The 144,179-nt window shown below is 39.3% G+C and overlaps 1 non-coding gene across 1 annotated transcript; it reads left to right on the top strand.

Moving 5' to 3' along the window:
* The first annotated feature begins 113,784 nt into the window (after positions 1-113,784).
* LOC136311260 (U1 spliceosomal RNA) lies at positions 113,785-113,948 on the top strand. Its single transcript, XR_010726698.1, has one exon. It is a non-coding gene; the product is annotated as a U1 spliceosomal RNA (small nuclear RNA).
* The last annotated feature ends 30,231 nt before the right edge of the window (positions 113,949-144,179 follow it).

The following is a 144,179-nucleotide window of genomic DNA, read 5'->3' as shown; positions in this document are numbered from 1 at the left end:
ACTGGGCCACCAATGGACTCCAAGGTCTGGTATAGTAAGAAAGTTACCTGAGTCCAACTTCTAGGAAGTGTCATTAGGAGAAACAGCATCTGTGGTGAGCCCTTGTCCAGTGGAAACACCACATACATACTTAATGTACCATGCAGCCTCAGGATCACCAAGAACTGGGCTGGGAGTGCATATATGCAAGCTGTGGAAGCTTCTAGAAAACTCTTTCGACAATGCATATACCATCTTCTAATAATTGTTTGAGTGCTATATTTAATCATTTTGTTTTGGTTTTTATTTTTAGACAATTCAAGACTCCCCACAAAATTCTTACCAATATATTTTTCAAACAAATGTCTGCTCTTATCACTATAGTAGTTCAACAGAAATTCAGGCTTTGCTCCCCTATCAAAATATAATTAGGGGCCAACCCTCTGCATTTCCCTCCCAGTTTCATTGAAAATTTTATTTGTTTGTTTGGGAAAAGCTGCATTTTTTTTTCTTTTGTAAGCTTTGTCCTGCATGTAGCCTATCAAAAGTAACAGCTTCTGACAATAGAATGTGGTTACCTTAATTGCAGGATGCTGCTGCTTATTATGGCCTTTATATTTCTGGTAACTGCACTAAATCCTCCAGTGTTCTGTGCCTACAACCCCTGCACCCTTCAAAATAAAAGATCTACTCTAAAACAAAGCAAAAACACATCAAAAAGCAGTTAAACTTATGAATTCCTATATGACCAATCTTATACAACTCATAATCAGTTGTTGTATACATTCAATTGGTATTACTTAGAATATTTTGTCTGTAATTTATTTTAAGCCCTTGTTTATAATGAACAAATTTATGAATTGTGCTAATAAAGCTACCATTATAATTATTTTTTTCTTTAGTTATATTCAACTCAGCTTTATTCTCTAGCTCTTGAAAAATCATCCTTCAAGTGAATGTCAGAATTCTTGCCCCCACAATCCGCTACAACTGTAGTCTATAACTGTGCCCCTTTATAAAAGTGGCTGTTGATGTATGTAGCTACTTTATAATAACCAGTTGTTTAATCAAGCAAATCAGATTGTGTTGATAGCTTAAGGCACTTTTATACTTCCCAAGGTGGATTTATTATCGGGATAAAGAAAACCACTCCATTTTACAGTAATGAATACCTTCTATTCTCTTCTCTACTCACTTTTTTACCTGAAGCGTTAGTTTCTGGAAGGTTTCCCAGTTGGAGAATAATCTCCAGCTCCACTACCACCGAAGACTTGCAAATCTTCACTTAGCTGTGTCTTTATCTTTTTTCCTTCAAAAAAAAAAAAAAAAGTCACTTCTAGATTCTATGTTGAGACAAATCACCTCCCAAAGAGGGAGATTAAGGAAAACCCATCTCTAGTTATTGCATCCAGCGACTCCACAACCAGTCACCTGTCAGTATTTGCTTCAGTAATTATTATGCTGCAGCTTTCGTTTCAGAAGGGACCAGCGAATGGAATCACACCAATCTATCTCTAATACTGTTGGCATGTCAATGAAAATGAGTGAAATTGCAGGGGGAAAAATCCTCTGTCTGAAACAAAACAAACCAAGCATACAGGGCCCCTAAGAGGGTTTTTATCAGCACCAACATATCAGTTTAGCTCACACAATTAGGAATAAAGAGCTTCTTGTTCCTGGTTGGTGCATCGTAAAAGCAGAATATACCACCACATGCCCTGTGTTGCTGGTGACAGTGCTTTAAAAATAAAGGTTCTCTCTTAGAAAAATTCTTCTTTCTTTTGAGGTTAATGTTATCTTCTTATATTTTGCCTCTTCATCGAGATTAACGTGCTTATCTACTCATAGCACTCAGTATTCCCTGCTCTTATGTGAACCCAACCTGACTCACAGGGGCTTAAGAAAAAGAGAATTTCTTGCCCACCACCCTTTTTAAGTATGTGCCTCAAATAGTTAATGAAAAGCCCAGTACTAGAGTTTGTCTTATGAACAGCTACATTTAGAACCGCAAGTAATGTCATTGGTGCTTAGTGTATTTTCAGTTCTGTTCTCCTCTTGGGCTGTCTTCTATACCGATATACGCATCCCCAGCTACTAATTTTATCAGCCAAGCACAAGCGGTAATTCCCACACCTGCATTTCTTTGGCTTGGGTCCCAGACCCATCTCTGAAACAGTTGCTCCAACTGGATTGCCTGGTGTGCATCTAGTTGACCAGGCACAAGTCATTTGTCAAAACGGGATGAAAGTGGGAGAGAGATGGTTTCCCATTGGAAAACCGGGGTACAGTTACTGGTGTATGGGTGAATAGATGCTGAACAGGCATGCAGAAAAAATGACAGCAATCTACCAGCCGTGGAAGTGTTTTAACCAGTGGTTCTTCTTGACTTTCTTTGTCAAGAAAGCTCCTTTCAGCCCTTGGGCAGAGCGAGTCCCTCACCACTCGGCATTTTCATAGCATCAAACCTGTTTTGACTGTAGCCATTATTCCACTGTCACATTACTGTTTCCTCAGACATCTTTTTCTCCCATAGAAATGTGAGATCCATGAAGACAGAAAAAAAAATACCTTTTTTTGTCCCCCTCTTGTACTAACACCAACAGTGCTCCCATAGTAGAATGTAAATAACTATTTACGGCACAAATGATTTAATAGTTGGTTTTCATCTATTTAGAATATTGGACTTTGGTTGTCATCTTATTTTCTCGCAGTGAGTCCTGGCTTTTATTTTCCTGAGAAAACTGTGCTGATTGTTTTCACTTCTACTTTCTTTTTTCTTTTTCTTGTTAATTTTATTTGTTTATTGATTTGAGAGAGAGAAAGAGAGAGAAGCATTAATACATTGTTTATCTCATTCATGCACTCACCCATTCATTCTTGTAGGTGCCCTGACCTGGGATGAAATTCACAACTTTTGCATATGGGGACAATACTCCAACCAACTAAAATATCAGGCCAGGGTTCTAGTTTCTATTTACAACTGAACCACTAAGGAAAACTTCATGTTATCTCCTCCATGAAGTCTTTCTTTTTTTTTTTATTTAGAAATTATATTAATGGGGTGACATTGATCAATAAGAATACACAGATTTCAGGTAAACATTTCTATGGCATTAGGACTGTTGATTGTGTTGTGTGTCCATCACCCAAAGTCAAATTATTTTCTGTCACCATATATTTGTCCTTCTTTATTCCCCTCCCCCCTGCTCCCTTCACCCTAACTACTTTACTTTTATCTATGTCCTTGAGTCTCAATTTTATATCCCACCTATGTGTGAAATCATAGTTCTTAGGTTTTTCTTATTTACTTACTCATGAAGTCTTTCTTAGACATCTTGATCTTTCTAGATTGACTGTTTATGAAATATGTTAATTAATAATATCATTCTTGCTATTTTAACACCATTTAATGTGTTTCTATATTATGTCTAGTCAACTATATTGAAATGCCATAGTTTACCTCATCTTCTGTAACTTTTAGAGCCATTGCATGCACACTTCGATAATATATGGCATGTTGAAAAGTATAAAACACAGAAGAAAAGGAAAGAAAGTATAAGGTCAACCGGAAAGTTCTGTCCATTTTTAGAATAAAACAAAATACAAATTTTTCTTACCGTCAATAAACTTTATTAAATAATATAATTGCCATTATTATTAATGATTTCTTGCCAGCATGAGGGCAATTTGTATATCCCATTTTTGAAAAAATGTTTTATCTTTTGATGTGAAAAATTGAACCAGTGCTTGTTTGATATCTTCTTCATTTTTGAATTTTTTGCCCTTCAAAAAATTTTGTAAGGACAAAAACAAGTGATAGAGAGTGCTAAGTCTGGGGAATATGGTGGATGCAACAGACATGCTTCTGTAGCATTTCTTCCTTGTTGAAATTCGTAAAAATTACAGTGGCGTAAATGAACTTTATCAGTAGCCATGGTACAATATCGCTTCACACATAAGACTAATGTGAATCAACTTTTAGTTAATTTGCTACATCAGTATGTATACATTAAGTGATAAAAATAGAGAGACACACATGCGCCAAATAAACATGTGCTTACATGTGGAAACTTGTTGTGATAGAAATGGACAGAACTTTCTGGTAGACCTTATATATCATGAAGTTTGGAATTCCTGAAAAGACTTCAATTTAATATATGTTAGTGATATAAACTAAAATACCAGTAGTCAAATTTGTTTAAGGTGAATACAGGTGACATTTTTTTATTTCCTAATTTCTAACCACAGGTATATTTTATTTACATAGTAAGAAAACAACACAGGTTTTAAAAAATCCAAAGCGGATAATTTGGCTTCATATTATTCATGTTTATTCTAATATTATAATTTTGATATTATCAGTTATTCTGGTGTGTGTGTATGTGTGTATATATCTATGTGCATGACTATATAAGATTTGTGAAGGTAAATTACAAATCAACATCTGGCCATAGGTATTTCAAATTCTGAATTAGTGGCATTTCTAATTAATAATGACTTTTTAAAAAAATTTTTAATTTTTATTTTTTAAAAATAAATTTTTATTAATGTTAATGGGGTGACATCAATAAATCAGGGTACATATATTCAAAGAAAACATGTCCAGGTTATCTTGTCATTCAATTATGTTGCATACCCATCACCCAAAGTCAGATTGTCCTCCATCACCCTCTATCTAGCTTTCTTGGTGCCCCTCCCAATCCCCCTTCCCCTCTCCCTCCTTCCCTCCCGCGTCCCCCTCTCCCCCACTACCCTCGGTAACCACCACACTCTTGTCCATGTTTCTTAGTCTCGTTTTTATGTCCCACCAATGTATGGAATCATGTAGTTCTTGGTTTTTTTCTGATTTACTTATTTCACTCCATATAATGTTATCAAGATCCCACCATTTTGTTGTAAATGATCCGATGTCATCGTTTCTTATGGCTGAGTAGTATTCCATAGTGTGTATGTGCCACATCTTCTTTATCCAGTCATCTATTGACGGGCTTTTTGTTTGTTTCCATGTCCTGGCCACTGTGAACAATGCTGCAATGAACATGGGGCTACATGTGTCTACGTATCAATGTTTCTGAGTTTTTGGGGTATATACCCAGTAGAGGGATTGCTGGGTCATAAGGTAGTTCTGTTTTCAGTTTTTTGAGGAAACACCATACTTTCTTCCATAACGGTTGTACTACTTTACATTCCCACCAACAGTGAATGAGGGTTCCTTTTTCTCCACAGCCTCTCCAACATTTGCTATTACCTGTCTTGTTGATAATAGCTAATCTAACAGGTATCAGGTGGTATCTCATTGCAGTTTTGATTTGCATTTCTCTAATAACTAATGAAGATGAGCATCTTTTCATATATCTGTTGGCCATTTGTATTTCTTCCTGGGAGAAGTGTCTGTTCATGTCCTCTTCCCATTTTTTTATTGGATTGTTTGTTTGTTGTTGAGTTTTATGAGTTCTTTGTATATTTTGGATATTAGGCCCTTATCTGAGCTGTTGTTTGAAAATATCATTTCCCATTTAGTTGGCTGTCTGTTTATTTTGTTGTCAGTTTCTCTTGCTGAGCAAAAACTTTTTAGTCTGATGTAGTCCCAGTCATTTATATTTGCCTTCACTTCTATTGCCTTTGGAGTCAAATTCATAAAATGCTCTTTAAAACCCAGGTCCATGAGTTTAGTACCTATGTCTTCTTCTATGTACTTTATTGTTTCAGGTCTTATATTTAGGTCTTTGATCCATTTTGAATTAATTTTCATACAAGGGGACAAGCTGTAGTCGAGTTTCATTCTTTTGCATGTGGCTTTCCAGTTTTCCCAGCATCATTTGTTGAAGAGGCTTTCTTTTCTCCATTGTGTGTTGTTGGCCCCTTTATCAAAAATTATTTGACCATATATATGTGGTTTTATTTCTGGGCTTTCATTTCTGTTCCATTGGTCTGAGCGTCTATTTTTCTGCCAATACCATGCTGTTTTTATTGTTGTGGCCCTATAATACAGTTTGAAGTCAGGTATTGTAATGCCCCCAGTTTCATTCTTTTTCTTTAGGATTGTTTTGGCTATTCGGGGTTTTTTATAGTTCCATATAAATCTGATGATTTTTTGTTCCATTTCTTTAAAAAAGTCATAGGAATTTTGATGGGAATTGCATTAAATTTATAAATTGCTTTGGGTAATATGGCCATTTTAATTATATTTATTCTTCCTATCCAAGAACAAGAAATATTTTTCCATCTCAGTGTATCTTTTTTTATTTCTTTTAACAATGCTTTGTAGTTTTTGTTATATAGGTCCTTTACATTCTTTGTTATGTTTATTCCTAGGTATTTTATTTTTTTGTTGTTGCAATCATGAAGGGGATTATTTTTTTGAGTTTGTTTCCTAATATTTCATTGTTGGCATATAGAAAGGCTATGGACTTTTGTATGTTAATTTTGTATCCTGCGACCTTACTGTATTGGTTTATTGTTTCTAGTAATCCTTTTATGGAGTCTTTCGGGTTTTCGATGTATAGGATCATATCATCTGCAAAAAGTGATATCTTTACTTCTTTTCTAATATGGATGCCTTTTATTTCTTTCTCTTGTCTGATTGCTCTGGCCAGAACTTCTAGCACCACATTAAATAAGAGTGGAGAAAGAGGACAACCCTGACTTGTTCCTGATTTAAGGTGAAAAGTCCTCAGTTTTAGGCCATTTAATATGATGTTGGCTGATGGTTTATTATATATGGCCTTTATCATGTTGAGATATTTTCCTTCTATACACATTTTTTGAGTGTCTTAAACATAAAGTTGTGTTGTATTTTATCAAATGCCTTTTCTGCATCTATTGATAAGATCATGTAGTTTTTGTTCTTTGTTTTGTTGATATGGTGTATTACGTTAACTGTTTTACGTATGTTGAACCATCCTTGAGATTCTGGGATGAATCCCACTTGATCATGATGTATTATTTTTTTAATATGTTGTTGTATTTGATTTGCCAGTATTTTGTTTAGTATTTTAGCATCTGTATTCATTAGAGATATTGGTCTATAATATTCTTTTTTTGTGACATCCTTGCCAGGTTTCGGTATGAGGGTTATGTTGGCCTCATAAAATGTGTTTGGAAGAATTTCTTCTTCTTCAATTTTTTGGAAGACTTTGAGTAGAACAGGAACCAAGGCTTCTTTGAATGTTTGATAGAATTCACTAGTATAACCGTCTGGGCCTGGACTTTTATTTTTGGGGAGGTTTTTAATAGTTTTTTCTATTTCCTCCCTGCTAATTGGTCTGTTTAGGCTTTCTGCTTCTTCATGACTCAGTCTAGGAAGGTTGTATTGTTCTAGGAATTTATCCATTTCTTCTAGATTGTTGAATTTGGTGGCATATAGTTTTTCATAGTATTCTACAATAATTCTTTGTATATCTATGATGTCTGTGGTGATTTCTCCTCTTTCATTTTGGATTTTGTTTATATGAGTCCTTTCTCTTTTTTCCTTGGTGAGTCTTGTCAAGGTTTGTCAATTTTGTTGATCTTTTCAAAGAACCAGCTCCTTGTTCTATTAATTTTTTCTACAGTTTTTCTGTTCTCTATTTCATTTATTTCTGCTCTGATTTTTATTATTTCCTTTCTTTGCCTGGTTTTGGGTTGTCTTTGTTCTTCTTTTTCTAGTTCCTTAAGGTGTGAAGTTAAGTGCTTCACTGGGCTCTCTCTTGTTTGTTCATATATGCCTGAAGTGATATGAACTTCCCTCTTATTACTGCTTTTGCTGCATCCCAGAGATTCTGCTATGTCGTATTGTCATTTTCATTTGTCTGTATATATCTTTTGATCTCAGCGCTTATTTCTTCTTTGACCTATTCATTTTTTAAGAGTATGTTGTTTAGCTTCCACATTTTTGTGGGTTTTTTTCCCTCTTTTTTGCAGTTGAATTCTAGCTTCAAGGCTTTTTGATCAGAAAATATGCTTGGTACAATTTTAATTTTTCTGAATTTGCTGATGTTATTTTTGTGGCCCAACATATGGTCAACTCTTGAGAATGTTCCATGTACACTAGAGAAAAATGTATACTCTGTCACTTTGGGATGAAGTTTCCTGTAGATGTCTATCATATCCAGGTGCTCTAGTGTTTCATTTAAGGCCAATATATCTTTATTGATTTTCTATTTGGATGAACGATCTAGAGCCATCATCGGTGTATTGAGGTCTCCAAGTATAATTGTACTTTTGTCAGTTTTTGTTTTTAGGTCAATAAGTAGCTGTCTTATATATTTTGGTGCACCTTGGTTTGGTGCATATATATTAAGGATTGCTATGTCTTTGTGATCCAGTATCCCCTTAATCATTATGAAATGACCATTTTTGTCTCTGAGTACTTTTTCTGTCTTGTAGTCAGTATTATTAGATATGAATATTGCTACACCTGCTTTTTTTGGATGTTATTTGCTTGGAGTATTGTTTTCTAGCCTTTCATTTTGAATTTGTTTTTATCCTTGTTGCTTAGATGAGTTTCTTGTAGGCAGCATACAGTTGGATTTTCTTTCTTAATCCATTCTGCTACTCTGTGTCTTTATTGGTGAGTTTAATCCATTTAGATTTAGTACAATTATTGACACTTGTGGGTTCCCTATTGCCATTTTATATTTGCTTTCTGTTAGTTTTGTATCTTGTTTGATTCTTCTCTTTTGTTTTTCTATCATTTGTTTTTGTTTGTTTGTATTCCATACTTCTTTCCTCTGTTGCTATCTTTTTTTTTTAATAAATAAATTTTTATTTTAATGGGGTGACATCAATAAATCAGGGTACATACATTCAAAGAAAACATTTCCAGGTTATCTTGTCATTTAGTTCTGTTGCATACCCATCACCCGAAGAGAGATCATCCTCTGCCACCCTCCATCCAGTTCTCTCTGTACCCCTCCCCCTCCCCCTCTCCCTCCTTCCCTCCCCCCACCCCGATAGCCACCACACTCCTGTCCATGCCTCTTAGTCTCGCTTTTATGTCCCACCAATGTATGGAATCCTGCAGTTCCTGTTTTTTTCTGATTCGCTTATTTCATCCCACACAATGCTACCAAGACTCCACCATTCCTCTATAAGAGATCCGATGTCACCATTTCTCCTAGCTGAATAATATACCATGATGTATATGTGCCCCATCTTCTTCATCCAGTCCTTTATTTTTTTACAGTGATTAAAAGCCTTTAAGCAAACTCTTGGCCAATACAGCAAGAATCCCTAAAAGAGTAGTGTCCTTAACATGTTCCCCAAGTCCAAGTTGTCCCTATCACCATGCCAAATCCCTGAAAAATGCAACCCAACCACAGTTCAGTCTGTTAGGAGCTGTCACAGGGAGCAGGAGTCCAGGAAATTTCCCCACAGGAAAAGTCCGCATGGCACTGGAATTGTTGTCACCATTCTATACTTTGCAGCTCATGTCCAAGTCCCAATGACCGCTGCTTCTAGCTGGTAATGATTCAGGTAGACTGGAAAAAGCCATTTGCAGCATGCGTGGATATGGAGCTTCTGTTCTCCTCTGCCTGGAGAGTTGAGACCAGGTTGCTTTTCCCTGGAGCTTTGCAACTGTGGCCTGGTAAAGAGAACCTTGGGATACACTAAGCTGGGTGGCAAAGGTAAATTCTTAATACAAGTTGGCAAAAGGAGGAAAGAGAGCTCTAAATTAGGAGTAGGTCCCAGCCTGAAATATGAGTGGGGCATTGAGGTAGGAGGGATAAAGGAAACACTATATATTAAGCAAAGCAGCAGAAAATAGGACTATCAACACCCACAACAGAGATCTTTGAGGGAAGAATAAAAAACCTGACTATTCAGGCAACACATAGTTAAGTGGCCCTTGTGCGAATGAGATCAGTTTACCTGCTTCTTGGAAGAAATACCCTAGGCTCGTCCACAGTGTCGTAGATGGGGCCGACGGCCCTGGGCACCTTCAGCCTTCAGTAGCAAACTCCAGCTTTCTGGGCAAGATTAGGTCATAGGTGGCTGGAGCAGGGCTGGAAGAGACTGAACCCTCCCTTAGGGGAGCGAGGGGGAAGCCTACCTTCCAGTGTCCCTGTTTCCTCACAGCAGAGGCGTGTAAGCCTGGCAGGCTTTAGCTCAATGACCTTCCTTTCCACTATTGAAGCAGGACCCAGATGGCATCCTATGAGACCCCTTTGGGGTGTTGGAGCCTTTAAGGGTTTATCCTAAAAGCTGGTAGTTCCCCTGATCTCTATTGGGCTTTTTCTGCCTCTAGGTATCTTTTTTTTTATATAATTTTTTTTATTTTATTTATTCCTTTTTAGAGAGGACAGAGAGAGAGAGAGAGAGAGAGAGAGAAGGGGGGAGGAGCTGGAAGCATCAACTCCCATATGTGCCTTGACCAGGCAAGCCCAGGGTTTCGAACCGGCGACCTCAGCATTTCCAGGTCGACATTTTATCCACTGCGCCACCACAGGTCAGGCTCTAGGTATCTTAAAAGCCATTCTCAGAAGATCTCACTGAGGGGTTTGAGGATCCCCATCCGCCTATATAAATCTTTTCCATATATCTGGAGCTATTTGGAAAAGAGACAGAACAGTGTTATTAGCTAGATCTAATAAAGAAGGTAGTAGTTTGCAGGCGAAAAAGATTTGGTGTCTCCTGTTCATCAGCATTCAAAAGAAATGTTTTGTTTTGTTTTTTAAGTAAAAAGCATGATATGGTAGACCCGTCGGAGTCATTGGCCTGGTGTGCAGGATTCCCGGGTTCGATTCCTGGCCAGAGCACACAGGAGAAGCGCCCATCTACCTCTCCACTCCTCCCCCCCTCCTTCCTCTTCGTCTCTCTCCTCCTGCCTGCAGCCAAGGCTCCACCGAAGCAAATCCACCCTGGGCACTAAGGATGGCCCCATGGCCTCCGCCCCAGTCACTAGAATGGCTCTGTTTGTAACAGAGCAACATCCCAGATGGGCAGAGCATTCCCCCCAGTAGGCATGCCAGGTGGATCCCAGTCAGGCGCATGCAAGAGTCTGTCTGACTGCCTCCCCATCCGCATCCTCAGAAATATACAAAAAATAAATAAATAAAAGAAAAAATACTAAAAAAAAGGGGGGGGGGCATTCCCTTGTGCTAAAGCTCCAGGGAGCATGGAGTGAGCTTGAGTATGTCCTATGAAACATGGAGCTCTATGTTTACATATAAGTCTTTGAAGAAGGAGGAACTGCTGAAATAGTTTATCAGCATTTGTCCCTAAGACAGCAGTCTTTATAGTGGAAACACCATACGTAAATATTTGCTGTCTGTCTATAGATTAAGGGGGGAATATGGCAAATGCTGAAAAGCCATGATCTTTGTGCCCCTCCCCTCCCCCAACCCCCTCCCTCTCCTCCCCCCACCTTGTATCCCCAACACTGTTGTTCATGTCTCTGAGTCTCATCTTTATGTCCCACCTATGTATGGAAACATATAGTTCTTATTTTTTTCTGATTTACTTCTTTCACTCAGTATGATGTTATCAAGGCCCATCCATGTTGTTGTAAAAGATCCTATGTCATCATTTCTTATGGCTGAGTAGTATTCTATAGTATATATATACCAAAGCTTTTTAATCCACTCGTCCTCTGATGGACACTTGGGCTGTTTCCAAATCTTTGCTATTGTGAACAATGCTGCCATAAACATGGGGGAGCATTTCTTCTTTTCAAACAGTGCTATGGTGTTCTTGGGGTATATTCCTAACAGTGGTATAGCTGGGTCAAAAGGCAGTTCGATTTTTAATTTCTTGAGGAATCTCCATACTGTTTTCCACAGTGGCTGCACCAGTCTGCATTCCCACCAGCAGTGCAGGAGGGTTCCCTTTTCTCCACATCCTCGCCAGCACTTATTCTGTGTTGTTTTATTGATGAGCGCCATTCTGACTGGTGTGAGGTGATATCTCATTGTGGTTTTAATTTGCATTTCTCTAATCATTAGTGATGTTGAACATTTTTTCATATGCCTATTGGCCATCTATGTGTCCTCTTTGGAGAAGTGTCTATTCATTTCTTTTGCCCATTTTTGGATTGGATTGTTTGTCTTCCTGGTATTAAGTTTTACAAGTTCTTTATAAATTTTGGTTATTAACCCCTTGTCAGACGCTATGTCAAATATATTCTCCCATTGTGTAGTTTGTCTTTTTATTCTGTTCTTATTGTCTTTAGCTGTGCAGAAGCTTTTTAGTTTGATAAAGTCCCATTTGTTTATCCTCTCTTTTATTTCACTTGCCTGTGGAGACAAATCAGCAAATATATTGCTGCGAGAGATGTCAGAGAGCTTACTGCCTATGTTTTCTTCTAAGATGCTTATGGTTTCACGGCTTACATTTAAGTCTTTTATCCATTTTGAGTTTATTTTTGTGAGTGGTGTAAGTTGGTGGTCTAGTTTCATTTTTTTGCAGGTAGCTGTCCAGTTTTCCCAACACCATTTGTTGAAGAGGCTGTCTTTACTCCATTGTATTGTCTTACCTCCTTTGTCAAATATCAGTTGTCCATAGAGCTGTGGGTTTATTTCTGAGTTCTCTGTTCTGTTCCATTGATCTATGTGCCTGTTCTTATGCCAGTACCATGCTGTTTTGAGTACAATGGCCTTATAATATAACTTGATATCTGGAAGTGTGATACCTCCCACTTTTTTCTTCCTTTTCAGGATTGCTGAGGCTATTCGTGTTCTTTTTTGGTTCCATATAAATTTTTGGAATATGTGTTCTATGTCTTTGAAGTAAGTCATTGGTATTTTCATTGGCATTGCATTGAATTTATAAATTGCTTTGGGTAATAATAGACATTTTAATGATGTTTATTCTTCCTAACCATGAGCACGGTATATGCCTCCACTTATTCGTATCTTCCCTGATTTCTTTTATCAATGTTTTATAATTTTCCAAGTACAAGTCTTTAATCTCCTTGGTTAGATTTATTCCTAGGTACTTTATTTTTTTGGTTGCAATGGTAAAGGGGATTGATTCCCTGATTTCTCTTTCTGACAGTTCATTATTAGTATATAAAAATGCCTCTGATTTCTGAGTATTGATTTTATATCCTGCCACTTTGCCAAATTCTTTGATCAGGTCTAGAAGTTTTTTGACTGAGACTTTAGGGTTTTCTATATACAATATCATGTCATCTGCAAATAATGATAATTTTACTTCTTCTTTTCCAATTTGGATGCCTTTTATTTCTTTTTCTTGTCTGATTGCTGTGGCGAGGACTTCCAGAACTATGTTGAATAAGAGTGGTGAAAGGGGGCACCCCTGCTTTGTTCCTGCAATCTTAAGGGGATTGCTTTTAATTTTTGCCCATTCAGTATGACGTTGGCTGTGGGTTTGTCATAGATGGCCTTTATCATGTTGAGGTATGTTCCCTGTATTCCCACTTTGCTGAGAGTTTTGATCATGAATGGGTGCTGGACTTTATCAAATGCTTTTTCTGCATCTATTGAAATTATCATGTAGTTTTTCTCCTTTCTTTTGTTTATGTGATGAATCACATTGACTGATTTGCGAATATTGTACCAGCCTTGCCTCCCAAGAATAAATCCTACTTGATCATGGTGTATGATTTTTTCCATATATTGCTGGATCTGGTTTGCTAATATTTTATTGAGGATTTTTGCATCTATATTCATCAGGGATATTGGCCTATAATTTTCTTTTTTTGTGTTGTCTTTGCCTGGTTTTGGAATCAGAATTATGCTCGCCTCATAAAAGGAGTTTGGAAGTCTTCCTTCCTCTTGAATTTTTTGAAATAGCTTGAGAAGGATAGGAGTTAGTTCTTCTTTGAATATTTGGTAGAATTCACTTGTGAAGCCATCAGGCCAGGACTTTTCTTTTTGGGGAGTTTTTTGATAGCTGTTTCAATCTCATTTGTTGTAATTGGTCTGTTTAGGTTTTCTGATTCTTCCAGATTAATTTTTGGAAGATTATATGATTCAAGGAATTTGTCCATTTCATCTAGGTTGCCTAGTTTTTTGGCATACAGTTCTTCATAGTATTTTCTTACAATATTTTGTATTTCTGTTGTGTCAGTTGTTATTTCTCCACTCTCGTTTCTAATTTTATTTATTTGAGTCCTCTCTCTTTTTTTCTTGGTGAGTCTTGTTAAAGGTTCATTGATCTTGTTTACCTTTTCAAAGAACCAGCTTCTGGTTTCATTGATCCTCTGTATTGTTTCTTTAGCCTCTATGTCATTTATTTCTGCTCTGATCTTTATTATTTCCTTCCTTCTACTAGCTCTGGGCTTTGCTTGCTGTTCTTTTTCTAGTTCTTTTAGATGCAGGGTTAATTTGTTTATTTGAACTTTTTCTAGCTTCTTGAGGTATGCCTGTAATGCTATAAACTTCCCTCTCAGGACTGCTTTTGCTGTGTCCCATAAATTTTGAGTTGATGTATGCTCATTATCGTTTGTTTCTAGGAATTTTTTAATTTCTTCTTTGATCTCAATGTTAACCCATTCATTGTTTAATAACGTGCTATTTAGTTTTCAAGTGTTTGAATGTTTTTCAATTTTTCTATTGTGATTGATTTCTAGTTTGATGCCATTGTGATCAGAGAAAGTGCTCGATATGATTTCAATCTTCTTAAATTTGTTGAGCCCGCTTTTGTGCCCTAACATGTGGTCTATTCTAGAGAATGTACCATGAGCGCTTGAAAAGAATGTATATTCTGCTGTTTTAGGGTGAAAGGTTCTGAAGATATCTATAAAATCGAGTTGATCTAATATGTCCTTTAAGTCTGCTGTTTCTTTGTTAATTTTCTTTCTTGAGGATCTATCTAATGATGTTAATGGGGTATTGAAATCTCCTACTATTATAGTATTGCTGTTGATCTCGCCCTTTAAGTCTATCAAAGTCTGCTTTATATATTTAGGTGCTCCTATATTAGGTGCGTAGATATTTATAATGGTTATATCTTCCTTTTGGATTGCTCCCTTTATCATTATGTAGTGACCTTCTTTATCTCTAACTATGGTCTTTGTTCTAAAGTCCATTTTGTCTGATATAAGTATTGCTACCCCAGCTTTTTTTTCATTTCCATTTGCGTGAAATATTTTTTTCCATCCTTTTATCTTCAGTCTGAGTGCATCTTTTGATTTAAGGTGTGTCTCTTGTAGACAGCATATGTATGGGTCCTGTTTTCTTATCCACACAGCTACCCTATGTCTCTTGATCGGATCATTTAATCCATTAACATTTAAGGTTATTACTGATATGTAATTGTTTATTGCCATTTTTTTTCTTTAAAACTGTTTTTCTCTTTTGCTATATTCTTTTTTTTCCTTGATCTGTTTACAACAGGTCCCTTAGCATTTCTTGCAGCCTTGGTTTGGTTGCAGTGAAATCCTTGAGTTTTTTTTTTGTCTGTAAAGCTTTTTATTTCTCCTTCAATTTTAAATGATAGCCTTGCTGGATAAAGTAGTCTTGGTTGTAGGTTCTTGTTCTGCATTACTTTGAATATTTCTTGCCATTCCCTTCTGGCCTCAAGTGTTTCTGTTGAGAAGTCAGAAGTCATCCTTACGGGGGCTCCTTTGTAGGTGATAGTCTTTTTTTCTCTAGCAGCTTTTAATATTTTCTCTTTATCATTTAGCTTTGGTAATTTAATTATGATGTGTCTTGGTGTTGGTTTCTTTGGGTTTCTCCTTAATGGAGTTCTCTGTGCTTCCTGAACATGTGAAACGTTTTCCTGTCTTAATTGGGGGAAGTTTTCCGCTATAATATGTTTGAACAAAGTCTCTATCCCTTGTTCTTTCTCTTCTTCTTCAGGAACCCCTATGATGCGGATATTATTTCTCTTCATGTTGTCACAGAGCTCTCTTAGAGTTTCCTCAGACTTTTTGAGTCTCTTTTCTTTTTTCTGCTCTGCTTCCATGCCTTTATTTATTGTGTCCTCTAACTCACTGATTCGATTCTCTGCTTCATCCATCCTGCTTTTAATTCCTTCCATTGTATTCTTTATTTCAGATATTGTATTTGTCATTTCTGTCTGATTCTTTTTTATTGTTTCAATGTCCTTTTTTATATTTGTTATCTCTTTATTTAGGTTTTCATAATGGCCATCTATGGTGGTTCTAATATCTTTGAGCATCCTAACAATCGTTATTTTAAACTCTGCATCTGGCAATTTGGTTATATCTGATTTACTTAGGTCCTTTTCTGGGGATTTCTCTTGGTTTATTTGTGTTGTATTTCTCTGCCTCCGCATTTTCTCTTCATGGGAGTGGCTGTGATCACGTGCTCGGGTGCACAAGGGTTGGTGGCCTTGGCCTTTGCCCTGCCCCCGTGTGTGACATTATGCTCGGTCCTGAGGGCACTGGCAAGCACCTTTGCTCAGCTGCAGGTCTCCGCCTATTTCCGAGCTTTCTCCCTGCCTTTGCAGGATGATCCCTCTCAAGGAACAGCTGCTAGCCTTGGCTCTACCACCAGGCAGGGCTGCTTGCCCAAGCTCAGCTCTGTAGCGGAACTCCGCCTCTTCTGGGCTTTTGGCTCCACCCCCGCGGGAGGAGCCGGCTACCACATCAGACCGCAAGCCTGGGTTTCACGGGCGGGACATGGATGTGCTCCTCTGCCCTTGCTCCGGGGCTGGTTTCTACTCTTTCCGGGTTTCCCGCCCTTCTCCCGGAGGCTGGATTACAGGCTGCCGGCACCTGAGCTTGGCCGCTTTTGCACGCCCCCTTCTCCCTAGCCGGGCAAGATTGAGCTCACACCTGAGCCCAGTGGTGGCCAGCCGGCTTCCACCCCTGCCAGCAGATTTGCGCTTTTGTCTCCCTCTGCCGCCCACCCTCCGGCACGTCCTCAGCCATGTGTGTGGGGGCGTTGCAGCTCGGACCCTAAGACTCACTACTGTAGACCCGAAAGCTCCCTCCTTCTATGCAACTCTGCTCTGAATGCTGCGGGGGAGCTTGTTTGGCTGTTCTCCTGCTTCCCTTTGCTGGTATTGCTGTTTCCGGGGGAAATATTCACTTCAGCTTTGGGAAGTGACTCGTCCCAGGGGTTAGGGTGGCTATCTCCCAAAATATTTCTCCCTATGCCTCCTAGATTGCACTCTCTTCCTGTTACTGTGGTTCTCTCCCCTCTCTCTCCTTCCCCAGGAGCCCCGGGTGAGTGTTTGTGAGAGAGATATTCTGCGTGGTCCCTTTAAGAAGGATCCTGGGTCTGAGAAATCAGACTCTCTCACAAACAGTATCCTGACTTGTTTCCAGCTAAATACTGTCCTTATGCTTCTTCTGGGCTCTGGGGCTGCAGGCTGGGGCTTTGTTCCTGGGGCTCAGGACCCTTTCCCCTCTGCTAAACTCACTTCCCGCCACGCGAGTCTCTCCTTGCTGCCGTTTGCTCCGAGAAGCTGGGCAGCCCTCTCCGCATTTCCGCTTTTCCTACCAGTCTCTGTGTGGCTTCTTCAGCGTTCCTGGGTTGAGGAGTCCTTTTAGTTTAGTCCAAAGTTGGTTTTTCCAGCTGAAAGTTCATAAAATTAGTTTGTAATACACTTTGGTTCTGGGAGGTAGATGCTGGTACGTCCGCCTACTCCAGCGCCATCTTGTCTCTCTGTTGCTATGTTTTTTAAGTCATGTGCTTCTGTGGTGGTTTTTTCAAGGGTGGCTACCATTAAGTAATGAAAAGGGTACCTACCATATTCATTGTAGTACCCTATCTTATGAGTGTTTCTGCACTTCATCGTCCTTTGCTACTGTTAATTTCCATCCTCTCCCCTTTTTTTTTGCTTTTGTTGTCACAGTTTAAATTTGATTTTATTGTGTTCTTGGTGGAGGTTTTACTTGTGGTTTTGTTTTGTTTAAACCCCCTTTAGTATTTCCTGGAGTGGGGGTTTTCTGATGATAAATTCCCTCATATTTTCTGTATCTGTGAATATTTTTATTTCTCCTTTGTATTTGAAGGATAGCTTTGAATGGGTATAGTATTCTTGGCTGAAAGTACCTCTCTTTCAGGACTTTAAATATTGGGGTCCACTCTCTTCTAGCTTATAGAGTTTCTGCTGTGAAATCTGATGATAATCTAATAAGCTTTCCTTTATATGTTGTATTCTTCTTTTCCCTGGCTGCCTTGAGAATTTTTTCTTTGTTGTTGGTTTGTACCATTTTTAATATTTTGTGCCTTGGAGTAGGTTTGTTGTGGTTAAGAAAACTCTGTTTGCTTCTTGAATTTGAGGCTTTAGTTCTTTCCACAGGCTTGGGAAGTTCTCATATATTATTTGTTTGAATATATTCTCCACTCCATTTTCTCTCTCTTCTCCCTCTGATATACCTATTATTGTTATGATATTCTTTTTGATGGAGTCGGACAATTCCTGTAGGGCTTTCTCATTTTTTAAAATTTTTGAGTCTCTCTCTTTTTCTCTCTGTTGTGCCTGAAGTTGCTTGTCATCTATGTCACTAATTCTACCTTCTATCTGGCCTGTTCTATTAGCTAAGCTTGTTACCTTGTTTTTCAGTTTATGAATTGAGTTTTTCATCTCTGTTTGATTTGTTTTTATAGTTTCAATTTCCTTGGTAATATATACTTTGTGTTCGTTGAGCTGTTTTCTGAGCTCTCTAAATTGCCTTTCTGTATTTTCTTGTATATCTCTGAGTATTTTTAGGATTTCTATTTTAAATTCTCTGTCGTTTAGCTCCAAGGTTTCCAATATATTAATTTTTTTCTCCATAGATTTTTCCACATCTATCTGGGCTACTTCTGTATCTTTTGTATCCATGATATTCAATTTCCTTTTCTTAATGGCATCTGAGGGTGGTCTTGTTAATAGCAGTAATGAAAATTAATAAAGAATAAAAAGTAGAAAAAAATGGAAAAAATTTTTGGAAAAAAAAAACACACAAAAAAACCCAATAATAATTTATTATTCCCCCCCCTTTTTTCCTTTTCTTCCCCTCCTCTCCCCTCCTCCTTAGGAAAATATCATGATGAACTGAATTATATTATGCTAAATGGAACAAAAACTGCCTATAATGGAGGGCCTGAGTTCGGGGGAAGTGTTCAAGGGGCAAAAAAGGAAGTAGGGACCCACAAAATGCAAAAAAGGAAAAATTTGGGTCAAGTATAAAATGATTTGCTTGTAAGTGATGGTCGACTAAGATATAATGAGAGGGATAAGAGGAAAACAGGAAAAAGGGGAAAAAATAACTATTGTATTAAGTGGAGGAAAATCTAAATAGAATGGAGATCCTGGGTTGGGAGTAATGCTAATGAGTTAAAAAGCAAGGTAAAAAGCACCCAAAATGCCACAAAAAACTTGAGTCCCAAATTAAATAATTTGTTCGTGATTGAGGATTGAATGAGAAGAAAAGTAAAAGCAGAAAAGAAGAAACTAATAGGGAGAAATAAGAAAAAGGGGAGAAGGAAAAGAAGAAAAAAGAAAAAAAAAATAGAGAGAGTTAAGGGTTTTGGAGTGTAACCCTCATGGAGAGTAAGGAAGAAGAAAAGAAATAAAATGTAACACTTATGGGTAGTATAGGTCAAGAAGAAGACAGAATAAATGGGCAGAGAATAGAAGGACCAAGGTGGAGGAAATAGAAATAATAATAATAATAAAGGCAAGAAGATGAAAGAAACAAAAAAATAGTGGAACAAGTTATAAAGTCTGTGGATTTTTCTTGATTTTGAGAGGTTAACTTCTTCCTTTTTCTTTCCTTTCCCTCTTCCTGGTCGGTGACTCTGTACCCCAGGCTCTGCCCCTGTGTCACACTTAGGTAGAGATTTGCAGTTGGTGAGACTCTAAGGCGATGTCATATATTAGGCTTCAGTCTCATTGGTAGTCAAGGCTTGTTAGCATTTGCAGGCTTCGACAATGAGAGAGTCCATTTTCCCAGAGCCTCTCTCCTAGTCTCTCCTTCCTGAATTAGCAGCCTGATGATCCAGCTATGAGGCTGCCGCTGCCTCTGCCTGGGGAGTAAGAGGCTCAAAGAGCTGGCAAATCCCCACTCTATCCCCACTCAACGCAGGGCTCTGGGTAAGGCTCTGGCAGTCAGAGCCACCAGCGTAATCAGGCGGGGCTGGGAACCAATTGCTCTTAAGGTGACTTTCTATGAGCCTCCAGGCTTGTTCAGCACACTTAGTACTCTGTGGGACCACTCTCCCAGGCTTTCCACACTTTGTAACCTGTTTTGGCTGGAAAGAAGATGCCTTAGTTGCTGCCTGCAGTACAGGATGTCTTAACATCTGTCAAGTCCCTCTTTTTAGCGTATATCCCTGAGTATGAAAGCTCTGCCAATCAGAAGTTGTCCTCACCCCTTTAGCAAGAGGCACTAAAAAATATCACGCCTCTTGTCTTAGATCACTGAACTGAGAGAGATCTTGTCAATTACAGCCACATAGGTCAGTTGGGAGGTGAGCAGACTATGGGTTAAGCTAATTTCAGCGATTGGATCCACTGTTCTGCTACAGAAAGGACTGCAAGCTACCAGCACACCCCATTTCCAGCACTTGATTGTTATCTTGAATGGCTGGGTGAGGCACCCCGCCTGCCCAGAGAATCTAGGTTGTAGGGAAGTTCGCTTTGGTGTACTCCCTGCACGCTGGCAGCTGCTGCTCGTGGTGCATGCGTTTGCTCTCGTGGGCTGATTCACCACAGGCACACTCTTTCCTCGGCTTGAATGAATGTCCGTGCCGCAGCCTAGCCTCCTTCACACCCTTAGATCCCCCTGACTCTCAGTTCCAAGTGAAAGCATCCTTTGCTCAGGTTAGTGAGGAAGGCAGAGTATTTTTTTGTCTGACTTATTTCCTTCAGGGTTGATTATATATTTAGTCAATTTTTCGCTCGACCCTACCTTCGCCTTCAGTGTGTGGAACTCCCAGACGCTCCAAAGATAGGTTTTTTTGTCTCTGGTTAATGAACTTGTTGAAATTTTGGGGAGATTTGTCGGTCGCGCTCCTCATGGCGCCATTTCTCTGACGTCACTTAATAATGACTTTGTACTCTTGGAATTATTATTGTATTAATTCCCATACAAAATTCAACAAGTAACAATCTCTTTGCCAAAACTCTTCAAAGATAACAACTAGCATTTAAATAACATGGTGATTACCTTAAAAAACTTAATACCATTAAACAATGAATAAGTAGAAGACCTAAAAATTAGATAGTATTTCCCTAAACTCTGGGCTAAATATTATACAAAGAAAGGTTCAACATTTGGGAAACACATATCTGATGAGTGTCTTAAGTGCCCTGTACTCTTCAATTTTGACCAAAGAGAGATCCAAATGTTTTAGAGCAATACATGTATAGGTGAAATAAATTTACATTCTACTCATATATCTTATTTATAAACTTGATTGGCTAAATAAAAGAATAAAATAATCAGAGTCATGTCTAAATATTCCTGGGTAAATATTCAATTGAGACTCCCAGAGTTTTGTGGTATTTAATATAGAAGAGATAGTTTATACATAATAAAGTTAAATGGTATGTGCTCAAACTAGCTATCTTGCTTATATGACTATCTCTAATTAAAACTGGAAAAATGACCGCAGGTCTGGTTGACTGTTGCCATGAAAACCTATTGCATGGCATAGGTGCCATGTAATATAAAAGAAAGAGGATTATTTGAGTGCTGGCCACCTGAGAAGATGGGAGGACTCTGTCCTCAAAAACCCATGTTATTCTTTGGTAAAGGCAGGGGTTTTTAAAAGGAGGGGGAAGGAGAGTAAATAAACAAAAATAGATCAGAGGAATCAAAAGGAGGAGGTTGAGAGTTCTTTGCTGAGGGGAATTAGCATATTTTGTTCAGATAACTATTTGAAGGCTATACACTGCTTGGAGCTGGTACATCTAAAGGTTGGAGTCCAATCTGTTGGTTGTTACAAGCACTAAAGCTAGTAAGTAACTTATAAATTAGGATTTTTGCTTCATGTAACTATTTACAGATTTCTACAGCCAGACTGTCCTCTTGGCCTTGGGCGAGAATTGGAACTGCAAACCTCACTCAGCATGCTGGAAACAGTAGAATGAGAGGGAGGCGGAGGTATGCATATCTTCTGCTTATGTTTGTTCTTCTAGTTTGGATGTTAACCCTTGATGTGTATCAACCAGAGTGGAACAGCCCTCTTAACTGTAACAAGAACTTGGCCAGAGGATAAAGTACAGGATTGAATATATACTTTTGATTTGTTACAGAATACATAACTGTAATCACTAAACTAATAATATTGAACCATGGTTATAAGAGCAACAAACTCAATTTAACATTTTACAGAAATTCTTTAATATGCTTACTTTATTAGTATATTTTTATTTAGCTTTATCTTATGGCTAGTCAGTCTAATATCTGTTAACCAGTGATATAACATAATTTTTCTCAGTTACATAAAGGGCTTATATAATCATTGAAAAAGTATATTGATTGCCTATTAGTTGTCTGGTTCTGAAAAGAATGTGTGGAAAAGGTCATGAATAATGAATACACAGTCACTATTATCAGAGACCAAAAATATGGTAGAAGAAATTGATAAAATTGAATTTGTCATGCGCAAGAATAACAGTGCGTTCAAAAGACTCTGGTGGCTGTGCTGGGGTTGAGTCAAGAACTGACTCTTGAATTAGGTCAAAGGAACCTGTAAGTATTTATGAGCAAAGGCAGAGAGGAAGACTTGCAAGGAGAGCTGTATGGATTCCAATATGATACCTGATGTTAAAAACTCTGAATTGAACTCTACCTACATATATTATATTAACATGATGCTGATCAGTTAGATTTATAATAGTAAACAATATAAGATGAAAATGCTTTTACATAGGTTATTTGCATTTTGGAGAATGTCTACTTAATATAAAAAATTTTGTTTTAACATGTTAAAGTCTTCTATTGTACTAAAATTTATCAATGAATCTGATATCTTAAAATACTTTGAAGCTTCCTAAGTTTAATGATGAAATAAAATCACAAATCATCAACTATTCTTAACTTGTATACGCTATAGCAGATAAAATGTTTTTAAATGATTTAGCAATTACCTCAAGTTGTTTTGAATATAATTTTAAATATTGGAGTCAGCATTTAAGATATAGATGGGCATTTTTGTTTGTAAGGTAACTCTTAATTATAATGTTTTGCTCATTTATGATTCTGATAATGTTTTTTTTAATAGGCAGACCTTGAGACACATTACTAGAATAAGATTTGAACTAAGATTATAAAACTTGGTTTAGCTGGCAGCTTTGACTCTAAAGCCAAAAACAGATTAAGTAACAATGTAAACAATCTCTCTTTGTTTTTAATCACTTTTTTGGTAAATTTAAAGAAATATAGGTGTGTTCAGTAATGAAATAGTTATACTTTAAATGAATCTTTTTGAATGACATTAGATTAAAAGTTATCTATTAAAAAAAGAGAAATGTTGGGATCAAGCTTTAAAGCGCTGTTTTGCATACTAATGGGATATAACCTTTTTGGCACATATATTAGAAATGTGTTTTCCCTACTCTTAATGTTTCCTTCCATGTGGATTAGTATCAGTTAGTACAATGTGGCTCACTTCTCTTTGTCTCTTGACTCACTCTACCCCCTGGAGATGGAGAGATATCTGACCAGTAAGGCTAAAAATATTCCCAGCCCCTCTGTCATCCATCAGTGTAATATCCCCAAAGGATCATGCTTTCTCTTCTGCTCTCCTTGTCGTATTTCCTATAGGGGTCAGCCTCTGACCTGGGAGGAGTGGGAGATGCTTGTTCAGGACTATTTGACAATGAGTGAGTAATGGTTTCATTTTGACAGTCACTGTTAAAAGGGCCATTTGCCCCTGGATAGATATGGCTATTGCCTACAGCATGAGATCAGATTGATCAGGAATAAAAACATTTATGGTCCCTATAGGATTTACTTCCATATAACTTTTTTTTTTTTTTTTTTTTTTTTTTAGAGAGGAGAGATATGGGGAGAGAGAGAGACAGAGAGGGAGAGAGAGGAGAGACAGAGAGAGAGAAGGGGGGAGGAGCTGGAAGCATCAACTCCCATATGTGCCTTGACCATGCAAGCCCAGGCTTTCGAACCGGCGACCTCAGCATTTCCAGGTCGACGCTTTATCCACTGCGCCACCACAGGTCAGGCTCCATATTGTTTCAGAACCCTGGCAGAAACAGGAGAACTCTGCATTTAGTCTCCTCAAACTCCACCAATGGGATTGACTAAAAGGATATATCTTATTTTTTTTAATTTTTATTAATTTTTAATGGGGTGACATCAATAAATCAGGGTACATATATTCAAAGGAAACATATCCAGGTTATCTTGTCATTCAATTATGTTGCATACCCACCACCCAAAGTCAGATTGTCCTCCGTCACCTTCTATCTAGTTTTCTTTGTGCCCCTTCCCCTCCCCCTCCTCTTCTCCCTCCTTTCTCCCCCCCCCCCTTACCACCACACTCTTGTCCATGTCTCTTGGTCTCGTTTTTATGTCCCACCAATGTATGGAATCATGCAGTTCTTGGTTTTCTCTGATTTACTTATTTCACTCTGTATAATGTTATCAAGGATCTGTCTTATTTTATAGTCACAAAGAGGCAAATTATAAGGCTAAGACCATGCAGGAAGTAGTTTAGCAGGTAAATGAGGAAAGTGAGGAAGGAAAGGGAAGGAGATGAATAGCAGCCGTTCTGCTTCTGGTACACTGGGAAGTAATTTGAAGACGACATCTTCCAAAAGGGTCAGACACAGCGGCTGAGAAAAGAGAATTTGATAACGGAAAGTTGAAGCAGGAGAACTGGGATGAGTCGGACTCTTCATTGTTCCCGAGATTGGAAGGAACCAGCTTTTTTTGAAAGAGGACAATCCCAGAGGACTCTTAAAGGAGGGCAGTTTTGCAACTTTATTCCCAAAGTATAGAGAGGCTTACTTGAAAGCATGCTTTACACGAACAAGCATTGGCACTCTAAACAAACCGTCTCATTATATGGTTCAGAAAAACACAGTTTCAGCCATTGGAACTTGTAGTGGCTTAAAGGAATTCAAGCAGAAATATGTAAATAAATGCAAGGAACAACAACAACAAAAACCTGATAGGAAAGAGTATATACACCATTCCCACCATGCAGCCAGGAAGTCAGATTAATAAAGAACTAACCGGCTAGTGGTGAATACCTTCTGAAGAAAAGTCAGAACAGTGACAGACAATGACAACAATGAAGGCTAAGTAAGAAGCTCTCACTAATGGATAAGAGGAAAGAAACAAAGATTTTACTCGACCTAAAGAAAACTGAGTCATGACACCTGAGGAAGCTTCTTCTAAAATGAAAATCGATGTGGCTGCCATCAAGGAAGAGATTATGAAAGCAAAGAATAAGAAACTGAGCTTTTACAGCTGAAGAAGTCAAGCTGAAAATAGAAGCAGATCAAAAGGAAAAAGAAAGAGAAAAAAGTAATATGCATAAAAATACCCTGAACTAGAATTTATTAAGGTGTCTCCTTTTGTAAAAGATTTTGAGATATTAGAGCTTTAGTTTCCTTGTAAGAAATAATACTCTGATTAATGTTTCTCTGAGTTTGTTTTGTTCTTTTAACAGTCTTTCTATATACAGCTGTTCTTTATGAATATAGGTTATTCTATTTTTTAAAAAAGAGCCATGTTCTTTAGCCAGTTTCCATGATGAGCAGCTTGAGTTTGATCCAGCTGTGGATCCCTGGAAACAGTACAGAAGAACATGGCTGCAGCGTCATCCCACCCAAAGATGAGGGACTTGGACTATTTATATACCGACTTCCACTTGTCATAACTTGGGAGCTTCTGCTCCTGAGCACTAATTCCTTGAGACTTTGGGCCTGCAGTGCACATGGCAGAGAGGCTCTGGAGTCACAGAGAGATGCATAGTCAAGATACCCGTGTGCTGGCAGCTGAAATTTTAGCCCACATGCACTGAAATAGGAAAGGGTAACGTAATACATGTGGGGGGCCCAACAGTGTCTGTTCTAGAGCTGCACATGAAAGCTTTCTCAGGGTCCTGGTCAGTGGATAGAGCATCGGCCCAGTGTATGGACATCCTGGGTCGGGTTCCTGGTCAAGGTACACAAGAAAAGTGACAGGCACTGAGGATATCTCGGTGGGTGCAAGCGTGTCAGCCTCAGGTGCAAAAAATAGCTCAGTTGATTCAGGTTATCAGCCCCAGACGAGGATGCCAGGTGGATCCCAGTCAGGGCCCATCTGGAAGTCTGTCTTGCTATCCCCCCTCCTCTCACTTAAAATAAATAAATAACAATATAAAGAAAAGAAAAGAAGGCAATTATCTGGGTAAATTGTGTAGCTGCCATTGAATCCCATAAGTATAACAGGTTATCAATAGTTCTGACATTGAGATCCCCTGAAAGTCATCTTTTAAATCATTACTATACCTAGTCTATGCTTTAAAGAACCAATTACACAATTTATAGAAAACTTTGTAAACTCTAGCTGCTATCCGTACTTAGCTAACATCGAATGCTCACCAGGCATCGGGTTACTCTTCCTATATATTTCTGCATTCAAAACTCAAAATTCTGTGGGGCAACCTCATGCATTGTGTCTACAAGCCAGTGTGGTACAGCTGAAGTCAGAGAGATTTAAAGTCAAGCAGAACTAGATGTAAATGCTAGCTATGCTTCTGAAGAGCTATTGTCTCTGGTCAGATTATTTTAATGTCTTTGACCTTTAGGTTCCTAACTCATATAATGCAGATAATATTAAACAGTCAACAGACCTGACTCATTAAATGAGGAAATGTACACACAGCACAGGCAAGGAGCCTGGCATATAGCAGACATTCAGTTAAATTCGCGATGGCGAACCTATAATTTTATAAAAACTGTCCACCTTTGCAGTGCTGGTCAACCTGGTCCCTCCCACCCACCAGTGGGCGCTCTAGCTTTCATAGTGGGGCAGTAGCGGAGCAACCAAACGGCACCGTGATTGTCCCATCATGAAAGCACTAGGAGGAAATGGAGCATTAAAGAAAATAGACACTTAAAGATCATACAGGTGGTAAGTAAGTGTTGGAGCTCAAATGAAATCCAGATGCCTGACACTAAATAGTCATTTCATAACACCAGTCATCAATAGAAATCTCTATTTTCTCATTCGGTGCCATTTTATTGGTGACTGTAATTATTGTCTCTGGAGAACAAAACGGAGGCTTCCCATTGAGATCTATTATAATCCAATTTATGTTTCATAAGTTTAAATTGGTAATTAAATGATTTCAACACAGACATCATATCTGACTCTTAGCTTTGTTTGAAGTGCTTATCTGCTGTAAGTATTTTGCAATGGAGCTGGCATGGATTTAACCCTATCAATAACTTGAATTTTATTAAAATGTTGAAGCTAGAAGTTTGGGGTCTGCAACTAGACTCTGGGTTTGAATCCTATTTGGCCATTTCTTAGCTGTGTTTGTGACACATTACCCTGATTGATAAAAAGTTGCTAAGTGAGTGGGGGAGAAGAGTGATCCAGGCAGGTGGACCAGTACATGAAAAGGCCCAGAGGTCAAGGAGCACAGGGAGAATGAAGTACCTCAATGATATGGCTATACTATAGAGATGATTAAAAATGGAGATGGAAAGGTAAGTGCAAGCCAAGAAATACATGGAGTCATAGGTTACGGTCAGGATTTGGGTCTTTATCAAGGGAGAAATGGAAAGCCGTTGAGGATTTGGGATAGGGGGATGGGATGAGATGTGCATTTTAGGAAGCACAGCCTGTCTGTTGGAGGAAAACAGATTGTAGGGGGCAAGAGTAGAAAGGGTGGGACTAGTGAGGAGTCTGCTGATGTCATCAAGCAAGAGCCTATGACTTGGACTAAGGCAGCCCCCTTTGCCACTGGCCCTGTGCAGCCTGGCATCAGTCTGCAGCTTTGTCTCACCTACATGGAGACTTGGGGAACCAACCAATCATTCGGCTTCTGTTCCATTCCGGGCACTCACTGATTCCCAACCCATTTTCACTGAAGAAATGAGTGTGTGTGTATATTTGTACACATACCCACAGCCTTCTTTCCTTGGAATTGTCTTTGTTTTACTTAACTTTGGTAGTTTCCCAGAATCCTAACCTTGAAGCTACTGGTGCCAGGATCCTGGGGTTACCCACTCCTCTTTCAAGATGTGACCTGTGGGTAAGTGAACAAAATAGAAACTTTAACCAGAATAATTCAGGAATGTTGCCTCCTGGCATAAAGATAAGCTTCAAGTCAAGAACAGGCTGGTTGACATGATTATTTGGTGGATATTAAACGTAGAGAGTGTTTTGAGAGTCTATCATAGAGGAGATCTGAGTAAGTCTTGGAAGGGACATTTAAACTGACCTGCATGAGTAGAAGTAAAGTAAAAACACTTCAGAGGTAGAACTCTGAAGGGGAAAGGCTCTTTTGGTATTGAAGGAGTTAACAGAACTTGGGTTCGCCTTATGGGGTCAGTCTGTAGGTAAATCTAGTAGTCAGAATGCCAGAGATCAGAGAGAACTAGACCTATGTAACCAGAGCTAGAAGCAAATTCTATATTCTTCGGGTTCATAGGCTTGTCTGAATTCATGCCACTCCCTAAAGCAGTGCTTCAGAAAGCGTTTTCTGGGCGGGAGGCATCTTGTACACTGAGGACGTGAGAAGGCATCAAGAAGTTCATAGAAGAAGCAGCAAGATCAGATGCTAAGACCTCTGAACACAAGTGTGACCATCTGCTAGTCTTTGGGGGCTGACTTTGTCCTTACATGGCAGTGCATTTATTTTTATTCTAATGTTAATTGACACTGAAAATTTATAACATTGAATAGACCAAAGTCATTGCTTCTTATTCTTTTGGACCTCTTCCTGAGTAATACCATCATCTTTTGTCTATTTCACTTACGGCCAGTTTCTTATGGGAATCAGAGTAGTCAATTATAAAGTGGCCCAAATGAAATCATGGATTTATATGAACTTTCTCTGAGGTTGTAGATAAAAAAAGCAATGACAGTGGAAAGGGCTAAATAAAAATGAGAAGAATAAAGCTACTAATGTCCAGATTTGGCCTATGTCTGTAATACAGATGGTAGCTCTGTGGGAGGGGCTTTACCTGTAACTGTCTATCAAGCCTTGGTATGAAGAATGTTACTGTACCTCTGGATAGTTGGGTTTTTTTATACCTTTATATCTGGTAGTGTGGCTTAAATGATAGGTATTTGAGCATTGATAAGCTAAAGGGTATTCAGTAGTAATTATTTAACCAACATCATGTGGTTAACTCAAGAATAGCCTCCCAAACATGAAGTAACCAACACCATGTGTAACTGTTATGTTCAAAAAGAAAAAAACAAACAAAAACAAGCCTCTATTCTACTAAACTAGTTCTCTGTAAGGGTTAGGTCTGTGTCAATCCTGTCTGGTCAGCCTTTGGGGTCTTAATACTCTTGCACAAAATCTCAGGGCAGAACATTTAAGCTCTGAATGTGTTCTTTTGTGGATTTCATGAAATGGTCAATAGTAGAAAGTGTTTGGGATGGATTGTGAACAGTTTCAATAAAAAGCAAATGGAACTACACTGCTCACAAAAATTAAGAGATCAGGAAACATGCAGATACTCTAGTACTTTCAGCTATTTGTACAGTACATTTCCACCAATGAAATACAGTTAGTTTGCATTCATTTGCATAATTGAGCAACTTTTTTTGACTAGTCATTTGCTTTTCTGATGTTCTTGTTCAATAAAAAAAATCAAATGATTCTTGTTTTTATTGCTTCCTTTTAAAATATTCCATATTTTTTATGAGCAGTATATTTAGGATATAGTGATATTAATATGGCCATTTTTGAATGGCTATAAGCAACTAAAACACAATCAAAATTGTGGTACTTTTGGGAAGAAAAAAAAGTGTTTTAATAATTTTCCAACATGTTTGTCATAGAGCTGAGGTGCCAACCAGGCCCATGCTATCCAGAATCAGCCGTGTTTGGGAAAACCAGTCAAGATTAGTGTGACCAGATGATGGATATAATCTGTGCCTTAGAGTACAGAAGGATCCAGGATCCAAATTCCCCCTCTCCTTTTTGTATTGAACTTATTGGGGTGACACTGGTTAACAAAATTATACAGCAGCTTTCAGGTTCACATTTCTACAACACATCATCTGTACACTGTGTGTTTGTGTATAAGTCAAATCTTTGTACATCACCATTTATCCCCCACTATTTCTTCCTCTACCCAATATATACAGTTTGGTTTTTTGTTGTTGTTGTTCTTGCTGTTTCAAAATGTGTTTGTAACTTGGTTGCAAATTCTTAACACATTTTCTTCAGAATGAAAGTTTCTATATCAGATCGAGACCCAAAAACTGCTTTAACTTGTAATGCCATAATGCATATAATACTGGTTTGGTGGTGAGTCTTTGGATAAACCAATCAAGACAGGGAAAGGAGAGAAAGTAAGGACAGAGGGTGAGATGAAAGTAAAGAAGGTAGGTGGAGCCTGACCAGGTGGTGGCACAGTGGATAGAGTGTCGGACTGGGATGTGGAGGACCCAGGTTTGAGACCCCGAGGTCGCCAGCTTGAGCGCAGGCTCATCTGGTTTGAGCACAGCTCACCAGCTTGGAACCAAGGTTGCTGGCTTGAGCAAGGGGTTACTCGGTCTGCTGAAGGCCCGCGGTCAAGGCACATGTGAGAAAGCAATCAATGAACAACTAAGGTGTCACAAGGAAAAACTGATGATTGATGCTTCTCATCTCTCTCTGTTCCTGTCTGTCGCTATCTATCCCTCTCTCTGACTCTCTCTCTATCCCTGTAAAAAATAAATAAATAACAATAAATTAAAAAAAATAAGGTAGGTGGAAAGCAAATAAGAGGGAACATTTATCGAGAGAGTTTATGAAAAGAAGGGATGTAATTTCTACCTCATCCCAGGGCAGATGGCTGACCCCAAATGGAGTAAGATTTGTACTGGAAGTTTCCTTTCTTTCTATCGTTTTCTCACCTTCTACGTATCACCCAGGCTTTTCTATGTCCCTACACCTCCCACTGTGATGCCCATCCGTGCCTACCCTGAGATATGCCCAACATGTTCCATTTTCTTGTTACTTAAGATATATATAAAAAAGTAAATCATATATACAAAATTTAGAGCTACTGATGAATGAGAATACTCTCAAATGCACTCCTATCTTTCAAAACTAATTTTATTTAATTAAAAATATATTAATAGAATCACAGATGGTTTGAGGATAAGTGGCCAAATTCAGGTAGTATAGAGGAAGTTTTTTTTAAGGCTTGGAGGCCTATCTGGACCTCCTTTCCCCAGAGACTGTTCACAAACCAGCTGTCCCTGCCTCTCATTACTTCACCCAAAGAATCTAAAAATTCGAAGGTGTTTCAAGAGGATCTCTATATTATTTCTAAAATTTTTGTTTTCTTTCGCTTAGTGGACAATTAGTGCCATTGAAGTTGGGACCACGTTGTCATCTGTTTCTTTACTCTTCTCCCCCTCCCACCACCCATCTCTTAGGCTTAACTTGTCAGTGTTCAATATCCAATAATCTTCAAATGTCTAATGCATTTTTCTCTCCTTCCCTTCTAAGAGCCAATGCATTAAAAATATTTTTCTGTTGTGTTTCAAAGAAAAGAAAGCATGATTTTTCTTTTTCTTCTCTTAAAAATAGAAAGTTACGGTTGTTGCATTTTTGTGTGTTTTAAAAACGGAGGATTCCACGAAAACATATAAAAACATGGGGATTTGCTTCTATAACCTGGGTCATTTCCCCAGATGTAGCATCAAGACAACTGGAATTCCATTCACAAATTGAAACCAACTTTGTCTTCTCTTCAAAACAAAGGGAACTTTGTGAAGAGGTCTCTTCTAAATTATCAAAGGCATCAGATTTTTCAAAGAACTCACTGTCATTCGCCCAGCATTTGCCGCAGGAGAGGCTGAGATGGAAAAGGACAACTCCAGTCATTGCAGAGATCTGTGGCCTGAAATGATAATGAAGGGATTCAATAAAGATGGAGATGAAAAGACCAGGACCCCGAAACACAGAGGGGTTTTGATTATTTCAGCATGTGGCCTCATAGGCGCCAACTTCAGTAAGACGAGGATTAGCATAATGTAATGAGACCAGAATTAAGGAACTAGGAAATCGTAAAGAGAGTAGTGAAATTATTCTTCACTTAGAGAAGACAGATCAGGGTAGAATACAAAAAAAGAAGAGAATATTCCTGCCAATCAGACACTGTATCTCTTAGCATTGGCCCCTTTCCTTAACTGAGAATGCCTCCACAGCAGAAGTGATATAAATGCCAAGATATTTTATAGCTATTTTGTTCGTGCCAGGATATTTTCTTTCCTTATATAACTCAGACAACTTAGGAAAAGTGGAACTTAAAAAAAATAAAAATACAGACTACATTCCATTTGTGAATGGATCAGTAACAATATCAGGTTGTCAGAATTTTAAAACCTATGTGGAAAGATGGAAGACGTCTGCTTCACAATCACTGAAATCTGGGTGACGTCCCTGGGTGCTAATTGCCTCTTCCCGGTTGAAGAAGGGGCTTGTGAAAATTGATTTAGTTAGATTTAACACATAGTCCAAGAGCAGGTAAATGAAAATGATGAGCTCTATAGAGGAGGTGCTCTTAAATGAAGCAAATTGTTGTTCATGATGGGATTCTATAACGTAGGCATAAAGAGGTTTAAAAAGGACATGAAGACATGATGATCAATTATAAGCCAAAAACAGTTGAGTCCTGTCCTGGGAGAAAAATGAGAATTTATAATGTACTTTTGAGATGTTAATAAGAAATTTATTGGCATTTCAAGCTGAGTATGACTATTTTTCTTTAAAAACAAATTGGTGTTAAGTGATTCTTTGAATATTCTTACCAATTTCCTCTTTACTAATCAATTTCCATAATAAGTCAAGTATGATCTTTTTCTTTAAAATATATTGAATTTATGTAAATCTTTGACTATTCTTACCAAGTTTTCTTTTGCTGATCAATTTACAGTGATGGTCAAAGGAGTGAGGATATGATTTTCATATTCTTGGCATTTTCAAGGAAGGTAGCATGGTCCACTTTATTTTAAGGAAAGGAATGTGTTAAGTGGTCTTTATGCTGTTTCTAGCATGATTATGGGTGATTATGCTGTGAGCCCATTAGGCCTTCTTAGGGGTTATATTAGCACGCAGTCATATTTGGAATGATGCTGAAATTTTTACCATAGCCTCTGTGCAAGGTTTGGCAGCAGAGACTAGGAAATGAAATCAGGAGAAGCTTTTCTTATTTTTATCTCAAAGTATCTTGCATTTCATGCCCTTTCTTCTTCTGGAGGATGAGGCACTTGGGAAAATCTATTGCATCGTGTGTATGCAGTTCTTGCAGCAGAATGAATGTGCAAGGCAGACTTCTGGGAGCTCTCTCCGTGATACATTAAGAAGATGGTCAGAATGTCTTCAAAGACTTTGCAGGCTGGATAAAACATATAGAGGAGTAATCTGGGGACACGGTTTGCTTGCAGGTTTGCATCTTTCTGGATTGTGAGCAGTATGGCCTTATAACAGCCCAGGGTAGAATCATTATTCTCTCTAGCTTTTACTGCGTGGTTGGAATTAGCATCCTGCCTGCCTTCCTTCCATTCCTCCCTCCCTTTCTTCCTCCCTCCCTTCATCAGCCATCAGATGATGTATATTAAAGACTACTCTATATCAAATAATCTGGGAGCTGAGAGAGTAAATTATTTTGTATTCTTTTGTTGCACACAATTGAAACGAATAATGTTGAACTTTACAGGAGCCCTGAGATCCCGGAAAACAGTAAAGCTTAAGAAATCCTTCAACTCTTTTGCGTTCTGGGAGACAGCTTACTAGAAATTACCACCTTCCTCCATATGTCTTAGGCTCATGAATGCGCTTCTTGTCTATGGACAAGAGCCAGAGGATAAGGCCAGATGTAGACCCTCCAGATTTCTGGAGGTTTTTTTCTTCCTAAATGATTGAAAATACTTGTTCCCACTGATCGAATGAAACAAAATGCTCCTTAATCAAACTTCATTAAGTTTCTTTTCTACCCCCAGGTTCCTGAATTTTGATTCATCCCTTAGTCTGAGTTTACAAACATCTCCCTAACAGCCCTCTGAGAATAGGCTGGTCTTAGGGTAAAACATTGTCTGGTCTAATATCTACCAAGCTATCCTTGCACCCCAACTTTTCTACACCCATGTTTTTTTCTAACCTCATTTCTATTTCTATAACAAAACTCTTTTGTCCAACCTTTAAGAAAACTTGCAGCCCTGGCCAGTTGGCTCAGTGGTAGAGCGTCGGCCTGGCGTGCAGGAGTCCTGGGTTCGATTCCCAGCCAGGGCACACAGGAGAAGCACCCCTCTGCTTCTCCACCCCTCCCCCTCTCCTTCCTCTCTGTCTCTCTCTTCCCCTCCCGCAGCCGAGGCTCCATTGGAGCAAAGTTGGCCTGGGCGCTGAGGATGGCTCTGTGGCCTCTGCCTCAGGCACTAGAGTGGCTCTGGTCGCAAAAGAGCAACGCCCCGGAAGGGCAGAGCATCGCCCCCTGGTAGGCGTGCCAGGTGGATCCCAGTCGGGCACATGCGGGAGTCTGTCTGACTGCCTCCCTGTTTCCAACTTCAGAAAAATACAGAAAAAAAAAAAAAAGAATACTTGCACATCTCATGGTCTGAGCATTCCCCTTATTGCCACGGTCAACCTCTCCCTATTGCAATAGTCCCTTCCCTACCTCCCCCTTCCTTATCGTAATCCTCCTAAAAAGTCTCTCCTTAGTAAGTACAGTTTTTTTTTTTATTTTGAGAAAAACAAATGTACAAAAAATTAAAAGTAGATAATGGAGCAGCTCAAGGACATAATGTAGTTTACTTAATAAATGGGTCTTAGAAAATACAAAGTCCAGGTGGAGATAATAGGACTTAGGGGAGAGTTGGCTTAGATATTCTGCTATTGGGACTGATCAGCTCCATACACTTCCTGCCCTTGTTTGATTTCTCTCAAGAGACACATACTTCAGGGATTGAGAGTTGGTCTTGCCGGACTTGAGTCACCCAAGGACTAGAAGTTCCCCCCATACAGTGTGCAGTAGAGGAAAGGTGCTTTCTCAAGGAAAAGCTGTGGTCCTGTGCCAAAAAGGAAGGGGGGAAATATTGGGCAGGGAAAGGCATAGGGGTTTAGTTTAGGGCAGGTATAATATCTAGGAAGCTCAGCACATTTATAAGATTTTTTTACAAAAAAGTAAAATAAATATATAAGGGAAGTACAGATTTGGGTATCTATAGGTATCTATAGATGTGCTTGTCTATACTCTGAATGCTCATGGTTAATTTGCTGGACAGGCATTCATTCATTAAATGTCTCTGTATCTCTCTCTCTCTCTCTGTTTCCATGGTAGCCACAGGGCTATATATACAATTTTACATTCATCTATCTAAGTTAATTTGAGCAAGAGACCTTGATGTATTGCTGAAGGGCATTACACCTATGTGATTCTGTTCATATGGTTTGTGGAGAACCACCCATTGTCAAGCTGATACTAAAGGGATTGTTTTACCAATACCTCCGGTGTCAACAGATCTTGTGATGTCAGAGTGTGACTCAGTTACTTGTCAGGGAGATGTAATTGCTGTGGGATAAAACCAGCTGGAGACTGAAAAACTTGTTCAGCCTAATTTCTAATGTCATGGTTCCTCTCAATAGCGAGAACTCAGATGCCAAAGCCTTTTGCAATAGTTTATTAACCTGTGAGAGGCATGTCTATGAATAATAATGAAATCGAGAAGACAGTGTTACCTTGTAGCTAAAAGAGAGTGTCGGAGCTGGTTTCCTGCCCTCAGTCTGATCTGGTAGAGTGTAATCAGATGCAGCAGCAGTATTCTTCTTTCCTTACACAGACTTCCTAGCTGCCCTGCATTCTCTCAACAGCACAGTGCCAGTGTCCAACAACCAAACAAATAGTAGCATTAGATTATTACCGCAACTTGTTACAAGTACTGAAGGATTCCTTTCATCCCCTCAACAACAGCACAGCTGTGCTCTCTCTCAGCAGGAATTTCAAGAGCCTTGTCAGTGACCCTGGCAGAACAAGCTCAGATTGACAGGAAATGTCATGTCCGGGCTTCTCAAGGCTCTAGGGATGCTTTTATGTATCATTATTCACCTTTAAATAAAATACAGCTAAAGATGACACTCAGGTTCATAATGAGATGAGCACCATTGATGTTTTCTGTATAAGAAGACAAGGAACACATTCTGAAGGTTCCCAGAAAAGAAGACCCATCATTTTTAATGGAAAACAGCAGTCACCGGATACTGGTAGGGTATCCGCTCTATTCAGCCCTCATCTTCACGCTGTGTGGGAGTCTTAAAATAATTAAATGAGCAGAGTTGTCTTTTAAAAACCCATGACTTCTCTGGGGAGGAAAAACGTAGATGCTGAAAATAATTTTCAAGAATGATCTGAATGCTAAATTGAACATAGGCAAGTGTGTGCATGTGTGTGTGTGTGTGTGTGTGTGTGTGTGTATGATAAAGGGAATATGTGTTTTGAATGATTAAGAAGAATCCTGGAGGAATGAAGTGTGTTCAAAGGGAGAGGTTCAACTATTCCTTCCTGAGCACCAATACTCCGAAGACTGTGTGCTGACAACACTATCTATATCGGAGGGGGAAAAGAAGTGGGTCTATGAGGAATACCAAGGTCAATTGAATGAAATGCCCCAATTTTTCACTTTTGTATGATAGAATTATATACATCTCCATGAGTACCAGGGTATATGGTGTGTGGACGTAGGACATACTTTCCCTCACTTTGGTCTTGCCCATGTGACTTCCTTTGGCAAATGAGTTGTCAATAGATGTGATAGAAACAGAAGCTTAAAATCTATTGTGTAGGTGAAATTGCTCTAGTGTCTCTTTTAAAAATTAGATTTATTGAGATAATATTAATTAAATGATAATATTAATATTAATAATATATAATTTCTTTGATCTACCCTGTAAAGCAAGTTGTTAAATACTTTTCCTTCTGCTCAGACCGGAAAAGGAACACACACAGATCAATTAGATCCAAGCCTTGTGGTGAATTATACCCAAATCCAGCTGGACCCTGTTGTTGGGAAACACACTGCCCAGCAGAGTTCAGACTAGACCAGTTAATAAGTTCTTACACTGAAGAGCAAAAGCAGGAGAAACAAAAAATCTGCTTCTTGTTACAAACCACTAAGCTATTGGAGTTTTTTGCTACCTGGCAAAATCTGACTGATACAGAAATTAAGGTGGCCCTTGTATACATTTTAATGCAGAGGGGAAATAATGGTTGGTGTTCAACAATCTATACTAGTCCGTAAATAGGGTAGGTGTTTTGAAAGCAGGATGAAGTATTCTGGGGAAGAGGTGTCACAGAGTAGGTGGGGGGGAGTCTCAGGTTTACAAAGACTCCATGAAGGTGACAGTTATGTGTGGGTCCTTCAGGAAGGGTGGGCTTTAAGCAGCTGGTGGAGAGAGGAGGGGAGGGAGGAGGGGGGAGGGGAGGGAGGAGAGGGGAGGGGAGGGTGGAGGGGGGAGGGGAGGGTGGAGGGAGGAGGGGAGGGTGGAGGGAGGAGGGGAGGGTGGAGAGAAGGTACCTGCAGTGGCAGGTTTTTGAACTTTGAAATGCGAGTGTTCCAACCCCATCCTCCCATCCATTTCAAAGACAGCTGTGTGAAATAAACACATGGCCCCTCAAAGGAGTTTAAAGAGCCAGGCCACCTCCGCCCCTGCAGTTTCCTTTGTTTCCCAGACCTCTGGCTGGCTTAGATTCCTGACTGTTTGACAGCTTGTTTTTCTTTTCTCAGCAATAATTCCTGCTCTTCTGGTTTAAATTCATCAATAAAGAGTGCACTTGTGAAAGCGAGGCCTGCCACCTTACCCCTGGTGAGAGCACCTCAGGCCTGAGCTCGAGAGATCTTTCTCTCTCTGCCAGCAGCCTCGCTGCGTGGACTCAGGCGTGCCCTGTACCCTCCAGGACTTGTGAGTAACAAACCGTGTCTGTCTGTTTCTTCAAAGTTTACTCATGATTATTGCTGAGCTTTGTTGTTCAATCATAACAAGAACCACTAGGGCCGGTCTAGCCACAGTGTTGGCCCTGAAAGAGGAGAAATATGTTTTACCTGGAGCCCAGGGGAGTGTACCCTATAGGGTTGATAGGAAAAAACAGCATCCCAAGTTTACAAAGTGGGATACCCTGGGGAAGGGAAGCAGTGTCCCAATGGGGTGGGGTATTTGGTTTTATTGCCACGATCACAAATGACCACACATTTAGTGGCTTAATACAGTAATACCCTTTTATCCTCACATGTTTATGTAGGTCAGAAGTCTGGAGACAGCATCACATAGCTGGTCACTCTGCTTGGAGCCTCACAAGGCCAACAGCAAGGCATTGGCAGGTCTGTGCTCCCTTCTGGAGGCTCTGGGTATGGACCCACTTCCAGACTCGCTCAGGTGGTTTTGTTGGCCAGCTTCAAGTCCTTGCAGCTGTAGGACTGAAGTCTTCATTTCTGCGCCGTCTGTTGCTGGGGGGCTGATCTTCACTCTTAATAGCTGCTTGCTTTCCTCTCATGCTTTCTAGGTGGCCTCCCTCCGGCATCTGGGGGCCTGCGGGTGCAGTCTGTCTCAGGCTTTTGACTCTCTCCTTTTCCCTCTTCTGCTGTCCCTCTGATGGGTGCTTCCGCCCTGTTCTGCTTTTAAGGACTGATGTGATGATTACACTGTCCTCACCTGGGTAATCAAGTGTTAGCTCCCTATTTTAAAGTCAGCTGATTAGTAATTATAATTTTATCTGCAAAGCATTTTCACAGCAGTTCCTAGATTAGTATTTGATTGAATAACCAGAGGATAGAAATCTGAGGTGGGATGTCAGATGACTTCTTTAGAACGCTACCTACCACAGGTGGTGCTTAAGAAAATTAGTCCTGTTTGAATAAATAGAAGGTAACAACAGGTAAGGGATTATATAGAGAGAGGCTGGAGAGGTAGATTAGGGTTTGAAATTGGAAAGCTTTATACGCCAGGACAAAGGTTATGGAGAGCAAGGTAAGATTCTTGAAATGAAATCTGATTTATACCTTAGAATTCACTACAGGACATCAGCTGTGAATTTTGTTTTGGAAAAGTTTCAGAAACAGAAATTCCAATTTACAGGTTATTGCTATTGTCCGTGGTCATTTTAATAAAATTTGACTTTGTTTTTAGTAGTAATTAGAGCAAGAGGACAGATATGTAAGCTTACCAGTGTCAGATCTACAATAGAAGACTTTGGCCTTTGATAATTATTAAATGGATGTGAATGGAGGCGGGGTCAGGGATAAGGATGGTTTCAAGCATCAATGATTAGAAAGAAGGCAGTGCTATGACCTGGAATAGGGAATAAACTGCATGAGAAGAAGGTTAAGCTTCCTTTGAAAGGTTTCTGAGAAAAGTTGCTCACCAGGCTGTTGGGAATATGGTAATCGGGCTAGTCACATCAGACTTGGTCGCTATTTGTAGAAAGACGAATGCCATTGCTTGGGGGGCACCTGAGACCAGTGAGAGAGATTTGGGAGGAGCTAGGAGGAGAGCAAAACGAGAAGTTGAGAACAAAACTTTGAAGAATGTTTGTATCTCCTGGATAGAAATAAGAACACTGCGTAGTGAAGGAAACAGGAATGAAAGTCACAAGATAAAAGATATAAGGATATCTCAGTGCCACAAAATGGGAAGAGGGGGATCTGAAGAAGGAGATGAGCAACAATGATGAGAACTGAAGAGAGAGTAGGAAGTTTGTATCTTTGGCAAGCATGAGAAGTTGCCCAGAACCCAATTTGCTTTAACAGATAGAAAAAGGATCTGATAGAAAAGGATCTGATTAACCCCTCATCAGCTGTATCATCGGCGAATATTTTCTTCCTTTCAGTTCGTTGTCTTTTTGTTTTGTTGATGGTTTTCTTTACTAAGCATTACGATCTCAGCATTGTGGCAAACACATGTAGCTGCGTTTTTAACTGTGCCCATGTTTGCAGAAAGCTCCTAAATACTGCCCACTAAAAATCCCTGACAAATCAAAGTCTCTTGGTTTTAAAAATATGAAGATAACTCAGGAAATGGTGAGAAAACAGAAATTACAGATTCATTTTCCTTGGACTTTTAGGGGAAAGAGAATGCCTTGAAAGCATTTTTTTTTTAAAAAAATTCCAGTTGGCATTCAATATTATATTAGTTTTAGGTGTACATCATAATGGTTAGACATCTGTATATCTTACAAAGTAACCCCCTAATAAGTCAGTACCCACCTGGCACCATGCATAGTTATTACAATATTATTGACTATATTCCTTATGCTGTGCTTTATATCCCAGTGACTTTCTGTAACTGGCAAGATGTCCATCCTAATCCCTTCCCCTTTTTTACCTATCCACCCAACCCCCACCCATCTGGCAACCATCCGTGTATCCTCTGTATCTATAAGTTTCTGTTTTGCTTGTTCATTTATTTTGGTTTCATAGTCCAGATAGAACTGAAAGCATGTGGTATTTCTCTGACTTATTTCATTTAGAATATCCTCCAAGTCCATCTATGTTATCACCAGTGATAAGATTTCACTCTTTTCTTATGGCTCAGCAATATTCCGTTATAGATATATATCACATCTTCTTTATCCAATCATGTGTTGATGTATGTTTAATTTGCTTCCATATTGGCTACTGTAAATAGCACTGCAATGAACACATGGGTGCATACATCTTTTTTGAATCAGTGTTTTGGATTTTTTTTCGATGGCTACCCCAGAGTGGAATTGCTGAGTCATATGGTAGCTCTGTTTTTAATTCTCTGAGAACCCTCCGTAATGTTTCCACAGTGGCCACACCAATTTGCCATCCCACCAGCGGTACATCAGGGTTCCCTTTTCTTCACATCCTCCTCAACATTGGTTTGTTAATTGATTGGTGCTGGCCATTCTGACAGATGTGTAGGAATGACTAATCTTGGTTTTAATTTGCATGTCTCTGCTGTTTAGTACCACTGAGCATTTTTCATATAGCTATTGGCCACCTTTATGTCCTCTTTGGAGAAATGTCCATTCATTTCCCCTTGACATCTTTTAATCGAATTTTTTTATGTTACTTTGTGTGACTTCCTTATTATTTTTCTGGAAATTAACCCGTGATCAGATATATCATTGGCGAATATTTTCTTCCATTTATTAGGCTGTCTTTTTGTTTTGTTGATAATTTCCTTTACTGTGCAAAAATTCTTCAGTTTGCTTTAGTCCCATTTGTCTATTTTTCTTTTGTATCCCCTGCTTGAGGAGACATTATATATATATTATATATATTATATTATATATATATTATATAAGGTCTACTGGAAAAGTTCTGTCCATTTCTATCACAACAAGTTTCAACATGTAAGCACATGTTTATTTGGCACATGTGTGCCTCTCTATTTTTATCACTTAATGTATACATACTGATGTAGCACATTAACTGAAACAAAGTTGATTCACGTTAGTCTTATGTGTGAAATGATAGTGTACCCATGGCTACTGATAAAGTTCATTTACGCCACTGTAATTTTTATGAATTTCAACAAGGAAGAAATGCTACAGAAGCATGTCTGTCGCATCCACCATATTCCCCATACTTAGCACCCTCCGACTATCACTTGCTTTTGTCCTTACAAAATTTTTTGAAGGGCAAAACATTCAAAAATGAAGAAGATATCAAACAAGCACTGGTTCAATTTTTCGCATCAAAAGATAAAACATTTTTCAAAAATGGGATATACAAATTGCCCTCATGCTGGCAAGAAATCATTAATAATAATGGCAATTATATTATTTAATAAAGTTTATTGATGGTAAGAAAAATTTGTATTTTGTTTTATTCTAAAAATGGACAGAACTTTCCAGTAGACCTTATATATATTACTAAGAGCAATGTCAGAGAGTTTACTGCTTATGCTTTCTCCATATGCCTTTAAATCTGGAAGTTCCCTCAGAACACTTTCTGAACAAAACTTTAATTCCTGAATGTTTTAATTATGAGAAATTCCGGTATGAAGAAAAATATGTTTGGCAGAAATAGTAGGCTAAACATTAACTTAATAGCACTTTAATATTACTGAGCATAGAATTTAGCAAAATTATGATAAAAAAGTTAAGTTCATTCAAATAAGTATAAAATAAAATAGATATTCAACAAAAGTTTAAGATAGCTGTAGCTAAGACTATAATTTGAGAAACTGAGACAATCTCAGTGACCTTGGGATTCCATTCTAACACATTGATGTACTGGCCAGCATATCCCTTTGACTCTACAGTTCTAGTCCCCAGACCAGATTTTCAGAGACAGTGCGATAAACCCATCTACTTACTGGTAAAGATCTGGAATATAGAAATAATAGCACTTTTGTTTTTTTTGGGCTTACATGATGATGATGACAAATGTTCCCTATTTTTTAGTATTTGTTGCATATATAAAAATGCACTAGCTACAATTAGCATTTAAGATGGCCTCTGTGTGGCCTTTAAATTTAAGGACATAAATTTGAAAGCCTAGAAATATGTCATCCATGTGCATTACACTGGTAAATTTTTACCAATTATTGCTGGTGATTTTAAACAACCTACAACCTCCATTTTTACTGCTTAAAAGTAAGATATATTTCGTTTTTCAGGGTTCCAGTCAATGTAGAAATGCCTCAAGAACAGCTGTTCCCACAGAATTTTGGCTCACTGGGCTTCTGTCAAAACTCAGAACTACAAATTCTCCTCTGAAGATAGGAGGTGAGGGAAAGTTTCAAGGGTGAAAATGATTTTAAAGCTCAAAATAACTCACATGGACTTTGGCACAGGAAAGTTGTTTGTTTTTTTTTTAAATTTTTATTCCTTAATCAAGCCTATTCAGGGTGCTTTGTAAATTAGAGTTTGCAACTTTTATTAATAGCCTTGTCATTATCAAGGTTAATTTTTCTTTATTCTTTTACCATGAAGGAGATGGAGGAACTCCCATTATAGGTATGTAGAGGTAGTACACAAAGAACCATATTTCTCTATGTATAAGATGCACCATTTTTTGAAAAATTGGGGTTCTAACAACTGGGAACGTCTTATACAGGGGTTGTAGATGTTTTTACTTGCATTTCCCGCTTTTTTGTAGGAATGAATTTTATGATGAGTAAAACTTGAGTTCAATAACTTTATGTAATACATTTTTTTTTTCAAATTTCGGGCCCCAAAATTAAGGTGTATCTTACACGTGGTAATTAAACATTCGGCTTTAAACCCAGACTACCTGGGTTGAATAACTGCTCTGTTACTATGGGTAGTATGATGTTGGGCAGGTGGCTCAGCCCCTGTGCATCTTGGAGCAAAATGAGACCAGTGATAATAGCACTTCCCAGAGTTGTTATAAGGGTTAAAAATACTCCCTGACATAGAATATTCAGTATCATTAAAAGGCCCTTTAAATTTAATTACTAAGAAGTCCCTTTGCTTGGTATACTCAGCTAGCTCATAATTTTATTTCTTTCATGTGTGTGTGTGTGTGTGTGTGTGTGTGTGTGTGTGTGTTGATAGGGAACATTCCTTTCTTTAGAACTACTCAGATCACCAAGACAGGTCTTAGCAATCTTGATGACATTTCAGTCTTAAGTGGATTGGAGTCCACAAACCTGCTCTGGAGAGCTCTCCAGCCTTCTATATCAAGAGATAAATACACCTCTTGGAGAGAGTGAGAAGAGCCAGCTTACTGCTGTAGAGTTTGGCAAAAGCTCTTCAAATAGTTGTGAAGTCTTTGCGTGTGGAGCCAAGATGTTCTCAGGATGGGCTTTAATCTTCCATCAGGGTTATATTTATTTTCAAAGACATTTTCACTTCCTGAAAGATTACTTATTTCACTTTGGACATAGAGCCAGAGAAGTTGTGATAGCTCCTAATTCTTGTCAATGCTCTGGATAAGAAATTCCTTTCAGATAACATCACTGACCAGGAGTGAGTACTAGATGATTTGTTAACATGATAAAACCAGTCAACCACAGGAGACGGGGTAGCCCTCAGGGTTCTGTGATTTCTCACAGTACTTTCACATTATGGCAGTATCAATCATCCAGGGAATAGATTTGATTACTTTAAAACCCTGTAAAGATAGGAAATTTATAGAGTATTTGAGAGATGGAAACTTGTATACTTTGGCCAACATAAGGTCAGATTTCTTTTTTGGTGGTGGTATTGTTTGAACAAATGCTCTTATAGCTTTGTTTCTGGTTCTTTTCTATTGAGGTTGAGGAATATATACATGAAAATTTTGACTGCAGTCATCTTCAAGAAAAAAAATACTTTCATACAGCTATTTCAAAAATGGATAACTACCTTATTTATTTTATTTTTACAAATCCCATGTTTTCTGCTTTACCTCTGTTGTTTTATTTCAAGAAGGCTTAAATACAATGTCCATGGATGAATTTCTCAGAGCCCTCATGACACGTAATTAAATACTGAATCTCAGACTTTTAGAAAGGGCTTTGTGTTGAATTAGAGGTAGGACAAGTGACTTAACCAGGCTTTGTACAAAGAAAAGTGAAGGTGAGTGACAAGGATGAAGTCATGTACTAGTATGGCTAATGAAACTGCTCGTTTTAAATTACAACAGTATGCCTTGAAAAGGGGTTGAAAAGTTGTTATACTTGTTTGTTATTGATTCTATTGTAACCCCTGCAGCAATTATTCGCAGAGTTGAGCTTTCATAAGAAAAATTCCTGATGCCCATTAGGATGGCAGATTTCTTTGTCCTACCTAATAACTGCAAAATACGGAATCTGAGTCTTACGCACAATGAAGGTCGAGATCTGGTGTCAAGTACCCCTCCAGTGTCCCCCATTTTTTCTTGTCAACAAAATGTCTTTATTAATTCTTTTTTTTTTTTTTTTGTATTTTTCTGAAGTTGGAAACGGGGAGGCAGACAGACTCCCACATGCGCCCGACTGGGATCCACCTGGCATGCCCACCAGGGGGCTCTGCTCTGTTGCGACCAGAACCACTCTAGTGCCTGAGGCAGAGGCCTTGGAGTCATCTTCAGCACCCTGGCCAACTTTGCTCCAATGGAGCCTTGGCTGCGGGAGGGGAAGAGAGAGACAGAGAGGAAGGAGAGGGGGAGGGGTGGAGAAGCAGATGGGTGCTTCTCCTGTGTGCCCTGGCCGGGAATCAAACCCGGGACTCCTGCACACCAGGCCGATGCTCTACCACTGAGCCAACTGTCCAGGGTTTATTAATTCTTAACTAGAGTCCTCACTTTTCATTTCTGCCTTCCCTCATCTCCTCAAGCTTTTTTTTTTTTTTTTGTATTTTTCTGAAGTCAGAAATGGGGAGGTAGTCAGACAGACTCCCGCATGTGCCCAACTGGGATCCAGCCAGCATGCCCATCAGGGGGCGATGCTCTGCCCATCTGGGCGTTGCTCTGTTACAACCAGAGCCATTCTAGCGCTCAAGGCAGAGGCCATGGAGCCATCCTCAGCGCCCAGGCCAATTTTGCTCCAATGGAACCTTGGCTGTGGGAGGGGAAGAGAGAGACAGAGAGGAAGGAGGGGGGGAGGAGTGGAGAAGCAGATGGGCACTTCTCCTGTGTGCCCTGGCTGGGAATTGAACCCGGGACTCCTGCATGCCAGGCCAACGCTCTACCACTGAGCCAACCGGCCAGGGCCTCCTCAAGCTTTTGACAAATACAATTGTATTTACTTAAAGTGCAATAACATGATGGTTTGATATATGTATACATTGTGAAATAATTCTTACAATCAGGTTAGATTGCACATTTATTACCTCATGTAGTTTGTGTGTGAGTGATAAGAATGCTTAAGATTTACTCTCTTAGAAAATGTCAAGTCTCTAATACTTGACATTTTCTAATATTAACTATAGTCACTCTGCTGAGTGGATCCCGAGATCTTATTCATGTCATAGCTAAAGGTGTGCAGCATCTCTCCTGTTTCCCCATTTCTCAGCTCCCCATAACCACAGTTTCCCCCTCTTTGTCTATGAGTTTGACTTTATTCTTTGAAGACTCCACATGCAAGTGAGATGACACAGTACTTGTTTCTCTGTCTGGCCTGTTTCACTTAGTATGATGTCTTCCAAGTTCATCCATGTTTGCCATGAAAATGACAAATCAATCCATATTTATGAGTTTGGACTTTGTCCTGAAAGCAGGTGGAAAGTTGACAAGAGGCTTTTTGTGACGTGCATCTAGGTCAGAAATGGAACACATCCACCATACACTAGTATCAAGTGGTGGCACTTTGTGTTCATCACATAAGGTCATCATTGAGAGAACAAGGCTCCAACCAATCAACAAGGGAGAATGAAGAGAAATAAAAAAACTGGGATTATGTGTGTGCAGTGGGCGAAGTGGGAAAGAATGATGAAAGAAGCAAGAAAGAAGGAGAGAGAGTGAGAGAGAGAGAGAGAGAAATAAGTAGAAACTAGGCAAGCATCATGGCTTAGCACCCCAATTTTATACACTAGCTCTGTGACTTTAGACAAATTACTAACTTTTATTAAAACTCCACATCCTCGTCAGTAAAGTGAAATTAATAATAGCATCTATCTCACTGAGTTTTTTATTTTTATTTTTTTGTTTCTTTTTTGTATTTTTCTGAAGCTGGAAACGGGGAGAGACAGTCAGACAGACTCCCGCATGTGCCCGACTGGGATCCACCCGGCACGCCCACCAGGGGCAATGCTCTGCCCACCAGGGGGCGATGCTCTATCCCTCCTGGGTGTCGCTCTGCTGCCACCAGAGCCACTCTAGCACCTGGGGCAAAGGCCAAGGAGCCATCCCCAGCGCCCGGGCCATCTTTGCTCCAATGGAGCCTTGGCTGTGGGAGGGGAAGAGAGAGACAGAGAGGAAGGAGGGGGGGGCGGGGGTGGAGAAGCAAATGGGCACTTCTCCTATGTGCCCTGGCCGGGAATCGAACCTGGGTCCCCCGCACGCCAGGCCAACGCTCTACCGCTGAGCCAACCGGCCAGGGCCCTCACTGAGTTTTTATAAAGATTAAATTACCTTATATGTAAAATACTGTTTTATGCTTGTATTATCATTGTGATGAGCACCTACTAAGATGAGGTGATTAAATAACTTGTGGTATAGCTAGGGTTTCATGTGTCTGTAAGGCAGAGTTAAGTACAAAAGACAAACTGTGGAAGATAACAGACAGTATCTTTCTATTGGTATGAAAAGTTAATATTTTCTTGCATATTTGTGTGTGTGTACCGATTATTTCTGAAAGAATAACCAAGAAATTGGTTATATTGGTTTCTTATAGAAATTATCTGAGACCTTAGATCGTAAGCAAGCAGAATCACCTTTTACTGCATTCCTCTTTGTTCCATTTGAAATTTTCATTGTTTGCACATATTACTTATTAATTTGAAACACCATTAAATAAAATGAAAGGTAAAAGGAGAGGGAGAATAGCTCCTGTCCCATAGATTGAGAAGATTAAATAAGATTTTATATAAATAAAAGTTAATATCTGTTTGGCAATTGAAAGGACCTTCATAACATTGACAGTGATTATTACTATTATTAATAATGGAAGTTTCCTTTGGCTTTCAGTGTAATTACGGAATGGATGGAAAGTGAATAATTATGGAAGGATGAGGCATTGGGGTCATGAATGATGCTGTGTATCCTAGCTGAGTCCTTTTTAGGGAAAAATTAACCATATTTTGTGTGGTGTGCTAACATGCATGGTGAATGTTATCTTATCTCCACAGCTTCCTAACCTTCCAATGCATTGGTTTCCAACCTCTTTCATCTCATAGCACCCATAACAAATTACTAAAATTCTGAGCCCTGGACTGTTGGCTCAGCAGTACAGTGTCAGACTGCTGTGTGGAAGTCCCAGGTTTGATTCCCAGTCAGGGCACTCAGGAGAAGCAACCATTTGCTTCTCCCCCTCTCCACCCCCCCACTCTCTCTTTTTCTTTATCTCCTCCCCCCATATCCATGGTTCACATGGTTTGAGCAAGATGGCCCCAGGCACTGAGAATGGCTCCTTGGCCTCACCTAAGGTGCTAAAATAGCTCAGTTGCCAAGCAACAGAGTAGCAGCCCCAGATGGGTGAAGCATCAGCTCCAGACCAGGGTTGCCAGGTGGATCCCCATCCAGGTGCATGCAGGAGTCTGTCTCTCTGTCTCCCTGCCTCTCACTTAAAAAAATAAATTCTGTAGCACACTAACATACATATATATATATATATATATATATATATTGCCAGTCTAACAAAAAATTAAGTATAATTTTGATTCATTCATACTGGATGGCTATTGTTTTGTTGGTTGTTGTCATTTTTAAAAATCTGACAAGCTAAGAAAAAAGAGATCAGTGTCCTTGCTAAATAGTCAGGTATTGCATGCTTTAAAAATTCTTGTGGGCCTGACCTGTGGTGGCGCAGTGGATAAAGCGTCGACCTGGAAATGCTGAGATCGCCGGTTTGAAACCCTGGGCTTGCCTGGTCAAGGCACATATGGGAGTGGATGCTTCCAGCTCCTCCCCCTTCTCTCTCTCTCTCTCTCTCTCTCCTCTCTAAAAATGAATAAATAAAATAATTAAAAAAAAAATTCTTGTGGCACACCAGTTGAAAATCACTATTCTAATGTATTGTGCAGTTCTACCAGAGCATCTATTTTCTTTTTTTTTCTTTTTTCTTTTTTTTTTTTTTTTTTGTATTTCTCCGAAGCTAGAAACCGGGAGAGACAGTCAGACAGACTCCCGCATGCTCCTGACCGGGATCCACCCGGCACGCCCACCAGGGGGCGATGCTCTGCCCCTCCGGGGCATTGCTCCGCTGCGACCAGAGCCACTCCAGCGCCCGGGGCAGAGGCCAAGGAGCCATCCCCAGCGCCCGGGCCATCTCCGCTCCAATGGAGCCTCGGCTGTGGGAGGGGAAGAGAGAGACAGAGAGGAAGGAGAGAAGGAGGGGTGGAGAAGCAAATGGGCGCCTCTCCTGTGTGCCCTGGCCGGGAATCGAACCCGGGACTCCTATATGCCAGGCCGATGCTCCACCACTGATCCAACTGGCCAGGGCTGCAGAGCATCTATTTTCATCTTATTAGGCAAGAAAGACTTTAGAGAATGAATCTCCATGTGCTCCTGAGATTCTCCACTAATGGGAGGTTTCCTGGCCTTCAGCTTTATAGAATGCCTCCTGTGGAGAGCTTTGATCCCATTCTACATGTGGGTGAAAGTTCTGTTTAAAGGAGAAATCCCAAAAGAGGAATGTGTGCTTTTGAGCTAACAACTTATGAGTTAATTTTGGTTTTCACCATTAAAATGTCAGGAAAAATAGGCAACTTCCTTTCAGCCTTGGGTTGTTGCCTTTAAGCAAAAATCAAACAAAAACTGGATCATTATGGATTGTTTGAAAGTGTTTAAATTATACATTATAAGGATACATTATGCACTATAAGGATAAGTTCTTTTTTTTTTTTCTTATATTAAATTAAAGCAGAAAAAAAAACAGTCTAGAAGGGGCAGTCCATGGCTAGGTGGCTAACTTAAGCCTTTCTTTTTATCTTGAGCCTTCATACACAGTTTTATTTATAGGTTTATTCAAAGAACCACCACAAGTCAACCTAGGTCCCATTTCATTTCAGTTGGCTGGTGCTGGGAAACTTGTTTCGTTTCCTGCTGTTGCACCTAGGCTGGCTTTAATTGGTGATTTGTGGTAAAGCACCTAGACTAGAGCTTGTTACTGTCTGAGCTGGTGACTCTGAGGCCAGGATGGAGAGGAGCTGAGAAAGTTGCTCTCCTCTGAAAACTTTCTCTCAAAGTACAGTATAATCTGACATCATGCCAATCAAAACAAACAAACACTGGGGAAGATACTTGGTTTCTCAAATTTCTGTACTGTGTCCAATTAAATGTTCAACTACAGTAGGTACGGCTGTGGCCATGACCTTGGGGAAACCTCTCTCCACCTTGCCTGGACTCCATACTCAGAGCCCGAGGATCTGTGGAAGCGTCGTGATTCTCAGTGTCTTTCCCCATTGCCTTTGATTCTTTCATCACTCCACAATTTTTAGTTGCTGTATTATATTTTCTGGTGTGTATCTTGCATGGCACTAGGAACCTCGTTTAGGGTAAAAACATCGATCATTTGTTGTTGGTAAAACACTCGACGTCAGTTACCTTGGAACCAGGGGAAAGAGTAATGGGTTTGGCCGCTCCCTTCAATTGCTTTTGGAAATAGATCTGGTGGCAAGATGACTATTAGGTTTTATTTTCTCAAGGTCCTACAACTCAGGGATTCTGAACTGCTTCCCGGATAAGTTCATGTCCTTAACTGTCAATTTGAAAACGAAACTCTAGTTCCTCACATTGCAGCTTCAGGCTTGCTTAGTTCACTGCTCCTTTCTGGATTAGATTATCATGCACTTACGCACACGTGCAAGTTTGTTTTCAAGCAACATTTATTGACTATTTATCACAGTCCAGGTGCTGGTGAGAAGCTAGAGGTAAAAATATAAATGACAAGGCAAAATATGATAGGAAGGAGCTTTGGTTTAAAAAACAGAGAAGTAAATGATTTTTACCACAATGTTTCAGTAGTAAATTCAGGTATCTAGGAACACAGAGGAAGGACACTTAATTCAGACTGGGGTCAGGTGAGGGATAAGGGAACATTTCAGGGAAAACTGACATCCAAATTGAGCCTTGAAAGATAAGTGGATGTTGGCTAGGAAGAGCTATTCAGAATTTTCTTGAGACTTACAATGACCTCTTTTTTCTACTTCAGGGAAACTAGTGAGATTAAAAATCCATTGAAAAAACTTGTGAAAGAGAAAAATCTATGCAAAGAAAACATGGAATCTTGAGTATTTGACAGAGGAGGATCTGTAAGGAGACTCTGAATGGAAAGGGAAGGTGGAGGCAGCTCTTCTGCATTTTATCTTCCCCTGGGGCATAAGGATCAACTTCCGGTGGCCTGAAGAATCACTCGCCATGCTTTTTAAAAAAGAATGAGTTTTTGATCCTCTTTCCCATGGATTCTAAGTAGGTCTGGAGGAAGGCCCAGGGATATAAATTTATAAGAAGCCACCCAGATGGACACAGAGTTTGCCTCACCTTAGATTTATTCCCACCCCCGTACCTAGCTTCTTTTCTAGATGTCTACTAGAATATCCACAGGAGACTGATGATTCAAAAAAGAATTCTTTTCAGTACTGAGTGACAATAGATAGAAAAGACACAGGAGAGTCATACCATTAGTTAATCTGACGCAGCACAAGGTTCTGTGGCTACGGTAAGCACATTCAGGCTCTGGACTCAGAACAGCTTTCCAAGACCATTCTTGAGTTTCTTTTCTTCCCAGCACATTTCTCTGCAACAGAGCTCACAGCTCAGCTCCTGCTCCAGAAGTCTGTCAGCTCTTCATTTTACTTGTGACTCATAAGAGCATAAACATTTATTTTCAACTCTACTGCCTAACTGGAGTCCTTCAGCTCTGTTTGGGTTTTCTACTTAAAGGACCACCTTCATCTTAGTTGATTGGAAGTGATGTATTAATATTTCAGATCAGCAGCTGACACTCTATTCATTCTACACATTGAAGGGCCTTTGTTGATTCCTTCCTAATGATACTGCCACAGGTTAGAGATGCCTTCACATTGAAATAATAGTGCCTGGGACAAAGCACTTACATATATTCCATCCCAGGCACATGCATGGTGCTCAACTGAAATTTTTTGAAGAATGGATAAAGATAGACAGTAATAGTGAGTCACTTAGAAACACCTGTGTCTCAGGATACTGATATCAAGGAAGACAAACATAATATCTTACTCCAGATCTTCCATATGACATCAGGGAAAGGGACTATATCAAGACTCTATTTCAAGAACTCATTGAGATAACAAGGAATCTTTATGCCCATCTATCTCAAGTTGTTCACTTACTTCTTGTGACCTCTTCAGAGATGGTTGGTGAATTGGGAATTATTGGCCAATGGTTAGTAGGCTTCTCTGTCCGAGAAGTCAGAACTGTCAGAGTAAAATATGATACAGGTGGTTTGAAGATGGCATTCATTAGGCAGACTGCGATGACGATTAGGGATAGACAAGTATAACTTGTCCACTAAGAACTTAAAAGTGCACCAAATTCACATAATATAACAATAACTACACTTGATTTTTGTGAAAAGGAAACTGTATTTCCATTGCTACATATAATCTGGTTGATCTTTATGTCTCAGGCACTACATGAGGCTCTTTTTTTTTTCAAAGTGAATGGAGCTGGAGAAGTAATTGAGTGATGTCAGGAGATCTGAGTTAGAAATGCACTTATGTAGTTATTTCATAATCCAGTGAAAGTCTGGATGATGCTGTAAAGTTCCCAGCTGCTCAGCCAAACTCAGAAATCAGGGCAGGGAGATGTGTCATTTCGTGTCGGGTTTAAAACCTTCAGGACAACACCTCTATTTACTCTTCAGAATTCAGGCCTCTGATACATACAACGCAACAAGGGCCATGTGCTGCCTCATCCCGTTTACTTCTTTTGCTGTCTCCTCTCCGAGGCAGGGTTGTAATGAATTGGGTGGGTTCATTCTCCCGGGAAGGTTGCTCAATTAGGAAAATATGATATCCTTTGGAAAAAAAAGATGAAATGTTGATGAGCCAACATGGGAATTAACTTTGAAAAATCTCTTCTACACCAGCTCACAACATTGCTAACAACCACAGTAATGACTGCTGTTTCAAAAAACTGTTAGTCTCAGAGTGGGTGTGGAAAGTCAAACAGGAGAATAAACTTCATTTGTTTGATTGACATTTTGGAGGCAATTCCCTTTCAGCCTAATCATTGCCGAAGGCTTGTAGAAACAATCACTGAAAACTCATAAGTGAAGTCCAAAACTACATGAATTCTGTTAAAATTAAGTAAAGTAAAGCAAACCTAATCCAGAGTACTTAGCTAGTGAAAAATTATTCTTTCTATCTCCATAGAAACATGTGAAACATATTTAAAATTTAAGTGTAAAAGTGGATTCAAAATCTATTGTACAAACTTCCAGTTATAAGGTAAGTAAGTACTAGGAATGTAATGTACATACAACTTGACTAAAATAGCTGCCATATGATATACAGGGAAGTTGTTATACTAGAGCCTAGGACTTCTCATCTCAAAGACAATCTTTATGAAATGATGGATGTTAACTAAACCTATTGTGGTAGTCATTTTACAATATATGGACTTAAACTTATACAATAATATATGGCAATTATTTGTCAATAAAACTGGAAAAATCCATTGCACATATTTTTATCAGTCTAAAATATTAATGTAGTCTCAAAAATAATTTAAGATTATTTACTGTGGAAATTTTTGTGTAGACACTGAAAATGTATTAGGTTTATAAGGGTCAATAAGATAGGTATGATTTCTGCCCTCTTGAAACTTATATTTTGCTGTCCTCAGATCTCTTTATAGCTCCTTCTCTAGTTACTCCCTAGTTAATATTATCAGTCTCATGGCTTTAGAATCAAATGTAACTGTAGACTGCCAAATTATCTTCAATCTGGACCTGCCCCTTGAACTTCACATTCATATATCTAATTCCCTGATTGACATCTTTACTGGGAAGATTGTTATCCCTCAAGCTTACTATCTAAAATAGAACTCTTACTTTTCTCTCAATACCCATGTCTCTGCCCATCAATGGCTTCTAAATATTATCTCTACTGTTATGCTACACTAAAGCCACCATTTTTTCTTATCTGAAATAGTGTAATTCATCTCATCTTCCAATGTTGTTCCTTACATTTTATTTTCCGTAGAGCAGTGACAATGGTCATTGTAAGACTTTTAGATACTGATACTCTCCTGCTCAAAACTATTTGTTGATTTCTCGTCTCATTCTAGGTAAAAACTAAAAATTTAATAATGATCTGTTACGTGGTCTCTCTTCCCCCCACCCCCAGCGAATCTATACCACTTGCAAGTTCTTTGTTCACCTCCTTTTACTCCAAGCACATTGTCTCCCCCAGATGTTGTGCTTGGTCTTGCGAGTATACTTGGTAGGCTCTTCCTGGCAAGAACCTGCAGATCCCGTTGTTCATTTTCTTTCACTCTACTTAAATTCCACTTTACTAGACTGGTCTTCCAAACCGTCTAGAATCACACACTCATCCTCCTTACTCTGCCTTTAAATCCTTCTTTTTGATATTTCTCATCCTTTTACTCATCTGTAATTATAGTTGCTCATTATCCACGGATTCCGTTGTGCATTCTCTTTACTTGCTAACATTTATTTGTAATCCCCTCCTGGCCATTCAGAAATATGCTCAAAGTAGTGACAATTTTGAGCACCTCACTGAGGTCACACAAGGCAACACTCTGCCTTATTTCAGCTCTCAGACTGCAAACACATGTCCTTTTTTAGCACTGCGTTTTTCTCATCTTAATGTGTTTTGTTGGTGATTCCATGGTTTAAACCAGTGGTCTCCTATTCCTAAATGGGGTTGGTATTCTTAAGTGCAAGAGGTGATGCCCCATACTCCTCTGGCCTCTTAAGTGCAAGAGGAGAAGACCATGTGTTAGATAAGCTTCATTCAGGCATGAATTAAAAGGTTAGCCATGAGTCATTATTAATAAATCAACAATATATGTTGAATAAAGTGTATTTAAACAAACACACAATGTGAGGTTATGTATTAATTGATGAAAAGGTGACTGTAGGCTTAATTGTACTTAACGTCTATTTCCCTTAGGAGCCATGGTTCGGTAGTCATGAATTCAGTGCTTGTAATGACTTTATAGAATATAACTCTTACAAATAATAGGAACAGATTGCATTTTGTTTTTTCTATTTTTTTTATCACCCCCATTGAAAGATAAACTCATGACAGCAAGGGCTTAGTATTTATACCTTTATATCCAATGCACAGAACAGTGCCTGACATTTAATAAGTGCTCAATAAATATTTAATGATGTAATGAGCAGAGGAAAGAAAGATAATTCTTTTGTGAGAGAAATGCAATATACTAGTCTTTGAGAAATGCAATAAACTAGTAATAGAACCAAGAGAAGGCACAGGTTGTGATCATTTCTGAAGGCGATAAGCAGGGTGATGAGATAAAGAGTAATTGTTAGGCAGGGCTGGTGTCATTTGGTCTGAGACCTTAAAGGAGAAAGGCAGCCTCCCGTGAGAAGCAGCGAGAATGCAGTATTCTAGGCAGAGAGTAAGCAAAGGCCTACAGGGAAAGGGATGGCAGCCGGGACTGGACAAAGTGAGGACATGTGAGTAACGGGGAGGACGGTGAAGATAAGTCTGAAGAGGCAGGAGGGAGCTAGAGCAGGAAAGCATTTATATTTTAGATATTCTAAGAGAACCTGGAATCCATTGAAATGTTTGGAGCACGTGAATGCATAAATCTACTATAAACTTCAAAGGAAAAGAAAAATAAAGAGGAGACTGGTTAGTCAACTAATTGGCCCAATTTTTAGTTGCCATATATTCTGCAATTTCCAAATAGCTAGTCAGACGTAGTGCCTTATCTGGTTCAAGTATGTAGACAGGCTGCCATGGGGCTGATAGTTTGATTGCTTATAGATGGACTTGAAGAATCTATATGGGAATTTGATTTAGAGGAAAATATAAGGAACTAAACTGGGGATAAAGGGACCATCTGTCAAATGAACCCTGATGATTTGGTAATGAGGGAGTGATAAATGTTGTAACTAGACTTAGTCCATTTTATTAGGCATGATATATAGGACTCAGCACTTAGACTATACTGAGTAATTGATAATGATTATAATAATAACTTCTCATAATAAATTTTATAGCCAAGTAGTTTTCAAGTGCATATGTAAGATACAAAAAACTTTGCCTTCATAATATATTTCTCTAGCTATCCATAATTCAAACAATGTTGTATGTAGGAATAAATAAGTGTGAATGTTTGTTTGGTTAACTTGTTCTTTTTACTTTTGCTGTAATCTCAATGCAGAGAGAACATCTGAGATTGCACAGCTCATTTTCTTTGTGGTAGGAGGTTGCTGGTCTTAGAACTGTCCAATAAGTTTAACTTAGATGAGGAACTCTGATTTCTAGTGACCTCCCACGCTGCTGTGTTGAACAGGATGCTGATACTGAATCTGACTCAAAGAATACTGTGGCCATTCCTAATGTCCACTCTAGTATTATTAGAGAGGTAACTAAGGAATGGGCCAACATTTAGCCATGCCTAAAGTAAACTAACCTGCGAAAATCATCTCTGCTAGAGCAACATAATGTACTGAAAGTACCATAAGATTACTATCAGACAAAACGGGCTTCAAATCCCCATTACATTATTTCTAACTGCATGTGCTTTATTTTTTTTTAAATTTTTTTTATTCATTTTAGAGAGGAGAGAGAGGGAGACATAGAGAGAGAGAGAGAGAGAGAGAGAGAGAGAGAGAGAAAGAGAGAGAGAGAAGAGAGAGAGAAGGAGGGAGGAGCAGGAAGCATCAACTCCCATATGTGCCTTGACCAGGCAAGCCCAGGGTTTCGAACCGGCGACCTCAGCATTTCCAGGTCGACGCTTTATCCACTGCGCCACCATAGGTCAGGCCTGCATGTGCTTTAAAAGTATATCAAAGTCACTGTTTATCTATATACAAGAGGGTAGCTAGATCTATCTTCCATGAAGATCTAATAAGATAATGGATGTAAGTGCTTAGCATATGGTTAGAATTTGCTAAGTTTTAGTCTTTAAATTCCTATTTCCTACCATCTCTGGGGAAGACCTTCACTTCAAGGGCTCAATGACCAATACAGCTTGATTCTTTCTTTATGTACCATTCATAGATATTGAGGCTTACAACTGTGATCCCCTTCCTCCATGAATTAATATTTCAGCCCTCCCAAGCTCTCCTTATCCAGCTTATGTAACATCCATTTATTGCTGCTCACCATACCTCTCATTAGTGTTGAAGTCAGGAGACGTTTGTCTTCAAGGACTGCCCTCCACTTTGTGTCAGTTCTGGTCCCTTTCATACACCTTCAAGAGCTCTTCTATTAAAGGATTCTCATTTTTTATAAAAAACACAAGAACCTAACACATACAAAATATCAGAAACTTAATTTGTTTTCTCTCCCAGAAGCATCTGTACTTTAAAATGGGTTTGATTTGAGGCCCTGGCTGGTTGGCTCAGAGGTAGAGCATTGGACTGGCATGTGGAAGTCTCTGGTTTGATTCCTGGCCAGGGCACACAGGAGAAGCACCCATTTGCTTCTCCATGGTTCCCCCTCTCCTTTATCTCTATCTCTTTCTTCCCCTCCCACATCCAAAGGCTCCATTGGAGCAAAGTTGGCCTGGGCATTGAGGATGGCTTCATGGCTTCCACCTCAGGTGCTAGAATGGCTCTGGTTGCAATGGAGCAGTGTCCCTGATGGGTAAAGAATTGCCCCCTAGTGGACTTGCTGGGTGGATCCTAGTCGGTCACATGCAGGAGTCTGTCTCTCTGACTCCCTGCTTCTCACTTCAGAAAAAATAACAAAAAATAAATAAATAAATAAAATGGGTTTGCTCTGAGATAAAAGTTTTTAAAATATTAAATATAAATATCTTAGGTGTCAGAAAAGGTATCATATATACTATAAATCTGGGATAGATCTTGGCTGATTTCATAGTCCAACATTCATCACGTTTTAATTTAATATTTTCTGGGCACCATGGATGGATTAAGTACTCTGTAGATTTTAAATAGGATACTATGTCCTATGTAATTGCTCAGGAATGGAAAATGAGCAAAGACAGAGATTCTGTTCATTATCTGGCCAGTGGTTACCACAAAATTTAAATAGTAAGTGTAATAGAAGTACTAAGATCTAGAAGATTATTTTTGTGAAATGATCAAAGAAGTCTTTATGGGAGCAAGTGCATTTGAAATTTGCCTTGATTAATAGAAGAATCTAAACAGACAGGGATTAAATTAGAAGGGAGAGAACTTTATATATATAGTAGTTAATGTACCAAATATGTTCAAGAAATGATGAACAGTCCATTGTGACTGGATTTGGGGTATGACTATATATGGGAAAGGCTTGGGCCAGATTACAAAGAGTTTTGAATATTATGCAGTGTTGTTTATGATTGATTCAAAAATAATAGAGACCCATTAATTTTGAAAAAGGAAGACTGATAATAGAACAGTGTGTTAAGAAGAATAATCAGGCACTACATATGCATTGCACTAGAGTTGGGAAAGAATAGACCAGGAACATCTCTTTTTTTTCTTTTAAAGACTTTATTTATTTATTCATTTTAGAGAGGAGAGAGAGAGAGAGAGAGAGAGAGAGAGAGAGAGAAAAGGAGGAGCAGGAAGCATCAACTCCCATATGTGCCTTTACCAGGCAAGCCCAGGGTTTCAAACTGGTGACCTCAGCATTCCAGGTCGACACCTTATTCACTGCATCACCACAGGTCAGGCTTTTTCTTTCTTTTTCTTTGTTCTTTTGGTGGGGGGACATCTCTTAAGAAACTAGATTAGACTAAGACAGAAGCAGCTAGGACCTGAGTTAAGATACTGAGGGTTGGAATGTAAAGGGTATAATAAATGTGAGTTATATTGTGGTGGTAGATGACATAAGAGTTTGTGAATTATGTTTATTTGCAGAAATACTTTAGATCTATTTATATGTTAAAGTAATTCCTGGAATGAATGTAAATGGACATTTTACTTGGATGAGAGGCAACCACATTAGAAAAGCATTTCTGTTACCAAGTGGAAAAACAAAACAAACCAACAAAACTTGTTGACATTTAAGATTTTCAATGTGGCTGAATCACGCATAAAAAAAATCTGCTTGCCATATCTGAAAGAGTACATTAAATTTATGTTACAGAGAAGGAGTGAAAAAAGCTATCAGTCATCCATGTAAAATATGCACGTCAAGAGAGTGTGCACTGGGTGCCATTTAGCACATCTTCTCTATACATTTTCAGGTCAAGTAAAGTGATTTATCAGCTCGTGCTAAATTGCCAATTTTCAGATAATGTACACCTCCAACTCAGATCATTTGAAAGGATTTATCTCCCGTAGAACACTACATACAAGTGGCATTGTTTTTCCTCTTTGACTTTGCTTGCAGGGGAGACATTAAATACACAAAACTATTGATTTTCTTGTTTCACAAATCCTTCCAAAGCTCCTAACACGACCTCATCCAACCAAGGGCAACCATTTTACATTTGTCAGCGATCAAAAATGTTTCAGAACATTTTATTCAGGCCGACTGTTTTCTCTTGCCCATTTTTTTTGCATGATCAGGACTTAAGTTTGGACAGAAGGCAGAATGGAGACCATGAGAGTTTCAGATATCTAAAATCTAATATATGAAAATTTCTGCAAGATTTTGCAGTTCCTCTGATTTTATCATTTGAATCAATCCCAAATATTACCACTTTATTTTTATTTTTTAGTTGAAATGATACAGACGTGCTAATATATGCAAAGCACATACAGTAATAAGTAATCTTGAACTCTATCCAGAAAAGTCAGTTTAATGAGTTAACTTTCTTGGTAATTTTCCAAAAAGTTAATGTGCCTATGTGAATGTGTGTATGTTATCTGAAGTAAATGAGACTTATTTCCACATTCAGCAGCTATAGAAGATGTCCTGGGATGTGAATAGCATGTTTTCCATGAAGCTATGAGGGAAAGGAATACATTAGAGCACTTATAGTAGGGAGGAGATGCTCTGTAAACTGACCCCACTATGTGTATTATCAGCCCACAAATCAGAATAGTGTCACTCTTTCTGTACCGTGAAAATATGGGAATTACATTTCATGCAAAGAAATTGTTTTACACAAAACCATTATTTTCACTCTTGGATATAAATGTAACATAATACTTTCAAAAATAGCTGTTGATTAAAAGCAGGTAAAGGTACACTTGGGCAAAATGAGTACGCAAGGTCAGAATGATCTACCATCTAAGGTGTTAATGGATTTTGTTGAAAAACTTACTGAACCACCACTGATGGTTATTTCTGAAAATTTACTGAGACCTGGGAAATGACAGAATTAAATGCCAACATCGTATCAATTTTCCAGGATAGAATAAACTGCTATCATGGTAATTATGGTTCAGTGAATGTAACTTAAATCCTTCAATAAAACAACGATTAAGAAGAAGAGCCTGTAAAAACCTCTCAAAGGTAACACAATCATGAGCAATAAATAGAATTGGTTTTTAAAAAAATTATGACAGATGGAATTTAATAGCTTTTTTTGATAGGATTGCCAAATTAATAGACTATGGAAAGGCAGTAATTATAATATGTTTTTAGTTTATTATATGGGATAGTGTCTTCTGAAACTTACATCAATTTAAATATTCTGGAAAATGAGTAGTGCCTGGTGGGTTGAAATCTACTTAAGGTCTCCAATAGTAAAAAATCAAGAGCAAAAAGTATCTAGTTTGGGAAAGAGGAAGCTAATGTGACCCATTTGGGTTTAAAGTGAAGCTGAATTTTAATAACCCATTTGAGATCTCAAAGAGATCATTTTGTTGCCAGAAACATTTATCAGTTTAGAGAAATGAAAATTTGACACAGTAACGTGTGTCAATGAGACCAAAAAAACAATGGCCATTTAGCCCCTTTAAAAATTTTTAAATTTAAAGAAATGTAGGAATATAATAGAATCTGGAAGTAAGACAATCTGGTAGCTAAAAGTAAGGTAAAGAATTTGAACCTGGGCTTTAATTTAACTGTGAATGCCGTTTTGGGTTTAAGAGGTTTTCTGATATCTTGGGTTCGTATTTTATTTTTAAAAGAGATATTTTTAAAGGCATTTCCTTGTTTTAGGGTATGTTTGATTCTTAAGAGAGGTTCCCAGGGAACATTTGATCCAATAGAGAAGAAAAAGGATTTTAAATATGAAAGAATATGAATTATATTGGTGTGTTAGGAGTGGGGATAGGAGAGAAAGGGTATAGCATTATAGATCTCAGAATTGCAGCTGAGAAAGAATTGTGTCCAAAATGTTGCATAAAAGATAGTATAAGATTAAGCATGAGATACATCAGAGTTTTAAAAGACACTGTACAATGATAAGAAGAACATATGAAGAAAGAAAGTAAAGGAAGTATCTTCAAATTATAACCATTATTATTATTATTATTATTTGTGACAGTTATGATTTTATTTGCTTTTTTATGCTGATTTTACTGGGTGAGGGGATGGAGGATTGAGCAAAAAATGACCCGAAGAGAAGAAAAAACTCATGGACATGGACAACAGTGTGGTGATTGTTGGGGTTGGGGGGTGGAGGAGGGGGTAGGAGGGATAAATGGTGATGGGTGAAGACTTAACTTGGGGGAGATCAATACACAACATGGTGTGCAGAGAGGTATTGTAGAATTGAGCACCTGAAACTGTAGACTTAGGTTAACCAGTGTCACCCCTATAAATTCAACTGAAAAAAGGTAATTTACATAAAGCTACAATTAAATTATAAAAGCAAAGTGATGAAGGAAATACACATTACTTCCTAATTATTTTACTACCTTTTATTATTAAAAATAAATAAATAACAATTTTCTACAATGAAAAGGCAATACAACATTAATTGACCTTCTGAAAAAACTATTATTTTTATTGCCAATGAAGTTCTCTTGGGATAGGACATCAAGTTGGGGAAGTTAAGAGAAGCAATTGGTAAGTATTTATTTTGTGTTAAAAATTTGTTAAGAAACGTTATGTAGATTATTACCTTTAATCTTTAAAACTATCTTTTGAGATAGATGTCGATTCTAATTGTCCCTTTGCAAAAATGTTTTGGGTTTTAGATAACACATTGATCAGAAGATGTCAGATGAATAAGGGGGAGATGGTTTAGAGATGAGGAGAATGATTAAAGAGCTTTGGGTATTGCTTTATGATGAGACAGCTTTTACGGAAATCTGTCAGGCAGGAATGTATCAATAGTTAAAATGAGATAAAGTTAGGATGCATTGTGACATAATTATTTAAAGAGCAGAGTGCAGGTAAAATTGGCAGATGTTACTGAATTTTCACAGGATAGTAGGGCATTAAAAAATCCAACCAGGGATGTATATATAAATCTACTGAGGAGCCTATAGTTTGAAAACAAATATTTGTTACTTTAATATTTTATATTAATACTTATCAGTAAAGATATCTTTTCATATCAGCAAGAGCACCTGAACAAATCCTAAGAACAGGTGTGAAAATACAGGCATCAGAGTAATGTCAATGAGGACACTGGGAGATAGCCTATGTTAATGGATGGATGCCCTGAATGTAAAACTTAGTAGAAGACAAACTGACACAGACCATTAGAGGTAATATATCAGACTGACTACACCTAAGCCTATTTTTCAGGATTAAGGTCACAACAAGAGTCAACCAAAATTATGTGTCACTGGTTGGGATGCAATAACACTAAACCACCTATAAAGTGTTCTTGCAAAAAAAAAAAGTCTAATCTGTTCATGCTTCTAGATTTAATTTTTAGTTTCAAACAATAGAGGGGACAGAGGCAATTAGAGTACAAATAAGAAAACCCACAAATAACACAGAACTCATATCGAGTTTAACATATTCATTGCAAGGAAAGAAAAAGCAGGAAGAGGAACCCATTGACTCAGAGGTAATGAAGAAGAAATATGCCAATTACTGGTAAGAATGTGTAGCAGCTGGATCTCTCTTATTCATTGCTGGTGGAACTCAAAGTGACACTACATTTGGTTTAGTAGTTTGTCCATTTGCTACAAAGCTAAATAAAGTCTTACTAGATGATCCAATGAATATGCTCCTAGGTATTTACCCAACTGCTCTCAAACCTTGTGTGCACACATAAGCCTGCATGCAATGTTAAGTTACAGCTTTATTCATAATCACCCAAAATTGAAAGCATCAAAACATCCTTCAGTAGGTAAGTGCATAAACAAACTGAGGTATATCATTCATTCATTATAGTTCAGTCATAAAAAAAATAAAGAGATCTACCAAGTCATGAAATGACATGGATAAATGTTAGGTGCATAGTTCTTTATATTTATTTATTTGTTTGTTTATATATTTATTTTTGAGAAAGAGAATGGGAAAGAGAGTGAGAGAGATGGACAGACAGGAAGGGAGAGAGATGAGACGCATCAACTCATATTTTGTGGCACTTTAGTTGTTCATTGATTGCTTTCTCATATGTGCTTTGACCAGGGGGTTTCATCTGAGCCACTGACCCCTTGCTCAAGCCAGCGACCTTGGGCTTTAATCCAGCGACCATGGTGGTGCTCAAGCCAGTGACCACACACTCAAACTGGTGAGCCCATGCTCAAGCTGGTGACCTTGGGTTTCAAACTGAGTGATCAGCATCCCAGGTTGAAACTCTATCCACTGTGCCACCGCCTGGCCAGGCTTAGGTGCATATTTCTAAATGAAGAGGGCAGTCTGGAAAGGTTACATGTCATATGATTCTAATTATTTGACATCCTGGAAAAGGAAAACTGTAAAAACAGTAAAAGAATCAGTGTGTGTCAGAAATTTGGGAGGAAAAAGAAAAAGAAGGTTGAATAAGTGAAACACAGAAGACTTTTTAGGGTTGTTAAACTACTCTGTATGATACTATATATGAGTATAGGACAGTGTACTTTTATCCAAACTCATTAAACCCTATATCACAAAGAATGAACGTTAATGTATACAATGTTAACAACCAATTAGGAAATGGGAGAATTCCATGATGAAATGCAAAATGTGACAAAACAATCCAGCTCTGTTACAAATATATGAAACAATTCACTGTAGGGAGTGGGGGAAAGGAAGGTACTAATGTGGGTAAATCTGTAATTGAGTAGAGCTGGAAAAACAAAGCAAAAGAAACTATACAGGCCCTGGCCGGTTGGCTCAGTGGTAGAGCATCGGCCTGGCATGCGGGGGACCCAGGTTCGATTTCCGGCCAGGGCACATAGGAGAAGCGCCCATTTGCTTCTCCACCCCTACCCCCTCCTTCCTCTCTGTCTCTCTCTTCCCCTCCCGCAGCCAAGGCTCCATTGGAGCAAAGATGGCCCGGGCGCTGGGGATGGCTCCTTGGCCTCTGCCCCAGACGCTAGAGTGGCTCTGGTCGCGGCAGAGCAATGCCCCGGAGGGGCAGAGCATCGCCTCCTGGTGGGCAGAGCATCACCTCTGGTGGGCGTGCCGGGTGGATCCCGGTCGGGCGCATGCGGGAGTCTGTCTGACTGTCTCTCCCCGTTTCCAGCTTCAGAAAAATACAAAAAAAAAAAAAAAAAAAGAAACTATACACAAGTTCTCAGTGCCAGCTGATAAAGGTGTTTCCCACAGGGATACAGGTTAACAAATGTGACACTACAATACATATACACTAGAATTGAACTCTTAAACAGATGGCAGATGATGTATGCCAGGTTTCTTATTGTTGGAGTGGGAGTTTATAGATAAGTGGTGAAGTGGCTAGAATAATGCATGTGTGAATGACTTAGTGTTGGAGAGATCAGTGTAAACTTATATTTAGCTTAATGTAGATGGTTACATAGAAATTTATAAATATGTGGATGTATACAGGTAAAGATACACATAAGTTTCTTTCCTCTGTCAACTGAGAAGCACAAAAGAAATGATATCCTTGTAATAATGAATGCACTTAGTAGCAAAATCTTCGTTTCATATACCATTCTTCCATGGAAGGAAACAGGTTCTATAAAGAAACGGCTGGTTCTATCACTACAGGAGAACTTTGCAACTGAGGCTGGAGCATCTTGTAGTGTCTGAAGGTAAGGAAGTGCTTAATAACAACAACAACACAAGACGTGGGTGTGTCAAAGTGACATAGGAGGCTACTGAGTGAGCTCCCAAAGGCTATCCCTAGAACGTGTTCATCAGCAACATAAATAAAGTAGTATTGAATTATAAATACAAAGTATCTTGAATACTAATCCAAAGTCGAAAAATTCAGGAGTCCATACTGATATAAATAAGTAATTAACAAATACATAAATGGAGAAGTAAAAATGGGCCAGATGAAAGGTTTCCAAGTACTTATGTGCTCTTGTGCCCTCAAAAGGTGAAGCACAGCCCTGTCCAGTTGGCTCAGCGGTAGAGTGTCGGCCTGGCGTGTGGGGGACCCGGGTTCAATTCCCAGCCAGGGCACATAGGAGAGGCGCCCATTTGCTTCTCCACCCCCCCCTTCCTCTCTGTCTCTCTCTTCCCCTCCCGCAGCCAAGGCTCCATAGGACCAAAGATGGCCCCGGGCGCTAGGGATGGCTCCTTGGCCTCTGCCCCAGACGCTAGAGTGGCTCTAGTCACGGCAGAGCGATGCCCCGGAGGGGTAGAGCATCGCCCCCTGGTGGGCAGAGCATCACCCCTGGTGGGCGTGCCAGGTGGATCCCGGTCGGGCGCATGCGGGAGTCTGTCTGACTGTCTCTCCCCATTTCCAGCTTCAGAAAAATACAAAAAAAAAAAAAAAAAAAAAAAAAAAGGTGAAGCATAATTTGTACTTGTTCAATGCAATGCAGGCTGCATGTAGTGACTGCCTTCCAAAGAGTGCAGTATGGATGAGTGGGAGGGGAAACCTGACAGACAGTACCTCAGCCAGGTGCTCCAGTTCAGCATTAACAGTGACAGCTCACCGTTACTTTTGATACGATCTGATGAAAATGGCACCATATCTCTGAGATCTCCTCCCCCAAGTCCATAACTCATTTTAGTCATGAGAAAATATCAGATAAATCCCAATCGAGGGTCATTCTACAAAATGCCTGGCTAGTACTCTTCAAAACTGTTAAAGCCATCATTAAAAAGAAAAGTGAAAAACTGTCACAGCCAGGAGGAGTCAAAGGAGACATGATAACTAAATGTAAGGTGGTGGTTTTGATGGGATTCTTGAACAGAATAAGACATTAGGATAAAGCTAAGCAAATCTGAACGAAGTATGGACTCTGACTAATAAAATATCAATATTGGTTCATTAATTCTAACAAATGTAAGACATTAATAGTGGGAGAAACTGGGTGTGACAGGTAAAAACTATTTTTGTGTGTGACAAGAGACAGAGGGACAGATAGGGACAGACAGGAAAGAAAAGAGATGAGATGCATCAATTCTTTGTTGTGGCTCCTTAATTGTTCATTGATTGATTTCTCATATATGCCTTGACTGGGGGGATACAGCAGACCAAGTGACCCCTTGCTTAAGCCTGCGACCTTGGGCTCAAGCCAGTGACCATGGCATTATGTTAATGCTCCCACACTCAAGCCAGTGATTCTGCACTCAAGCTAGTGAGCCTAGGCTCAAGCCAGTGACCTTGGGGTTTTGAACCTGAGTCTTCTGTGTCCCAATCCAATGCTCTGTCCACTGTGCTACCACCTGGTCAGGCAGCTAAGGAAACTTTTGTGCTATTTTCTCAAATTTGCTGGGCCCTGGCCAGTTGGCTCAGTGGTAGAGCATCAGCCCAGCATGTTGATGTCCTGGGTTTGATTCCCAGTCAGGGTGCCAAGGAGAAGCACCCATCTGTTTCTCGACCCCTCCTCCTCTTGCTTCTCTCTCTCTCCTTCTCTCTTTCTTCTCTTCCCCTCCTGCAGCCAAGGCTCGATTAGAGGAAATTGGCTCAGGCACTGAGGATGGCTCCATGGCCTCTGCCTCAGGCGCTAAAAAATGGTTCTGGTTGCAACAGAGCAAGGGCCCCAGATGGGCAGAGAATCGCCCCCTAGTGGGCCTGCCGAATGGATCTCGGTCAGGCACATGTGGGAGTCTCTCTCTCTGCCTACCTTCCTCTCACTAAAAGTATAATTTAGAAAAAAATTTAAAAATTTCTGTATATGTAAAACTCTAAACATAAAATTTCTTAAAATATTTTTAAAAATTTTAAGACAGTCTAAGACAGGGGTCCCCAAACTATTGCCTGCAGGCCCTATGAAGCCCCCTGAGGCCATTTATCCAGCCCCCGCCCCCACACTTCCGGAAAGGGCACCTCTTTCATTGGTGGTCAGTGAGAGGAGTGTAGTTCTCATTGAAATACTGGTCAGTTTGTTGATTTAAATTTACTTGTTCTTTATTTTAAATATTATACTTGTTCCCATTTTGTTTTTTTACTTTAAAATAAGATATGTGCAGTGTGCATAGGGATTTGTTCATAGTTTTTTTTTATAGTTTGGCCCTCCAATGGTCTGAGGACAGTGAACTGGCCCCTGTGTAAAAAGTTTGGGGGCCCCTGGTCTAAGATATTTATACTAAATCTGTGGAACCTCTCTGGATAGTGATTTAAAGAAACCAACCATACAAAACAGGAATAAAACAAGGAAATTTCAATAGTGACTGAATATTTGAAGATACTACAGAGTTATGTTGAGTTGTTTTCAGTATGATAATGGTATTATAATTTTGTTAGTGAAAATAATTTCTGATTATTATTATTATTATTTTGTATTTTTTCTGAAGTTAAAAGCAGAGAGGCAGTCAGACAGACTCTTGCATGCACCCAACCAGGATCCACCCAGCATGCCCACCAGGGGGCGATGCTCTGCCCATCTGGGGCGTTGCTCTGTTGCAACCAGAGCCATTCTAGCACCTGAGGTGGAGGCCATGGAGCCATCCTCAGTGCCTGGGCCACCTTTGCTCCAATGGAGCCTTGGCTGTGGGAGGAGAAGAGAGAGAGAAAGCGGAAGGAGAGGGGGAAGGGTGGAGAAGCAGATGGGCACTTCTCCTGTGTGCCCTGACCAGGAATCAAAACCAGGACTTCCACACTCTGGGCCGAAGCTCTACCACTGAGCCAACCGGCCAGGGTTCTGATTATTTTTTAGAGTTGCTTTCAGAATTATTCACAGAAGAAATGACATCATAGCCCAGTTTAGAAGGAGGAAGGGGGATGTAGAAAGTTTGCATAAACCAAGATTGGCTATGTGTTAATAATTATTAAAAGTAGGTTCTTGGTATTGGGAGTTTATTACACTATTCTCTCTACTTTTTTATATATTTCAAATGTTGGAGAATAAAAAAAGTTGTTTTTTAAGCTTGAGAAAAACATGTATGCAAGCAAATGAAAGATTTGGTGAAGTCTGAAAGGCCACTGTTGGGAATTGCAGGGAGTGTGGTGCAAATAAGTTTTGAGTTTTACTTCTAACTCTATCCAGTATTGAGGTTGTTTATGTCCTAAATGGTTTTAGATGTCTGGAAAAAAATGTATGGCTCACATTTAGAAGATTTCTGAGGGCAAAGGGAAGGTAAGTCTCTAGAAAATGTTTAATTGGACAAGTTTTGAACTATTTCATCAAAAGCATTTTCTTTTTTTTAATCTCAAACTTCTCCGTAGCATTGGTCTACCAACCAAGTCATAAGCCATTGACTAAATTTATGGCAATTGATGTAATAAAAGTTTTTGTTCTATCAGTGAACCTTAACTTATTTCTTTAAAAACAGACATAAATTCTTTTTTTTTAACTTGATCTTTCTTATTCACCTTGTGCTTAAATATCTTCATGTATATATCTACCTTTCTGCGGAATAAAATTCTTTTCTCTGAAAATTTCCACTGTGATAAACAATCAGGCAAAACACTGCTATATACTATTTTTGAAAGACATTATTTCTGCTATTTAAACACAAGATAAAACCCTTATATTATAAAAATAGTTTGGTCTTAATTTGGTCATTGTGTGACTGTTTTAGAGAAATGTGTAATGACCAGTTATGGCTAGTTGGTGTTTGCCATTTGCTTTGTCATTTTTTGTTTTTTTGTACCTGAAACATTTTGCAGAGTATTAGAGAGGATATTGTCACAGTGAGAGCGAAGGCTGAATTTTTGGCAAACTCAAATAATCATGATGGGCCCTGGCTGGTTGGCTCAGCGGTAGAGCGTCGGCCTGGCGTGCAGGGGACTCGGGTTCAATTCCCGGCCAGGGCACATAGGAGAAGCGCCCATTTGCTTCTCCCCCCCCCCCCCCCCCCCCGCTCCTTCCTCTCTGTCTCTCTCTTCCCCTCCCGCAGCCAAGGCTCCATTGGAGCAAAGATGGCCCGGGTGCTGGGGATGGCTCCTTGGCCTCTGCCCCAGGTGCTAGAGTGGCTCTGGTCGCGACAGAGCGACGCCCGGGAGGGGCAGAGCATCACCCCCTGGTGGGCAGAGCGTCGCCCCTGGTGGGCATGCCGGGTGGATCCCGGTCGGGCGCATGCGGGAGTCTGTCTGACTGTCTCTCCCCGTTACCAGCTTCAGAAAAATAAAATAAATAAATAAATAAATAAAACCCCAAAAAACAAATAATCATGATATCAGCCAAGTGATTTCAAATGTATTCTAATCTCTCACTTAAAAATAGATATTTTATTAACTTACTGTTGGCAGAAGGTGAGGTTGAGTTATTGAAAGATGTCCAACTACTTGCACTAATGTATAAAATCATTGTTTATGCTATGTATAATTCTGTAAATATTAAGGACTTAATTCTGGCCCTCCCTTTCTCTGTTTCTTTATGTCTTTTTCGGTTTCTATTTATCTCTGTAAAAATTTACTACTTGAGTAGGAAGCAATTTTTCCCAAGGTCACTGTTAATTAGAATCAAAACTAAACTAAAATCCAAGGTATCTTTTCATTAAATATTAATATCTCTATTGAGCTTTGAATATCTTTATTTCACTCTCCTAACATGATCCCTTTCAGAGAGAAAGCAAATATAGAAACCTTTGTTCACTTCCCGTTGAATCTGTCTGTTTTCTCGTGAATGTGCATACGTCTGTGTTTGTCTTTGCTTTGCAAAAATGTGACAGAAGAGGCAGATGGAAAATTCTAGTAAACAGACAAAACCTGGACACTGAATAAGTAAGCTTTCTCACACTGAGTTTATAGATACTCATTTCATCTTTGGCTAATATCTTCCTCAGTAATGATCACAAAATACACCCACCCATTTGTGGTTAGAGTTGTTGCCCACTGTAATAAACAGGAAAACATTTTTGTAAATGTATTGTCTAACATTATGATCTTCTACCTCTAGGATAAAACAGTAAATGCTGGCCTCCAGCCCTCTCCTGGCCTCCGTTTCCGTTGTTCCCTACCACTTTTCAGCATAAACAGTGTTCACTCTTTCTCAAATGTCTGAAACTCTTCTTGTGTATGTCAGTTCAGTGAGTGCCTTCCTCCACAATCACTTTTGTCATCACTAGTTCAGATCCTAGCCAACCCTCCCATATGGCAGTGGCCCCCAACCTTTTTTGGGCCACGGACCGGTTTAATGTCAGAAAATATTTTCATGGACAGGCCTTTAGGGTGGGACGGATAAATACACAAAATAAAATTATGCAACCGGCGTAAAAACTGTGGTATTTTTATTTTTATTTTATTTTATTTTTTTTGTATTTTTCTGAAGCTGGAAACGGGGAGAGACAGTCAGACAGACTCCCGCATGCGCCCGACCGGGATCCACCCGGCACGCCCACCAGGGGCGACGCTCTGCCCACCAGGGGGCGATGCTCTGCCCCTCTGGGGTGTCGCTCTGTTGCAACCAGAGCCACTCTAGCGCCTGGGGCAGAGGCCAAAAGGCCATCCCCAGCGCCCGGGCCATCTTTGCTCCAATGGAGCCTTGGCTGCGGGAGGGGAAGAGAGAGGCAGAGAGCAAGGAGGGGGGTTGGAGAAGCAAATGGGTGCTTATCCTATGTGCCCTGGCCGGGAATTGAACCCGGGTCCCCTGCACGCCAGGCCAATGCTCTACCACTGAGCCAACCGGCCTGGGCAAAACTGTGGTATATTTAAATATAATTGTCGAACTTACGAGAAAAGCGTCAAGAGTGAGTCTTAGATGGATGTAACAGAGGAAATCTGGTCATTTTTAAAAAATAAAACATTATTCAGACTTAAATATAAATAAAATGGAAATAATGTAAGTCATTTATTCTTTCTTTGCGGACCAGTACCAAATGGCCCACAGACTGGTACTGGTCTGCGGCCCGGGGGTTGGGGACCACTGCCATATGGTAAAATTTTCTGCCTTTAAAAGCTCCCATGACTTCTTCTTTCTGAATACTTCTAACAATATTTTACACAAATGAGTGTGAGGCCGTCCTGCTGGCAGTTTGTAGACAAAAAGTAAGTGCTAAGTATCTTCGTCTGTGTAAGCTCAAAGATAATACGATATAAATGTGAATTAGGAAACAATTCACAGTTGTTCTAAGGCACAGTGTTGGCTCCTGAACGCCAAATGGTTAGTGGTTGACTAGAGAAAAAGAAGCAAGATCTTCAGCCTAGAGCAGGGGCTTCTCAAAGCCTGTGAATCATGGATCAGCCAAAAGGGTTGCATTATAATCACTCTGGGAGCTTAAAAAATTCTTCAGAGCTCCACCTCAATGAGTGTGATGCCGATTTGGGATGTGTGTCAGAATTTGCAAATGCAGCCTCGAAGAGTCTATACTGAGGAAGGCATTTGTGTTCATATAAATGTAATGAAATCTGCCTGCTTTAGGTGGAGGTTTCCCAGCAGAGCCGCACGTTACAACCGGGACCTTCTTAAGTGGAGCTCCTGTCGGGGCCTCACCTCCAGAGATGCTGATATAACTAGTCTAGATTAGGCCCTGGTAGGAGCATTGTTGAAAGCTGCCCAGGATTCAGAACCACTGAGTAGACATCCTTTTGAAAGTCAACCTATCCCGACCACTTGAACTGTATGACTGGCCCATAATTTCAGCCATTTCTCATGTTTTTCCTTTTCCTTCTCTCACCGCACTCCACCTCCCACCCAGACCAGGAGACTTTTTCCTTTGTTGGAGCAATTATTTTCTCACCTAGTTTTTACAGATTTGTATCATATTTGATGGAAATGGCTAGTGGAATGAATCCATCCTGAATGCAGCCCCCAGGGGGAGGGGGATGGGGAGGGGGAGAGGAGTGGTTGTTAGGTGTTTATGGCATGATTCCACCATCCTATTTATCTTTTTTTTTTTTTTCTGAAGCTTGAAACAGGGAGAGACAGTCAGACAGACTCTCGCATGCGCCCGACCGGGATCCACCCGGCACGCCCACCATGGGGCGACACTCTGCCCACCAGGGGGCGATGCTCTGACCATCCTGGGCATCGCCATGTTGTGACCAGAGCCACTCTTATCGCCTCAGGCAGAGGCCACAGAGCCATCCCCAGTGCCCGGGCCATCTTTGCTCCAATGGAGCCTTGGCTGCGGGAGGGGAAGAGAGAGACAGAAAGGAAGGAGGGGGTGGGGGTGGAGAAGCAAATGGGCGCTTCTCCTGTGTGCCCTGGCCGGGAACCGAACCCGGGTCCTCCGCACGCTAGGCTGACGCTCTACCGCTGAGCCAACCGGCCAGGGCCTATTTATCTTCTTAATGAGCAAAGGAACTGAAAAACTCTTTTAAAAACTGTTTTATATACCAAGATAACTAACTGCCTGAGCTTAAATGGTAGTGGGAACTAATTGTTTGTTCACGTCTCAAATAGGTCAGCAGAGAAGATAGTTTCAAGAGTTAAAAAGGAAAATACATACGAGTCCCATCGCCCGTTTCCTGGCAACCCAAGTTGTCTTGTCCCCATGAATCCATGATGGCCTTTTCTTTTTTTTCTTACCTGAAAACTTCAGGCTTTTTTAAAAAGAATTTATCACTTTTGCTTGAATTGATATTTGGCTTTGGGAATGTTTCAATGCTAGGTCAGAAGCAGCAACAACCCTGGCCGGTTGGCTCAGCAGTAGAGCGTCGGCCTGGCGTGCGGGGGACCCGGGTTCGATTCCCTGCCAGGGCACATAGGAGAAGCGCCCATTTGCTTCTCCACCCCCCCTTCCTCTCTGTCTCTCTCTTCCCCTCCCGCAGCCGCCGAGGCTCCATTGGAGCAAAGATGGCCCGGGTGCTGGGGATGGCTCCTTGGCCTCTGCCCCAGGCACTAGAGTGGCTCTGGTCGCGGCAGAGCAATGCCCAGAGGGGCAGAGCATCACCCCCTGGTGGGCAGAGCGTCTCCCCTGGTGGGTATGCCGGGTGGATCCCGGTCGGGTGCATACGGGAGTCTGTCTGACTGTCTCTCCCCATTTCCAGCTTCAGAAAAATACAAAAAAAAAAAAAAGAAAAAAAAAAGAAGCAGCAACAAATGCTTGCTTTTGACTCCTTGTTAGCAGTTTGAGATCTGATTCCAAAGCATAATTTATTCTCTCACAATGAAAGAAAACAAAACATGTATCTATTTCTTTAAAAAGTAAGCCAAGCATATGGAAGGATTGCTGGCCTTTTGCCTCCTTACAGGTATGTACAGGTGAAAGGTAAGGGTCCACTCAGCCCTGGGATATCACAGGTACATGCATTGCAACCTCAGATAATTGCAGTTGCAAAAAAACAAAGGGAGAAATCTTCTTTTTTGGCCTTCAATTAATTGAGTTCTCAAGGTGCCAAGGTCTGAGCCTCCTACTTTTAGAGACAAAAGGAAGGAATGGCCAGAATAGAGAGGCATAAGGATGTCCCCAGTCTCCTGCCATGGAAGCCTGCAGGGCAGTGTGCAGGTGCTATCTTTTAAATTGTCTTCTGGCTAGGGCTTGTCTTTTTATTCCTCCTGTAGGGGCTTTTGATGCAAGGGCCATGGGTATAACCAAGGGGGGTGTGGGTTAGTTTTGGAATGTCAGCATCAATTAACTGGCTGTTATTCCAGTGATATTCCTGAAGGGTGCAATGCCCGTTGGTTACTGTAGGACAAAATGAGTCCCAGAAAATGTTTGCTTTATTTCAAGAATCAGTTTTTAAATTTTAGAGCTTTGCAATAAGTTTTGAGTTTGAAAATAGCTAAAGAGGAGTGTAGTGGACAGACTCTAGGGTCATACCCAACTCTCCCTACTTTCTGGTGTACACACCCTTGTATGATCCCCCCTGCATTTGGGTGTGGGAAGGACTTGTGGCTTTCCTTTAACCAACGGAGTATGACAGATTCATGGGGTATCAGTTCCCTCATCAGTATATGTTAGCTATATGGCAAAGATAATGGGATGTGTTGCATTCACCAAGTGCGAGAACAAATGTCGGAGACTTTCAGGGATTTAGATCTTACTTTATTGGCCAAGTTTAACCTGCACGGGGACGAACTCTCAAGGTGTCTGGAGACACCGTACCCACAAGGGGCTGCAAATGAGAGTTGTGTCTGGCGCTTACAACTAGGTCCTTATATATCCTAAGTGAGCAAGCATTATACAGAAGCAGATGTGGCAGTTAGCTATTCGCTAGGGAGGTCGCGTACAGCATAGCAACAGGGGAAGGGTTTAGCTTAGTGTAGAATTTCAAACATAAACTTCTGATAAGGGTCTCTAACCAATAGGATGCAGGATGTTTGCCCAGCTTTGTGCTGATCTCTTTGTTCTGAGCCTCACAGGGACCCTATCAACCCTTCCCCGTTCCTGCTCCTCCAAGAGTTAAACTCTGGCAGCCACAGCACACCTCCCTGAACCTAACAGGATGCTTCTTCAATTCAATGTCACATCATGGGAGACTCCCTCTTACCTGACTGAGACTCTCTTTGTAGATTTCATGAAGTGTGTGGCTGTGTTGAAAAAAGCCCAGATATCAAGGAACTACACTGGACCTTTAGAAACTGTGAGAGGCCCCTATGATGCTGAGGGTGAGTTCCAGCTTACAGTCAGCAAAAAGCTCAGACCCATCATTCATACGACAGTAAGGAAATACATTTTGCTAGCAACCTGAATGAGCTTGCAGTTGATTCTTTCCAATTCAACCTTCAGATAAGAATGCTGATGATCTGACCTGTTGACTAGAGTGAGACCCAAAGCAGGGGACTGAACTAAGCCATATTGAGAATTCTGTCCTAAAAAGTAAAAAAAAAAAAAAAAAGTGTTCTGTTTGAAGCTACCAAATTTTGGTAATTTGTTATGCAGCAAAAGAAGATTATATTATGATATGATGTGATGTAATATAATATAATAAATATAATATAAGAGAACTCAAAAGGGGATTTTAGACTAGGATAAATAAATTATCTTAGATGGCATTTGCTTACCTAAACCATGTAATTAAAAAAAATGGCTATTTAAATCTGAAAAACATCATAATCTTCTAAATCGACAATTGGCTTAATTATTTTGGAGAAGTTTTACTCATTCCTACTAGACACCAAACTTTGGGGAAAAAGAAATTTACTCTTCTGTTCTTTCCTGTTCTCACTATAACATGCTGACATTATGTGATTCCTTTTTTGCTATTTTTTCTCATAAATTTTCATCACAGGGAAGAGAGAATAATCTTCATTTCTCATCAATGAAAGTATTGTTTCCCATTCTCCATTTCCAAAGGATCACTTTTGAAAGTAACAAAGGATTTTATTATAGAAGCGGGGTTGCTGGTGCTTGATAATTTATTCACCTTGTTATTCATTGTTCAGTTGTTATAGCTCAAGGCAGGTGTCTGGATCTTTAAAGTAGGATAATCATATAATACATTTCCAATCAGAGGCTAGAAGGAAGTCTGCAGCCCATGTAACATAGAAATTAATTAGGCACGTTGGCTTGTAAAGGTCTGCATTATTGCATACAGATAGAGATTGTCTTATTGTTAGAAAGATATTACTGCACTACTTTCTCTGTCTATTCATTCTTTTGTGTTTTTTCTTTTGCCTACCTAAAAATGTAATTTAATTAATTTTTTTTACATAATTACTAGGATACTGCTAATTTTATTTTCTATGCTCATCTGGAGTATAATTGCAGAAAAGTTAATAAAACAAACTTAAAACTGTTTGATGATACTATAACAGGAAAAAAATGTAATATATAAATGATACTAGCTGGATTAACAACTAGGTTTATTTTTACTAAGTGCTTGTATCCCTGGCAGGGCTGCTTTTCTGTTATAGAAAATAACGACTATTGATATTTAGATACACTTATATGATTGGCCATTGTTTTTCAGTTCTGGACTAAATTTGTGTTTCCAAAATAATAATACAGTACATTAAAAATGAACAGTGAGGTAATGGGTATGTGGATATCTATCTGCCCACCTAGCTGTCTACGAACTCTCAATTTCATTGATCTATGTATATTTCTCCTTGTTCCAATACTACATTTACATGGATTACTGTAGCTTTGTAGTAACTTTTGAAATTAGGAAGAGTGAATCCTCTAACTTTGTGTTTCTTCAAATTTTGGCTATTCTGGGCCCATTGTACTTTCAAATGAATCTTAGAATAAGATAGTCGTTCTCTGCAAAAAAAGGCAGCTGAAATTTAGATAAGCAATTTGAGGAATTTTGCCATTTCAACAACACTAAGTTTTCCAATTCATGTAGAAAGAATACCTTCCCATTTATCTAGGCCTTCATTACCATCTTTCAACAATATTTTATAGAATTCTACTTCTCGTCTCTTGCAGAAATAAATCGATAAATGTATTTATTTCTAAGTAGTTGATTATTGATGATACTATTTTAGATGAAATTAATTTCATTTTCAGTCTGTTCACTGCCAGTGTTCACAAATACAATTAAATTTTATATACACATCTTTTATCCTTTAACTTGCTAACCTTGTTTTTCAACGCTAGTAGTTTTTTGATGGATTCAATAGGATTTTCTACATACAACTCGTGTTGTTTGCAAATAGAGATAAGTTCTATTCTTTCTGAAATGGAGTCTTATTTTCTGTTTTCTAATTTCCTGACCTGAAGCACATGACTAAATAGAAATGGGGAGAATGGACATCCATGCCTTGTTCCTGATCTTAGAGGAAAAGCTTTCAGCCTTTCACTATATAGTATGAAATTACTGTGGGTTTTCACAGAAAACTTTATTATGTTGAAAATCTCTTTTCTCCTTCCTTCCTTCCTTCCTTCCTTCCTTCCTTCCGTCCTTCCTTCCTTCCTTCCTTCCTTCCTCCCTCCCTCCCTCCCTCCCTCCCTCCCTCCCTCCCTCCCTCCCTCTCTAACTTCCTTTCTTTTTGTGTGTGTATGTGTGTGATGGAGAGACAGAGAGAGGGACAGATAGGGCCAGACAGACAAGAAGGGAGAAAAAGGAGAAGCATCAATTGTTACGGCACCTTAGTTGTTCATTGATTGCTTTCTCTTATGTGCCTTGAATGGGGGGCTACAGCAGAGCAAGTGACCCCTTGATCATGCCAGCGACCTTGGGCTTAAGCAACTGTCCATGAGGTTTTGTCTATGATCCCACACTCAAGCCAGTGAACCTGCGCTCAAGCTGGTAAGCCCGCAATAAAGCTGGTGAGCCCCTGCTCAAGCCTGCAACCTTAGGGTTTTGAACCTGAGTCCTCTGCATCTTAGTCTGACTCTATCCACTGAGCCTCACCTGGTCAGGCTCTTCTTCCTTTTTTAAATTTTAATTAAAAAATAAAATTTAATAGGGTGACACTGATCAATAAGAGTACATCGGTTTCTATTCCTAGTACCTGTGTGTTTTTCTCATGAAAGTATGTTGGACTTTGTCAAATGATTTTTCTATATCTTTTGGGGTTCGGTTTTGTCCTTTATTTTATTAATCATGGAAGTTTTTTCTCTATTTCATTAATATAGCATGTTATATTGATTGCTCTTTTTATGTGGAGTCAATTTGGTATATTTTTTCATAGGTTTCTGCATTTAACTTATTATTCTGTTGAGGATTTTGAGGAAATTACATAAGTAATGTTGGTCTTTAGTTTTTTTGTTTATTTGTTTTCCTTTAAAAATCTTTGTCTAGTATTGTTACCAGGATAACACTGGCCTCATACTATGAGTTGGAAAGAGTTTTTTCTTTGTCTAAGTTTTGGAAGAGTTAAAATTGATGTTAATTTTTCTTTTAATGTATGATAGAATTCATCAGTGGTTAAGTTCTCTGGTACTTTTCCTTGTGAGAATTTTTTTTTAATTGCTAACTCAATCTTTTTTATATGTCTAGACAGAATTTCAATTTTTATGAATCATGTTTAATAGTTGTATATTTCTAGAAATTTGTTCATTTCATCTAAGTTATTATTCATCTAAGTTAATTATTGACATATTGTTCATAGTAAAATCATAAACTTATTTTCATTTCTCTAGGATCAGTTTTAATGTTTGATTGTAGTAATTTGAGTTTTTTCTCTTTTTTTCTTGGTGAGTCTGTCTAAAGTTCTGTCAATTTTGTTATTTTTTTAAAGAATATCTTTTTGGTGCCTGACCAGGTGGTGGCGCAGTGGATAGAGCACTGGACTGGGATGCAGAAGACCCAAGTTTGAGACCCTGAAGTCACCAGCTTGAGCATGGGCTCATCTGGTTGAGCAAGGTTCACCAGCTTGAACCCAAGGTCACTGGCTTGAACAAGGGGTCACTTGGTCTGCTGTAACCCCCCAGTCAAGGCACATATGAGAAAGCAATCAATGAACCGCTAAGGTGGGTGCCACAACGAAGAATTGATGCTTCTCATCTTTCTCTTGTCCTGTTTGTCCCTATCTGTCCCTCTCTCTGACTCTCTCTGTCTCTGTCTCACACAAACACACACAGACAAAAGTATATCTTTTTGTTCTTTTGATTTTCTCTGCTTTTTTTTTTATTTTTCTATTCCATTTCTCTCCTCTCTAATGTTTATTAATTGCTATCTCTGCTTGCGTTGGAGTTAGTCTGCTCGTCTTTTACTAGTTTCCTAAGTTGGAAGAATAGTTATTGATTTGAGTTTGTTCTCTTTTGATAGTATTTGTAATTATAATTTTTTCTTAAAGGTTACTTTTACTGCATTTAGTAAGTTTTGGTATTTTTTTCTTTTTGTTTTTTTTCATCTCAAAGTATTTTATAATGTATTTGATTTCTTCTTTGAATGATTGGTTATTTATGAGTGTACTGTTTAATTTCCACATATTTATTAATATCCAAAATTTTCTTCTGTTATTCATTTCTAGATCATTCCACTATGGCCTGGGGATACACTTTTTTAAATTTTTTTTTTCTTTTTCAAATGAGAGGAGGGGAGATAGATACATGCCTTAACCAGGATCTACCCAGCAACCCTGGTCTGGGGCTGATTCTCTGCCCATCTTGGGCCATGCTCACAACCAAGCTATTTTTAGCACCTGAGGAGGAGGCTCCACAGAGCCATCTTTAGTGCCCAGAGCTGATTTGCTCTAACCAATTGAGCCATGGCTGTAGGAGGGGGGAAAAGAGAGAGAGAGACAGAGAGAGAGAGAGAGACAGAGAGAGAGGAGGGAGGAGTGGGGTGGAGAAGCGGATGGTTGCTTCTCCTTGTACCCTGACTGGGAATCAAACCAGGCCATCCACATGCTGGGCCGACACTCTAGCACTCAGCCAGCTGGCCAGGGCAGAGTGACACACTTTGTATGAGTTCAAATTTTTTAAAAATATTTTGAGATTTGCTTTATGAACCACCATGTGCCCTATCCTGTAGAATGGTGCATGTACTTGAGTAGTATGTGTATTCTGCTTTGTTGAGTGGACCCATCTGTAGATATCTATGAAGTCAATATGGCTTTTATTATTCTTAAAGTATTTTCCGGCTGTTCTTCTGCCTTTCTTTTTAGTACCTTATTGAACTGTAGTGCTAAAATCTCTATTATGTTTATTTTTCCCTTCACTTCTACAAATCTACAGTTTTTGCTTCAAGTATTTTGGAATTCTTTTGTTAGAGTCTTATATGTTTATATTTATTGTATTTTCTTAACAGGTAGCTAGAATTATCATTATAAAATACCTTTTTTTTGTCTCTACTTAATGTTGTCTTGAAGTCTATTTGTCTAATATTAGTACACCCACTTGAAATTCTTTTGTTAGTGTTTCATAGTATGTATATTTTTTGTCTTTTTTTTTTTTTTGTATTTTTCTGAAGCTGGAAACAGGGAGAGACAGTCAGACAGACTCCCGCATGCGCCTGACCGGGATCCACCCGGCACGCCCACCAGGGGGCGACGCTCTGCCCACCAGGAGGCGATGCTCTGCCCCTCCAGGGCATCGCTCCGTCGCGACCAGAGCCACTCTAGCGCCTGGGGCAGAGGCCAAGGAGCCATCCCCAGCGCCCGGGCCATCTTTGCTCCAATGGAGCCTCAGCTGTGGGAGAGGAAGAGAAAGACAGAGAGGAAGGAGAGGGGGAGGGGTGGAGAAGCAGATAGGCACTTCTCCTGTGTGCCCTGGCCGGGAATCGAACCCGGTACTTCCGCACACCAGACTGACACTCTACCACTGAGCCAACCGGCCAGGGCCTATATTTTTTGTCTTTTCACCTTCAACTTATTTGTGTCTTTGAATCAGTATATATTTGGATCATTTAAAACAATTTTTCTAAGAATCTCTTCATTGTAATTATAACATTTAATCCATTTAAATTTAATGTAATTGCCTATAAGGTAAAATTTGCATCTACCATTGGTTATTTGTTTTCTATTTGTCACATCTATTTTATTAGTCCATTTTTTCGTTACCCTCTATTTTGTATTAGAGTGTTCTAGTATACCATTTTAGTTCCCTGCTATGTATTTTACTACAGTATCTTTAAAATTACTTTTAATGATTGCTCTGCAGATTAGAATTAACATAATAATTTATAACAATCCACTTTGAATTAATACCAAATAATTACACTAATATGTCAAAACTACTCTTTTATAGCCCTGTTCTATTATCCCTTCTTTGTGCTGTTATTGTTTTACAAATTACATATATATACATTAAATATACATTAGTTCGGATGTATGATTAATACTTTATGCACTTGTCTTTTAATCAAATAGGGGAAATATTGTTATAATGAAAACTATAGTTATTTGTATTTTATATTTACCTGTATAATTATCTTCAATGGTGCTCTTTAATTCTTAATGTGGATTTTAGTGTCTAGTGTTCTTTCATTTCAGATTTAAGAACTCCCTTGAACATCTCTTTTTGATGTATCTTCTATGTAGAACTTTAGATTTGTGTATTTGCCAACGTCTTAAATTCACTTTTATATTTAAAGGATATGATGCTTGATATAGATTCGTTGGTTGACAGTCATTTTTGTTTTGTTTTGTTTTTCAGCTTGACTTTGTATCAAGATTAACAGCATGATACATGATATTAAATCAGCTGTTAATCTTATTGTTAGCCCTTATACACGAGGACATGCTCTCTTTTGTTGCTTTACAGATTCTCTTGTGTTTGAGAACTTGATTATTATTTTTTTTTTCAGAAACAGAGAGAGAGAGAGGGAGAGACAGAGACAGACAGATAGGAATGGAGAGATGAGAAGCATCAATCATTAGTTTTTCATTGCACATTGCAATACCTTAGTTGTTCATTGATTGCTTTCTCATATGTGCCTTGACCGTGGGCCTTCAGCAGACCGAGTAACCCCTTGCTCGAGCCAGTGACCTTGGGCTCAAGCTGGTGGGCTCTGCTCAAACCAGATGAGCTCGTGCTCAAGCTGGTGACCTCGGGGTCTCGAACCTGGATCTTCCGCATCCCAGTCCGATGCTCTATCCACTGCGCCATCTCCTGGTCAGGTGAACTTGCTTATTTTATATCTAGGTTTAGATATCTTTCAATTTCCTGCTTGGAGTTTGTTGAACTTCTTGGATATGTAGGTTAATTATTCATCAAATGTCATATAGCTCGGCCATTATTTCTTCAAGTGTTCTTTTCTTTTACGTTCTGGGATTCCTCCAGAATGTGTATGCATATGTTTCTACACTTGACGATATCTTACAGGTATCTAATCCTGCATTCATTTCTCACATTGTTTTTTTGTTTTCTTCACTTTTAATTTTTTTTCCGACTGGATAAGCTCAACTGATTTGTCCTTATTTTGTTGATTCTTACTTCTGCTTGTTAAAGTGGAAGTTAAAATGCCATTGATCTTGAATTTCTTACTGAGAGTCAGCTGCTTTTCTTAATAAGCATTTCCCAGATTGCTGCAAACCTTTGATTAATTTCAAGAGCTCTTAAAAAAGTTCTAATTCTGTTTTTGCTTGTTTTCTTGTCACTTTTATGAAGGAGACGACTTGGTTTGAATTGGTCCTAACTTGATCATTTTTGCTGGCATCTGCATCAGTGATTGAAGCTCTTTTATAAAAGCTTCCATAAACTTAATATGACTTTTCCACAATTTATATTAAATAATTATAGTCTATTGTAGAGATGATAATTTTGAGAGAATGACAGAGAAAAGTTGAGAGGTGTGTAAATGTTTATTAGTTTTCACTAAACTCTTAAATGGCATATGTATGCTCTTTCTTTTCAATTTGGGACAATATTAAAACTTCCGTAGAATGTCTATATCTCAGCATTTGGTTAAAAGATCATGAGAATAACCTACTTATCCCAGTGATTTGAACTAAAAATTGAACTTAGATCGCCATCCTTTTATTTATACACAAAGGAAGGTAAAGGGCTGATTATAAATGGCGTCTTGTCTCAGAATGCATCAGTGATAAACCTGTCTCCACTTCTAAAGTAGGTAACTGCCACATTACTCCTGTGGTCCCTCTTCAGTATTTATTTAACTATTTATTTAAAAACAACCAACCAAATAATGGTGCTAAATTTCCTAGATGGAATAGCTTTTTATAAAAGAATTGTTTCAGGTTAACTCATTTTTAAAAATTTAAAATATGCAAGTAAAAATTGATAAAAGAAAAAAATCAATATATGAGAGGAAAAATTTAAACTAACATAGATTTTACCAAGAGGTAATCGCTTCTAACACTTGTTATTTATTTCCAGATTTTCCAATGCACAAACATACGTGGACATACATATATTAACATTTCTGTAGAATGTACTTGTTGAAATATATTATACCTCATTCATTCCTGTTTTTAATATAAGGTGTATTCTGTATATGAGATGTACACTTGCAGTTTTAATGGTTGTTTATTATTAATTTAGACTATGATTTAAAGAATAACAGCTGTTAAATATTAAGCTGCTTATATTAATCCCTATCATTAGCATGATGTCATTAAATGAGCTTGAATACATCTTTGCCTTTCTGATGATTTATTTTTAGTGATCAATTTACAGAGCTGGACTTAATGGATCAAAAGCGTTCTATTAGGCTTTTGATACATATAACTAAATGTCTAGTATGTAGCATAGCAATCTTCATTCTGAACAGTAGGTTGCAAATACAGATGGTCCTTGACTTATGATTGACTTAAGATTCTTCGAGTTTGACATGGTGCAAAGGCAATATGCACCATGTCAAACCAGGCTTTGAATCTTGCATTTTGATCATTTCCCAGGCTACCAGTATGGGGTACACTAGTCTCTTATGTTGCTGGACAGTAGCAGCAAGCTATAGCTGCCAGTCAGAATTGTGAGCATAAGGGTAAACAACTCATACTCTATAGTGTTCCATGTTGCCAGCATGTACTAGATATTTTGTTCTGAGTGCATTTAAAGTAGGCAAGGCTCAGCCATCATGTTTGGTACGTTAGGTGTATTCAATGCATTTTCAACATATTTTCAAATTGCGATGGATTTATTGCGGTATTGAGGAACATCTGTATTGATTTTAACATACCAAACAATATTGTGTCTTACTATTACCCTTGATCTTTGCCAGTCTTTCTGTTCTGCCCTTAGAAACAGCATCTATTTGAAAACCAGAGTCTTTGAACTTGTTTATATCTGATTTTTTTTAATGTTTCCTTCTGTTTTCCCTCCAATATTTTCCTATTCTTATTAGTGGGGTAGTCTTTATTTTACAAATAATTTGCAATAATTTTTATATGTTTAGGATAGTTAGTGTTTTTATAGGTTATAGTTTATTTGGTCATTAAAGTTATGTATTAATTTGGAGTTCTTCTGAAAAATTGAACCAATAGTTTTTCTTGTGTCTAGACCTTCCACTATTTGGATGAGGCCCACCCACATTATGTATCAATCTGCTTTACTAAAAATACACTGATTTAAATGTTACACTCATCCCAACACATTGTATCACAGAAACATCTGGAATACTGATCACCACATGTCTGGGCACCATGCCCCAGTGAAGCTGACACACAAAATTAACCTTCCTGGGTTTCTCTGTTGCTTCTGACTTTTCTGTTGTGCATAGTAAGGTTTCTTTCTTGAACAAAGATTTTTTAAATACCACTCTCATGATTAACATTTAAATGTTTAATCTGTGTGTAATTTACTGAGGTGAATAATGTGAGGTTTAGATATAATTTTATATATTTTAAGTGGTTAGGCAATTTCTCTAGCATCATGTGGTGAACAGAATAAATACCACCCGAAAATCTTCATGTGCTGATCTCCTGAACATGTAAATATGTTACCTTATGTAGAAAAAGGAATGTTGCAGATATGGTTAAGTAAAGTATCTCGAGATGGAATGTGACCTGGAATTATTTGAGTGGATCCCATGTAATCACAAGAGTCCTGATAAAAGGGAGGCTAGAGAGTCAAAGTCAGAGAAGGTGATATGATGAGCGAAGCAGAGATTGGAGTCATCCATTCTAATAGTGAAAGATAGTGCCATGCACCAAGGAGTGAAGGAACCTTCTTGAAATTTATTTATTTATTTATCTTTTACTTTTTTTTTTTTTTTTTTGTATTTTTCTGAAGCTGGAAACAGGGAGAGACAGTTAGACAGATTCCCGCATGCGCCTGACCGGGATCCACCCGGCATGCCCACCAGGGGCGATGCTCTGCCCACCAGGGGGTGATGCTCTGCCCCTCTGGGGCGTCGCTCTGCCGCGACCAGAGCCACTCTAGCGCCTGAGGCAGAGGCCAAGGAGCCATCCCCAGTGCCCGGGCCATCTTTGCTTCAATGGAGCCTTGGCTGCGGGAGGGTAAGAGAGAGACAGAGAGGAAGGAGGGGGGGTGGAGAAGCAAATGGGCGCTTCTCCTATGTGCCCTGGCCGGGAATCGAACCCGGGTCCCCCACACGCCAGGCCGACACTTCACTGCTGAGCCAACCAGCCAGGGCCGAACCTTCTTGAAATTTAGAAAGGCAAAGAAATTGATTTCTGGAGCCTTCAAAAGGTACACTGACCTGCAGACGCCTGGATTGTAGCCCAATGAGGCTGATTGTGTACTTTGGACCTACAGGTATGTAAGATAATACATTTGTGTTCTTTTCAGCCACTAAATTTATGATAATCTGTTACAGAAGAAACAGGAAACTAATATACAACTTTTATTGAATAATTCATCATTCTATTCACTGATTTGATATTTGGCATTTATCATGGTTCTTCCAGGTATCATATTTAGCAAAGGACAAGCTGGTTTATTTTAACCTATAATTGTGTTTCCTTGTAGTTTCCCATCTCAGAAGTATAACTATCTGTTGTTACCACCTCTTACCAGAAAGAAGAAGTAGGTGCTTCTTTAGATTCTCCTATTTCTCCTCTCTTAGTGAAAAAGGAGCCCTTTACCTATGATTGCCAGGCAAAGTCTTGCTACTAAATATTAGAATAATATGCCACAAAGACCATTTAAAAACATTAACTCTTTTTATCCCAGAAGGGGTTAAAAAGAAGGAGGGGGGAATAAAGAAGTAGGAGGAGAGATGCTCTCAGTGTATCCTTGTCTGCCTCTCTAGATATGGGTGGAGGGAACACTAATAGCACAGGTGCTGTGTTCCACACACTGGGAGCAACCTTGCTGCCCAGGTCCCATCCTCTCATCCCAATATGTCAGACCTAAGTAGAGCTAAGCGAGGACAGAGGTCACATAGTGAGTAGAGAATGGACTTAATAGTTTGCACCGGTGACGTCACGGAAATGGCGCCGTGAGCAGCGCGTCCGACAGCTCTCCCCTAAATCACAACAAATTTATCAACTAGAAACAGAAAAATTTATCCTCGGAGCATTCCGGAGTTCCACACAAACTGATAGCGAAAGGACTGTTATCATTTGAATCTGAGAGACGAGGGTGTGGAGGAATCTACCACAGGGACGTTCTTTCAAACCGCAAGGAAGTGCGCCTGTGGTGAGTCAGCCCATATACTTGGGAACCGCCAGCCGCCGCGAGCGGCCGACGCGAGCCGCCACCGCGAGCAGCCGCGCGTGCGCCCGGTCCGGTTGAGCACCGCTGACGTTCCCAGCGGCCCGCACACTGCGAGTGGGGGTCGCCGGCCACCGGTGCCCAGAGCGCCCCATTCGCGGCACGTGCCTTGGGCATTCCACGCGCCCAGGGCACCCTGCTGGCCCGCACACCCAGGGGGCTCCATTATCCTGCGCCTGGTGCGGTCCAGCCGCCAGCGGCCGGGCGAGCGGGAGAGGCTTGGGACATTCTCTCCGTGGGCGGGGCACCTCACCCAGCCATTCAAGCTAACAATCAAGCGTTGGGGGAGGGGCGCGCGCAGGCAGCCTAAAATACCTACCTTCTGAAGCACAGCTGCGTCCCAATCACTGAAATTAGCTTAACCCATGAAATCTGCGCACCCTCAGTTCTATTTGATAAGATCTCTCTCAGTTCAGCGATCCAAGACAAGAGACGTGATATTTTTTAGTGCCTCTTGCTAAAGGGGCGGGGGCAACTTCTGATTGATAGAGCCTCCATATTCAGGGATAAACGCTAACAAGAAGGATTTGGCAGATAATAAGGTCTATACTACACTAGTCGTAAGCAGAGACTAGTGCCTCTTCTTCCCTGCAAAAACAGGCTACAAAGTGTGGAAAGCCTGGGTTGAGAGGTCCAACTAAATGATAGGCGCTGAATAGTCACCATGACAACAATTGACTCCCACCCCCGCCTGATTACACTGGAGGCCCTGACTGTCAGAGCCTTTCCCAAAGCCTTGCACTGAGTGGGGATAGAGTGGGGATTTCCCAGCTCTTTGAGCCTCTTACTCCCCAGGCAGAAGCAGTTGCAGCCTTATAGCTGGATCACCAGGCTGCTAATTCAGAAAGGGGGGACTAGGAGAGAGAATCCAGGAAAGCAAACTCTCTCATCGTTGGACCCTGCAAACGCCAACAAGCCTTTACTTCCAGCAAGACTAAAGCCAATTATATGACATTGCCATAGAATCCCATCAACTGCAAATCCCTACCTAAGAGTGACACAGGGGCAGAGCCTGGGGTACAGAGTCACCGACCAGGAAGAGGGAGAGAAAAGAAAAAGGAAGAAGTTAACCTCTCAAAATCAAGAAAAACCCACAGACTTTACAACTTGATCCACTAATTTTTTTTTGTTGTTGTTGTTGTTTGTTTCTTCTATCTTTTTGCCTTTATATCTTCCACCTCGGTCCTTCTATTCTCTGCCCATCTCATGCTTCCCCTTTCTTGAACTACACTACCCATGAGTGTTGCATTTTATTTTTCTTCTTCATCCTCACCCTCCTTTAAGGTTATACTCCAAAACACTTAACTCTCACTCTCTCTTTTGTTTTTTTTTTTTGTCTTGCTTTATTTTGTTTTTTTCTCCTCCTATTTTATTTCTTCCTTCGTTGTTCTCTTTTTCTTATTTTTTCCTTTCTATTCGTTTTTTCTTTTCTCATTTTACTTTCATCCCATATAATCCTCAATCACGAACAAATAAGTTAATTTGGGACTCAAGGCTTTTTTTTTACTTTATTTCTCTTTTTTGCTTTTGTTTTTATTTTTTTTTATTTTTTCTTGTTTGATTATTTTTGTGGCATTTTGGGTCCTCCCAACCCAAGGTCTCCATTGTATTTAGTCTTCGCTCCTATTAATACAACAGATTTTTACTTATTATTTTTATTTTTTCTTCTTTATTATTCTTTTTTGGTCCTTTTTTCTGGTTCCCTCTTATCCCTCTCATTATATCTCTTAGTTGACTATCACTTACAAGCAAATCATCTTATGCTTGTCTAAGATTTTCTTCCTTTTTTTTTTTTTTTTTTTTTGCATTTAGTAGGCCCCTACTTCCTTTTTTTTGCCCCTTGAACTCTTCACCCCAAATCAGGCCCTCCATTATAGGCACGATATTTCCCTGAGGAGGGGAGAGGAGGGAAAGAGAAGAGAGAAAAAAAGGGGGAAATAATAAATTATTACTGGTTTTTTTTTGTGGGGTGTTTTACCTTTTTTTTTTTTTTTTTACTTTTTACTCTTTATTAATTCTAATTAGTGCTATCAATAAGACCACCCTCAGATGCCGATAAGAAAGAGGAAATCGAATATTATGGATACAAAAGAAAGAGAGGTAACACAAATAGATGTGGAAAAATCTATGGAGAAAAGACTTAACATATTGGAAGCCTTGGAGCTAAATGACAGAGAATTTAAAATAGAAATCTTAAAAATACTCAGAGATATACAAGAAAACACAGAAAGGCAATTTAGGGAGATCAGAAAACAACTCAATGAACACAAAGAATATATTACCAAGGAAATTGAAACTATAAAAACAAATCAAACAGAAATGAAAAACTCAATTCACGAGCTGAAAAACGAGGTAACAAGCTTAGCTAACAGAACAGCCCAGATTGAAGATAGGATTAGTGAAATAGAAGACAAACAACTTGAGGCACAAGAGAGAGAAGAAGAAAGAGACTCAAAAATAATAAAAAACGAGAAAGCCCTACAGGAATTGTCTGACTCCATCAGAAAGAATAACATAAGAATAATAGGTATATCAGAGGGAGAAGAGAAAGAAAATGGAATGGAGAATATACTCAAACAAATAATAGACGAGAACTTCCCAAGCCTGTGGAAGGAACTAAAGCCTCAAATTCAAGAAGCAAACAGAACACCAAGTTTTCTTAACCCCAACAAACCCACTCCAAGGCACATCATAATAAAGATGACACAAACCAATGACAAAGAAAAAATTCTCAAGGCAGCCAGGGAAAAGAAGAGTACAACATATAAAGGAAGGCCTATTAGATTATCATCAGATTTCTCAGCAGAAACTCTACAAGCTAGAAGAGAGTGGACCCCAATATTTAAAGCCCTGAAAGAGAGGAACTTTCAGCCAAGAATACTATACCCATCAAAGCTATCCTTCAAGTATGAAGGAGATATAAAAACATTCACAAATACAGAAAAGATGAGAGAATTTATCAACAGAAAGCCCCCACTCCAGGAAATACTAAAGGGGGTTTTCCAACCAGATTCAAAGAACAAAAGAAAACAACACCACAAGTAACAGCTCCACCAAGAACACAATAAAACCAAACTTAAACTGTGACAACAAAGGAAAAAAAGGGGGGGGAGGATGGAGATTAACAGTAGCAAAGGATGATGAAGTGCAGAAATACTTATAAGATAGGGTACTACAATGAATATGGTAGGTACCCTTTTTATTACTTAATGGTAACCACCCTTAAAAAAACCACCACAAAAACACTTGACTTAAAAAAGGTAGCAACAGAGGAAAGAAGTATGGAACACAAACAAACAAAAACAAATGATGGAAAAACAAAAGAGAAGAATCAAACTAGATACAAAACTAACAGAAAGCAATTTATAAAATGGCAGTAGGGAACCCACAAGTGTCAATAATTACACTAAATGTAAATGGATTAAACTTACCAATAAAAAGACACAGAGTAGCAGAATGGATTAAAAAAGAAAATCCAACTGTATGCTGCCTACAAGAAACACATCTAAGCAACAAGGATAAAAACAAATTCAAAGTGAAAGGCTGGAAAACAATACTCCAAGCAAACAACACCCAAAAAAAAGCAGGTGTAGCAATACTCATATCTAATAATGCTGACTACAAGACAGAAAAAGTACTCAGAGACAAAAATGGTCATTTCATAATGATTAAGGGGAAGTTGAATCAAGAAGACATAACAATCCTTAATATATATGCACCAAACCAAGGAGCACCAAAATATATAAGACAGCTACTTATTGACCTTAAAACAAAAACTAACAAAAATACAATCATACTTGGAGACCTCAATACACCGCTGACGGCTCTAGATCGGTCATCCAAACAGAGAATCAATAAAGATATAGTGGCCTTAAACGAAATACTAGAACACCTGGATATGATAGACATCTACAGGACACTTCATCCCAAAGCGACAGAGTATACATTTTTCTCTAGTGTACATGGAACATTCTCAAGAATTGACCATATGTTGGGCCACAAAGACAATATCAGCAAATTTAGAAAAACTGAAATTGTTCCAAGCATATTTTCTGATCATAAAGCCTTGAAACTAGAATTCAACTGCAAAAAAGAGGGGGAAAAACCCACAAAAATGTGGAAACTAAACAACATACTTCTAAAAAATGAATGGGTCAAAGAAGAAATAAGCGCAGAAATCAAAAGATATATACAGACAAATGAAAATGAAAATACGACATATCAGAATCTCTGGGATGCAGCAAAAGCAGTAATAAGAGGAAAGTTCATATCACTTCAGGCCTATATGAACAAACAAGAGAGAGCACAAGTAAACCACTTAACTTCACACCTTAAGGAAGTAGAAAAAGAAGAACAAAGACAACCCAAAACCAGCCGAAGAAAGGAGATAATAAAAATCAGAGCAGAAATAAATGAAATAGAGAACAGAAAAACTATAGAAAAAATCAATAAAACAAGGAGCTGGTTCTTTGAAAAGATCAACAAAATTGACAAACCCTTGGCAAGACTTACCAAGGAAAAAAGACACAGGACTCAAATAAATAAAATCCAAAATGAAAGAGGAGAGATCACCACAGACATCATAGATATACAAAGAATTATTGTAGAATACTATGAAAAATTATATGCCACCAAATACAACAATCTAGAAGAAATGGATAAATTCCTAGAACAATACAACCTTCCTAGACTGAGTCATGAAGAAGCAGAAAGCCTAAACAGACCAATCAGCAGGGAGGAAATAGAAAAAACTATTAAAAATCTCCCCAAAAATAAAAGTCCAGGCCCAGACGGTTATACTAGTGAATTCTATCAAACATTCAAAGAAGACTTGGTTCCTATTCTACTCAAAGTCTTCCAAAAAATTGAAGAAGAAGCAATACTTCCAAACACATTTTATGAGGCCAACATAACTCTCATACCAAAACCTGGCAAGGATGGCACAAAAAAAGAAAACTACAGACCAATATCTCTAATGAATACAGATGCTAAAATACTAAACAAAATACTGGCAAACCGAATACAACAACATGTTAAAAAAATAATACATCATGATCAAGTGGGATTCATCCCAGAATCTCAAGGATGGTTCAACATACGCAAAACGGTTAACGTAATACACCATATCAACAAAACAAAGAACAAAAACCACATGATCTTATCAATAGATGCAGAAAAGGCTTTTGATAAAATACAACACAATTTTATGTTTAAGACTCTCAACAAAATGGGTATAGAAGGAAAATATCTCAACATGATAAAGGCCATATATGATAAACCATCAGCCAACATCCTATTAAACGGCATAAAACTGAGGACTTTCTACCTTAAATCAGGAACAAGACAGGGTTGTCCACTCTCTCCACTCTTATTCAACGTGGTGCTAGAAGTTCTGGCCAGAGCAATCAGACAAGACAAAGAAATAAAAGGCATCCATATCGGAAAAGAAGAAGTAAGCTATCACTTTTTGCTGATGATATGATCCTATACATCGAAAACCCGAAGGACTCCACAAAAAGATTATTAGAAACAATAAACCAATACAGTAAGGTCGCAGGATACAAAATTAACATACAAAAGTCCATAGCCTTTCTATATGCCAACAATGAAATATTAGAAAACGAACTCAAAAAAATAATCCCCTTCACGATTGCAACAAAAAAAATAAAATACCTAGGAATAAACATAACAAAGAACGTAAAGGACCTATATAATGAAAATTACAAAGCATTGTTAAGGGAAATCGAAAAAGATACAATGAGATGGAAAAATATTCCTTGTTCTTGGATAGGAAGAATAAATATAATCAAAATGGCCATATTACCCAAAGCAATATACAAATTTAATGCAATTCCCATCAAAATCCCTATGAGATTTTTTAAAGAAATGGAACAAAAAATCATCAGATTTATATGGAACTATAAAAAACCCCGAATAGCAAAACAATCCTAAGGAAAAAGAATGAAGCTGGGGGCATTACAATACCTGACTTTAAACTATATTATAGGGCCACGATAATCAAAACAGCATGGTATTGGCAGAAAAATAGACACTCAGACCAATGGAACAGAATAGAAAGCCCAGAAATAAAACCACATATATATGGTCAAATAATCTTTGATAAAGGGGCCAACAACACACAATGGAGAAAAGAAAGCCTCTTCAACAAATGGTGTTGGGAAAACTGGAAAGCCACATGCAAAAGAATGAAACTCGACTACAGCCTGTCCCCGTGTACTAAAATTAATTCAAAATGGATCAAAGACCTAAATATAAGACCTGAAACAATAAAGTACATAGAAGAAGACATAGGTACTAAAATCATGGACCTGGGTTTTAAAGAACATTTTATGAACTTGACTCCAATGGCAAGAGAAGTGAAGGCAAAGATAAATGAGTGGGACTACATCAGAATTAAAAGTTTTTGTTCAGCAAGAGAAACTGATATCAAAATAAACAGACAGCCAACTATATGGGAACTGATATTTTCAAACGACAGCTCAGATAAGGGCCTAATATCCAAAATTTACAAAGAACTCATAAAACTGAACAACAAACAAACAAACAATCCAATAAAAAAATGGGAAGAGGACATAAACAGACACTTCTCCCAGGAAGAGATACAAATGGCCAACAGATATATGAAAAGATGCTCAGCTTCATTAGTTATTAGAGAAATGCAAATCAAAACTACAATGAGATACCACCTCACTCCTGTTAGATTAGCTATTATCAACAAGACGGGTAATAGCAAATGTTGGAGAGGCTGTGGAGAAAAAGGAACCCTCATTCACTGTTGGTGGGAATGTAAAGTAGTACAACCATTATGGAGGAAAGTATGGTGGTTCCTCAAAAAACTGCAATAGAACTACCTTATGACCCAGCAATCCCTCTACTGGGTATATACCCCAAAACCTCAGAAACATTGATACGTGAAGACACATGTAGCCCCATGTTCATTGCAGCACTGTTCACAGTGGCCAAGACATGGAAACAACCAAAAAGCCCATCAATAGAAGACTGGATAAAGAAGATGTGGCACATATACACTATGGAATACTACTCAGCCATAAGAAATGATGACATCAGATCATTTACAGCAAAATAGTGGGATCTTGATAACATTATAAGGAGTGAAATAAGTAAATCAGAAAAAAACAAGAACTACATGATTCCATACATTGGTGGAACATAAAAATGAGACTAAGAGACATGGAACAAGAGTGTGGTGGTTACCAAGGGGTGGGGGGGGGAGGGAGGACATGGGAGGGAGGGAGGGAGAGAGTTAGGGGGAGGGGGAGGGGCACAAGAGACTAGATAGAGGGTGACGGAGGACAATCTGACTTTGGCAAGGGGTTTGCAACATAATTTGATGACAAAATAACCTAGACATGTTTTCTTTGAATATATGTACCCTGATTTATTAATGTCATCCCATTACCATTAATAAAAATTTATTAAAAAAAAAAATAAAACCCTCATAGTCTAAAAAAAAAAAAAAAAAAAAATAGTTTGCACCGATGAGCCTCCCTAAGCACATATATTTGAAAACAGAGTTAAAAGTCAGGAGATCTGCTTCAATGCTCGTAACACACATCACCTGAAGTGTGGAAACCTAGGCCAGTCAGTAAGAGAGTATGGCAGGCTCCAGAAGTTCCCGATGACAGAGCGGAAGGAAGGTTGTGTGAACAGGTAGGGTTTAAGGGTTTACTAGTTCAGGGAAGGCCTATTGAGTAGGTCCAATAGCTGAGAAAGAATATACTACACATTCATCAGCTGTTACCTCATCTGAGCTGCCATATTTCTCATGGGAATCATTATAGTAGACTCGTAACTGTTTTCCTGTTTCTACTTTTATACCCTTACAGTCTATTTGCCAGTGAGCAGCCAACACTTGTTAACCCTCTGTTCAGAGCCCTCCAAAACCAGTGAGATGGTTTTCTGTCTCCCTCAGAGTATATGTCAGTGTGTGATTGTCACCTCACTTCTGCCATCTCTCTTGCCACATCCTCTACCACTTCTCTCAGTCATTTCTCTTCAGCGACCACAGTCTTCTTTGTTTTTTTCTCTAATATGCTAAGCACACTTGCACCTCAAGGCCTTTGCCCTTGCCTTTCTCCCCTTAGAATGGTCTTCCTTCAAACAAACATATGTTTGACTCACTCCCTCATTTTCCTCCAATCTCTGCTTAGCTATCACTTTATTAGAGTGTTATATGAAATAGTACCTATGGGATGCCTCACTCTCCATGTTTCTTCCCCTGCTTCATTTTTCTTTCATTTTTCTTATATGCTATCACCTGACATATGATATATGTGTTACATTATTTTTGTCTCTTCCCACTAGAATATGAAAAGAACAATGCCTGGGGCATGACAGGGACTCAATACCCATTAGTTGATTTTAATGAATTAATCAGCCACAGTCAAAAGAACTGTAGTAGAGTAGTGAGACTATGTCTGTTCTTTAATAGTGAGGAATGAAGTGCAGTCATTTGGAATACTTCTGCATTTGAATTAAAAGTTTTCCTGTTAACATAAGTGCCACATCTGTGTAATTCAAACTGTGGCCTTGGTCTCAATATTAAGGCAATAGATTTCTATTAAGCACAAAGGAAAGATCAAGTTATAAAATTCTACTTGAACTTCAGAAGTTTTGGTAAAATTTAAGTGTGAAATCAAAGAGAAAAAATACTAGTGCTTTCATAGAACAGGAATGCATATTTCATTTTAGTATTATTAAAAACCTTCTATATGTTTTATTCTCTGAAGAGTACCGTAAGGTTGATTCCTTTCTCTCACATTGTACTTTCTTTGCCTCCAGTAGTATAATTAAGCATTGCAGAAAAATAAATAAGGGTGTTAAAATACACTTTTTCTCAAGAATATCACGCAGGTCTGTGTGGTACATTTAAATGTCATGGTAGAGCTGATCCCATTTCACTACCCCCCAAATATGCTGATGTCACACAGAGTATTTGTCTATTTTTAATATACTGGAAAATTCATAATGACCCTTTTCCAATGGATGCATGCTATAAGTCATATAAATAACTGACGCTATGAGGAACGATGCTACCTAAAATAGATGATTGCTCCTGAGTTCTCAGAATCCCAGTTCATTGACTGGACGCAGAGAATCTTCAAACATTGTGTTTCTGAGCATTGTTTCTCAATTGTATTTGAATTTAACAGTGATATAGATACAAAGAATAAATTTTAGAAGAAATACTACACATGAGATGAAGGCAAAGTCACTTAATCTCTTTCTACCTTTGTTGGCCCATGAAAATCACCCTAAACATAGTTTCTCCCAACTAGATTAGGTTGCCCATCCAGGTAATATGTGAACGGAAGACTCAGCTAGAAAGCATGTGTGCTGGGGTAGGAAGAGGCCACGTGTAAGAATAAGGGAACCAAATAGATCACCAACTGTGGGCTTCAGGTTCTTTATGAGCAAAAGAGTGGGATTGGCTGAATGACACTGAGGGCCCATTTGGGACATTAGCTTATCATGAGAATGATCAAATAGCTGAAGAATTGGCCTTCTCAATAACTCATAGTTTAAAAGAATTGTGGGCCCTGGCCGGTTGGCTCAGTGGTAGAGCGTCGGCCTGGCGTGCGGGGGACCCGGGTTCGATTCCCGGCCAGGGCACATAGGAGAGGCGCCCATTTGCTTCTCCACCCCCCTCCTTCCTCTCTGTCTCTCTCTTACCCTCCCACAGCCAAGGCTCCATTGGAGCAAAGATGGCCCGGGCGCTGGGGATGGCTCCTTGGCCTCTGCCCCAGGCGCTAGAGTGGCTCTGGTTGCGGCAGAGCGACGCCCCAGAGGGGCAGAGCATCGCCCCCTGGTGGGCAGAGCGTAGCCCCTGGTGGGCATGCCGGGTGGATCCCGGTCGGGCGCATGCGGGAGTCTGTCTGACTGTCTCTCCTCGTTTCCAGCTTCAGAAAAATACAAAACAAACAAACAAAGAAAGAATTGTGTTGTTTGGATTAACTGTTATTCGAGGAGGAAGTGTTAAGAACTAAGAAGGAACTTCACCAATTTGGGTTCACTAAATTATCCTTAGTAATAGTAAAAAAAGGTGACAATTTTCCAAAGTGGACACAGTAGGGAAAAATCCTGGTTCTACGACATATGACATTTAAAGCCCACCTATATATTTTTTCTTTTAGGGAATTTTGTCTAATGCTGAGGTCACTGGCCTGAAACCTTGGGCTTGCCTGGTCAAGGCACATATGTGAAGCAACTACTATGAGTTGATGCTTCCTGCTTCTCCCCCTATTTCTCTCCGTCCTCTATCTATAATCAATAAATAAAATATTTTATAAAAGAGGTGTAAAAATATACTCCCTGATTTAAAAATCTACCTGGGATGGCATTTTAAAATTATTTGTCAATATTTCCCTTATTTTATAAAAATAATAAATGTATGAACAGAGTATTTTTTTTTCTTTTTAATTCTATCAAGTACCTAAGTTGGAGGTGAAATTAAAAGTTTGGATATTGAATAACTCATCACTTTCTAACAATGATTAATGGGCCCTGTAAGATCAGATTCTTTCTGTTCTGATTCTGCAAACAGCAGATTCCTCAAGTTCTGTGTATTAAATTCAGCTATATTTCTGGGGATATGATGATGAAATGAAAAAATAATGATCATTGACTGATGAATTTATTGAAGGTGGTTTGTTCCACTTTCTTTTAGATTGTCAGCATTTACTTGGTAAAAAGCATTGGATTTCTATTTGTAATGTATTAGATTTATCTTTAAAGCAAATGAGCATTGGAGACTATCCTTGTCTTAGATAAACTCCTGCATACTAACCTTTATAACACATTTTGCCTACAATTTATTTCTTTTCTGAAATGTTTATACAACTTTCAGAACCCCAGGTGATTTAGATCATAACTTTCTTGAGCCTTGCAAGTGTTGGCCTAGCACATAATGTACCCTGGAAATTCTAATTCCAGGAAAGAGTTTTTTTCAGTTGTCCAGAATGTTATATGAGCTAAGAGAATTCAGTGAGGACTGGTGTACGCTCATGCAATATTGCTTCAGACCAAGGACAAATGATACATCTGTGTATAAAAGTTACTTGTACAAAGACACACCTAATTCTAATACCAAATTTAAAATGTCCTTTGTGGCCCTGGCCGATTGGCTCAATGGTAGAGCGTCGGCCTGGTGTGCAGAAGTCCCGGGTTCGATTCCCGGCAGGGCACACAGGAGAAGCGCCCATCTGCTTCTCCACCCTCCCCCTCTCCTTCCTCTCTCTCTCTCTCTTCCCCTCCCGCAACTGAGGCTCCATTGGAGCAAAGATGGCCCGGGCGCTGGGGATGGCTCCTTGGCCTCTGCCCCAGGTGCTAGAGTGGCTCTGGTCGCGACAGAGTGACACCCCGGAGGGGCAGAGCGTTGCCCCTGGTGGGCGTGCCTGGTGGATCCCGGTCGGGCGCATGCGGGAGTCTGTCTGTCTGTCTCTCCCCGTTTCCAGCTTCAGAAAAATACAAAAAATAAATAAAATAAAATAAAATAAAATAAAATAAAATGTCCTTTGTGGAGCCTCTTCAAACTGAAAAAATAAGAACTCAAAGACTCTCAAGTACATAAGGTTCATCCAGCTGTTCTGTAGGAATTTTGCCTGCAAGTTAATTCATGATGCTCAAAAAATAGTTATTTCAGAAGAAAGCTCTGCAAATCTAGAAAGAATAGAAGGCTAGGTCATAAAATACATGATGGCTTCTACCTTATTTCTTCTTGGCTCACGTACTCTGGAGGAAGCCAGCTGTCATATGTTAAGGATGCTCAAACAGCTTATTTGGAGAAGTTCATGTAGTAAGGAGCAAAGAACTCTTGCCAACTACCATTACTTACTTTTCAAGTGTCATGAGTCCCATATTAGTGGATCCTTTGGCCTCAGTGAATCTTTCAGATGCCTATAGCCTAGAAGAGAGCTTGCAACTTTGTGAGCAACCATGAGATAGAACCAGCAAGTTAACCAACTCCTAGATGTTTGACCCACAAAAAAATGTATGAGATAATAAGTGTGAATCATTTTAAGTTGCTAATTTTTGTGACAGTTTGTTATTCTGTAGTACATAAATGACATGCATGTCTTATAAGAAGCTAAGTAATCTCTTATATTTCCCCTTTCATGGCCCATCTTGTACCATTCTCCTCTTCAGCAGTACTGTTCTTTGTTCAGTTAATAGAACCCACCATGCCCCTTGTTGACTCAAAACCTTTGAATACACAATTCTCTTCTTCAGTTGCCCAGATGACTCTAGTTCAATTTCCTTCAGATTACTTCTTCAGAACATACTCTGACTCCACAGATTACAACAAGATTCCTTCCTGTATAATATGCATGTTTTCTTCATAGCATTACAATTCTATTTTTAATGTTTAGAAAAGCATTTGTTTATTTTCTGTCTCTCCCACTAGATAATTCCATATACTCAGGACCTATGAATGTCTTGTTCATTGCATCCCTGGCACTCAGTGCAGAGTTTCACAACTAGGCAACCATTAAATATTTTTTGTAATAAAGTGAAATTAGATGAAAGTAACACTTCCTTGATTTGTGAGTAAAAGGTGCAGTTGTTGATACTAATTTTTAAAACTGTAATATGCAAAGAGCTCTTATAATTTAGTATATTGTCATAGACTGGGCACCTAAAACTGTATAATTTGCTTTAAAAGAGAAATGATTCAATAAAAAATGGATAAAGAAATGAATTGAAAATTTACAAAAGTATTGTATTTCCAGCTGATTATTTTGGTTCAAATTCTTTCACTAAGAACAAGTATAAAAACTAAATAAAATACTAAAAATAAATCTCTTAAGGGATGAAAGAGTTACTAAAGGCATTAGTCATTGGCTGGGTCAGTATCTAGAAGACAAGGGAATGTAAAAAAAGTAAGGTTGGTATCTGGTGCTGCCTTTTCTCTCGTGATAATTTCTAAATGTTGGTTATCCCAGCTATTACTAAAAATAATGTGTCATGGCTGAAAACTGAACAGAGCTTTAAATGATCTTACAACACCTAGGAGAACAAAACATTGCAATTCATGATCCGTCAGGTAAGAAGGGACCTAATAAGCAACCTAAACTTGAAACCCCAGTATGCTACATGCCCATAATAAAAGTAAACTGGAAGTTAAAAGCCTTCTCAGGCATTAAAGGAAAACTCTGAAAATTTTAAACACTGATTGAATAAAGACAATGGGCTTCTGGCCTACCTACATATCCTAAAACAAAATTCTCTCATCCAGAGACTTGAAATTATCCCTCATAAAATGTTTAAAAGACTTTATGTTTTATAGCAGTTTTATGTACACGGAAAAATTTAGGAGGAATGTAGATTTAGGAGAATACCCATATATACCTGCCTTTACACAAACATAGCCTTCCACATTATCAATGTTCTCCACCAGCCTGGTACATTTGTTACAACTGGTGAACCTACATTGACACATGACAATCATCCAAATACATGTGGTTCACTGCTGATGTTATATATTCTATGGGTACAGACAAATGTATAATGACATGTGTCTATCATAGCATCATGAAGAATATTTTCACTGCCCTAAAATTCCTCTGTGTTCTTCCTGACTTTTCTAATCTCTGGTAACTATTGGATCTCTTTACTGTCATAGATTTGCCCTTTCCAGAATGTCTATGGAATTGTACAGTAGGGATCATTTTCAGATTGGCTTCTTCCACTTAATAATATGCATTTAAGGTTCTCCCATGTCTTTTCGTGGTTTAATAGCTTTAACCATTTAGTACTGAATAATATTCTGTTACCTGGATGTACCACTACTATTTATTTGTCCAAACACCTACTGAAGGACATCTTGGTGTCTTCCAAGTTTGGGCATTTATAGATATAAACATCAGCATGCAGGATTTTGTGTGGACATACATTATCAACTCTTTTGAGTAAATATCAAGGAGGATAATTCCTGGATGATATAGTAAGAGTATATTCATTTTGTGAGAAAGTACCAAACTGTCTTCTGCAGTGGCTGTATTGTTTTGCATTCCCACCAGCAACAAAGGAGAGTTCCTGTTGCTCCAAATTCTCACCAGCATTTGTTGTTGTCAGTATGACAAATAGTTTGGCCATTCTAATAGGTATCTCATTGTTACTTTAACTTGCCTTTCCTGAGGATATATAATGTGGAGCATCTTTTTATATGCTTATGTGTCCTCTGTATATCTTTGGCAGGATGTTGTTAAACTCTCTGACCCATTTTTTTTAAATCTGGTTGGTTGTTTTCTTATGGTTGAGTTCCAAGAATTTTTGGTATATTTTGGATAAATAGCAATTCTTCATTAACTGTTTCTTTTGCAACGATTTTCCTCTTCCCCCATTTTGTGGCTATGTTCTTATTCTGTTGATTGCATTTTTTCAGAGCAGAAGTTATGCATTTTAATGAAATCCAACTTGTCCATTTTTTATTTTATGGAATGTGGCTTTGGTGTATCTAAAAGGTCATCACCAAACCCAAAGTCATCTAGGATTTCTCCTATGTTATCTCCTAGGAGTGTTATACATTTGCATTTTACATTTAGGTCTGTGGTTTTGAGCAGAATGAACAGAGAGGGTCCCAGTGTTGGAGTGTGCAGAGAAGAAGGAGAAGGCATAAACAACAAAAACCTAGAGAAAGAATAAAGAAGAAGAACGAAGGCGTTAAAATAGATTTACGCATGTGTAAGAATCGCCTTAAAATTTATGCCTCTCAGGCTGATGGAATTTTAAGTCATATTTCATTGATTTGCCATACTTTATTCTTTTATTTGCTATTTTAAAATGAGCATGCAATGTTTACATAAAGAGGAAAACATAATAAATCTGAATTTAATGGATCGGAAAGAATTTTTAGAAGAGAAATTTATGGTTAGACATCTATAGGTGCTCCTATCCAAATTGAAACAAAACTCTTATACCTGAAGAGACTGTGAAGAATTTCAAAAGTTTACCAGCCTTTGATTTGTTGTTGTTGTTTTTTTTGCTATTGCCATTTGAATTATAGGCTACTTTGAGAGATATTTATTCTGGAAAATAACTCGTGGAAAAATATAACCACAAAAGCACTTTTATCTAAAGCTTTCTATTTTGAATATGTGCATTATCTGTCCAAAGAGCATCCCGTGTTAAGTATAAGATGCTTTCCCCTTTTTTCTTCCTCTGACTAATAAAGCTGTTAGAAGCAACAACAGAGACTATGCATAATGCCTGGTGAAATGGTGAGCTCTGAGTTAAAGAACAATCATAATTTGTTAATTTTTCTAAAGTGCATTTTAAAAATTCTTTCACATTAATCTCCGTGATTCATAAAGAAGGAAGGCAGGCTGGCAAAGTTTAAATGATAGAAAATGATGCCGGTGGCCTTCTGCAAAATCTGATTACTGCTTTTATGATTGATTACTTGCCATTAGCACAGAGGGGAGAAGATGCCTAGAAATTGAACCAAGTAAATCAAGCAAAATCTTTCTGGTTTAGAGGGAACACTTAGACATGGCTCAAAAATGTTTTAACCACGATTTCATTTTCCGTAAATATTATATATGTTGCCTTCGCGTGTGAAGTATTCATTTCAGTGACTTTCTCTTGAACTGCACTTTAATCTTGTTTTCAGGAAAGTCCAACTAGCCCTGCTGCCTTCCCCAGGCTTCAAGGCTGGTGTGATTTACGTAAGTGACAGCATACCACTCTATTGGTATACCTATTTTCATTTAGCAGCTTCTAAGGAATGCATGTTGCTGTTTCTGGGGAAATGTGAATGCTGAGAGAATTCCAAAGAGTGTGAGTAGAGTGAGGATTCTGTCCTTGCATTTGCTAAATGTCCCATATCAATTTGACATATAGGGCAAGCTGTTGAAGCTCGTTAGTTTGAGCATTAGTGCATTGATTATACATTTATACCTTTCTGTAGCATCATAGACCAGAGAAGACAATTCATAATATACCACGACTACAAATGAGTTCTTCCAAAGTAGTATAAACAGAGAATAGCTATCATGGTAGGACTGACTAACAACTGACATATGACACTGGACCTATTGTAGCAAAATTCCAATAATCATTCAGATGAGTCACGGATAATTATGGAGAAAATATTTGTATATTTGTGTCTTATCCTTGCCTGTGTATAAGATACTTAGTACTCTTTATAAGTATGGAGTGGCCCACTGTATCTTCTTTTTCTTTGAGAGGAAGGGAGATAACGAGACAGACTCCCGCATGTGCCCTGACTGGGATCCACCTGGCAGCCCACTTCTGAGGCTGTTGCTTGAACCAACCAAAACAGTGACTGTGAGAAGGGAATAGAGAGACAAGGGGGAGAGAAAAGGAAAGAGAAGTAGATGCTTGCTTCTCATGTGTGCCCTAATTGGGATTCGAACCCAGGATGTCTGCACAACGGCCAATGCTCTAACCACTGAGCAAACCAGCCAGGGATGGCCCACTGTGTCTTTATTAGCTAACATTTACTGACATTTACTGTGTGCTCACATCATAAGAACTGACTAAATGTCATCATTATGAGCAGGTACTATATATCAATATTTATAGAGAATCTTCTGTATCTTCTAAGCATTTTGAAGATAGGGACTGTGTGTATACTGTTTATCTTGAGAGTTTAATAAAATGACTAGTATAGAGTAGGTATTTATTTTGCAAACAGATTTTTTAAATGACTAAATATATTATGCTATTTAATTCTTAAGTCTCAGTCCCCTTTCACCCCCCAAAATTTTTTTTCTGTGAAATAGGTGTTTTATTGACCTTGTTTTAAAGAAATTGACACCTAGAGAGGATACTTTATTTTCCATTAATCCACACCTGATTAGTGTTTCCTTGTATTGTTTTTAAGATATTTAAAAAGTTGAAGGCATAGATAGTCACTGGGAAATTTATTTAAAAAGTGCAGTAGCCAGAAGATGTTCTAAGCATTAAGTCTAGAAATGGGTCAATGAGCTGCTTTGGCCTTCACGTTGCTCTCTAGAGTTCTCTTTCAAGTTTTTGAGATTATTCTGTATTAGTTTTCTGTGGTGGGTTTATGAATTACCATGGGCAATTAAAACTACCACAAATGAGTTCTTCCAAAGGATTATAAATGAAGAGTCCATATCTCACAGTCCTTAAAGTCAGAAGGACAAAAGGAATTTCACTAGACTAAAAGTGTGTTGACCAGACTGTGTTCCTTCTAGAGACACCAAAAAGAGAGTCCATTGCCTTGTGTTTTCCAGATTCTAAAGGCCACCCACACTCTTTGGCTTAAGACCTTCCTTCTTTCTTCAAAAACAGTAGTAGCGAGTTGAGCCTTGCTCATTGCCTCACTCAGACTCTAGCTTTCATGATCTCATCTCTTCGTCTGACTTTACTTCCCTCTTTTACTTAGAAGGACTCCTTTAATTGCTTTGGACCCACTTAGATAACCCAGAATAATCTCCTATTGCAAGATGTTTTGTTTCATCACAACTGAAAAGTCCCATAATCACAGGTTCCAGGGATTGAAACATGAACATCCTTGGGGATTGTTATTCTATCTACCATGTGGTCCATCTAGAGAATAGAAGGATATTGACAAGATGTCTTAGAGGCTTTGACATTCTTCAAGAGGTAAATCAATCAATACTGTTAAACCAAAGCAATATTATACAGTGGTACCTTGAGATACGAATTTAATTCATTCTGTAACCAAGCTCTTATATCAGTCAACTCGTATATCAAACTGCCGATATTGGACCCGTGCACCAACGCGCCAACTAGTGGCAGCTTCCTGAATCAGGACTCGTATCTCGGAATTTCACTCAGATCTCGAACAAAAATATGGACCGAGTTGCAGCTCATATCTTAAAAAAAAAAAATCGTATATTGGTCTATTCGTATCTCAAGGTACCACTGTATTAAAATTGTTCAGTGAGATCATGCTTTGAGTAAAATCAAAAACTAATGTATTGAGTTTAATGTTGCCTGAGTTTGGGATTCTGGATTATAGGTAAAGATATAAAATACTAATATAGATTCACCTTATCATGAATATGAGGAAATCACTGTGGAAGAATAGTCTCATGCATCTGAATTCTTAACCCAAAGTGCTCCCACTTTTAAAAGTGATAGGAAATGGGGAACTCCTCTATTTCCTTCTTATTTGAAGGAGATACTCAGAACTATATGCAAATTTGTGGTTAGATTTTTACTGCAACTGAGACCATCTTGATTTCTCTACAAGAAGTTGGACAACATTAAAACCAGACTCTAGTCATATTTGTTTACTCACCTTGCAGGCAATGTTTTAGTGCCCAGAATCAACTGTTTATCTAAGTCAGCTGGTTTTTTTCTCAACATGACTGTCATTATATTATTTCCCTATTCAAGTTCTTCATTCAGTGTCTGTTGTGTATGGACAGACTCAGCCTTGTATTCAAAATTCTCTTCAGGCTGTTCTCAGTTGAATGTTTAAACTTTCAGTACTCTCTTAAGGGAGCTTTTGTTTTTCTCTTGTTTATATTTTATTCCAAAAAGCTCTAAAGGATCTCTGCACATGCTCTGGAGCAAAGGCATGCTCCTGGAAAGATCTCTGAACTTCTTTCCCCAACTTCCATCAAAAGCCCTTAGAGTCGTCTAGTTTATGCATTGGCTTTCATTTCAAGGTTGTTGTTAGGGAAAATTTCCATAGGGGTGTCAGGGGAATGAATATGAATGGCTGTTCTCTATGACCAGTTTATTTAACCCTTACTGATGAGCAAACATCTCACATGTTTTGGCTTCTTACCTTTTGCCTCTGTCCTTTTCCCTCTTAGATTATTATTCTCTCTCCAAACCCTCCATCTTCAAGGGCTAACTCTAGTTTCACCTTATGTGCAAAACTGTTCCTGATCGCTCCAGCACAGAAGAATCTCTGCCTCTGGAACATTAAGAATGACCCTTAATCATATATTTACCATCTGTTTTGTTTTAAGTTCAGTTCTATGCATGTGGCATGGCATGCAGCAGCTATAGTGTTTATGGCACATGATGGGACGAAGGAAGAAGGATGAAAAGAAGATGAGCAGAAGGAAAGACAGAAGGAAGGGAGGAATTGATTATTGCATGCACTAGGTTAAGGTGTTGTTGAACTTCCAGTTTCTTGGCTTAACTTTTCATATATAAATAAAAATCTACCCAACCAGTTTAAAGAAAGAGAGCCCAACAGCAGGCTTAATTAACATTTATTAAATACTGTGAGTGTGTTATATGAGCATCCTCTTTAATTTTCATACAACCCTGTGGAGTTTCACCAAAGAGGACACTGGAGCTGGGGGACTCTGGCAGCATTCGCCAAGTCCCACAGCACCAGTGGGGTTTGAATTCAAATCCCAGAATGTGTGTGTTGTACACACATTTCCTCTGGTTTCCATGAATCAAATATCAGATTTCTAAATCTCACTGAGTATCTGGCTGGAAGCAAATACCCATTTCACATTTTATGAATGAATAAACAAAATATTGACTGTCTTATTAAAGGTGGATAACATTAATGCCTCTTAATAAACTACTATATTTCTACAAGTCTGCTAGCACCAGCATCCCCATAGCCCTAGCTGTTAAGAGTCCAGGCATTCGAGCCATCTTGCCTTCATTTCAGTTCTAACTCAAGCACATATCAGCTGTATATTCACAGTCAGTATATTTAGTCTTCTGAGCCTCAGTTGTTTCATCTGGAATGAGAGGAAAATAATTGCATTCACTACATGAGGGTATTGGGAGTCTTCAATGCATTTAGCCCAGTTCCTAGACCATAATAAAGACTAACATTTATTGAGCACTGACTAAGACCACCTATTCTACCAATATTTACTGGGTTCTTAATAAATGCCAGGCATTGTGCTTGCATTCTTACTATAAACCTTCTAACAGACCCATAAACTTGATACTATTACTGTTCCTTTTATAGATGAGCAAAGTGAAGCTCAGAATAGAAATCGCTTGCCCAAGGTTACTCAACTAGTAAATGAAGGAGCTGGCCTCAGACCCACGTCCGTCTGACTCTCATGATCTAAATTACTAAATCCTGGCTGAAAATATGGGCTTCCGTCTGGTCTGCTCATGCTGGGCTTTCTGCGTTATCCCCTCTGTGTATCACACCTCTCCCAACATGTGTGATGTATGACAAGTTCCTTTCATTATGTTTATTACTGTCCTCATTCATTTTTTATGACTGTATATCAGTGAGTGTCCCCATGACTTCTTTATTTTGTTGTCAGATCTAAAGTTCCACCAAACTGGAAATGCAAGGCGATTTTGAATCTCATTCTTTTGGATTTTCACACACACACACAGACACATACACCACCACCACCACACACACACACCACATACCACACACACACCACACACACAGTCTTTCTACTCTGAGTTCTCTGAAAAAATGATCTGCTATCAATGTGGGGGACATCAGTCACTGGAAGCATGGTAGGTTTCTCTAAGTGTCCTCGTGGCTCAGGGGATATTCTTTTCTAATAGTGCTCCCAGGGGAGTCCCATTTAATTTCCCCTCATAAAAGCAACATACTGTAAACAATGAGAGAGGCTCTGTGCCAAGTATGTTAATCTACTGCCCAGAAAATGCTTCAGCTTAAAATGGGCCAATCTTTGCTGTTCTGGGACACTGTGATCTTCTTAGGAAGTCCCCTGTGATGTGGGTTCAAAGCAAAATATTTCCTAAAGAGGCTGTACCTTCAAACTTAAAGCAGTGAACCCTTTTACCTTTCTTAGTTCTCTTTTTTATCCATGTAAAGGGACAATCCATTAATTGTTTTGCAGATTCCCAAGTCCGATGAAGCAGTAATTACGTAGGTTGTATATTATGTGTTCTTCATTCAACATATATGCATTTTGCATTTTCCATAGATATAAAGCTAGCAGCTTGGACTATAAATAAATACTCATTTTAAAGGAGATTGGCATCCAGTAATACCACATACAATACTATGTGACTTCACATTAATCTTCTCACTGAATTCTCATACTAGTTCTGAAAGAAACAAGTTATTATTACACTTTTTACACTTGAGCAATGAGAGGCTCAGAGAGGTTTAGCATATGTTATTTCAATTAAGGGCCATTTGAATCTGAAATCCATCTATCTTATACTATATCACAGTGGCCACTATGGGAAATCTCTGGGACCTTTGATGTAGCAAGACTCTTTTACTGGTCACGGGTCATCTCCTTGGCCTCAACTCCCACCCCCTCCTGTTCACAATGCTTTAGCCACACTGACCGTGGTTTCCTGAGCAACCAACTTGTTTCTGCCTCAGCAGCATGGTACTCCCCTGCCTGGAACACTCTTCTACTACACCTTTCCCTTACTAGCCTCGCCCCAGCACATCATTTACATATCTCTAAAAATATTACCTCCTCCTCTTAAAATGTTACCTTCTAAGGTTCCCTTTACAACATTACCTTATATCTCTAACATAGCCAGAATATCCATCCCCACTGTTCATTACTCGTGAACTTGTTACCAATCTTTATCTTAACCTGAAATTGTACATGTATATACTCACACATGTAAACACAACACATACATAGCCATAGACTAATTTATTATTTGAATTACTCTCTAGTGTACTTTTCTGATAAAACTCTCCACTCACAATTGTAAACACTTCAGGATCTGGGACCATGTTACTGTCTCTACCTATTGCAAGAGTCAGCATATAATAATTACACAGTAAATGTTCATCCAATAGAATTTGATCAATGTTGTGACCTTCACATTTATTGCTTATTTGCTTATATAGGTTTTTAAACTGACTATAAGATCAAACAGTCCATTTACAGGTATATACAAAGCATTAAAAGAGTTAAAATAGAAATAAAAGGTTTAATTTTCTGCTTTGGATTCAATGACAATCCTGGCTTAGAAGACTCATTGTGGTGGCTTACCTCAGTAACAATACTTTTGGTTGCTACTTAGTAACATTTTTATTGCCAACTTTGAGTTAAGGAAAGTGGAAATCTACATTGGTTTTACTATAAAAGTACAAATGGTTTACTAGAGATTAGCTAAATTCATTTTGGGAAAAATACACTGTAGCTTAGAAAAACTAACAGAATTCTCTGAATTCTTATAGACTGTTAGAGGACTAAGGCCAAATGAAATATTGGTAATGTTGGAATAAAAAATTCTGTTTACCTGAAATTATGTTTGGAGGTTTTCCCACTAGACTATCTAGTCTTTTTTTTCTTTCTTGAGAAGATGGCATCCTGGAGGGAGGGAACGTGGTAATGATAATGGTGGATCCTTACACATTCCTCAAGGCATCCACACTGACATCAAAGAGCCAGTTTCAGTGAATAGTAGATCTTGGCGGCCATGATGATTACTTTGTCTTTCCAACCCCTCCCCCATATTTCTCAGAGGTGCCAGCGTTCACCATAATATTTCATTGTAAAGCAATTTATCACGTACCCAGTTGATATAAGGGTGATTAAAGCAACAGTTTCTGTTTTGTTTTGTTTCAGATATATTATTTATCTCCTTTTACCTTCTCTGACCATAAGATTCCTGTCTAAAATAGCCACGTAGTATGTGTGTCAATTCCATTGAGTTATTTATCTTTCTTTTTTCTTTTCAGTTATTTATCTTTAAATTATCTGCAAGAGATCTTCAGTTTAGATCTTCATGAAAAGAACCAAAAAATTAACTGAGACTGAATGAATCCCCACTACTGAATAAGTATATATTCTCTGCTCCATAATTTACCAGTATATCAGCATGATTTAACATGGCGACTCTGAATGTTATACAGAGGGAAACTGCATTTTTATTCTGCCAAATTAAGTAGTTGGTGAAATCTCTTGGCTGGGGATGGCTGAAGGGAGTCTCTGTGTTCATAAAACCTGAATTTCTACTTAATGTTTTCTTCATGTCCTATGACTAAGCACGTGCCAGTCCACATTGAGCTTTTACTTCCTCATGTCATCTTATGATTTTCATTCGATTCTTGCCATTGCTCATATTCTTACTCAAAGATCACTGTAAGCCCTTGAATCTCCTTGTTTATAAAACCCCAGTCAGAATGCTTAGTTCACAGAACAGACCTTAGTGTGAGGATAAAGGACTTTCTTCCAGAATCCTAGGTTAGGGAATAGAATCAAGTCACAGGGAATCTCAAACCTGGGGCTGTAGAGCTCTCAAGAATCAAAACAGATTTTTTAAAAAGTCTTTCTTTCTACACACACAAATTTCATCGCTGTTGTTTTTGTTTTGTTTTGTTTTGTTTTCAGTATTTTCTCCCTTATTCTTCAGCTCCTGGGTTTACAGATCAAGCTCAAATGACCAGCAGAGGCTGATTAGCAACAATTAATCCTAATTTCAATGCCCAAGAAAAAATGGATTGCCACTTTGGATGGATAAATACATATTTATCCATCTCTGTATAAATCAGCAATGACCATAGAGAAAAAACTATTAGGGCAAACAGGTTGCAGGAGCCCAATTCCTTGGGTGATCAGGCAAAAATATCATAAGAGGAAATTTGTTTTTCTCAAAACAATTGTATACGTTCCAAATTAGTCTTTAAAAAAAACAACTTACAAATCTGTTGATCCCCCATGCTGAAATAAAACTATCTAATGGAATTTTGAATTTTAATCTAACCCTTTACTCTGATTTACAAAGTTTTATGGGACCAGGCTTCTGATCCACTCTTCAAACTCATTTCATACCAGTTCTCTCTAAATTTATTATAATCAAGAAAAACAAGCCTGACCAGGTGGTGGCACAGTGGATAGAGCATCGGACTGGGACGCGGAGGACCCGGGTTCGAAACCCCGTGGTTACCAGCTTGAGCGTGGGCTCATCTGGTTTGAGCAAGGCTCACCAGCTTGAGCCCAAGGTCGCTGGCTCGAGCAAAGGGTCACTCGTTCTGCTGTATCCCCTAGTCAAGGCACATATGAGAAATCAGTCGATGGACAACTAAGGAACCGCAACAAAGAATTGATGTTTCTCATCTCTCTCCCTTCCTGTCTGTCTGTCCTGTTCCCCTCTCTCTGACTCTCTCTGTCTTTGCCACAAAAAATAGAAAAACAAAACAACCAAACACACACACCCATTTTACAGATACACACATTTTACACACGCATTTTCTTTCTGTTCTCAACACACCCAACCTTGTTCACATTTCAGGATTTGTTTAGTTCCACTGCTATAACAAAACACCAGAGACTTGTTAGCTCAGACAGTAATTATTTCTCACAGTTTTGGAGACAGGAAAGTCCAGGATCAAGGTGATAATAGATGTGGTATCAGACAAGGGCCTGCTTTCTGGTTTGTAGACAGCTGACTTCTTGTTGTGGTACAAAAAGAGTTAGCTAACTTTCCAGTCTCTTATTATAAGGTCACTAATTTCATTCGTGAGAGCCCCACCCCTGTGACCTAATTATTGCACAAAGGTTCCACGTCAGATCCATCACCTTGAGGATTAGGGCTTTGACATGTGAATTTGGGGAAGATATTCTCAGGCCACAGCAGGGATTTTGCACTGGGTGTTTCTTGGCATTTCAATTCAACGTCATTATTGCCTTCTAAAAAAAAGTCTCTTTTTCCCATTTAACCCCTTTTTAATATGTTGCCCTATTGTCATCACATGCAGAGCCCTTACCTTTTGAGACTAAAATAAAATTTGTTTGATGGTACATGCTCAAGAAATATTTGTTGTTTTTTTTGCAAAACACTATTGGCACTTTATAGAACATGGATTTGTTTATTTTGGTTTTCAAATAAAGAGTAACATCTAATTTGATTTGAAGTATAGTAATCATGACACAATGCAGAAGTGCAACTGAAAATAAGGTAAGGAGAAAACTGAACCCTAAATTGAATATATTCAGAAGCAGCATGTAACTAACCAAAGTAAAATAACTCTGCTTTTGAGAAAGCAGGGTTGGTTGAGACTCTATAATGACTGTAGTTCTTAATATCCTATTTCTGTATCTTATTGAAAAGGAAATTTTTATACTGGCATTTTATCTTTATTTCTTATGGTTCATGCACTGCTAAGGCTCTAGGGCAGGGGTCCCCAAACTACGGCCCGCAGGCCGCATGCGCCCCCCTGAGGCCATTTATCCGGCCCCCCCCCCCCCCCGCCGCATTTCCGGAAGAAGCACCTCTTTCATTGGTGGTCAGTGAGAGGGGCACATTGACCATCTCATTAGCCAAAAGCAGGCCCATAGTTTCCATTGAAATACTGGTCAGTTTGTTGATTTAAATTTACTTGTTCTTTATTTTAAATATTGTATTTGTTCCTGTTTTGTTTTTTTACTTTAAAATAAGATATGTGCAGTGTGCATAGGGATTTGTTCATAATTTTTTTTATAATCCATCCCTCCAATGGTCTGAGGGACAGTTAACTGGCCTCCTGTGTAAAAAGTTTGGGGACCCCTGCTCTAGGGTATATTCTGTGTGGAAAGCATGAAACCAAAATGGTTCTTTGTCCCTTTAGCCCATGTCTGTCCTCACTCGTAGCCCAGGAAGATGGACTTTGGGAGTTCCAGTCATCCTGCTGAGTGATTTGGGGAAGTCTATAGGCCATTTAATGGGAAAACTCACACTATGAACTATGGTATCAAAAGAACCATTCTTAATTGTACACAATGTATTCATACATGTTTCCTTTAGGAATTTTAAAAATATGTATGAGCTGAGATAATTAGATCCTTTCCATATCTGTAGATTTGAATATCAACCAACTAGTCATTTTCCACCCGAAGCAGAGACATGTGTTGTTTATACTGCCCAGAGGCTGTTTGCGCTCTTCCTCCCTCCATTCTAGCTTTCCCCTGGGGACACACAGTTGTCCCACATTCTGGTCCTGGCTTTCTGTGAAGTAGGCTAAGCTGTGGGCTCAAGGAGAGGGTATCCCACATCCTTGGCTGTCGTAATTGGTTCAGTGACAGGCAGATAATCGAAATCAATATAATGAAATGAGATAATTATTAGAATTGCTGACAGAAACGCACTCTGTTCTGTTTTCCTCGTGTCTATCATGACAGAACAGAGGCCTGGATGTGATATGTGGTATCGCTACCCCAAAGAGAGCAGGAGTACAGCTGGCCAGGCTCAGTGGATACAGACAGGTCAGGTCTTGATATCCAGGTGGCCCCACTACTGACCTTCTTCATATGGGAGCTAGTAAGCTTTCATTTTGAATCATGTTTTCTGGGATCTGGTATTGAAAGTGCTTCTCCTGAAATATTCAACTTAGTCTTCTGTCTCTTGTTCCCTGATATTATTGCTGTCTTCCTTTCTACTTTCTCTTGTAAATTAGACTCAAGAAAAACTTTCAACAACCTGCTCAATTTTGACGCCACAATATATGTTAACGTGTATTGATTTCCAAGTTGTGTGTGTGGTTGTCTTTGTGGTAGCATGACCATGTCAGACTATATTTTTGAGAGCACTGACCATAGAGAAAACACTCAGTAAATATGGTTACACTGCAGATAATAATAATAATTATTATTTTTTTACTACTTTGTGAATATCGTGACTTCTGTTTTTGTCTTGTTTTGTTTTGTTCTTATTTATTTTCATAGCGTCTGGTTTTGAAGGGAGTAATACAGAGGTTTAAAACCAGGTCGTTAGCCTGACCTGTGGTGGCACAGTGGATAAAGTGTCAACCTGGAAACGCTGAGGTTGCCGGTTCAAAACCCTGGGCTTGCCTGGTCAAGGCACATATGGGAGTTGATGCTTTCTGCTCCTCCCCCCCCTTCTCTCTCTCTCCCCTCTCTATAATGAATAAATAAAATCTTTATAAAAAACCAGGTCATAGATGAATAGATAAAAAAGATGTGTGTCTATATATATGTGTGTGTGTGTGTGTGTGTGTGTATATATATATATATATATATATATAAAATCAAATACTGCTTAGCCATAGAAAAGATGGGATCTTGCTATTTGTGATAACATGAATGGATCTTGTGGTATTTTGCTAAGTGAAATAAGTCAGATGGAAAAGGACAAAAACTGTGTGATCTCATATGTGAATAGAAAACAAGAAGGTAGCAAACACACCAACAGAATGGATAAATACAAACTCATAGATATTGAAAATAAAGCAGTGGTTACCAGAGAGGAAAAGGGGTAGGGGCAGGGTGAAGAGACATTCAAATGCAGAGGCATGGAAGGGACTAGACTTTTGGTGAATAGTATGTAGTGGGATATGCAGGTGTCAAGTCATAATGTTGTACACCTGTCACTTATCTAATGCTATTAACTAATATTACCCCAGTAAACTTTATAAAAAGCAAAACAAAAAACTAAAAAACCCTGGTCTTGTCATCCTAAAATTTCATTTCTGGGAAGATATGATTGGTTATGTGAAGCAGTTCAATGTGATTGTTAAAATGAGAGGCCCTGTTGAATTTGATGGTTAGAAAAGGGATAGAGGAATATGGTTGGGGGTGTCCAGAGAAGAATTAATGGACGACTGGAGACTTGTATTGCATCTTAAAGGTCAGGTGGTCTATGTGTGGTGAGAAAAGATTCAAGAGTCTATATTCGGTGAGGGGTGAATAGCGAAGCTTTGGTGCCTTTGGAGAACAATGAAACCAGTGTGACTGAAGCACAGCGTGATCCTTAATAATGAGTTAGAAAGGGTCGAGTCCTTCATCTGAACAGTGTGGTTTCGCCAGATATCAAAACAAACCCACAATAGAAGGACTTACTTCCAGTTCATGGTTCAGAGAATGGAGGGTTTGTGGGGTTTTTTTGTAGTTAAGTAACTTGCCCAAATTACACAGCTTCTAGGTGACAATGGACTGATAAGTAAATGGACCACGTTGTCTTCCTGCATAGCTTGTGCTTTCAAAAGTGACACCGGCGATACTTACCTGGCAGGGGAGATACCATGATCACGAAGGTGTTTTTCCCAAGGCGAGGCTTATCCATTGCACTCTGGATGTGCTGACCCCTGCGATTTCCCCAAATGTGGGAAACTCGACTGCATCATTTGTGGTAGTGGGGGACTGCGTTCGCGCTCTCCCCTGTTAAGAAAAAAAAAAAAAGAAGAAGAAGAAGAAAAGAAAAAAAAGTGACACCGGCGATGTCGATGTGAGGTGGAGCGAGTTTATAGAGAGCCTCCCACCGGAGTCTGAGTCGTCTGGTGAGAATTCTCTGCCAGGGTCTTTGAGCGATTTTCTACTTGTCTGTATAATGAGGTGTTTAAGCTGAGTCAGAATTTTGGTGCAATTTGAAATGACATAAGCATTAAAGCATCTTCATTTGGGCTCATGATGCTACTCTAATCAGGAAATGTATTTTTTAAGTTGAAAGAAGACTTTCTTTGCTTCATTTCTTCCCAGTTTCCCTGGGACACATCCTGCCCTCATTCCCTGCATCTGTCCCCTCTTTGTTTCCACAGGTCAGAGTCAAATTATAATCGAGACAGGAAGGTTCAAGCCTATTTTGCCTTCAATGTATTTAAAGTCTATTTGTAAATTTTCCAACAGCTGCAAAGTAGCTTTTGAACATGCCTGGTGATTGAAATTATTTTGTAATGCAAGTCTTGTCATACACCATTAAGATCATCCTTTTACCTTTAGGCCAATTTCAGGCTGCCCTGCTGAATAAATGGAATTTGTTTGTAGCTATCAGAAATGCAACATTAGGTTTGGTGATTCCAGAGTGACTGCTACATTCAGAGGTTCAAAGTCTTACCAGCCTTAGAGTTAGTTGTTTTGCAGAATCTGTCCTTGTCTTGGTTATGAGGGTATGGGAATGTCAGTCTCTTGGTATTTATTATAGGAGATAATCTTCCCCCTGAGATCTGGATCTCTGTCTCTCACCATAAATTTAGACATGGAGACTTGTTCACAGGAGCGTTGACCTTTGTTGGTACCAGTATTTTAGTTTCTAGAACTCCCTTTCAGTCCTGCTTCGACTTTTCTGAACATTCCCACTCTCCATAGCTGCATTCTAGCATTGCTTTCGCTCTTCACCGTGGTACTGAGGAATCAGCTGAAAACCCAGTGTTTCATTTTAGTTCCTCTTTATTAGGAAACCTGGTTATATAAACCCATATCAGTATCAACATACTAGAATTAGGCAGAGGCAGCATCCAGGGATAGAACAACCCTGTCATAAGCTGGAAGCAGGCACCAAACTTCAGGCACACCCTGATACATGGCGGGGTAGGTCCCAGACGGCCGCGATAAAGCAAGCTGCTGTCTTTTTATTGCTGGTGGAGAGTCTTGTCTGCACTTTGTAGAAAACACAAGATCTATGAAGTACAATCAAACGAGGTATGCCCAAATCTGGACAGAAGGGTAGAGCCGGGTGACAGCCATTACGGGGAAGTTGGAACAAAGCCAAGGGCCTGTCAGAGCTGAAGAGTAAGGGTAGTTCAGGGCAAGGCAGACCTGAGGACGCCAGTGTGGGCCAAGCCCAGCACACATCAGGTGGTTCCCCAGGAGCAAAGAAACAGCGCAGAGACAGAGCTTTGTGGGCCAGCGCCCTGACGCCGCCGGATTTTTACTGCTCCTTGTCATCAGTTCCACATTCAAGCTTCTACTTCCAGAGACTCTGTAAGACCCCATGTGATTTATACCACCCTTGATTGAGAACTCATGCATGATGCTTTGCATATATTATCTCTAATCCTCATAAGAACCCTCAAGGTAAGTATTTTTACTTCACTTTTACTGACAAGGAATTCATAGCTCAGAGTGATTTAGTGGCTCTGTCCAGGGTTATAGAGTTACGATGCGGCCCAGTCCGGATTCATAGCCCGTGGTGCCTGCAGCTGAGGCTGGTTTGGTTTTCTTAGAACTCACACCCTGCTTTCCGTTTAGCTAATGGCAGTCCAAGTCAGACTGTCACCTCTCCAGGTGGAATCCAAACTACACATGCGCAGAAGACAAAGAGAGAGAAAAAAAAAAAAAGGAAATGTAGAATTAAAGAAGTTTAATTGTCTTTTCAGATTAGCTCAGAGATTTCAGCAAGGTAACTCATCTTAGTGCTGCCAAAACCGTTACCCAAATCTGGTCTCTGGATTCCTGGGCCACCAGTATGTCCCAGGACTGTGGACAAGTCCTGCCGGGGGGTGAGGACCACGGAGACGCCAAGACCCCACTCCGGAGACCAGGTTCAGTGACGCAGATCCACTTTATTCAGGAAGTAAGCTAGCTTATATACACAGGTTCAGCCTATAGGGTGCTACAGCGTGCTCCTCAAAGCCAATGGCTGAAAAGATCAGGGAGCTGCGTGGTTGGCTCTAAGTCGCTTCTTTATAGCGGGCGAGCTTCCTTCCTGGGTGTGCCCAGGAGGCTTCTGGGAGCTGGAGTATTCTCACAGCCTTGCATCAGCCACAGCTGCTAGGAATGCGCTCTGCGCTCCACCCACATAGGACCCTGCAACCACACCACTGAGTGTTGAGGTGATGAGAACCTGGAGTCTCTGCCATTTACATTCTCTCCCCTGTCTTCTCAGACAGCCTGTACAATTTGAATCCAGAAATGCATTTACTTAATGACCAAAGATTTTGACCTTCGTAAAGTTCAAGATAGGTTCGTTCCATCCAAATGGATCTCACTGCAGGAATGATTTCACTTTAAGGAGGTCATAGGTGAGTGCTTGTGTCAAAATTAATCCATCAGACATGAAAGAGCAGCGTATGATTACGTTTTCTGGTGGTTGTCAGTGCTAGGTAATCATAAATTTCTTTAACCTCAAGGGGTTTGTTGCAGCTTGAGTTTGGCCATGGAAAATTTTTTGAGTCTAGTAGCAATGAAGCACTACTGTGCAGGAGGTGTTCAGATGGTTTCTGAGATTGTGAAAACAACACACAGCTCTGGTCGTCTGCATCGACAGAGGGTTTAAGATCCAGCTTTGTTTTAGAGATTGGGAAACAGAAATCTAAGATGCTAGATACCAAATAACACTTCCATTGACTCACTTGTAATTTGAAAGCTGATGAAAGCAGTACAAGGTGATCTGATTCTCAGTTCTCCTTGGCAGAGTCCTTCCATCCATCGCACTGCCGCCTACACGATCTCTCAGTTTCCCAGAGCATTGGCCTTCAGTGTTTAAGCCTCACCTGTGAACCTGTTAGAAATCAAATTCTCAAGATTCACCCTAAATCTACTAAACTTTGGTGGCCAGTAATTTGTGTTTTATCACACCTTCCAGAGCAGGGGTCCCCAAACTACGGCCCGCGGGCCACATGCGGCCCCCTGAGGCCATTTATCCGGCCCCCGCCGCACTTCCGGAAGGGGCACCTCTTTCATTGGTGGTCAGTGAGAGATGCAAAGCATGGCATTGCTCACATACAGTACTACTTCCAGTGACGTGGGATGCACGCCTCACGGCTCCGGAAGCATGTCACATCACTTGTTACATCTGGCAGTGACAAATATGGAACCGGACATTGACCATCTCATTAACCAAAAGCAAGCCTGTAGTTCCCATTGAAATACTGGTCAGTTTATTGATTTAAATTTACTTGTTCTTTACTTTAAATATTGTATTTGTTCCTATTTTGTTTTTTTACTTTAAAATAAGATATGTGCAGTGTGCATAGGGATTTGTTCATAGTTTTTTTATAGTCCGGCCCTCCAACGGTCTGAGGGACAGTGAACTGGCCCCCTGTGTAAAAAGTGTGGGGACCCCTGTTCCAGAGGATTCTGTTGCTCACTAAAGTCTGAGGACCTGTGTCTTTACAGCTAAACCTGTTAGTGTCATACTGGGTGGAAATATCAAGGCCATGCTATGTGTACATTCTGGGGACACAACTCAAATTAGTTTAAACCAAGAGGATTTTTATTGGCTTCCGTGTCTGGGGAGCCCAAGGTGCACAAAAGTTCAAATGTTATCGTCACAGCATCCTGTCTTTCTAGTGCTTGGATCTGCTCTCCTCAAGGCTGTTTCCCGTAGAGGCAGGGCCTTTATATATATATGTACGGAGGGTCCTAGGAGCTCTAGGCTTCCGTCAGTTTTATGAAGCTTTTTTCTAATAGTTTCCATCTAAGTTCCAGGAGGCTTACTTTCCCTGGTCTCTCCTGGTCAGTTACCTATCCCTGAACCAATAACCAGTGTAGCCCATTGGATGGAGTATTTGGATGAATCAGATTTGGTTCATATGTTCTCTCTGGAGCCTGTGAGTAGCATCAGCACCAGCTGAATCACATCTACTAAGACAGGGGTCGGGAACCTTTTTGGCTGAGAGAGCCATGAACAACATATATTTTAAAATGTAATTCCATGAGAGCCATACAACGACCCATGTATGTTACACATTATCCAATAAAAATTTGTTGTTGTCCCGGAGGACAGCTGTGATTGGCTCCAGCCACCTGCAACCATGAACATGAGCGGTAGGAATGAATGGATTGTAATACATGAGAATGTTTTATATTTTTAACGTTATTATTATTTTTATTAAAGATTTGTCTGCGAGCCAGATGCAGCCATCAAAAGAGCCACATCTGGCTTGCGAGCCATAGGTTTCCGACCCCTGGACTAAGATCATTTTTTCCAGAGAAGACACAACATTTTTTCCCACAGTCACAACAGAAGAGGAATAGAAATTCATTATGAAATCATTCCCTGGAAAGTTTATTGTGAGCTAAATTGTGTCATCCCCCAAATAGAATAAAGTCCAAACCCCACCATCCCTTCCCAAGAGGATGAATTTATTTGGAAATAGTTGTCATTGTTGATGTGACTAAGAGATCATACTGGAGTGGGGTGCACCCCTACTCCAATAGGACTGCCAGCCTTATAAATGAGGACAATTTGGACACAAACACATACAGCGTGGTATCGTGAAAATTGGTGTTAATGTTGCTATAAGCCATGGAGCTCCCGGAAGCCAAGAGAAAGGCTTGGATTCAACCCTTCCCTCACCCTGTCAATAGCTTAATTTTGAACTTGTAGCCTGTAGAACTGTGACACAGTAAATTTATGTGGTTTAAGCTGACTGACTCTGTGATGGCACTCTGTGATGGCAGACTTGGGAAACTAATGCAAAGATCAAGTGCTATTCCTTTTTGTGGCATATACGTTTTGTATCAGTACTTTTCAACACGGCCTGCGTATTAGAAGCCTGTAGGTAGGATATCATTCACATTCTCAGGACACATGGCATGCTCAGCAGGCATAACTGAAGAGAATGTGATGAGGTTACTCTTTAGGAAAGCCCAGGCAGGGTTATGAGGATCACCACAGGGTGGCTGGGGGAGCCTCCAGCACCTCAGGTTTGTGCGGGACGCTGTCACTACTGTCGGAACTCTGCTTCAGGGGCAGCGAAGGGGTAGCTGAGCTGTCAGGCCAGTGTAGCCAACAAAAGCAACCAGCCAAATAGGAGAGTTAAGCCTTTAATCACTGAATGTAAAGGTAAAAGCAAATAAGAATCGAAAACGGGAGAAAGCACAAACTCCCACTGTTCCATTTCTCCCCGTGAAATGACGAGCCCGTCAAGGGTCAGATGGATGAGCCAGGATGTGGGGGCTATCTCACTGCTGAGGGAGCCCCAGATAAAAGGCTCTGCAGTCTAATGATTCCTGAGTCAGGGGTGGTGGGGTGGGTAGTGACGGGGTAGGTTTCCCAAGTTCCAGGGCCAGGAATGCACATGCGTAAGAAAAAGACCTCCAGAGGGGCCTGGCTGACAGCAGTTTCTTTTAGAGATAATGATGTATTAGTTGTGCATCACAGCTAGCATGGTGGAGGGCTGCTTCTAACCATGAGACCTGTCGGTAAAGCCTTTCTAAATGTCAATAGTCAGGCCTGAATAATAATCACATACAGGTTTTCAGTCAGGATCCGAATTCCTCAGACACCATAACTACTTTAGACCAAAAGAGACAAAAGAAAACGGTGCAACCTGAGCCCAGTGCAAGTCATTGCTGTGGTCACGGGAGGAAACCCTGTCACAGTTAGAATGACATGTAGGGAGAGAGCAAGGTGGGAGGATCAAATCCTCCATCACCCTGTCCTCTCTTCTTCTATCCCCCCCCCCCATTCCCAGTGTCCGAATCCAGGTGGAGGGCAGAGGATGAGGAAGCTGGGGGTGATGCAGTTCTTAGTAGTCAGCCTCCCATAGTGCAGATCAGAGAATGGCAGGGAGTTGGGAGGTGGAAAAGCATAATCAGCACTCAGAACTTTGTAAAACTACCAGTGCTTGAGCTGCATCTCTAGAGATTCTGATACAATTGGTTAGAAGGCTTAGTAACATGGGTATATTTAAAATGAAATCTAACCTGCACATAAAGAAATTCTCAAATTGCAAGTGTAAGGCTCAATGAATAATCACAAAATGAATACACCCAGGTCACTATCATGCAGATCAAGAGACAGAACATTATGAGCATGTTGGGCTCCTCTCCCATCGTCACTTTCCGGTTCCACGCTGCACCCCCAACCAAGGCAACCACTCACCATTGGATTTCCGGCACCACAGATTAGTTTACTTGCTTCTTAACTTTATAAACCTAGAATCATCCAGGTTACAGTATATCCTTTTGTGTCATTCTCCTTTTACTGCAGATGGAATCCATTTCATCTAGGTGTCTGTCCAAATTCTGAGGGAACCGAATTTGGAGTTGTACGGTCCTGTGGCCCGCCTCTGGTGCCAAAACTTACCAGTGAGAGAGAGTCATTTGGACTCTTTTCAAGGGGAGAGTTTCCCACTTCATGTTTGGGATCTTCACTAAACCAGAGTCCGCATTTTGCAATCTTGCAGCAGTTAGACAGCTACTTGTCTAAAAGTATTACATAGACATCTCCTGGCAGAATTGATGTTTCTTATTCCTTCAAATCAAATAGAGTAGAACCTATATCAGGGCATCACAGACTTCTATGCTGATGTCTTTAAGATAGGGTGGATTGGAATGATGCATTGGAATGATACATGAAGAACAGCTCACTCTATCAGACAGTGTGGGATGCATATGAAAGGAGCAGTACTGATGGGAGAGGCACTATATAGGCTGGAAAAGACCTAGCTTTCAGAAGAGAGGCATAGACTCTTCTCTGTTGCTGGGTTAGAGATTCCAAGGAATTTTCTGTCTAGTGGTGAGGAAAAGTTGTTTAAATCATTTGATGTGGGGTTAATAATTACTAAAAATGACTCTTAACAGATAGAATGACATAATAATTGTGATTTTTGAGGGAAACAAAAGGTGCTACATAAATGCATAATGGGAATAGCAATTCCAAGTCATACATGGTAGATGTTTAGACCTTAGCAGACTCTAGAATCCACCTGTACATTAAAAATGTGGCAAAGGATACAGAAGTTCTATTATAAGGAAAGATGGTTCATTAACACACACACACACTGTTAATGGAGAATGAGATTATGGTGTATAATTCAGTAGAGCCTTATTTAATTTCAAGTTTAAAATCCAAATGAGACCTAGTTGATTCTCTTTTTTGCCAAGTCAGTGTTGTGTAACTAGGGCCATAATATCCTGCACAAGTGGTGAAAATCCAATTAGTCCCTTTTTACAGGTAACAAATATATTTAGAACTTAGCTTGAAGAGAATGGTGTGTGACAGGGACTTCTCTGGGGAGACTCCTGCATTTTTAAGGGAGGAATAAAAGTAATGTGTTTGAAATAAGATCTGCTGTCTATGGCATTCTGTACCAATACCAGCCGGGCACTGGCATCAAGATTGGATAGACATGGGCAGGTCCTTCCTGGGAGAGGTCTTTAATGTGGCAAAGCATCACCAGCACCCCCCCTTCCCTTTAAAAGTCTGCTTCATAAGCTATTTTGTTTTAATTACACATAAAGTCATGCTGATGAAGTGAAATCCCAACTGATTCTCTGCCTAGAAAACTAATTCAGCTAATACTTTCACTGGCCGCTGTGCATCTTGAGAGCCTTGCTTTGAACTATGCAGTTTGCTAGGCATCTTTCTTAAAGCAACTCTTTTTCTTAATTCAGATTTTTGATTTTTAGGAAGAAAAAGAGACAGGAAGGGAGAAAGGGGGAGGAGAGAGAAGAGAAGCATCAACTTGTAGTTGCTTCACTTTGGTCGCTTATTGGTTGTCTTTTATACATGCCTTGTGGGAGCAGGAGTTCAAGCGGAGCCAGCGACCGCTTGCCCAAGCCAGTGATCTTGGGCTCAAGCCAGCGGCATTTGGGCTCAAGCCAGTGACCTTGAAATCATGCTGATGATCTCGTGCTCAAGATGACAAACCTGCACTCTAGTGGTTACCATGGGGTTTCAAAACGGGGCCCTTGGCATCCTGGTCCAGTGCTCAATCCACTGCACCACCACCTGGTCAAGCCAGAAAATTTTCTAAATTCAACAGCTCTGTGCTTTTTTATTAAAACATAAAACTTACCTTTTCTGAGTTTAAAACTGTATTGAGGTGCATTTTTCTGAGCAAAACTCCTAATTTTATAGCTTTTGTGAGATTCACCATTCTCTTACCGTGGAAAATGTATTTGCATTTACAGAAACAAAGTATCTCTAATGACTGGAAAGGCTCTCAGGGGCTTCGAAGGCAGGCAAGCTATCACAACTCTCTCTCCGACACTGTCAGTGTCCTTGCTTGCCAGCTGTGTCACTCACATTGAGGACTGGGAAGGTCAGGTTTGAAGAGATTTGCAAGATTTGTGAGAGGGGAGTTAAATCTATCAGTTCAAGAATTGTTTCCAATACACACAATTTGAATGACAGTCATGACTTTTAATGAACAGTTCCCTGTGTCAAAGAAAGGATGAAGGACTGAGGTCTCTTATGTTCAATACACTAAGATATGACAGTTTCTAACATTCTTAAGATGTGTGCTTTAGACAGTATGATTATGAGTAGGAGAGTATGATGCCCATAGAGAAATTTTCCTGAGATACCTACTCTTGGTTTATTCCAAATCTGTAATTGTATTCTCACTGGTATGTAAGTGCAGTAAGACTGTTGTCAATTTTTCGTAATGGTATTATTATTAATTATAACAGGTTATTTAATAATTTTCTTACCTATTTTTTTGGTTATAAAATTATTATTTCTGGCCTGACCTGTGGTGGTGCAGTGGATAAAGCGTTGACCTGGAAATGCTGAGGTTGCCGGTTCAAAACCCTGGGTTTGCCTGGTCAAGGCACATATGGGAGCTCCTCCCCCCTTCTCTCTCTCTGTCTCTCCTCTCTCTCTCTCTCTCTCTCTCCCTCCTCTAAAATGAATAAATTAAAAAAAATAAAAAATTTATAAAAAAAATATTATTTCTTTTTTTTTGGTATTTTTTTTCAGAAGTGAGAAGCGGGGGTTGGGGGGTGGCGGAAGCAGACAGACAGATTCTGGGATCCACCCAGCATGCCCATCAGGGGACTATGCTCAGCCCCTCTGGGGTGTTGTTCCGCTGCAATCAGAGCCATTCTAGTGCCTGAGGCAGAGGCCACGGAGCCATCCTTAGCACCCGGGCCAACTTTTGCTCCAATGGAGCCTTGGCTGTGGGAGGAGAAGAGAGATAGAGAGGAAGGAGAGGTGGAAGGGTGGAGAAGCAGATGGGCACTTCTCCTGTGTGCCCTGTCTGGGAATCAAACCCAGGACTTCTACACACCAGGCCAACACTCTAAATGATTATTTCTTTTATGGAATATCAGGATGGTTCTTGGCAGGGTCCTCAGTAGGGGTTGTTATGGTTGTAGGACAAAAAGTTAGTGCAGTGAACTTCTATGTTTCATTCTCAATGACAACCTAGCTAGAGTACCATCCTCTGTTGGTCAGTGTTCCCCAAGGGAAGAGTTTCTAGGAGTATGTCCTCTAATTTCACCTTCATCTTCATCCTCACTTAGACTGTACAATGGGGAGTTGCTGTGAACTAGTCTGACATTTGCATGACTGTGATTACTGTGTATAGACATAGCTGGTTCTGAATCCCATGTGACTTGAGTGCTAACAGGATCCAGCTCAAGTATGGATCAAGCCTTCATTCTTTTGTCTTTTTTCTTCTGTGTTTGTCTATTCAAGCATGTAGCTGGAGTACAGTAATGTCTGGGATTCATATTTTAGTTCAGTGGGAGAAGGGAGGCCTCTTATGTGGGTTGGATCTAGACTTGGAACTGGGTATCATAATACATTGCTATTCTACTTTATGATACCACCGTTTCTTGCTTCTATATCTGTCTTGAGAAAATTGGAAGTAGAAATACATTCTGGGGTAGGACTTTGATATTTTGAGATTTTCAGACTATGGTTTCATCTAATAGAAACTCAGGTATTGACCTGTGATGGCACAGTGGATAAAGCGTCGACCTGGGAATGCTGAGGTCGCTGGTTCGAATCCCTGGGCTTGCCTGGTCAAGGCACATATGGGAGTTGATGCTTCCAGCTCCTCCCCCCTTCTCTCTCTGTCTCTCCTCTCTCTCTCTCTCTGTCTCTCCCTCTCCTCTCTAAAATGAATAAATAAATAATAATAATAAAAAGAAACTCAGGTATGATTAAGAATAATACGCAAGTACCATGGGAAATGTCAACTCAGCTCTTTTATTTTAAGCAGAGATTTCTACAAAACTCAGAAGTTTCTGAGATTATAAATGGCTGGTTTTGCGCTGAATTTCCTTTAGTAAACCATTTTTCTTACTCCATTAATCTGTTTATCTCTTCCTCTCCTAGATCCCCATTTACCTAAAAGATTTAATTCTCACAGGATATACTTTGCTTCGTTGCAAAATTTGGTTGGAGATTTATGTCTCCTAAAAGACAGTAAATCCTTGGCTGTGAGGGCTGAATTTCATTTATCTTTGTATCTCTAGCACTTATCACTGTGCCTGACATGTGGTAAATATTCACTGAAAGTTGTTGAATGAGAACAGGAAGAAATAAATGAGTGATTTAATTAATTTCATCAAGATTTGATACTCATGCAATTGTAATAAATATTTAATTATATCAGTATGGATAATCAGTGTTGTTCTTAACATACAATTCTTTCCCATCGTAATTCTCTGGGCTGATAATGGCAACTTTCTTTTCCAAACCTTGTGAGTGCACGAACTGAGTTTTCTTTGCTTTGAGAATCTCTGGCATAAGCCATCAAAAGATCAGTCCCATCCTTTGAATAAGGCTATCACCATACTTTCTCTTATCCGTATGAAAATACATGACTTTCTGGGGGTTTTTTTGTGCAGTTCAGTGTGACAGACATAGACTCAAATTAATTAAAAGCCTCATCTGACCTGTTGGACTTTGGTAGTAACAGCAAGTTCTTATGCTGGTGCACAGCAATATTGAGATTACCCAGGAACCCGGACCTGGGCAGTATAGTATCATTCCTATAATAAGCATTGCTAACAGGAAGGCTTTCTTTGTGTGTGTATGTTGTTCCCTAATGTAAAAATCCGTTTACCATACATTCTAAAGGCATTCTTTATTTTTCATCAGGTCCATGTGGATCATTTTTAGAGAAAAATACCTCTGCATACAGAGAAATGCATTTCACTGTTTGTGTCTATAAATAACTATATTATACTTTTTAAATACTGAAAGTAAGGGGAAGGAATCTGGAACTGGTCACCTGTTTGTCATCAACAACTACGGTGTTGGCCGTGCAGAATGGAATAGTAGTAAGTCTTGTTGATTTTTGGTAATTTATTTTATTTGTTCTTGCTGTATTTCGTAGTGCTACAATTAAAGGACATTTAAATGATTGCTTGAGACAACCGGCCCCGTTGTTTTATATGAATCAGCCCCTAATGTGTATAATTCTGTAAACCCATAGATTTGCTGTCTTTCTGTAAACCCATATATGAGCTACAGAAAGTTATCCTCCTGTGCCCTACTTTCCTTGGCTAAAAAAATTAAAGATTTTGACTACAGCTTTCTCCAACTCAAATCAACTATGAATCTATGAATATTTATGTTTTTCTGTCATCTCAACGAGTTAATTTAAAATTCTGATTCATTGGTGTATTGTATTCACAGCATTCTCAGGGTTATATCACTGTGAGATTTGATAAATATGGCCCCTCACACCTTCAACAATATATTGATTTTTCTGACAAAGATATTGATGAAGATAGGCTGGCGACCAAGTCCTGCAGGCTGTAGGGAATTGATATATTAGTTGCTACTCTTTGGGTATGGTACTTCAATCAATTATGTGTCTACTAAATGTTACTAATTTTAAACTCATGTTTATACTTTACATAGAGATATCGAGGAAGGATGTTCAAGCGCTTTACCACAATCCGCTCTACCATATGAACATCCATGTCTGTGTTAGCTATCTTTCAACTTACAAAAAATGAAATGTGATTCATTTGATATTGTTCATTTTCAGTTGCTCATATACTTAACAAACCCATTGTTGCCTCTGAATACTCACAAACTATGTCATGATAACAACATGCTAGAAGTCTTTCTGGAAATTACATTGAGCTTGCCAGTCAGCAGTTTGTGAAATGTGCCTGTTTTATTTTGAGTCTTGCAAATCTATTATTAGCTCATCTCCAGTTTCTTTGTAGCATTCCCATTCTGATTCTTCCAAGAACCCAAACATAGCTGGGATAAACTAAGACATTTCCTCAGCATCCCAGGATGCACTGGAGACCTTCTAATGCAGAGCCTGGAATTGTTGCAATCTCTCTTAATCTCTTCACCCACCTCAGACTTCTCTATTTACCATAATTAATTGCATATCATTTTATTCATCAGAGAAAGCAAAAAACAAAAAAGTAGGAGTAGAATACTTCAGGTTTACTTTTGTCAACAACCAACATCAAAGCAATTGATTTCTTTCTGCAAGTCTCATTCCCTTAATAGTTGCTAAAAAGTAGCTTTAGTTTTGCTGACAAAATGGTCATGATGGTTTGAAGTATCACCCCTTGAAGTATCACTCAGTCGACCTCATCACAGATCTTGTCGCACAACTACCTCAATTCTCCTTTGAACCTCACTGATACTTTAGAATTACATAGTCAAAATTATATTTCTTAGCCAGAAAGCATATCTGCCATAACACATAGACACAGACAGCTGTGTGGCAATAGCCAGAGAAAAAAGGGGGTATGGCGCAGGGGTCCTCAAACTTTTTATAAAAACTGCCCACTTTTGCAGTGCTGGCAGACCTGGTCCCTACCGCCCACTAGTGGGCGTTCCAGCTTTCATGATGGGCCAATCGCGGCGCTGTTTGGTTGCACGGTAGGGATCAGGTTGACCAGCACTGCAAAAGTGGGCGGTTTTTATAAAAAGTTTGACGACCCCTGGCGGGGATGGGCAGCAAGGGGGGAATGGGGAGAAAAAGAGACTGCTTGGGAAGGAGGGAACATGGATATGGTGTTTAGATGGCATTTTATTGAGTTGTACACTTGAAACCGGTATGATTTTTGGACCAATGTTATCCCAGTAAATTCAATGAATGAAAATATATACATATATTTCTTAGAACCTTATAGCCATCCAAGCCATCTTCCTCCCAGTGTGAAATGCGATGGAATTACTCCTATGACCTGAATGTTAAAAAAAAAAAAAAAAATTGTGCCTACTTAAAAATCCATGCTAGTCACTTGACAGTCGGTCTTCACATTCATAGGTACTAGAGCTTAATAAGTAAAATCAGCCCTGGCCGGTTGGCTTAGTCGTAGAGCGTCGGCCTGGCGTGCAGGAGTCCCTGGTTCAATTCCCGGCCAGGGCACACAGGAGAAGCGCCCATCTGCCTCTCCACCCCTCCTCCTCTCCTTCCTCTCTGTCTCTCTCTTCCCCTCCCATGGCCCAGGATCCATTGGAGCAAAGTTTGCCCAGGCGCAGAGGATGGCTCTATGGCCTCTGCCTCAGGCGCTAGAATGACTCTGGTTGCAACAGAGCAATGCCCCAGATGGGCAGAGCATCGCCCCCTGGTGGGCATGCCGGTTGGATCCCAGTCAGGCGCATGCGGGAGTCTGTCTGACTGCCTCCCCATTTCCAACTTTGGAAAAATACAAAAAAAAAAAAAAAAAAAAAAAAGTAAAATCAATTCATCTTTTTCTCATTAGTTGTCATTTTTAACTCTATTCACAATTCCACCACTTTTACATTACCAATCAATATACATTTTTAGGCTGGAGTCACAGTTTCCCTAAATTCAACTTCTTCAACTTCAATATTATCAAATTTGGGGCAGGATAATTCTTTATTGTGGGTTGCCATCCTGGGCATTGTTGTAGTGTGTAGAGTAGCATCCCTGGTTTCCATTCACTAGATGTCAGCAGCACCTTCCCCCAGTTATGATAATGTCTCCAGGCATTTGGCCAATGTCCTGTTGGAAGTTGAATTACCCTAGTTGACAACCACTGCCCCTACCAGATTCCTTTGTGCACTAGATGAAATTTCCAGTCAAGATCTCATTCTCTTTACAATTTCCTAAGCAAGTTCTATAACCACCACACACCCCCACTGTGGCCATAACATAATGTACAGTAGTAAGGAATTTATAATCCCTTTTCTCCTTCTGGTCAAGTAGCTGTAATAAAATACTTTTTCCTCCATGTTTTTAAAATCTTTAAATACAGTGTGTCCATAAAATCATGGTGCACTTTTGATCAGTCACAGGAAAGCAACAAAAGACGATAGAAATGTGAAATCTATACCAAATTAAAGGAAAACTCTCCCAGTTTCATACCTATTCAGTGCAGTTCAATGTGGGCTCACGCACAGATTTTTTAGGGCTCCTTAGGTAGCTATCCCATATAGCCTCTACAGACTCATCACTGACTGATGGCCTACCAGAACGGGTTTCTCCACCAAACTGCCAGTTTCCTTCAACTGCTTATCCCACCAAGTAATGTTATTCCTATATGGTGGTGCTTCGTTATAAATGTGCTGATATTCACATTGCACTTTGGTCATGGATTCAAATTTAGCAAGCCACAGAACACACTGAACTTTCCTCTGTACCGTCCACATCCCGACTAGCATGGCTGTGGGCTGCTTCGCTGTATACATGGTGTTACGTCATCATCTGCGCATGCGCACATGCTGCCACATCATCCCACAGAAATTAGAAGGGTTTTCCTTTTATTTGGTGCAGATTTCACATTTCTATCATTTTTTGTTGCTTTTCTGTGACCGGTCAAAAGTGCACCATGACTTTACGGATGCACTGTATATCTTTTTTTTTTTTTTTAATTAAATCTCTGCCCTGAGGTGAACAGGTGTTATAACAAATATGTATATTATCTAAATACAGAGTTACTCTGCATCCTTTCAGGGCATAATTGGGATTTTAAATTGTTATGAAGTAGTATTTTCCTTTTTAAAATGTGGGGTTTTTTTGGAGAGTTATATTCTGAAAAAATACTCACAATATAAGCTTGTAAATAAAGATGATGGCAAATAGATTGCTATGGAAGTTTGAATAACATAACTTGGGGGTTGTATAAACAAGGTCATGAAAAAGGTAGGACTTGGCTGGACTTTGAAGGAAATGTAGAATCAATTGGGGAGGCCATGGGAGTGGGAAAGTCACTAGTGGCAAAACGTGAGCGAAAGCACAAAACACCCGAAAACAAAATATTTGGGGGAGGCGTGTATGGTTTACCAGTTCAACTGGAAAAATAGGTGCAGGGCAATGATAAACATTTAGTGGATGGTGTGTTTATTTGTTTTAGCTACTATAACAAATTGATATACTACAAGCTGAGAGGTTTAAAGTGACACAAGTTTATGTTTTTACATTTCTGTTGGTTACAAGTCCTCTTTGGACTGAAAGCAAGCCATTGATAGGTCTGCGTTTTTTTCCAGGGGCTCTAGGGAAGACCCTGTCTCCTTGCCTCTTCCAGATCCTCAAAGTCAGTGGCATTGCTTGGCTTGTGGCCACCTCCCTTTGTTTTCAAATCCAGCAACAGTAGGTGAAATAATCCTTCTTATGCTGACATCTCTTGGTTCTCTCTTTTCACGAACAGTACTCCAGACTCGAGGACCCATGCAATTAATGGGGCATATCTAGACAGTCAAGAAAAATCTTTCAAGCCCCAGGTTTTTAATCACATCTACAAAGTGTCTTTTGCCATGTTAAGTAACATATTTATAGGCTCTAGGATTATGAGGGCACTTTGAGGGAGGGACATTATTCTACCTACCACAGATAAATTAGCTAAATGCAGAGAACCTTGAATAATTATTTGTAAGGATTTTCTTAAATCTGTAGAGAAGGAGAAGCCATTGAAGGATATCAAGTTTCATAAAGAATCTCAGATCAGCATCACTCATAGGAAAGTATGTTTTCATCACGTTAGTAGGCTGCATGCTTATTTCTATTTTCCCATTAGTTCTAACATTGCTGTGTTATTTACATGGTCCTCAAGCACCTGGCTGGGATTAGCATTTAAACACCTATACTACTAGTTATAATACAACCAATATCCCTCAAGTGCCAAATGATGAAATGGAAGTTTTCTCATCTTCTTTGTGTGCTGGGAATCAAAGTGGAAAACAAATCAGCCAGGGCTAGAATATTCACAGGCTGGCTTGCAGCAAAATTATTATTATTATTATTATTATTATTATTATTATTTGTGTGTGTGTGTGTGTGTGTGTGTGACAGACAGAGAGAGGGGCAGTTAGGGACAGACAGGTAGGAATGGACAGAGATGAGAAGCATCAATTCTTTGTTGTGGCTCCTTTAGTTGTTCATTGATTGCTTTCTCATATGTGCCTTGACCAGGGGGCTGCAGCAGAGCAAATGACCCCTTGCTCAAGCCAGTGACCTTGGGCTTCAAGCCAGTGACCTTTGGGCTCAAGCCAGTGACCATGGGGTCATGTTTATGCCTCCACACTCAAGCCAGCAATCCTGTGCTCAAGCTGGTGAGCCCACGCTCAAGCTGGCGACCACAGGGTTTCGAACCTGGGTCCTCTGCATCCTAGTCTGATGCTTCCGCCTGGTCAAGCTGGAGAAAAATTATTAGCTCTGCATCACAAGGAACATGTTAGCCATGGATAAGGCAGATCAGATGAAACATTCCTCCATAAAACTGATGATGACTGACTCAACCTATGTGCTGTTATTGATCAATGTCACCCCATTAAATTTAATTTTCTAGATAAAAAAAATAAAGATGACAAATGGTTTCCAGCTGCTATAACAGAATATCGTAGACTGCCTTGCTTATTAAACAATGGGAATTTCGTTCTCAGTTCTGAAAGCTGCACAGTCTAAGATCAAGGAGCCAGCAGATTTATTGAGAACTCATTTCCTAGTTCACCAAAAGCCATCTTTAATGCTACATCCTCATCCTTGCATGGAGAAAGGGTTGAGGGAGCTGTCCAGGGTTCTTTTATAAATGAACTAATCTAATCTCATTCATAAGGGCTCTACCCTTATGACCTAAGCACTTTCCATAGGTCCAAATAATAGCACATTGTGGATTAAGTTTCAACATATAAATCTTAGGGGGCCACATTTAATATACAGGATGGGTAAATAAAAGTAGAGCAATCACAACACATTAAGTAACGAGTTCAAAATTGAGGCAAAGTCTGTCTTAGTCAGATATCCTTTCATATTCTCCTTGCAGTAAGAGCCAGTTTACTTTTCCAAATCAAGTTAACCTAGGGCTCAAGCTTTCATGAGTAGCATTTCTCCCTAAGACCTGTAAGATCTGGAACTCTGCTCATAGGAGAATGATATAATATTGACTACAGAGCATACTTAGTAATCAGAAGTTTTCAAACTGGCATTATAGTCTCATGGGGGCAAAATTTTTCAATATACTGGTATATTCTTAGACCAGCCTAACCTGTCATATCCAAATCTTCAGAGGGAGAGATCAGGAAATTGGTATTTTTTTTAAAAAAAATTCTTTTTTAAATTTATTCCTTTATAGAGGGAAGAGAATGAGAGAGAGAAAGGGGGGAGAAGCAGGAAGCATCAACTCCATATGTGCCTTGACCAGGCAAGCCCAGGGTTTTGAACCAGTGACCTCAGCATTCCAGGTCGATGCTTTATCCACTGTGCCACCACAGGTCAGGCGAAATCGGTATTTTTAAACACGATCCCCCAACAATGTCTTTTAAGATAGCCTTAAGATGGCATAGATGGGCTGATTATGAAAATGACGGGCATGTGGCCTCATTTCAAAGAATCACATAGGGGTCTAGAGGAGTTATGATATTTTTCTCAAAGTCACATTTAATACACTAGAAGTCCTTACCCTAAATGTCTGCAGTCCAATCACAGAGACATGACATTTTGGAGTTCAGGAAGGCCCGCCACCCATATCTTCTGGCCAATTAAATTTTTCAAGAACAAAGTTTCTCCTTTGCCCCAGATGCTTTTGGGCATGGAATTACACATAGAAAAAAACAAAAATGTGACACTCAAATAGTTGATGTTATATGCCTGTGTACATTTCATTTGCTCCAAAACATCTATGAGTAATTACCTGGCTCCATCATGGAGAATGTAAAGGCACCTGATCTGAATCCCCTGGCCTCTTGTTGTCCTCCTATCCTCTTTTATCCAGTTGGCCTCTCAGCTTGAAAGGCATCCGGGTCTTTCCGTGGGCCTGTAATATATTCTCTGAAATCATTCTGGAGAATGGGACTTGATTAGGGTGATGCATTTGAAATATCAGAGATCTTTCTTCCCAATCTGAAAGAAATTGGGCACATTGATAGATGTGCTCAGAGATAATGGGAACTGAAGCAGATCTTCAGAAAATCTTATAAACTACCACAATTATTCAATTTCTCACTTTCACCTTTTTTGGGGGGTTACACAATGTAAGTAATGCAGATAAATACATAAGGAAACGATTTTTGTAAATCAACCAAACCTGAGTTCTAAGGACAAGTTTTGTTTAGTACCTCCATCCTCCCCCTTCCCCTAACTTTGCATGTAATATCTAGAACACTTCTTACCCCAGTTTGATTTTGCATTTGAAAAGTAATTGGTAATGCCAGAGTTCACTGGGGCCAACATGATTCACTTTCTTCAAGAAATACTTACTCTGCCCATGTGGCAGACAGATATTAAGGTGGCTCCGTGATCTTCAGTTTACCTCCTGATGTTCATGCCCTTATGACCTTTATGTGAATGTGGGCAAAACTGGTGACTTGCTTCTGACCAACAGAATATGGCAAAGGTGATGAAATGCATGTGATTGCACATGTGATCATGTGATTGTCTCAAAACGGTGGTGTTCATCTCAGCTGGAATCTCACTCGGACTGTGGAGAAGCAAGTGGCCATTTTGGAGAATTTTACATGGCAAGGAACTCTAGGCAGATCCTTAGAACTGAGAGAGGCTTCTGGCCAACAGCCAGCAAGAAACTGAAGTCCACTTTCTTGCAGCTGCAAGGTAGTGAGTTCTGCCAACATCATGACAGTGTTTCTTACATACAGGAGATGCAGTAGGTGTCTGTGGCGTCTTGCTGCTCCATTCTGAAGAGCTGGATGCGGAGGCTGTAAAAAAATGTTTCCTTCAGTGGAAAAAATACTTTTATCATTTGTAACATACAGCCTATTGACCCCAATAACACTGCTTTCAAGATTCCGCTGGAATTTAATAAAGATAGGTTAGTCACACCTCAATATCATTAGTGCAAAATGAAATCTTTAAAAAAAAAACAATTAAAATTCCAAAGTATAGGGGTGGACACAGGTAGGCTTGCAGTTGTCAGTACATGAAACACAGTTTATTCTTGTATTATTATTTATTAACTATTGTATTATTTTATTGTTAGCCTACTTTTGCCCACCCCTGTATATACTATTTTTAAGAATAAATGTGCAGTAGAGTATGAGTGAATTCAGGAAATCATGTATCTCTAATTACTTAATTCTGTAACTGTTTCTTATTGTAGAATTAATTCTTTACATATACTTGGGGAAGTAACTATATTATTTTTACTTTTTGAAAAAAAAGTATTAACTCTTGAAAAAATATTCTCACAAGAAAGAAAAATGTACATTGACATAATAGATACCATAAATGACAAACCCACAACTAATATCATGCTCAATGGAAAAGCTGAAAATTGTTTCCTTTGTGATCAGGAAAAAGACAAGTATACCTACTCCTGGTACTTCTAGTCAACATAGCACTGAAATTTCCAGCTAGAGCAATTAGAGGGGAAAAATAGAATAAACGACATCCAAATCAGAAAGGAAGAAATAACATTGTCTCTGCAGACAGCATGATTTTATGTATAAAAAGTCCTGAAGATTCCATAAAAATTTTTTTTAGAACTAATAAATTCATTCAATCAGTTTGTAGGATACAAAATCAAACTAATGTCAGCTTCATTTTTAAACACTTGTAACAAACTGCCCTTGTACAAAATTAATTGAAAATGGAACAAAGACCTAAATATAAAGTCTGAAATAATAAATTACATAGAAAAAAAACATATGTACTAAACTTATGGACCTTGGTCTAAGAGGACATTTTATGAATTTGACTTCAAAGGCAAGTGAAGTAAAGGCAAAAATAAATGAATAGAACTATATCAAACTAAGAACCTTCTGCACAGCAACAGAAACTGACAACAAAACAAAAATGCAGCCCACCCAAAGGGAGATAATATTTGCAAACATCTCTGATGGGGGTTAATATTAAAAATATATAAATAACTCATATAACTCAACATCAAGCAAGCATTCCAATTAAAAATCAGCAGACGCTTCTGCCAAGAAGAAATACAGATGGACAACAGATATATGAAAAGATGTTCAACTTCACTAGCTGTTAGAGAAATGCAAATCTAAACTACCAGGAGATACCACCTCCCACCTGTTAGAATGGCCAGTATCAACAAGACGGATAATAACCAGTATAGGAAAGGTTGTGGAGAAAAAGGAATCCTTATTCACTGCTGGTGGGGATGTAAACTGGTACACCCACTAAGGAAAACAGTATGGAGGTTTTCCTCTTCTGGGTATCCATCTGAAAATCTCAGAATCATTTATTTGCAAAGGTAAATGCACCCCTATGTTCATTGCAACATTATTCATGTTGGCCAAGACATGGAGACAACCAAAGTGCTCTTTAATAGGGACTGTGTAAAGAAGATGTGTACATATATACTATGGAATACTGCTCAGCCATAAGAAAAGATGGAATACTCTTGTTTGTGACAACATAGATGGACCATGAGAATAGTATGCTAAGTGAAATAAGTCAGTGAGAAAAAGCTAAGACCCAAATTAAATATCTTCAGCAAAGCAAAAGAAGCAATTTATAAAATAAAAATGCACCTATGGAATGGTAGAAGAGATTTATGAGAATTTAGAAAACCATATATGTGATACAAAATTAGTATTCAACATATATAAGGAACTCATATAAATCAAGAGCAAAAATACAAATAAACTGATTAAAAATGGATGAAGGACTTGAATAGACATTTCTTCAAAAAAGACCTGCATGCCTGACCTGTGGTGGTGCAGTGGATAAAGCGTCGACCTGGAAATGCTGAGGTTGCCAGTTCAAAACCCTGGGCTTGCCTGGTCAAGGCACATATGGGAGTTGATGCTTCCAGCTCCTCCCCCCTTCCTCTCTCTCTCTTTCTCTCTGTCTCACTCTCTCTCCTCTCTAAAATGAATTAATAAATAAAAAATTAAAAAACAAACAAAAAAAGACCTGCAAATGACCAACAGGTTTATGAAAAGGTGCTTAACATTAGTAATCAACAAAGAAATGCAAATCAAAACCACAGTTAGATATTATCTTACACCTGTTAAGATAGCTTTTATTTTTTTTAAAAAAAGAGATAGCTTTTATTAATGAAACAAAAGAGGCAAAGTGTTGGCAAAGATGTGGAGAAAGTGAACACAGATACACTGTTGGTGGACAGTAAATTGATACACTTATTATGAAAAAGAAGTATGGTTGTTCCTAAGAATATTAAAAATAAATCTTATATGATCAGTTTCATGGTTTACATGTAGTGTTTTTAATCCATCTTTATTTCTGCATATGCTGTAGAAGATCCTTTTTCCCCCCCTCAAATTAACAAACTGTCCTACACAAACTTTGTAAATGTCTTATAAACTTTATACAAACCTTTCTTCTGGTACATGCTTAAATTACTATTTTTTGATGCTAAATTCCTCTCTGAAAAATTTCAATAATCTTTCATTAATCAGTTTAAGGCTGATATGACTACTTTTTAATATTTCAAAGCACAATAAACTTTTTATAACTCTTTTATTTTAAAAGTCTTGTTTAACCTAAATATTTAGTTTTGCACATGGATTGTGAGAAATATGCTATTTCATAGGCCCTGTGTACTTATTTTTAAAATTTGTTTCTAGTTATTTTATAAAGATGATTTATTAAATGCCATTTTTTCCAATTGGAGTGTATACATTTTTAATAAAAATACTGAAAGTAGATAGGAAAACTATTGCCATAAAATTATCACTTAACAATCAGCTTAAAGCACTCTCATTTATTCTAATATGACCTCTCTGTTAATTGGTTTTTGATTCTTTTGATACATCTTTATTTAAAAATATCTCTTTGGGTTGTAAGTGCTATGTTGTTTTTTTTATGTTGCAAAATTATTCATACACTGTATCATGTTTCCAACGGATTATTCATTATTATTTGAATAGAGGATTATGTACTCCTTTAATTTGCACAAAGTTCCTTGACTTCCATTATTGTGCAACCTTGTACTGTTGGAGGTGAATGGAGGGGACCATGTGAGTTTAATTTCTACTTAGTCATCTAGAGGCCCAGAGGGTTGAAGTGGAGAAGGGCACTCACATCAAGAGACCACACTAAACCGTGGGTTTAATGAACTAGATCGATCTGTTGCTCATTCTTTGCATATTAGGGGACTCTGTCTTGCCTCTCTTACCATACATTCTAGACAAGATCTCTACTTGGAAAGGATACATCTAGACACTGTTAGCTTTCTACTTGATTGATGTAGCTTCAGTACCCTCCGTATTTCCACTGTAGCTGCTGGTGAACTTACTGGGCTTCTACATGAGTGACACCTGTCTCATCCGTGACCCCCCTTCCCTCTTGCCTCTCTCTTCTAAAGTAGAGTGTGTTGTTGGGTTTTGTCTGATCCTTTTCTATATATTTTACCAGCTCTGGAGCTCTTTCCAGAAATACTCATACGTTTGAATGCACTCTTGATACCTCCCTTTGATATTGTTCCAACACTATGTGAAGAACTTCTTCATTTTCTTCTAAGTTGATTGTACGGGAAATGGTCATTTAGAGGTCTATGTGAAAGGTTGCATCTAATCTTTACTTTCTTAGAGGACATCTCTGCTATTTCTTTTTCTTTTCTCATCTATAAAATAACGAAATAGCCTGACCTGTTGGCGCAGTGGATAAAGCGCAGACCTGGAAATGCTGAGGTCGCCGGTTCAAAACCCTGGGCTTGCCTGGTCAAGGCACATATGGAAGTTGATGCTTCCTGCTCCTCCCCCCCCCTTCTCTTTCTCTTCTCTCTCTCCTTTCTAAAATTAATAAATAAATTTAAAAAAAAAACTAAACACCCTGTCTTTAATATTTTGTCCTAATACTTACACAATCACATGAGCATTTAGTATATTACACTGACTTGGAAAATTTGTTTGTTGTGTTTTTTCTCTTCATCTAGCTGTGCAATGGTTGTTTTGACCTATTGTCATGGCCATTATTGCTACTATCATAGTTACTATATGTTGGAAGTAATCTAGTGTTTTTCCATCTTTTTTTCTACTATTGTTACCCTCTATGAAGCATTCTTAGACATATTTTCCTAATTATAAAGTCCCCAGTATGAAATTTTAATACAAGAGATATGCATTATATCTGATATCTGATTATGTATTCTGGCATTCTTGAAAGCCATACTCCATTGTGGTTTCTAGACTTATTTTTACCCTCAAGAACTGATTTTTAGCCTTTTGGTTATAATATTGGCCATGTTGAAAACATAGTCTAATCTTTGTCCCAGGCAATTCATTATATATATGAAATATTTATAATATCTTGTGGTTAATTGATTATTTCTGGATGTATGACCGGCCATTTCTCTGGTGACAAAATTAACACAAAACTCTTTCTTCTTATACAACTCAGCGTACACATTTTGCCTTCTGAATGTCTAGACATCCAATACTGTTGTCCTTGTGGCCCTTCTCATGCTTGATTTTCCCTGTCAACTCTTCACCACACACTCTTCTCTAGAGCCCAAGCCATGAGAAATGAGTAGTGTCAGAATACTGAAGGACTGATACTACCTTATACTGTGTAACAAGGGCAGTGCCTGCCATTGTAATGAGATTTTCAAATGTTAATCACTGTTCTTGTGCATGGCACCTCTTGAACCCTGGCTAAAAAAAATATTGTGGCTACCTGTCTCTTTTGTGGGAGGGGGCTGGACGGAAGTTCCTGTCTATCCTAATGCATTCTCTACTTTTATTTGAAAAGCAGTGCTCTTTATATCCACAGTGGTTTCCATTCTAAATATGTAGTTTGAAACTTGCTTTAAAAATATCACAAGAGACATATTTGTAATACATGATCTTATACTTAGTAGCCACTGTTGATTAGAACATGAATATTTGGCATTCATTCACAGGTTGGTTAATTCAATTACCTGCTGTGAATCTGAGCTAAGAGACCAGAGTCAGGCAGTAGTGGAGGAAAAGGAGGGGAGAGGAAGGAAAAAAAATTAGAAAAAGGAGAAGAAAGACTTGCTATCAACATTATTTTGCAGGCACAGAAATGGTGTTAAAAAAATCAGTGGAAAGACATAATCTCAATAAAAGACACATCTAAAATGAACACGCTTGCCATAATAAAAATAACTCGCTATATTATTTGGTTTTCTTTATTTCATAGTGAAATGTTAAAAAGTAATTTTTGCAAGAGTAAGCTCTTCCTAATCTTTGGTCCAAGATTCATAAATGTTGATGGACTCTCACATATTTCAAAACCTGAGATACAGATAATCAAATGAGTAATTCTTTTGCTGTTTCTTTGACCTAGATGAACTTACTCCGGGAACCAGTGATGATGTCCTACAGATAAATCATAATGATGACATTTCCATATGCCTTTGTCATAAGCAACAATCACATTAAAAAATGAATAGGTGCCATTTAATTATTGACACATCTTTTAAAACATGAGGCTCATGAAAGAAATTGTTATTTTTTATTTTATTATTAAAAAACACCTGTTTGGAATCTGGCCAGGTAGAGCATCATCCCGAAGCACAAAGGTAGCTGGTTCAATCCCCAGTCATGGCACATACAGGAACAGCTTGATGATCCTGTCTCTTCTCTCTCTCTCCTTTCCTCTCTCACTAAAATCAATAAATGAAAAGTAAGATAAGAAAAAAACCCTGTTTGGCAAACTGAGTTTGCAATTCGTCAGTGCTGATGGGACTAACATGGAAACTACAAGCTCATTTGCCTTTATCTTTTTTGACCATCATCATACTTTATGTGTGACTCAGCAACTTAGGAAAGATGCTCCTGAGGACCTGGGGGCTGGGGGCAAAGAAGGAGTTCGAGACCAAAGAGAGTGAATAATAACTTGTGTAACAGAAGCTATGCATATACTTGGCCTTCTACCAAATGTATTTTCTGCCACTGAGGTTTCAGGCATGACTGTGCATACACTAAGTGCAAGTCCCGGCCACTAAATATATATATATTATATACATCCCAGGAGACTTAAATTATAATAACTTGCAAAAAAAAAAAAGTCCAATTTATGCAAATTCATTTGGCCATTAATGTGAAATGAATTCTTGCCCAGATTGTCCCTCTTTTTCGGGGTCCAACATGGTGGAAGTTGAGATGTGGTTGAACTGCTTTAAAAATTTTATCAAGTGTTACCTCAGCAGGCAACAGATGGAGGAAAAGCCATTTGATATTAGATCACTAGCAGTATGCCCAGCACACGGTATGAAGCACAGATGTTTATCTGCAATGGCCAAAAAGGGGGGAAATGAAAACTTGGAAGAAAGCAATTGAGTTTCAAAACCTCTCCAAAGCCATATTGCAAACAGGCAGGGCCACCTCTGAGGGGTGGCGTTAATACCTGACTCTCTTCCGATCTTCTTGTAATTAAGGAGGCATGATAAGGGCTTGTGCTCGGCATTAAAGCCCCAAGTCAGAGATGTCCTTTTTAAAAAAGATCTCTGAACAATATTTCCAATTAACATGTTTCTGTGAAGTTGCTTTTCTTTTTCCCCAGGGTCTCATTTGTGTTTTACACTCAACGTTTTATTGTCTCGTCCATGCTCCGCAAGATAAAAATGCAAACTGATTTCTGCACATCTTTCACCCTCTTTAAAAAATGTATCATTTAAAACAATTAAGTGTCTCAGGTATCTTAATCACAATTACCTAAAGAGAATCTTTTTTTTTTTTCCCTGAAGCACTGTGTTGTGTTTGTTTTTTTTTCACGTATTTGCTTTTATTGATGAGTCACCTTTACATAATCTAACTTCTCTAGAAACCGTTTCTTACTCAGCGGAGGGAAAATATTTGAGTGGGTTGTCCCTTGACACCAGGGGTGTGAACAGAAGTATCTGCTTCAAGTGGAATTTTTATTTTCTATGGATAAGCCAGCTCTCCTCTCACATTGCAGGGCCTAGGGGTAAAGGACAGATGGAGAGTCCTTTGTCTAATGCACGTATGTATCTTCAACTCCCTGGCCCGGTTCCAGTCTGCACTGCAGGGACCCAGAGCCTGCATGTGCACACAGCAGATCATAGGTCCTACTCTTGTCAGCCAAAGCCTTCCTGCAAACGGCTCCCCCTGAACCACTCCTAGGACATAAAGGTATGTACACCGGTGGCGTGCTTGACCTCAGAAAGACAGACTGAGAAAAAGGGTTCCATGCCACGGGATGCTGGCATGGGGCTCTTCGGGCAGGGAGTGCTGCAGACAGAAGTACCCAGAGGGCACATCAAAGTAGAGGTATGTAGGCTTCCTTTGGGCTTATTTCTTTGGTCCCACAGACCCCTCTTCTTACATGAAGGGACACAGCTCAAACAGTGTCATATTAGGGACCTACAACATAAGGCCCAGGACAGCAGTCCAGGTGCCAACGTCTAAGGTTATTACTGTGTGTCAATTTTATTCCTTTGTAAACACAAGGAAAAGGAAAAAGAATTATGATAATTTGTACTTGGACAAAGACAAGGGCCTACTTTGTACTTGTTGATCAAATTCATGCCAGTCCCGTAATTCTATTTATATGATTTCCATTGGGGAGGCACACTCTAAAGCAGGGGTCTCAAACTCAACTCAGCTTGTGGGCCACAGAGCAAGATCACAGCCATTCGGCGGGCCGCACTAGATCTACAAAAGGCAACTGTTACGCAACACTTTTCTCACTGCAGTTGAAAAAAAAAAAAAATCAGTACAACAAGCACAATCGTACATGCAGTTTACTCAGTGTCACAAAACGACCAGAAACTGTAGTTTGCATCACAACTGCTGTTAACTAAGCTAATATCTAGCTAGGATGCTAGAGAAATGAAAAATACAAGTAGGCCCCTAGGCTTACTTAATTTTATCCAAAATATTTTGAACTTCGTAGATTAGTCTGTGGGCCGCACAAAATTGTTCGGCGGGCTGCGCGGCCCGCCGGCCACGAGTTTGAGACCCCTGCTCTAAAGTGACATCCCAATGATGTGACCCCCATTGATCTCCACTTCCACTTTTGTGTAATCCTTTCTTCTTAAGTATGGATGGGATTACTTTTTTTTTTTTTTTTTTTACAGAGACAGAGAGTCAGAGAGAGGGATAGACAGGGACAGACAGACAGACAGGAACAAAGAGATGAGAAGCATCAATCATTAGTTTTTTGCTGCATATTGCAACACCTTAGTTGTTCATTGATTGCTTTCTCATATGTGCCTTGATCATGGGCCTTCAGCAGACTGAGTAACCCCTTGCTCCAGCCAGCGACCTCGGGTCCAAGATAGTGAGCTTTGCTCAAACCAGATGAGCCAGTGCTCAAGTTGGCAACCTCGGGGTCTCAAACCTGGGTCCTCGGCATCCCAGTCCAATGCTCTATCCACTGCGCCACCGCCTGGTCAGGCAATGGGATTACTTCTTATCAATAGAACATGGCAAAGGTGATTGGGTGCTACTGTTTATGTTGCATGGCAGAGATGATGGAATGCTTGGGAGCCTGGAGAGAGAGATTCCTACTAGCCTTGAAGAAGCAAATTGCTATGCTAGGAGCTGCCTATGCAGAGGACCTTATGGTAAGAAACTGGATAAGCCCTTAGGAAGGCCTCAGTTGTGCACCACAAGGAACTAAATTTTGCCAATAACCACAGAGCTTGGAAGATGACCTCCAGCTCCAAAACGTATTACAGACTGCTAACACCTTGATTGCAGCCTTGTAATAGTCTGAGCAGAGAAACCCATTTACACTGAACCTGGACTCCTAAAACTGAGATAATAAATGTTTTTTTTTTTTTTTTTTTCATTTTTCTGAAGCTGGAAACAGGGAGAGACAGTCAGACAGACTCCCGCATGCGCCCGACCGGGATCCACCCGGCCCGCCCACCAGGGGCGGTGCTCTGCCCCCCAGGGGACAATGCTCTGCCCATCCTGGGCGTCGCCATATTGCGACCAGAGCCACTCTAGCGCCTGAGGCAGAGGCCACAGAGCCATGCCCAGCGCCCGGGCCATCTCTGCTCCGATGGAGCCTTGGCTGCGGGAGGGGAAGAGAGAGACAGAGAGGAAAGCGCAGCGGAGGGGTGGAGAAGCAAATGGGCGCTTCTCCTGTGTGCCCTGGCCGGGAATCGAACCCGGGTCCTCCGCACGCTAGGCCGACGCTCTACCGCTGAGCCAACCGGCCAGGGCCGAGATAATAAATGTTTGAAGCTGCTAGGTTTGTGATAACTTATTACCCAGCATAAGGAAATTGCTACATCAGTTCTTCAGTGTTTGGACATTTATTTTTTCTTGGACTTAGTCTTTTCCATAGCTTTTATGGTCTGGTAATCACTCTATGCTTGTATATACAGTAGGCTTTTGTGTTGGCTTGGATAATATCCATTAGGAATTCCAAATTCCCTGTATTGTTTGTATAAATTCTTAAAATTTTACTTATTTCTATTTTGCTATGCTTGCACAAAGATGATCATGCTCAAAGATACCCCAGATTTTTTGAAGACCTTATCCCCTTTTCTTCCTAATCTATTCTTCAAGCACATACTTAGATATTACCCTGACATCATCCTCATTTCTTTGTCCCTAGATACTGGCAGAAATATTCTCTCCTTTGAGACATAAACCATTTTGTCTGATCTCCTTTTTAAGATTTTTTTTTTTACTTAATCCTTTATTTAGTATTTATATGTGAGACCTTCTTTCTTAATTAAATTGTATTCTCCTAGGATGGTGAGAGGGGCAGTGGGCAGAGATAAAATAATTTATGTCTTTATAGCCTCTCCTTAAATCCAACAGTGCCTTGCTCTATGCCTTGGGTAGAGTGGGCTCTCCTTAGCTATTTTCTCTATAAATGGAAGAGACGTTGTTGAACTGCCCAGTTTTTAGCTCACACAGTTTTCAAAAAGAAAATCACCTTACTTTTTTTATTGGAATATAGCAAAATGGATCAATGATATATGTCTCATTATAGCTCAAGTGGCCTTGCCCTCCTGAGACTGACAGTGCCTTATTGACAGACTTGGGAATTTGGACTCAACCACTCCTCACGGGCTTGGGAATTTGGGCACCATTAGAAATAGCTCTGGAGAGCAGCTGAAGTGAACCATGTGACTTGGTCTAAAATGTATCTATTATATAGAGACTACTTACCAGTGTTTTTAGAAGGACGGCTGAAGGCTAAAGTCAACTGAGAAAGTCTAATGAGTAGCTTATATTTCTGCTCTAGTTCTTTCTGTAGCTGGCAAGAGCCAAATGGAGCCTCCTGCAGGTTCTTGTCATTCTTGGTTGAAGCCCTGAATGTTGGCAGACTGTCCCCACAGGCAAGATACAAGATTGAACTGAGACAATAGTGAGGGTAATTCAGACAGTGTGTGTTCTAATAAAGAAAAAAAGGTACTTGAGGCTTGGTTGACTCAGCATGGAATGAATGTTCTGAATAAATGACCTTCTCACTGCTTTCTATTCATGACTAGAGGCAGCTTGAAATCTTTACCCTATCTATATCCCTGAAAGTCAAGCATATGTCTCCTTATAAAAACTGCACAGATTGCTTCAAAGCTCAACCTACTTACAGAGAGATTATAAACCTCAGTCATAATTGCAACGTTTCCTATTAAAATCTGGGCATTTACTTCAAATGACTTTGATAATCTAAGATTTGAACAGTTAGACAAGGTATGGTTTGATGACCCAAC

This window comes from Saccopteryx bilineata, chromosome 7, assembly GCF_036850765.1.
Source record: "Saccopteryx bilineata isolate mSacBil1 chromosome 7, mSacBil1_pri_phased_curated, whole genome shotgun sequence".
Taxonomy (NCBI): Eukaryota; Metazoa; Chordata; class Mammalia; order Chiroptera; family Emballonuridae; genus Saccopteryx; species Saccopteryx bilineata.
This window is presented reverse-complemented; position numbering and strand designations above follow the sequence as displayed.